The sequence below is a fragment of the Numida meleagris genome, chromosome 1 (genome assembly GCF_002078875.1).
Source record: "Numida meleagris isolate 19003 breed g44 Domestic line chromosome 1, NumMel1.0, whole genome shotgun sequence".
NCBI classification, from domain to species: domain Eukaryota; kingdom Metazoa; phylum Chordata; class Aves; order Galliformes; family Numididae; genus Numida; species Numida meleagris.
In genome coordinates, this window is record NC_034409.1 from 103,593,988 (window position 1) to 103,716,664 (window position 122,677).

At 42.7% G+C, this 122,677-nt stretch overlaps 2 protein-coding genes and 3 long non-coding RNA genes across 7 annotated transcripts in view; 4 read left to right on the forward strand and 1 right to left on the reverse strand.

Annotated features, from left to right (window-relative positions):
* Positions 23,948–35,819, reverse strand: LOC110402599. The gene is made up of 2 exons (XR_002441204.1): positions 35,278–35,819; positions 23,948–24,108 (listed from the first exon to the last, which is right to left on the reverse strand). It is a non-coding gene; the product is annotated as an uncharacterized LOC110402599 (long non-coding RNA).
* MRPS6 (mitochondrial ribosomal protein S6) lies at positions 47,501–94,021 on the forward strand. The gene is made up of 4 exons (XM_021399233.1): positions 47,501–47,543; positions 48,080–48,798; positions 82,366–82,505; positions 93,389–94,021. The coding sequence occupies exons 1-4, from the start codon at positions 47,501–47,503 to the stop codon at positions 93,567–93,569; spliced, it is 1,083 nt and encodes a 360-aa protein (XP_021254908.1). The 3' UTR covers positions 93,570–94,021.
* SLC5A3 (solute carrier family 5 member 3) lies at positions 48,661–70,438 on the forward strand. 2 transcript variants are annotated; one of them, XM_021404919.1, is made up of 3 exons: positions 48,661–48,798; positions 58,055–61,926; positions 62,654–70,438. In XM_021404919.1, exon 3 carries the CDS (start codon positions 62,956–62,958, stop codon positions 65,095–65,097), a length of 2,142 nt encoding a protein of 713 aa, XP_021260594.1. In that variant the 5' UTR covers positions 48,661–48,798; positions 58,055–61,926; positions 62,654–62,955; the 3' UTR covers positions 65,098–70,438. The 2 variants fall into 2 exon arrangements, with proteins under 2 accessions (XP_021260594.1, XP_021260584.1); XM_021404909.1 differs by lacking the exon at positions 58,055–61,926.
* On the forward strand, positions 99,886–109,323 carry LOC110402605. Of its 2 annotated transcripts, XR_002441207.1 has the most exons (4): positions 99,886–100,672; positions 101,337–101,509; positions 108,448–108,563; positions 109,018–109,323. It is a non-coding gene; the product is annotated as an uncharacterized LOC110402605 (long non-coding RNA). The 2 variants fall into 2 exon arrangements; XR_002441206.1 differs by having other exon boundaries at positions 99,886–101,509.
* Positions 117,728–122,677, forward strand: part of LOC110402613 — a 20,277-nt gene continuing 15,327 nt past the window's right edge. The window contains exon 1 of the long non-coding RNA XR_002441208.1: positions 117,728–117,800. This is a non-coding gene — a long non-coding RNA (uncharacterized LOC110402613). The remainder of the gene's footprint in view (positions 117,801–122,677) is intronic.

The window sequence follows — 122,677 nt, forward strand, 5'->3', positions numbered from 1 at the left end:
CCTTCCCTTTTGAAAGAAATAACCCTCCCAGGCAGAGAAGAAAAAAGACACTCAGGATTTTTGTGGACGTAGACATTTCAAGAGGTTTTTCCTTTTTTAGGTGAGGGGAAAATTAAAATAAAAATAGTAAAACTCCTTCCTTTATTCAATCATTTTTAATACCAGAGTCTTAAAATCTGGTTTGGAAGTTGAACATTCATTACAGAAATATCTAAGCATGATTTTTTTTTTTTGCACTGGTCCTGGATAAGTGACAGTAACACCCTCCTGAATATTTTTCCAATACATGGAAGGCTGTTGATTGCTAGTTCATAGATGCTGGGGTCATTATGTTTGTTCCTTAAATTTGTGTTAATGTTGCTCCCATCTCACAGTAAAACACCACGCTGTTGCTAAGAATTCACTGGAACACTCAATTATTGAAAAACAGTTTCAGAAATCTTTCTGATTCATGAATGTAGCTGTGCTGATTAGGGGTAGTAGCAACACAACCATAGCCAGCTTCCCCTCTGTCAATAAATCTGTTGTTTCAGTCTGGGTGAGTAATGCGATCTAGCTTCTGATATTATTCTGTTGTTTGGCATAGTAACGTTTGCACTCAGGTGTAACATGAACCTGCTGCTGATGGTCAGTGAAAGCTATGCCAACTTACGTTTTGGTCAGCTTGTTATTGTGCATCTTATTCCAGCAAACTGTTTACCTTTGTAATATATGTCACGTAGTCAACGCTTTTTTGGGGTTGGTTTTTCTTCTTTTTAGATTGGAAAAATAGATTCTGATCTCAACACCACGAAAACTGCCAGTAATTTAGGTAGAGCCATTGAAGCTACACTGCCCTGAAGGATTAACCTGTGGTTTAATTTACACAGCAGTAGTGATCCTGCAATTCCATTCACTTTTTTCAGTGTTAGGAGGACAGAAGTTTCCAGCTCCTTGTTCAGGCTTTCTGTTGCCTAGACAGCCTAGAATTTGTTCTGACTCTTGTCTCAGTGACTCCTCATCTCTCTAAATCTGCCTTGATGACCTTTGTGGTCCTCTTGACAGTCCACTGAAATGTATGCTAAATCTTACATTCAGGTCAGAGGGCATGTTTTCCTCTTCAAATTTTAAGAGCGGTTCATTGCATATGACTATCATGTGGCCATTCGTTCCTTCCTCTTAGGTGTTTTCACCTTCTCCTGTACCTTCAGTTTGTATTTGATGAACTATTACGTCTTCCAGGGATTTCCATTTCATTTGTATTGAAAGTGTCTTTCAAACCACTGTGATAGTCTAAACAAACAACAGATTAAAAAAAAAGATACAACATTTATGAGTTGTATATCGTAATCCACTAAGCAGCTCTGGACAGCAAGTCACAGGAAGCAGGGTTGGGAAAATCTGTTTGCTCTTCAGCCCCTGTCAATGTTCAGATACTTCTCTACAGGATACTGTCAAGTGCTTTTTCCAGCCGATGGTTAACTAGCATGTTCCGACCAGCCAGATTAAACATTCCCATGTGGATTGAGGGGGGTGTCTATTGCAATAAATGCTGTGAATACCCTTGAGCTCAGCGAGCTTTCTCTGGGCTTTGCTGCCTTGTTGGCTGGTGCCAGCAAAGGAAAATCAATACAGAACACGTAAAATTGCTGGCCAGAGGTCTGGAATAACTCCTGATGCAAAGAAGGAAGATAGAGACCCCATTTCTGAGAGAAATGTTTCCAGTATTTAAATTTAAATGGGGTTAATTTGGGAACAGAAAGTTCTAGAATGGGCATATCTGTTTCCAGGAAAAAAAGAAAAAAGCATGTATTTCTCAATCAGCTAAAATGTCCCTGGCCATATGTATTGGCATTCTGACACCTCTTTCCACACAAAACTAGCCCTGGATGTAAGAATGCAAGTTTTTTTTGTTTTTTTTTTTCTGCTTAAAGTTAAGTCTAGAAATAAATCTTTTTGGGATCCAAATCCTGTTAAATAGTTTCTGGTGGTGGGGCTTGATGGACTGCACAGAAGAAAGCTTGAAAATTTCAGATTTGATGTAATTAACTATTAGGAGGGAGAAAATACTCTGTGAGTTTCCTTCTCTCTTCTAAGACTCTGTATGGGCAAGCCCTAAAACTGCAGAATCATAGATAATATTGGAGCAGTAATGATGATTAACAAATGGAATGGCTCAAGTGCTTGATGTAAAGTGAAAGGATAGTATGGATTCTGTGATTCTGTGATAAATAATGGCTGTTAACATGGTCAGAGCAAGGAAATACAGGTCAGATTTTTTAAAAAACTATAGAGGTTTTAAAGAGAATCTGCTTATTTTCATCGTAAACATAACAGTTAAGATCTGCTGTTGCTTCTGTGTGTGCAACATCCCATTTAAAAGCAGGACAATCACATGTCCAGACACACCTTTCTCCATCCAGAAGTCTTCTACTGTCAGAAAAGAAGGTAAGCATTCACACTGAGCTCCCAGCTGTTAGACAGATGTCCCAAGTCCCATAGACATAGCCATGGTGGCTGTGGAGAATAGCAGTGCAAAGGATGTGCAATGAGTCCAATGTGTCTGGGATGTGCTAAGCATCCCGCTCTTCAGCTGCTGGATTGATCTGCATGCCCACACCAAGTACCGAGCTGTTCCAGCACTGCGTGAGCTCATTGTGTTGAGATTTCCCAGATGGAAGAATGGGAGCATGAGGTGGATGGGCATGTAGAAAAAAAGCCTGCGTGAGTCTTCTCACGAGCCTGAGCAACAAACGGGGGAAAAAATCACCACTGTCTCTGTCTATGCACGCAGCAACTGTCAACCTGCAGATTGTGAGCTTCTTGTTGGTCTGTGACTGTTCCTATGCGGTCGTTGAAAGTTGTTCACTGGCATGGGGTTCAAATCACTACAGAGGGATCTGCAGCTCATCTGGAAATGTTCTACAGCATGAAAAGTGGAAAACCCTGAAAATAAGGGTTAGGTTAATGTGGAAAATGCTGGGGTGAACCGGTGTGACAGGCTTTACTGTGCCTGTTTAGAATTTGGGTTTTGGCTAAATTTGATTTTGTTTGATGTGGTATTCTGCTTACTTGAAAGAGAGTTACATACATACGTATATCTGTATGTATGCAATTTATACTGTAAAAATCTATATATAACGAATACTTTGAGGTATGTGTGCACACAGATATATACATGCATACACATTCCTCAAACTACACTTCTCTTACTTTTCTGCCCATATACACTTTGTTGTGAAATGTGGAGAGAACACTGAGAAATGGTTCAAGGGTCTCAAATGGTTGCAGGGCATTGCTTGTCAAGAGATAGTTCAGTAAACACTGACTGAAGTGGCATCAGTGGCATCACCTTGAAAAGAAAAAGCAAACACCTCTCCTATTCTTTTCTCCTCACTTTCAGACTACAGTAGCAGTAGTAGCCTACATATAAGGAATTTTGTGTGAATAATGGCTAGGGTTAGTGGACTTCCACTGTTTCTCAGTTCATCAGCTCCTCCCAGATGGTCCCTAATCCCAGCAAATGCTTTGCACCTCCACTGTTCTTTTCTCTCCTGGAAGAAGATGCAACAGAGATTTAGCGTTTCAAAATGGATGAGCCACTTTGAATCACACTGAAATCAACTACCCAATTTTAGCCTAGTCAACCTTTAATCACAACACGCTGCACTTTCTTTCTCTCCCTCCCCGTTATATACCGTATCATGTCTTTCATAAGTGCCAAGAGAAACAGGGTAATCGCTTTTCGTTCCTCCTCCAGGGTCAGCAAATCGCAGCTGACTCAAGTGTATCTGGTTCTTGTCCTCCCTGAAAGCAGCTATGACTGTGTGAGAATGTCGTTGTTTAAATTATTCAGATTACTCCTTGCCTGAGACTCTTCTTATATCATGGCTTTCTTTTGGAGCTATCAAAGCATTTGTCTGGGGACATCACACAGTTGACAAGAAATAAGACAAAGGTCTTTCCCCCAAGTCCAGATCCGTGGAATGGACTGGGATATCCCGGCCGTTGCCCCACTCTGCCTTGCACAAGGTGGGATAGCAGAGAGGCAGGAAGGTATTTCCCAGGGGTTGTGACTAGCTTTTACTATTGAGTGAGTCCCTGCGTGTATCTTAACAGATAGGGAGTTGCTGCTCTCTGACATTTCTGTCACTGTAAATACAGGGTAATTTCACTGCAACCACCATCAAATTGGTGAGAGGCAGCACAATTCAGCCCACACCGCTTTTCAAATGAAAGCAAGGGAATGCTTTGTTGAGAAGCATCAAAGATAAAAGTGGCCATTTGTATTATCAAGCTACAAAAATGAAAGAGGAAACAAGTGGTTAGTTTAATTAGCACTCATATTCCTATTATTCACGCTGACTGTTATGAGCAAATGGCAGGTCTTTACTCTGCCTTCACTGGAAGCAGGAAAGGAGCCAGTTTCACTCTCGGCTTTTTTGTTATTTTTACTATCTTAGTAGTACATTGATCAGAGTTTGTTGCCAAGTATGTCGTGCAGATCACAGGCATTCCTAGCGCTGTTTTATTGAAATGAGTAAAATGACATCAGGAGGAAAGGTGACCCAATGTATTTCATTGTTTGCTTGTTACTTTTTTAATCAGAAAATCTTGCTGGGCACTGATCAATTCTTTTTTAAACAAGATTGCTCCAGATTAAACAAGAATAATACAAACATAACCATGCAGGGTTTGCTTGTTTTGGAAGCTCTCTTGTCGAAGAGGTGTAGCTTACAAGCATCCTGCCAATTTGTCCAGTGTACCCAGTGCGTTGCAGAAAGCATAGTTAACTATCTATTATGCAATTATTTGAAGCTCTGTGGTTTATCTATCTAAACTTCAAAAATTGCTTCAAAACACTTTTGATCAAGGGGAGGATTAAGATAAGTTCTTCCTTTCGTGGCAAAATAAAGCCAGCCACTGTTGTGCAGGCAGAACTAGGCCTTTTAAAGTATGCCTTTGCTTTACCATAGCGCAAGAGAAGATTACTTAAAAAGTTAAGGACTAAAATGTAATGTGGATTTGAACTGTGTTTCAGAGCCAGACAACTGGTGCAAAAATAGGTCAAAACATTAAATACTGTCATTTGGCCAGATCATTACTGGCCCCTTAAACTTGACCCTTGTTATTTTGGGGTGCTCCTGAGTAAAATTAAACACTTATGAAGACATATGCAGAATTTGGCAGACTTTTGTGTCCACAAAAACAGACTGCCATTAGGAAGAGCCTTATGGACCACCTGAAGTGATTTTCAGCCGTATAATAAGGCTGAAATAAGATCTAAAAGTCCAGGGGATAAATGTTTCTCTAATTCCACTCCTCACTTCCCCTTTCAGATTAAACTCCCTCTGGCTTCATTGACAGTTTGTCTTAATGGAGTAATAATTGAATACATCTCAAGGTATGACTCACACACTAGCTGTGTGATCCACCCAGATACAATAGTTCGTTAGTCTATTTAAAAAAAAAAAGTGGGACTGTTTTGGGTGATGTTATCTTTAAGGAGGAAGACTTTGCCCTTTGGCTGCTGTTGCTGGGAGAACGTTCACCTCCTGTCAGTACTGTGATATCAGGCTGGGGCCTTGTGACGCTCTTATGGAAGCCCAAACTTCAGTGAATAGGCATAGTATGTGCCTTCATCGTGGCTTTCAGTTATCCAATGGCAGTGATGGGTACTGGCCTTGCTGGCTTTGACCAGAGAAGAATCCTACAATTTGAGTTGTGTTTCCTGCTAGGCTTTGAAGGTAGGAGCAATTTTAAATCACACAAATTGTCCTTACTCAATCAACTGAGTTGAGAACAAATTGTCAAGGAAGTGAAATACTTTCCACTTGTTTCCACTTAATGTCCCATGATATCATTAACACCTCAAGTCCTCACACCCATTTCCACTGCAGAGGCTCCCTCTTTTTTTTCCTTTTCTATAGTAAGAGTTAGCTTTAATGCCTCCCACACCTGGCACCACATGCACATGTTCCTCCAGAGCAGCAGTAGATCTGTGTCCTGGTCGCAATGCGGTTTACAGAGTTTTGTGTTAGGTGCAGCACATATTAGAGGTACTAGACTTTAGTCAGGCTCTAAAGGTAAGTAGTGATAGGATGAGAGAGAATGGCACCAGGGGAGGTTCGGGTTGGAATTAGGAACCATTTCTTCTCAGAAAGAGCAGTGAGGCAGTGGCACAGGCTGCCCAGGGAGGTGGTGGAGTCACTGTTTCTGGAGGTGTTCAAGAGCCGTGTGGATGTGGCACTGAGGGATGTGGTCAGTGGGCACGGTGGGGTGGGCTGACAGTTGGACTGGGTGATCTTAGTGGTCTTTTCTAACCTTAATGATTCTATAATTCTAAAAGGGCCTAATTTTTACTTTGATAACCCAGCAAACATTCTGACCTATTAAAAATAAACAAAACACAAAACAAAGCATAAGTTGCTGAATATTTTTCCTGCCTCCAGGAGCCTTCACTTGTGGGTGCCTGTGATTCTTCTTTTGCAGCTTTGTGCTTCTTCTCAGCCCATCTTGGCCAGCTTTCTCCTGCTTCAGATGGAACCACGCCCGGCCCTGAGAGCATGGACTGTCTCTTTCTCTCTTCTTCCCAGCAGATGCGGGAGTCTCCCCACCTACCTTCCCACAGAGCTCTGTGCACCAGTGTCAGCATCTTGCTTCCTTTGACATGTCTCAGGGCATTTGCCAATCCAGAACAGGAGAAAACTTGCTTCACCTTGCCCTTGCCAGCACAGAAAACCGTTAGGATTTATTTACCAGTCTTGCTGCTATGTCTTGCTGTAAGTGATGCAGTCTTTGTCATCAAATGGTGAGCTCCACAGCTACACAGCGTTATCTCTCAACATGTTATTTCACAGGCTGTATACACATAGATGCCACAGGTTATTTCATGTATAAATATAAATGTGTGCAGTGGGAGATGGGTGTAGATACTATGAAACACTGCACATGAGTGATTTCCTATGACATAATGGATGAGGAGGGGTTATTCACTTCATGAACTAATCTGTAATGAGTCATACGTTAAATTTAAGTAATTGCTCTCTGTTTTGTGTAATAAAAGTGGGAAACAAAGATTTATGGACAACTGTAGATCAACTGCTTGATATGAGTTGCAATCTAATGCCATTACATGATGTATGAATCTAATGCTGTTGTATGATGCATTGTATGACGCTGGGGAAGATAAGCTCTTATCTAATGAGGCAGCCAGTATAGGTACATGCAGTGTCATTTGGCAGGGGACTCACAGGGCTGTGCTCACAAGAGAAAGGTAAGGACAAAGACCCTCGCCCCACACTGGTGCAGCTGGCATCAGTGTGGGTCAGGAGTGGCACCTAAAGAGCTGGTGTTTGTGTAACTGCTGTCCATCTCCTTGTTGTCCCCACCTTCTGGCTGATTGCAGCTAGGTGGGATGGGGGGCTGGATTTTCAGAGAGATTCAATTCCTGCCAGTTTCCTGAAAATTGGAATCTGGAGAGCTAGAAGTTCAAATTAACACACTGCCACCAATGGAAAGGCAGGCACAGTTCAGGTATTAGCTCCTCTGCAGGGCAGTGAGCGTCTTGCTGGCTGATGAGCCCACGTGTAGCCCTGTACTAGCTGCACTGTGTGCTGCTTTTTATTTGATGAGAATCTCACAGGGCAAGGAACAGTGGTTTAGGTAGGGCAAAAGAGCAGCAAATGGCAGGGAAGCCAACTTTATTCATCCTGCTGCTTATACAATAAATTGTGGAGTTTTCTCATGTGATATTTTCATTTTCTGTATTTAATTTTTCTAACCCAATGATTTAATTAGGGGCTTCAGGAAGCTGAACTTAAAGTAGTTTTCTGAATCTGTAGTCAATCTTTATTGATATTTAAGGGTGTACAGAAGAGGAAACGGGAATTTGTGGCATTTAGAGAAGGGTCTCACCTGTGTGCTTTGGAGATTGATCCTAATTTTCTCAAAATCAGCATGTTTTTAGATCCAGAATTCTGGTTCTAGCCTCTCTTGGACTGCCATATTTCCTACTGCACCAGCAAGAAATGTTTTCCTTACAGGCTGGGTGTCAGGGCTTGATGGACAAGGTGCCTCATTGGTTATGGCAGAGCCTATGTTTCGGCTAGCATCTTCTCACATAAATATTCCATGCATCAAAAATGTATGACATGCACCATAACTACGTAAAAAGAATGACGTATGAAGACAAATACATAGTGCCTGTGGCTAAGAATTTCTTAATCAGATGTTCAAAAAGCACATCTACGCACCAAGGAAATATTTTAAGGTATGTTATTTAAGCTTGCTATGAATAAAGATTTTGTTAATGCTAAACGTAATAGCTACCACTGGAGGAAAAATCATTGGGATGCATTCTCAGTCCTCTTTTTCTGGGGCAACGGAAATTTTCCTTTGTTTTTTTCCATGTGCTAATTCAAACAAATCTGCTCTTTGGTCTTTCCAGCCAGATTACTTCAGCAATTGCCCTCAGGACAGCTTGTTTAAGCATAAACTTGTGTAGGGCTCATGTGCTTTTGTTGATTCCAGGGGCTTTTATATTGGTTTCCCCATTAAAAATGAAGGAGAGAATGACTTTGTCATTGTGACTATTCCTAGTGAAGATGAGAAATTGTTTGACCACAGAGCATGGAGGTCCCTTACCTTAACATCTGTAATTTTATAAGATTGGTAACTTTTGTGCTTGATTTTAAGAAATGCAAGATACCCTGAGAACCAGCTGGAGACAGCAGGTCTTTGATATTTAACTGCAACATAGACTTGCAGGACCAAGGGTTGAATACTTGAAATGTAGAGTAGGGGAGCTGGGAAGGAGGGGAGACGAGGGCATTGTACTGTTGTCGTGTAGCCTTAGTGAAATGCTATGGGAGTTTATGACTCTAACTGAGGACACGCTGCTGTAGCCATAGCCTGTTAATTTCTAACAGGAATGAATGAATAGCTGAGTGGGTGCAAGCAGCAAAGAACAACAAACAAATCATACAAACTTAAAGAAAGCACTATTAAATAGATTAAATGTTACAGTATGTAGCTACGCAAGATAACCTGGGGGAACTGCAAGAAAAGGATTGAAAGGGAAGGGGAGTTTGTAATAGAGTAAATGTGAATTAATGCTAAGCTACAGTGAAATTCCCAAGGAATTATATTTTGCATCCACATGAACACTAGGGTAATTCATCATGATTAATGATGTTACAATGAATCCTGCTATGTGTTGAAATATGTTCCTGTTCTGAAAGTAGGAGAAAAATGTTTACTATGAACACCTAAGTATGGGCATTAATCATTATGTCTTTAATGGCAGGTCAAAATTATTTTCCTGCAGCTAATATTCTGCTCATTATTATAACATTCAGAGTTAATAGACCGACTGAGAGAAACGTAAAATTCCTAAAGAAATTGTGCAATTTAAGCTAGAGTTGCATAGAGAGTCTCAGCCATCCCGAAATGTTTGGGCAGTCTCCTTCGTTACTTTTCACGCGGCACCGGTGCACAACGGCCGGAGGAGCAGCCAGCGTGACACGAGGTGTGTTGACACTGATTTCACAATGTCTTTTATCATCAAGGGACTATGCTCTTGGCTGCTCTGGAGGCATGGAGGAAACTGGAAGGTGCAGCCTGATCCTGGCAATCCCCGTGTGTTCCCCCCTTTCCTGCTACAGCCCATCTGCAGTGGCCTCCTTGGATGTGACAGCTTGCGTTGTACGTGCTGCCTGGACAGCTGGGCCCCAAGGGGACAGCAAGGGAGCATGGAGTCTCTGAGCGTGTGGGACCTGGGCCTAGAAGTTGGGCCATGTGGTGATCCTTGCTATTGCCTCATGGCAGCAGGCTCTCCTACTTTCTTCCCCAGGCTTGCTTCCAGCAAATATGTATTCTGGGGGCCACTCTCGTGTCGCAGTGGTTTTATTTAGGGGAAATTACCCTGGCAGGCACGTACTCATATCTGTCTGTTTTCATGTTGAAGCTTCTGGGGCTGTGTCCAAAGTCCACTGAAATCAGTGGGAGCCTTTCCACTTTATCCCAGTGAGCTCTGGTGGGACTGGGTGTCAACACAGACATTTTGCCTGTGCCCCGTTCCTTTCCTCCCCACTTCTTGTGCTTCCTCCTCTCCCCATTGACACCATTGCCATATAAACCAGGCAGGCTTAACAAAGATTGGTGTTATCAGTGACATTTAGAGCTTTCAGAATCTGGGAGTCTTTGTAATCATGGTCACAGTCTTTGTAATCCTTCTGTGCCAGGGCTGATTATACAGGTAATGGGGTGCTGTTATCACTACCTATTCAGAGCGCTAATCCACTGACTAGGAAATTAATGACCGCATTACATATACACATATTTCTGTCTGTCTAAAGCATGAGAATATCTCTTCCTTTATTGGTTTCAGTTGTTTTGTTTATGTTCTCCTTCTCCATGGGAAGCGCAGCCACCCCCCTTCTGTAGCCACAAAGAGAAAACGAGGTGGGCAAGAGGATGTGGGCAGCTTGTGGCCAGACGGGCCTGCATGTGTCTCCAGTGCAGAGAGGGTACATCCCATGATTTCCAACAGAATAATCATATTTTTTTAAAGGCCAAATTGGCATCATTTTGCAATGCAAATGGTTGAAATAATCATTACCAAGCAAACAAATAGAGGTAGGAGAGAGCCAGGGAGAAAAACAATCTATGCATTTTTAACATTTTTTTTCATGTTTTGAGTTCTTGTAGTTCAGTCCAAGCCATGCTTTCAGGTGTCACTGGAGCAACAAAGTGGCTTACATAGGGGAACCGGTGAGATTAACAGCATTTCTCATACCTTACCCTTGTGATTCCTCTGCTTTATTAGCCCTGGAAATCATTTTGCAATACTACGTGTCCTGTATGTAAGTGCCATTAAGGGACAGTGACGTTTTATGTCATGGAAACAGGACTTTTGTCTGCTTCAGATGAATATTTAGAGGAAAGTTTCCCTGGAAAATGAGATTTGCTATCCTGTTCCATCCCTTTCACTTCCCAGAGGTGTGGTACAACACAGCCCCTGCCTGGAGCTGGCCCATCCGTGCTGCGTGGTGAGCTGGGGTGCGGGGACCCACTGCTCTCAGCTGTTGGGGTGAGGGCAGAAGCAGAGCTGGCTGCTGGGCCAGGCTGCGAGAGCAGAACCAAGAGGAGCTGGCGGGGAGGAACCAGCATGTGTTGCAAACGGTTGCTCTTGGCTGACATCAGGGCCCCTGCGGGGCTGCCTGCAAGCCAGCACAGCTTAAGCAGCCTGGCATGGGTTACAAGGCACGAAAGTGGCTTTGAGCCACCTTTGTTCCTCCCCTGCTAGCCCCTGTGCTGTGCCCAGGAGCGAGGGATGTCAGGAATTGGGATGGAGGCAGCTACCAGCCAGGAACCCACCGGGAAGAGAGAGATGTCATAGACAGCAATTGTTTTGATCTGCTCTGCGATGTTTTAATTGTGTCCTCCTTACAAGGAGCTGTAAAGACTAGTGGCCTACGTGGTATGATACCAAGAAGAGGATTTTGTTTAACGTAGTTGGGAGTGTATAAAGTAGCAGACAAGAGCTTTGGAAAGATTGGATTAAATTCGACAGACCCGTTGGAACTCTGCACGTCTGTAAATCCTGGGGTCCTTAACTTAGTCTTGGGCTGAGCACTGGCTGACTGAGGGCTGCAGCAACCTAGATTATTCTGATCTTACGCTGACAGATTTTATGTTAAGAGCAGCTTATTTCTAAGTCATTTCTAAATGTTATTTAAAAGGCTATTATACATATATTCAAAAGGTTTTACTGTGCAGTAATCTTCAGGCCTTACAACAGCAGTGGCTTTCTGGTGTTAGTAGCCGGAGTCGTGTGGGTGCTCCTGTGTCCTCTTTGGAGACTGTTTGCTCACACTAAGGTAAGTAGCTACGCAGGAGTGGGCCTAGCAGAGCGAATGCAAAAGGTTAATTTGATTCTCCCAGCACCAGGATATAAAAATGTAAGAAATAGACTTTAGAACAAAAGAGAAAATAAATTTTCCTAATTTCAAGCAAGAGGTAGCGACTTACCACAGTTCATTGCTTAAGAAATTCTTGGTAAGTTAACTCAGTCAATGAAGTGGTGACGTTTCTCAACAGTCCATAGCATTGCCTCAAAGAAGCATTTATTTTTTTCATTAGCAGCTATGTTAAATTTTTAATCAATGTTTGGCAGATGCTTTTATGTTTCTAAGCAGTTCATTAATGTTTCAGCAAGTGTGTCACATCTGCAAAAGCAAAGTTTTTGCCACATGCGTGAGTGCCCCAGAATCCTTTACTGCAAATAAGAGTAATGTCTGGGAAAAGCCCATGGTCTTGCATGGGCCTGTGTACCCTGGTGGGAACATGAGATGGCGTAAGGAATGCAGAGACTCAGGAAAGCCAGCTTTGGGCAACCTGAGGGAGATGAGCATCTGAGAGCTGATGAAGTGTGGGCAGTATGGGCCGAGGTGTTGCTCCTGGACGAAGGGTGAAACTGGAGGGTGTTTGCTTAGAGAGCAGACATGTATTAGCAATACTTGTGAAGAGCATGCAGGCAGACAAAAAGAGCACAGATGAGAGAACAGTGGGGACTTCAGGAGGAGGTCCTGGATGCGTTGGGAAGTGGGGCTGCAGCAGGGGTTAGCAGCAGATACATAATCTCCCGAGAACCAGAGGGTGTTGGAAGACTTAACTGTGGTCTATGATAGAGCAGTTCATGCGTGGCCATGAGTGACTGAGATAATGAAGTGGGAGGGAGTGCTGAAGGATTATATTCAGCAGGAGGGAAGCAGTTTGAGTCCTTCATTGCTCATTCCCAAGCACTCTAATGTTTGGGTGGTATTTCAGTGGCAGGGATTTTATAAGGGAAGTGTGATGTTGTTTTATGGGGTGCTAGCCAGATCCCACTGAGCCATACTCTCAATCTTCAGTCTTCTTAGTCACAGTTTTTTCAACAGAGCATTCATCTGTTCATAAAGTTGCCAGTGTTCAAACATTATCATTGCTAAGGACTGGCCTACATTTGCGTAGTTTTGACACTACAACTGGCTCAGAAGTGGGGTTTTTATGGTTTTATTCTGTTGTTATTATAAAGGCATAGTCATTAGTGGGAGTGCAGTTATACTAGGACAAGTATCACTTACTGTGGTACAAGTCATGTTCAACATGTTCATCAATGACCTGGATGAATGGCTAGAATACACCCTCAGCAAATTGGCTGATGATACGAAGCTGGGAGGAGTGGCTGACACACCAGAAGGCTGTGCTGCCATTCAGTGAGACCTGGACAGGCTGGAGAGTTGCGCAGAGAGGAAGCTGATGGGGTTCAACAAGGGCAGTGCAGAGTCCTACACCTGGGGAGGAATAACCGTGTACATCAGTCCAAGTTTGGAGCTGACCTGCTGGAAATGAGCTCTGCAGAGAAGGCCCTGGGTGTCCTGGTGGACAACCAGTTGGCCAGGAGCCAGCAGGGTGCTCTTGTGGCCAAGAAGGCCAAAGATATCCTGAGATCCATTAGAAGGAGTGTGGCCAGCAGGTCGAGGGAGGTGATCATTCCCCTCTACTCTGCTCTGGTGAAGACACTTCTGGAACACTGTGTCTGGTTCTGTGCTCCTCAGTTCAAGAAAGACAGGAAACTTCTAGAGAGAGTCCAGCTTAGGGCCACAAAGATGGTGAGGGGCCTGGAGCATCTCCTGTATGAGGAAGGGCTGAGAGACCTGGGGCTGTTCAGCATGGAGAAGAGGCGACTGAGGGGAGGATCTTATAAATGCTTATAAATATTTGAAGAACGGGAGTCAAGGGGGTGGGACCAGGCTCTTTTTGATGGTGCCCACTGACAAAACAAGGGGCAATGGGCACAAACTGGAAAATAGAAAGCTTCATATGAAACATGAGGAAGAACTTCACTTTGAGGGTGACAGCACTGGAACAGGCTGCCCAGAGAGGTGGTGGAGTCTCCTTCTCTGGAGATGTTCAAAACCTTCCCGGACACTTTCCTGTGCAACCTCCCGTAGGGAACCACTTTAGCAGGGTTGGACTCGATGGTCTCCAGAGGTCTCTTCCAACCCCTATGATTCTGTGATTCTGTGGTTCTGTGAAGTATCCCACTTAGTGCCTGGGAACAGCCTCATTGCCATAGGCAGCTCTTCGTACTGGTGTGTAAAGGCTGCATTTGCAGTAGTGATAATGGGATCGAGATGATAGAGGACTAAAGAGGTACAAGAAAAAACTTGCAAAATAGTGTTCGAAAGGTGATGCTGACCCTTCAGTGTCTCTTCTTGATTTTGAATTTGAAGTATCTTTCTGATGCTCTATGGCTTTTGTCTTTTCAAGAAGATGCAGATTATGTAAACACTCTATATTTCATCTAGGCTCGTTTTTAAGTGCTTAGCTGCGGTTATTCTCATGACATACCAACAAAGCATTTAGAAAAAAGCCTCACATTCTTTTCTTTAGTTGCATGGAAATGACAGTGCAACTAGTTGCTTTTGAAACAAACACGTTGTTTTCCCCTGTCTATGATACCTCTCCACCAGTTGAAAGCAGCTTTATATTGTCAAGTATTATGTCAGTAAACTCTTCTAGCTGTTGCTTACCCTTGGTTAGAAATATTAGTTTGGACCTCAGAAACATCTTTTCCTTAGTGGACTAGCTTTTCACCTGCAATTTTGGGCTCCAGTAGCCAACATAATTCATGACACAAAACACTTGAAACAAGATTGTCAAGTTCAAGGCTACTGAAATGGAACCTATATGATTTAAAGCTGCTTGTTGCAAATGCCATCACTCTGCAATGGAACTACAGATATTGCTGGAGCACTGCTGACTCTCTGTGCCTGAAACTCTGCCATATAGGTTGCTATAGGTTGCTTATGCAGTCTACCTTTTCTCATTTTGAATGTTTAATCCTCTTCTCAGTAATTTTGGGTTGTATTCTGGCATCATGATCTTAGCTGTAGTGGTCAGTCAGGAACAGCATTTCTCTTTGGGTTGTCCGTATCCAAGGAGTTAGTTTGCATTCATTGCGGTTGCTGACTGCAGAAAAGAACTAGGTTGGATTTTATACCTGGAGGCACTGATTCTGTTAGAGTAAACATTAGGGTTGCTAGTGTAATTGGACACATGCAACTCACCTGTATTGACACCCTGGCCCTGCCTAGATTTCCTTCAGTAGCTACAGTCAGATTTTCACTGACAAGGTCAAAAATACTGTAGGTTTCAAATACCTCATTGTCCTTCACTCTTAAAAGCGCGCAGTGTACTGTGCCAGGATGCCTGCACCAGTCAAATTCTAAGTAGACTTGTCTGGGGATGAACAATGCGGTTTGGAAAGGGTTTTGCCATCTTTCTGGAGGCTCAAGGCATAATGATACCTCTGATTTGCTCTATAGCTAAATTTTAAAGCAAAGAGTTCGACAGCTTCTATTACTTTGGGAATAAATTGCAGTGCTCAAGTTAAAAAGGTCGCTGCTTCTCAGGATCAAAGTTTGTTTTCCCTGGTTGTTGCTTGATGTATGCACATGTAATCCCACTAATAAAATAACGAATAAATGCAACCCTGGTTTTAGGGGTGAGCAGTAAAACTGGGAGGAGGGGGAGGCTGTGATTGGCTAGCAATGTAAGTCATCCAGTGAGTCAATGACAGGAAGGAGGGGAGCGTGTCTTTCAAAAATTTTATGCCAAAGTATAACAACAGTATAAAACTCCTAGTTCCCTAGAGACCTAGCCAGATGAAAACCTGGTCTCCATAGCAGGCCCTGAAATATTCTGGACCCATTTTACATACTGTAATAAAAGTAACTCAGTACCAGCTTTTATTTTAGAAATGTTATTAAAATGCTTTTAAAAAGCAAAATAAAGCCAAGAGACGCATGATCAGCATGAAAGAATTATTGGTAAAACAACACCAATCCACAGCTGAGATACTTTATTTAATAAAAAGCAAATCAGTCTTCATACTGAGTTAGAATAAAGTCACGAGATGATTACCAGCTCTAAACAATCCCAAGATCAACTCCAGAAGGTAGAATATGAAGTTTTGCTATAAGTCTCACATAAGTGATTGTATTAAACACTTAGATTAATAATCTGAATTTAGTTGGCTCTTTCATACTGAGTTCAAAGGTTATTTTGGTTGCTTTGATGTAGAGTCTATTTTTAAAACTTGCATTCTACCTTTACACAGGGCAAGCACACTGCTACATTTTTGCTTTTACATCTTGCAAATTAAGAAAGATTAATTTACCCACATAACTGGTTAAAAGAAAAGAGAAATTGTTCCATAGGGAAGAAGCTTTGCTTCCTGTGGGTTTGTGCCCTGTCTCTACTACTGGTTCCCTAAATTCTCTTTCTGTCGAGCTGCAGAGGAGGGTGCAGGTGTGCTGTTGCTTGGCCATTGGCTGCCCACTCCACTGGGGAGCACAGGTCCCAGACCTCTCTTGTGCCAGGTTAGGAGGACCTCACCTCTTGGAAACCTCCCCTTCTCTGTTATTTTTGGCAGAAACAGACAACTGAGTTGCAGAACTAATGGCTGGGTGAACAAAGTAATCGCTTTAGCTTCGTGTCCTTGGGAAACCAGGCTAAAGAACAGAAGAGTAACTAAGATACTAAAAATATGAGAGCAGTGCAAGCTCTTCAGTTCTCAGAGTCTTCTGCACACTTGTGTAGCAGGGGCTGGGAGTGTGGAACAGATGTGGCACTGTTTTGCTGGCATAGTAGGAGGGATTTTTCAGTCTGGAGCAAGGAAGGAGATGATGGATTAATCAGCTACTGAGGGAGCTTTTTTAATGTCGATGCAATGACTTGCTTTTCCCCAAATGATAGCTGTTGATATTTCGAAGCAGCAGTTTTCCTTCAGGTTGCTTCCTGACCCATAAGATGAGGGTTTTTTGCCTCACTCTTAAATTTTGTGGGTTGCCTTACTCTGTTTCCCTTAGGGCCCAGGCATCTTTGTCCAATCATGCTTGAATTAGGTCACTGTTAACTAGTGTCAACTTGGAGGAGTCTTGCTGAAGCTGGCAGTCTAAAAAAAATTAAATATTTTCCATGCCACAGAGACTATTGGTCTGTGACCCACCAAAATATCAAAAATCCAGATGTATAAGACCAATTCTGATGAAGTTGGCATAGTCTTATTTGGGTCAATTGTCTTAACAAGACGTTATGTCACCAGTTAGGGGAAAATACAATCTAAACCCCCTAAAAATAACTAATGGGAAAAACCTTGCACAATAAAGCCAGTCGCACAGCACTTGGTCATCAGAAAAATAAAAATAATTTCAGACTCATGATATATTTAATCATCTGTATTTATTCCTCTGCTGATCTAAAAACAGGCAAATGTTCTTTTTCTTCTTGGAAACAAGGCAATTCCGGAAAACTTCATATTTTAGACAGCTCTTCAAACAGCTTTTCTGCTAAAACTTAGATTTCATTATTTGTTAGGAGGAAAGCCATTAGAATGAAAAAAATTTGAATTTTATGTAAGATCCTTCACCACACCAGCTATGTTGAGGACAACTATTCTGCAGAATTTCGGAATAGACACCAAAAGAAGATTCTTTCTGTGTTTCTTCACAGAAAGAGAACACATTTCATGACAATCATTCTGATCTGGCCTGAAGAAGGCAGAACATGGAGAAAGCTAGACGGAGAATGAAAAAGCACCAGCTGGCCACAAGCACACTTAAGCCCTATTAGCTGCCATATTGTCCCAGAAGGGGAGAAGCAGCTCTGTAATAGCAGCAGCATAAACAGAAGAAAGGGAAGCAGAAGAATCTCTGTATGAGTGATGTGCAAGCAGGGAGCATCCTGTGAATGAAATAGTTTGCTGTAGTGCTAAGCCTTCAAAATCAGTGCTCTCTCTATTACGAGAAAATTAGCTAGGCATTCTTAGCCACCAGCCTCCAGTTCTTTTCTATGGAAAAGCCACGGGGGAAAAGCCATCAAGGCAGGAGTACTCCAAAATACAGTACTGAGATCAGCCATTCATGGAGTTTTTTGAGACCAGTCTGGAACTGAGAGGGAAAGAAAAAAAAAAGCAGTGCAGTGGAAGAGCTGCACACAGGGTCTCTAAATCTGTGATGCTGCGAAAGCATGGAAATGTCCTGTGGTCCTTCACCATGGCCGTATTCAGAAAACACAAGAGGTTTTCAGTGAGGGGATACCTTTGAGGAAGGGATGAAGTAAAGCATTTCAGACGCTGTGGACTTCTTGAGAATCTTGAAAATGGTTGTTTGAAGCTTTTTTCTACTGCTAAGTGGATTAGAGATTTGGTTGGATTAGGGCCTTAATAAATACCTACAGTGTTTGTCTTTCATCTGTGAAATGTTTGCCTGCTTTTAAATAGACTATTCTTGTTTGCTCCAGTGTTGTCATGTTGATATGAAACTCTGGAAACAGGAATTCTGCCCTTAATTCAATAAAAAGATTTGGAAACCTGAAGCTAAAATTCGCCTCAAATATAACTGGTATAAATCCAAAGTAGCAGGACTTTATTTCAGTGCTGGAGAAGCAGCAGGAGACTTGCTCCTTGACAATTTTTGATGTCTGGATGACTTGTTTATGTGCCTCATAATAGTTTGTGGTAGTGTAGCTAATATTTTTAAAGCTCAGCCCTGGCCAGAGGGCAGCCGTTCTGTTCCACGCAACGAGGAAACCCAGCAGAGACAGTTCCTTCGTCTGGTGGGCAGAGGACTTCTGGCTATGGCAGAGATGAACAGGGAGGTGAGGCCTGGCCATCTTTGCTGGTCCGGTGGCCGTGTGGTCACTGAACAAAAGTGGATCCTGTGAAATCTGCATATGGCCCCGAGTCAAAGGAGTGCAAGGAAAGGTGAAGTCTAAACATGCTCATTCTCTCTGCTGCTCACCACTGCTGCTACTCCTTTGCCTGGTTTTCCTTTGATGAGGTGCTTGGGTGGTCCAGGGAGCAGATAAATCCGTGTGTAGGAAGCTGCTGGGAAGATGATGCCTCCTCTGTATCCATAATCAGAGGAGCCATAAAGCCTGATCCCTATTACTCTGGTTATCCTTTGGATGCTTTTAACTGATGAACAATCCAAAGGTGATAACTCGATGATGACAATTTATTGCATCAATTTATAACTTTAGTCATGTAAAATTAACAACTTACAGGCAATAGGAGGGTAATGATGAAAATTTACTGCAACAATTTGTCATTTATATTGGTGACCAGAACAAAGTATGTAAGACAGACAGGCCACAGACCAGAGAGTGGCAGCCAGCTGCCAGCTTTGTGGACAAGGAGGGCCCCAGCTCCGAGTGCTGACCCATGGCCTGAAGACTCCTTTTCACATCCTCTCCTAAGAGGACACATAGGTTTTATGGGCCTTGTTGTGTACTAGCATGATGGGGAAAGTTTCCCACTGCCTTTGAGGCCAAGGTAGAAGGTGACAGCAGGACTCTCAGTACCTAACATTGCAAGATGGGGTGCAAGGTGGAACAAGAGGCCTGAGGAGCTGTGAGAGGTGCAGTTGTGCAAAGGATTCATTGTGGTAGGCCTTGCCTGTGGTGGCACAGGCCTGAGGGTGTTCAGCAAGATGAGCTGAGCTGGCTGACTCCTGTCATGACAGTTATACCTGCTTCCTCCTCCTCACCTGCTAACTACTTACCTGCTCATCCACCCTTGTCAAGAGGTGGTAGCAAGACACAAGCCCAGCAAATACTTTTCTGATGATGTACTAAGCTGTGATGTTTCATCAAAGGGTCTGGTGAATGCTGAGGCAGAGTTTGGAGCATAGAAAGAAGTGCAGTACAGGGAGCAAGACCCCTGCCCCTTTTGATGGCCCTGAGATTTGGGGAAGCTGGAGGTGAGACAGTCCCAAACCTGCTTCCTGGCCATCTGGGGAAGTGGTGGGGTTGTGCTTGTTCTGCAGGCAGAGTTCTGTTTCCAGGGGCATTATTGACAGTCTTTTTGTAGAGCGGAGATTAGCTCGATAATGAATGCCTCAGAATAAATCAATGGTGGGACAGCTTCTAGAACTGGTGATTTTCCACCCTCTGCAGCTTCTGGGGAGCACATGAGCACCGGCTGCAGTCCAGCTCCACTGGAAAGTATTTGAGGAGGGCACTTTTACCTAATTTCAGGAATGTGGCCTTATTCTTCAGGGTACATCTCAGCAGCACATTACATATCCTTCAGGCTGGTGTTTTTGCTTCAAGAGATTGTAAAGGTCACCTACAGGCTGTTCAGATGTCATTGCTCTCTCTTTAGCATAAGATCATCCAATCTTTTCATATTTGTGGTGACAGAGACTAGTTTTCATTCTGCCTGACAAAGACAGCCGATAGCTTGCAGTGTTTATTCCTGCTCACATAAAATCTTTTTAAAGAGCTGCATTGATCTTTATAAAAGAAATTACAAGGTCGTAAGACAATTATTGCACGCTGAATCGTATGGTGTACTTTGGTACTGGAGAGATCAAATCCTGCGAGTAAAGATGAATCTTAGATCCGGAATATAATGAAAATTGACCTACATATAACATCCCATAAGGTGATACAAATTAGTACGACTTATTACTTATATTTTTAAAATCCTGTCTTTCTGGCCACCACAGCCACAAATAATAGAAAGAGTTTCTGTCCCAAAGACCTTCTGATGACTATCTATTCCTATGACAAGAAGCAGGTGGGAAAGAGAAAGAAAAAGGGAAGGAGGCAAAGGATGTGAAAGGACACTGATCAACCGATCACAGATTTTGGTGTACTGTTTACTGTCCCATGCCATCTGATTTGTAGACATGTAGATATAAAGGGTTCTTCAGCCTACTGTTTTTTCACAGAAGGCTCTTTCAAATACGACCTTTAGTTGTCTTCTTTTTTGTCTTTTTCTTTTTTTTTTTTTGGTTGGAGCAGGACAGCCGTAGATGAGTTGGTATCAGACACAAGCAGAAAGGAAGAGGCAAAGAAGGAACCAGAAGGTTCATGTCAGAGTGAAGAGTAAACAGGGAAACAGTTTTGTGATGGTGAGAGAAAGATGGCAAGTGACAGGCTGAACAGTCTGAGCAAATGAAGGTGTTATTCTCTGTGTCATTTTAATGGCTGATGAACAGATAGGAAGAAAGAGAGGGCAGGCAAGAGTATTCTACTATTAAAAGGGAGAAGAAAGAAAAAATGTGTGATCCCCTAGGACAGAATCACACACCCAGAACGAAACTTGTCACAACAAAATCAGGTTGATTCATGAGTCTGCATACTGCGTGCAGTTAAGCCTTGTTGAAAAGTAATTTTAATTTATATTTAAGAGAATGGAATGGTCTCCAGGTTTAGTGGCACTGCTCTTGCTGAGCAAAATCCTGCCCAAGTTAGGGAGGAGGAAGTGCTGCTGAAAGGCCCTGAGCCACAGGGCTCCTGTGGGCCAAACCAAGATTCCTTGGGATGGTTGAGGCAGTAAGTTCTAGAAACAAAAACACACCCAGTCCTTCCTCCAGAGGCAGCTGTCCCGCTAGCAAGCCTAATGAAGTAGCCACCCTCCAAAACCACATGCTGTGGTAAGCTCTTGCATGAGCTCTCCCACATGGTGAGCTGGTCCTCCGTGCTAGCACTTTCTTGAGCATGGAGGACCCGATCAACTAGGCGGGCCGGAAAAAGAGGCCCCCTACATCTGCTGAACAGCACATGATAGGATTTAGCCAAGAGATGACTTAATTTCTGTGGAAATAGCCTGTTGTTTTTTTTTTCAAAGTGGCTGAGCACCACGCACATCCTACTGAGATCAGGGGAGAGGGAATACACAGGCGCTGAGCCTTGCTGAAGACCTCTGTGACGGGCTGTGCTCCTCAGTGCAATGACAGCACAGGAAGGCTGTCAGGTTCCGCACATCTTGCAGATGTATTTTTTGCCCTTGCAAAACCCAGCCATGGCTGAAAGGATCCAACAAAATATTTTTCTGACACAAAGGGGAGAAACTTCAGCTTGAGCAGAGAATTGCTCAGAAATGTAGGGATACAGGATAATAGCATCCAAAAAAAGTTGTGGCTCAAGGGGAAGCCGTTGCTGCCCTAGGAGCAGGCTGGCAATGCCTCTGTCTAGTCACCCCACCTGCAGAGTTTTCCGAGCATGGTGGTTGCTTTCTCTATTAAACAGCTGAAGTTCAGCCTCTTCTGCACTGCTAAAACCATTTCTCTCTCATGTCCTTGATTATGTGATGGCTAGTGATAATGTTAATCCTCCACTGCCAGCTTCCCTTGATCTAAACCGCCACCCTTAGCAAGGGCTTCCAGTCCAGCTGGCTGTCTCATTTCCTTCAAAGCTGCTGTTTTTCATGACTGCCTCTGGCCAGGAACATAGCGAGGAAAGGAAGGCAGCACTGCATGGAGGGCATTGACCGGGATGGGACGCAGACAGCCTGGGCTGCCAGCAGACGGGGGCCAGGAAGTGTTGGGAAACACCACGATCCATCTTCACACTCTCAGACGCTGGCATTGAGCATTTGTGCTGTACCCCACTGTCAGCACGACTGAGAGTCTGGAAACAAGTCAACAATGCGCGGGCTACCCTTTGCTCCTGCACAACTTAACTGCACCATTTAATATCAAGTAGCTTTTGTCACCATTTTCTGCCCATTGAGTGCCAGGTCCTAAAGTGCATTTTGTGCACACTCTCCGTACATTCTCACTGTTTTCATCTTCCGCAATGATCTCTCGTCATCTCTTGCCTGACTTGTTTGCCCTTGCTGGTGTCATGGTTGCAGCAATGGGGGCCCTTCAGTTCAGGGCACACGTATTTCTGAGGTGTGACTGGTTCTGCACAGACATTGTTCTCCTGCATCGTGTTGACTTTAGTGGGGGTGGTAACTCTACACTCAATAGCAGAGCATTGCTCTGACTGCAAAACACGCTAATAAATAATAACCTCACTGACCAAATGCCAGCTGATTTTGTAAGCCTCGAATGACTATATCAGCAATAATTTGATGTGTACTTCTCTGGTATGAGCTACTCCATTTTGGGAGCTCAGTGTGGGATAGGCACAGAGGAGAAGTGACCATCAGGATCATCTTTAACACCATTTTTAGGGTGTGTTGGTAAGTCAAAGCTCTCATGACACACTCCTGTAGACATAGTTCCATGCTGAATTCCATCCATGCACCCACTTTCCTCCACGTGCATATTCCCTGTTGAGCTACCCTCTACATAGATTTCCTACAGTCACACTAGAGCTCGTGTGGCCACATCATCCTAACAGCAAGGTAAGGGCTGGCTGCTGGCAGGGGTGTGCGCAGTGGGAAAGGACTTGACTCATGCTGATCAGAGAGCCATACTCAGGGAGCTGGTTGCATGTTACTACATGCATGCCTCTTCCGTGGCCCAGCCACATCTTGCAGTATCATGGTTTTGGTGATAGAGTTAAAGATGTCCGAGAGGCTCAGTATCTGGGGGACAACCTACTGTAGGGAACCTGCTTGAGCAGGGAGTTGGACTAGGTGATCTCCAGAGGTCTCTTCCAAGCTATACAATTTTATGATAGTTCTGAACATGACAGAGTGTTTGGTTGTTTTTTCAGTCACCTGGTACCATGTAAACAAGGGTCAGGATGGAAGTCAATTTGTATGTGACCTGTCAGGCTGCTCTGTGCTTTGCAACATTGGTGTTTAGACATCACAAACAACATTAAATTGAATCCTGCTTTCTACTTAGCACAGTATTGATCTTTAAATAGGAAAAGACCAGCCCATAAACCGGAAACTCTATATCCATGGAAACATGGAGCATAGCTCCTATGACTCAACAAGCACAATGGTAATTATTTTGCTGTCATTTTTACAACTTCAAAGCTTAATGGTATTAAGAGACCCTCAGCTCTTCCACTTGATTATTATCTGTCATATGTGGTTAAATAATAGTCAAAAGAACATCACTGACTGAAATGTTATGTTCCCATTTAAAAAACAGCGCCTACCACATAATGCTGTATGAAGTAGTATTTGAGTTTTTAAAATTAGATCAATAGACAGACAAATAGATAGATAGAAATGTTGGTCTCATTTTCTTTCCCCTCTCTTACTCATCTTTTTAAATGTCGATACAAACATGCTCTGTAGTTCTACTGTAGCCCTGATAGAGCCGGCTAGCTACATTCCTTGTTTCCCTGGTTGTCAGGTCACTCGGCGGTGAAGGAAGCTTTCTGTAAAACAGAAACAAAAACACTATTTCAAAATTGAAATGGCAACAAGAATACATCTGGCGGGACAAATTTATGCATAAAGACTGCTTTTTTACCACAGCATCAATACTGATGGAACTGGTTTTAACAGAGAGCAGAACTGCTCCTGCTAACAGAAGCTCCTCAGGCTTATCTTGGAGCTCTGGGGAACAAATGAGGGGCACATGAACAGGATGGGGCTGGGGCAAGTGGCTCCTATGTGAACATGGCCAAGCTCTGGGTGACAGAACGGTTCTTTTTTTAAATAAAAGCTATTTTACTGTGTTGGATGCCATGCTATTTTTTATTTTGTAAATATGCACTTGTATTCACTTTGAGGAAGGCTGTGTCATGCCACGTGTGGAACAAACCAGCTTTTAGATTGATTCTTTTTTCCCCAGCTTTGTAACAAGTCAGTGGTAGGCTAAAGACAGCACTGGAATCCTTGTATTGAACCCTGGGGAGAAGGAATGAAAAGGTCTGATTTCCTTACCAGAGCTTGCAAGATGCTCCCTAAGTGTAACAAGTGGTACTGCAACTTGCAACACAAAGGGCTCATAAACAAGGGAACCTTTATTGCAGAAAAGTTTCCACTGCAATGAGTTCTCAAATGGTCCATAAAAGGGCATAAATTGGCTCTTTCATTTCAGAAAAATAAAATGCCTGCCCACTTGATAGCACAAATAGTAGATCCCGAAGCCAGCCCTTGTTTAAGGTGTTTACAGCACTGGGCAGACACCAGAGAACAGGAGTGGAGGAGGGCAAGGGAGGAGCCCGTGCCTCCCTGTCTGGCCGTGGCGTGTACCTGGACCCAGAAGATCCAGTCAGGATTTATGTCAAAAAAAAGCAAGCAAACAGCACCTTAAAGGTTTAAAACACATTGGCAAAGGAGAAGCACCACGGAATGTGCTGGTTTTATTGCAGCCTGACAAAGAGAGAGAAGGCCTTTAATTTTAAGAGTTCCAGGGCTTTTTTTTTTTTCTTTTCATTCCTTTTTTTTTTTTTCTCAGTTATTCGCATGAGAAAATAACTAGGCATTCCAACGACATCATTTGGCAGAAATGAAATCTAAGTGCTCCAGTTTGAGTTTCAATAAATCAGTACTAGAGTTGGCCCTGTCACTCTATAAACTCTTGGGCATTGGCTTTTATACCCTTTTGGAACTGGCTGGCTGCTCTCTTAAACACGCTGATCATGACGCAGTGATGGTTTCATCATGACACGCACTAATCAAAAAAAAAAGGCAGGCAAATATTTGTGCTGCCCCTCTGCCCCACAGATGAGCAGCGTTTTTAATAGTTTTGCTAGAGCCTAATGCAAATAGAATTGTTTGTTTAACATTTCCAGGATTTCCTTTCCTTTCTTTTTCATTTTCTTTCTTTCTTTCTTTTTTTTTTTTTAAGTGATTTGGAAAAATAAAAAGGCAATATGATACCACGCAGCAGCCACTGTTGTTAACATGATCTTTCTGTAATGTTGTGTGGAAAGAATGCACAACAAAGGAGCTCGAAAAGCTTTGTAAATATACATTGCACATTTTGGCAGAGAAAAACCTGCCTGATTATCTTTCTGCTACTGCTGTAAATGATATTGCCCTTTTAGTGAACAGATGCAAGCCCTTCTGAATCCAATTAAAGGCTTCTCAGGTGTGCTCATGTGAACAAATTTTGGATGCTGTGGTGTGCGTGCATTGGTGCGGCTGGCAGGTAGCTGGCATTTCTGTCATAAAAGCTACGAAGGCCTGGGTGTAAGTGTGTGGACACTGTGGGCACCATGCATTTCTCCATGCTGTCAGAAAGAATCTCGGTAGCAGTGAATATGAAAAGCGTTGTTGTTTCTCTAAATGTTATGGCAAAAGCATGAACGGAATTACAGCATTTCTAAATATTTTGCCTCATTAGTCTGTTGGGAAGAATTTGAACTCCTCTTGTCCTGGATGTGAATGCTAAGTATTGACTAAACCTGACTCACACTTTGCTGGCCGTTGGGAAGGCCCAGGGTCAATGTCACCAGAAAGCTGCAAATCCCAAAGGCCATTTCTCACAAAATCCTCATCCTTAGCCTCTGCATTTTTAAGGTTTTTTGACTCAGAACCAGAAACGTCTCAGATTACAGGCCCTGGTCTTCCTCCCCTGGCTGACAGGAGTGTAACACAAACAAAAACAAAGCCATAGGACATTTAAATAGAAAGTTGCCCATTAAAGGATTATATCTCTTTAAAGTATTTATTTATACTCTAGTATGCCTAGGTCAAATGGACATGTTCCTTGCTGCTGTATCTATCAGAGGGGAGCCCTTTGTTATGCTATTTCCTAGCTTATTCAAAACAAAGTCTCTGTAATAATCAGGAACTAGCAAAGGAGTGAAGCAGGATGGCAGAATAGTTCAGAGGTAGGGAAGGACATGGCAACAACATTGAAGACATTGTTGAAGTCGAGGCAAATCATTTTGTCCTCACTCTTCCTCCGTGGGTAGATGACAGGCCTCTTGCTGTCTACTTCTCTTCCATTAGAAGGAGAGGGACCCTCCTTCCCAAAATTTGTCCTGGTCACTTGAAAGAGGGCCTTCTGCTATGTGTGATACTTTGAGGGTCCTGGGTGCCAAAAGCTTTCCCAGGTATCTCTTTCGGAGTGATATTTTGGTTGTCAGTTATGTTTCTGCCTGCTGCGGAATGCCTGAATGGTGGTTGCCTGGCAGATGAATTTCGCTTCAGCTTGGACAGCCAATATTCACAGAATCCCAGAACAGTTTAGGTTGGAAGTGACCTCTGGGTCAATCTGGCCCAGTCCCTGCTCAAGCAGGGACACCCAGAGCAGGGTGCCCAGGACCATGTCCAGGCAGATTTTTAAGATCTCCAAGGAGGATACCCCACAGCCTCATGGTTCACACTGCTTCCTTTCAGAAGGGAAAAAGTCCTACTGCTTCCTGTCCAAGGGCTAAACTTGTGCAAGTGAAAAATATTCATGCTGTTATGTGTGGTGTGCAAGTCTGCGTGCACTTAACTGCACCGAACACAGGCTAACCTGCCATTACCCAGTGAACAAATTAAGTTTCCTAATAAAGCCTGTTCTCACTAAATTCACTTCTGCCTCCCACTGCTGTTCCCTTCCCTTCCCTTTTCTCTGTTTCAGCCAACCTCTTATCTTGCCAGGGAACAGAAAGCCCCAGCTTTCCAACTCCTCCTTTTGCACTTACACCTTGCCCTGCTTCTGCAAAGACAGTGGTGTCTTACCCCTCACATCAGTGGGCACCTTCTTCAAGTATCAGCCAGCAACATCTTCAGTATGGCTCTTGAGTCACCTAGTTCGATGTACTCTGAGAGCTAAACTGCTGCAGTCCATGCGGGGTACATTCAGAATCATGTACACTGTGAAGATGGATTTGTTGCACTTAAATAAATAAGTATCTAGGGAATGATATCATGTTAGAAAATCAGGAGAATGAGTGTGAGGAATCAAAATCAGTGAGGAACTAAAACTGGGAAAAATGTCGACTCAAAGGGGAAAGAGCCAACAAATTTTGGTATTGGTATTGGTGAAGCTTGTTAAGTTAACAACCTGTAGTGTCTGAAATAGTAAGACTGCTAGTGGGCTTCTCACTTTGCTGTGATACACTGGGCTTATTAATGCGTACTTCAGCCCTGGGATAATCTTTTCAAGCAATTTTAATGTGTGAATTTCCTCTTTATTTTTTTTTTAGCCAACATTAATTCTCTGAAAAGAGAGGAGAGGCATCTACCAGGTAAGATGCTCAGTATTCAAAAGGCATCTTTTATACACAGCCATCATCTAACACTACCAATAAAATCTCAGTTTTTTCTTATGTTTACAGTAGAAAATAGTCTTGAGATTTCAGATGTCTTAGTGAGTTCATGTTTGCCAAGTGCAGGCACTTCAGGAGTCTTCAGAACCTTTTCTTCTTGAGTCAAGTAAAACACCAGTCTGTCTCACTTCTACATGCAGCCCATATTCATGGTAAATTCTTCTTTGGTTATATACTCATGTGCCCAAAGTCTTCTACCTGGGAGCTGAAATTAGTTCTTTTATTTCAGGAAGTTGTCCAGATAGGGTTACAGCAAATGGCCCGTGGCAATCCTTAATGCTAATCTTTCACACTCTTCAGAGCATTAGGTTTAAGGGAGGACAAATACCATACTTGTTCATGCAATTGATATGTTTTCCCCTTTCACTTCCCAAGATTGTATCTGTAAAAGCAAGAACACAGCAATTGTACACATCTTTTCTACAACTCCTGATAATCTTGCTAATGACCAGGCAGCACAACCATGTGTTATGACATTAGATCTGTATGCAAGTTTTGTACTTCAGGAGAGGACTTGCAGGTGAAATTTCTGCTTTGAGTTTATCTCTGACTTCCCGAGGATGCACTGACATAGGACCAAGAGTGTACTGTGGTTTTGGATGGCTCATTTATAAGTGATGAAGCTGAGAAACCTGGGATTTGATTTTCAGACCTTGGAGTGCTACTTCTGATGAGTGGCTGTCCAGCAGAAATTCCAGCTTAGGTGAATCCTCCTTAAAGGGATGCAGAATGGGTGCTGCTTTTGAAAATGCTCACTTCCATCTTGCTTTTCTTCCTGTAAATGATTGAAACTACTAATATGCCTCATCAGAAGATAATTTGACTGATGGCCCTTCTAGTCTCTGTGGACTGTTTCTGCTTGATGTGCAAAGTGACTGAAAGTGACAAATGAAGCACAAACTCTGCATCTTCTTACTTGGTAACACAGCCTATTTATTAAGTTCAAGGTGGCTCTTCCTAATCCTTTGGTGTATAGCTTAAGTGAGTACATCCCTAGAAGCAAGGAACAGGAAATGTGAATAGATGACATGGGGAGACTTGGACTCTTCTTCATTTGTAAAAGCGGCTGTTTAACAAGTCTTGTATAATAGTGACTTCTGGGACAGAGTCCGTCTGGGATGGATAACTTTTATATAACATTTGGGGTCTAAATTAAGAGCTGGATTCTGCCCTTGGCTGCCCCCCATAACTGAGTGTAGGGAAGCACAGATGGTAGAAAAGCTCACTTTAAAGTAGTGACCTTACATGCAGTATGACTGCCCAGCCAACAAATCTGCTCTCTGCACTACAAGATACTGCTCATGTAGCAGACTGCACGCTGAGGTAGCTCCTAGTAACTAGAAAATAGCTAATGGGCTATTTCTTCTGTTAACATATGCATGTGTTGTTCCTAGCTGCAAAGACAGGTGCTGACACAATGTGCAGCCAGTCGGTGCTGGGAAGAGGGGCATGGAGCACCCGTGGCACCTGGCTGCCTGGTACAAAGTGGCCTTCCATGACCCTGCTCCTTACGAACTGGGGTCACCAGTACCTCTGCTCTTTGCTGGCTGGGCAGGACACGTGGGCAGGATGGCTCCCAACACCTCACTGTCAACAGTTGTCTTAAATGCTTCTCTGCAGGTCTGAGCTTTTCTGCTTTTGCCTTTTGGGTTTCATTTCGAAGACTTGGGAGTGAGCGTACTTCTGCTGGCAGAATGTCTTTCAGTCCAACTGATGCAGGTGACTGAGCCCTTTCCTTGGTGGATCTTCACCCAATGGAGGATGAAAAAGAAAGGAGAGGAGTATGCAACCTTCCAGCTTTAAGCTCTGCAAGCCATTTGGCTGGTGGGTGGCATTAGCAAGGCTCCACTGTTCATTGTTGTGGGTGTCTTTATGAGCATTAGTGACAGAGAGCCAGCGGGCTGGCAGTAAATACAGACAGGCACCACAGTCCACACCAGTACTTCTGCAGTTCACTGAGAACAGAAAGGGTATTGGAAGTGTTACCGTTTTTTCCAAGTCATGTGTTGAATTTGGTCTGCAAAGGAGAGGTATTTAGGGCCACTGTGACATAATCGATCCCACAAAGTAAGCAATATTTGCAGCGGACTATATGTGTGCTCTAGCCCTACTTAAAATAAACCTACACATACTATCACTTTCTTATTTTAGGAACCAGTGAAAGGGAATGAGGGCTGCAGCAGCTACATATCGGTATATACTGCACATACGCTGATTACACCCACTCTTGTCACGGCCATTTCTACTCAGCAGTTGCCAGTGCTGCATAACTCATGGTGTTTTGGAGAACTCAGGAACAGGGCAGGCAATGTTTGCTTTGCCTCCTTGCTGTTGTCAGCTTAGGTGATGGGCTTGCAAGTGCGTGCATGCACATAGAAGCAATATGTGTGCGCACACCCAACTAGGTTGGAATTCATTACTGCCGTGGAAGACAAGAGTGTACCCCTCAATGGTAGGAAACCATCTGGTGGTGTTATAGCTGTAGTATTACAACCCTAGTGACAACAAAGCAATCGCATGGAAAATAGGCATCATGTTCCCTCAGCAGAGGCTACAAAACCTACTGGCTGCCTCCCCGCTGCCAGTCCCCCCATTCTTTTCCATGCAGGTATGCTGGATGCACTGGTAGAAATGGAAAAACAAATACTTTGGGATAATGATGCTGAGTCATTAACCATGTGATGGAAACAATTCATCCCGTTATCACCAGCCAGCTCCACCTCCGGCCTCCCAGTAGCCAAGGGCTGTAAATCTGCTGTCCCTCCTCCTCAGAGCCCTTTGTAGGACAAGTCCCTCTGTCCACCCGTAGCAGTGGGCGCTCCAATGCATGACTCATTGCCTGGACACCGTGCTGACTATGATAACTCTTTCTTCTCAGACTCTTTTGTATCTAACACAGTTGGGAAGTCCAAAATGAGTAGGGAAGGGGAGAAAGATTAGCTCCCAACTTCTTCTCTTTTATATATTTAAATAAGTAACTGAAAACTAACTTTAAAAAGGACCTCAGGTTGGCCTCTACAATTATAAGTCTCAATTCTCGCATCCATTTCTGTGTATGCACCATCCTAGATATAGGTGTGTACACACTGCTGATGCTAGTTCACATCCTGAAAAGCTATTTGTGCACTTCAGAAGAGGTGGGAAAAGCTCCTCTATATGCAAACTCACATCTAGGTTTTGAAAATATGTAATTAAGTGGTAGTTTATTGCAGATTTTTTTTTGCCTTCCTTCCTTCCAAAAGAATGTATGTGTATGATTGAAATGGTGTGAGCTGCTAGCTGGAAAAGGATTTTCTGTTTCTTCGGTAATTTATATTTACTTCCATCTAACGACGAAAACAGCTTACAGTACACAACTTCTGGCCTATTATGGATTAAAATGTATTTTGGAAATCTCCCCAGATTCCTGGCACATTTATTACAACTCGAAATATAGAGTGTTTTGGATCCTTAATCTTCACATTCCTGTAATAAGAAAAGTTGTATAATCCATCTCTGAAGGACAAGCCTTTATGAAAATATTGCAGCTACATACTGATAGTGGACTTCCATCACACTAAATCTCTCATTCATATTCAGCGAGGAATAGCCTCTCATTTTCTCATACTATAACATTTGTTTGTTTGCTGAAAAGCTCCCATGAAAATTTGGCAGTCTACTTCTGAAGGTCCATTTTCCACCCCCCTTTTTCATCTCAGCGCAGCTGGCTTCCACCTCGGGTGGGGTTGGTGGGTGGGCAACGGCAGCTTCTGAGCTGCGCCCATCCCAGCACTATGCAACCCAGGAGGGAAAGGGGCCAAGTGCAGGGGATGGACAAACAGGTGGGAAGGCAGAGGTATGGTATGGTGCACACACCTCCTGCTCTTCTTTGAGTGGTGCACTTTCCCTGTCCTTATGGGTCATTTCCATCCTTAACATCTAAAGCGCTAACGTTAATGGCATTTTCTTGCTTCTTTTCCAGTTCACCTCTAATACTTGGCTGCTCTATCCTGCAGCTGCAGATAAAATATACATACATTAAGGAAAATTCCACTGAACATATTGTTTTTTTTCTTTCTCCTTGCTTCCAAACACCACTCTCAAAGTGTGCAATGCCAAGTTACAAGTTATAAATTAGTCCTTCTTGTTCTTTCCCTGGGTCCAGTACAGAAACCTGTTTGTCATCTGTAAGGGCAGCTGAAGAGCAAGAAACAAATGGATCATTCTTTCAGATGCGGTCTAGGTAGTGTCTTAGTTTCAGCTGGGACAGAATTGTTTTCTTCACCGTCTGATATGATGCTGTTTTTGTTCCAGGATAAAAACAATGTTGATAACACACTGATGTTTATAGTTGCTTGCTAAGCAGCGTTGTACAGAGCCAAGGCCATTCGCAGCAAAGGGCCCAAGCAGCTGGAAGGGAACAGAATTAGGACAGCTGAGTTAAACTGGCCAAGGGGATATTCTGTACCATGTGACATTAAGTGGAAGGAGTTTTAAAAAAGGGGCGGGAGTTCATTTTGCTCTCTTCTGCTGCTCAGGGGGCTAGGTGGGCACTGGTCAAGGGATGGTGAGCAATTGCTTGTGCATCACTTGTTACATGCATTCATATATATATACAGCCATAACTATTATCCTTTTCCTTTTTTCTGTCTTAGTAAATAGTTTTATCTCAACCCCTGCGTTTTACTTTTTTTTTTTTTTATTCTCTCTCCCTTCCCACTGGGAAGAGGAGGAGCGAGTGAACCACTGTGTGGTTCTGAGCCACCTGTCAGGTTAAACCACAACAGACAGAAAAACTGAGATGCAGTCCAGAGCTGAGCTGCTCCGTGGACAAAACCCAAGTGTTAGAAAGCATACAGTTTCCTGGAAAGGTACATTGTTCATCATGTACATTCATCTACCTAAAGAGTGATCTCTGAATGTGACATGGCATAAGAAAACCTATTACTTGGAGCCTTTCGGGGTACAGACATTTTGGACACAGCCAGCTGAATGTGAGAAAGCAAAAAGAATCTGTTTAAACCAGGACAACCCTTATGGACAATACAGAGTGCTTGTTGGGATGTTATGGAATAAAAACAGGATAGAATGCACCAGAACTTCAAGAGAACTGATTCAAATCTTTGACAGTCATTTGCTGTATGACCTCTATACCTATCTTGTTATCTATAGGTAGAACTAAACCTATTTCTGTTGTCAAATGAAAAGAAACACATAACTAATCTATATAGCAATTGAGAGATGGGACCATTATTTATACAAGATGGAACTATTTCAGTATTGTTAATTATTCCTTTTGGTAGGGCTTTGGCTCAGAGCCTGACTAGGAACTGGTAAAAGGCTTTTAGTTTTTAAGAAAGATAGAAAAGAGTGCAAAGCTGAAGCGTTCCAGTTTCTCTGGCATTTTCATATTGATAATGGGATTGCTCAGCTTCAAGACTTAGAAACGCTCAGAGCCCAGGAAGTTAAGGTTAAGGCAGCAAATTTTGCCATACCACTCTGCTAAACGAGTGTGTTTCTGAGTGCAGTTTTATTATGCTTTCCAGTATGGTTGTCAAAAAGTCCTCCACAAATACTGTGCAGGGCAGAATTGGTGTTTCTTACAGATAACTGAACTTCTGTTTTGTCACTTTCCATTCTTCATCATTTTTGTTTTGTGCATTCACCCCTCAGTTCTGCAGCCCATGCTCACCTGGAGCGGTGCCTGAGCAGTGTCCTGTGGGCACATCTGCACCAGGTGCAGACAGGGGGTAGCACGGTTCCCACAGCAGTTGAAGCCACCAAAAACACATGATTACAGGGATTCTGGTAGTGCAGCTCCACCGTTTTATGCTAACACTGCCACCAAAAAATGTGGTCCTACATTTCCTCTGCGGCTCTTACCTCCCCACATGCTCATTCCTCCCACCTCTTCTTGCCAGTGGTAGCATTTATTTGGCTGTTTGTTCAGCCAAATCTTGGGTTTGAACTGGTTGAAAGTTAAACAGACTCCATAGTTCTCCCATGAACACATATGTGTGTACTGTACACACACGTATGCGTTCCTTTGGAGTTGCTGAAGAGTCAGTACCACGGGCAGCAGACACACAGGTCAGCAACCTGTAAGTAGTTTGGGCATTGTGCCTGGCCTGCACCAAGCACTGAACAAATAACATTTCCAGTCAGTCACCGTCACAGCCAGTAACAGTGATTGCTAGGACTTGTGTCTTTTAAAGTAGAAGGAAACGTGGAAAGATCATTGTATATCTACCCCAGGTAAGTGAAAACATCGTGTCACTTAACCACTGACTACAGCTGAGACTTTAGCCTTTATAGCACATATTCTACCAGCGGAGAAGCTAAAGGAGTGTTGCTGCAGGGGGCTTTCTGCCTGCAAAGAAAATCCCCAGCGTGAACGCTGCCTGGCGCTCCGCCAGCGTCTGCAGTGGTCTGAGACCACTGTGGAGAGTTTGTTCTCACCATTGGTACTAATGTGTGTTATCACAGCCTGTAGTGGGAGCACTGGACAGCATGCTTCCTTTGTGCTTGGTTCCCTTTTTGTGCATAGGAGCGGTCGGCTCAGGCTCGGCTGAAACCACTGTCTAAATAGGTGAGCAAACAAAGGAGGGGAGGATGTGGTGTTACTGTTCTAATTTTACATCAGGGGTTGTTGGCACAGTGCTGAGCGTGAGTAGTGGTGGTGCCAATGGAAGCATGCCAGAATTGTCAGCGGCTGCACTGCCAATACTGGAGGGGAAGAGGGTGAAAAACACTGGATGTAATTATGTGCATTACTGCACTATTAACATGAGGTAGGTGTTTGGTACCTCCTATCTTAAAATCTTGGTTTGCCATGAGAACTGGGAATGGGACACGTTAAAGAGGTGCCAGCTGAAAGAAACGATCTTGAGAATTACTGATTGTATCATATCCTCTGCACAATTTTGTGCAGGGAGGGAACTGTGCAGACTTTAATGCTAAAACGTACAGAAAGGAGTTGCTGTTATGTCCTGAGTTATTCTGCTGAGAATAGCACGAGTTGTTCTGCCTAGCAGACTTGTAACATCTTATTACACAATACAGACAATTCCACATCCCATAAAGCAATGATACAGTTCACTGTTTCACAGAGTCCATTTCTTTGTATCTAATTTCATCAATGGAAATGGGAATTGCTAGCATCTTTTTCATGTATCAGCATTCATAACATCTCTGCGAGGGGCTATTTGATTTCCTACTTTTCTGCAGCTGTCATCTGTTTTGCTGTTTCTTCTGCATATTGTTTTTTCTCCCCACGCACATTTGCTGCAGAAATAGTTCTGCGACTATAGTCATAACTTCTTCACACAGAGCCTCACATTTCAGACTCACCTCATTTCAGGTGGTGTTACCATTACAATTGCTCTGCACATGTTGAAAGTCCCAGTAAAGGTGACAGTCGCATCACCTTCCACTGAAAAAAAAAATTGTGGCTTTTTCCCAGGCCCTTGTAGCTGCTGGAGAAATCCTGGAAATCCTCGTTTTAATGGGATGCGCTGCTGAAGATCACTGTGGCTCCTCATAATGGCACACCCATTTCATTCTCACTTGCTGAACAATGAAGCGTGCACACGCGCGTGTGTGTACATTGCCTCCCTCCCTCGGGAGGGCTGTTGGCACTTCTGCCAGGCTCCATGCTTGCCCCAACTTGCTGTGCTTAGTAACTCAGGTTCAGCCTACTCTTGCTCTTACCAGGCTTGCCGTGTTGTTAAATTGCGTGTTAAATTGCAGAACAGACCCAGCAGGGCTATAAATAGAAAGAAATCCCCCAGATTTTTCTCAAAAGCTAAGACAAAGGCAGAGATTTTGGACATAGGTTGGTATTGCTAAGGATGGATGCTGCAAATTGTTTCAACTGTTGCTTGGATCGTTTTTGTCTACTTTTTTTTTTTTTCTTTTTTTTTTAAGTTGCTGTCCTGAGAAAGGTTTCTGAGGTTTGATTCAAAGTCTGGAAGAAACAGCTGATCTTCTGTTTTTACACATTCCGATATTCTTGCTTGCAGTGTTGTTTTTCAAGGCGTTTGTTTTGTTACTTTACTGTGAATAATTAAAGAAAAAGACCAAACAAGCTGGAGCTTTTTCTCTCTTACAGATGAGACAGAGCTTGTAGCTGCACTGCATTCAGTTAACTCTCTGCAAACTCAGTGAAAGCGATGGGATAGCTACGATGCCCCTAAGAGCATAAAAAGGACAAGAGCTTTACAACTGGAAATGATGCTTATGCTATTAAAAACCACCTGTGCTGAGCTGGTGAGGCCATGCTTTTTTCAGGTCTGGAGGTCAGCACATGCTTTCATTTCTAGGTGGAGCACTTTCCTGAAAACACCACTGAGATAAAAATATAGAAGGCTTTTTTTTTTCTTTTTTTTTCTGTCGTGATAGAATCACTTTTAAAATTCCAGACTAATTGAAAGTTTCATGCTCACAAATGCAGAACTGGCCTGTAATTTTCACTTGCACAGAACTGTGCTGTTGTGCCACTTCATTCACCGAGGAACATGGAAGATATTATGCTAGAGTTGTTTTACAAGATTCATCAGCTTTTCTGAAGACATTAAGTTCTTAATGTGGATTGCTTTGAATATACTCATGATTTAAATACAGTAGAGCCATGCACTGGTTTTGTTTCATGGGAATTAGATACACAGTGGAGTATATTTACTATGCAGACATGTTGTATTTCTCGCTATAAATTGTTTCTCAGAATCCAGTATTTTAATTAGAGCACATCTTAAAAACATAATAAAAAAGAAAACCAGCAGATTACTTACTTAGTACACATGTTCACTATACTGCATTCCATGAAAACATTTAGTAAACCTGTATCTGCTTCTTAAGAGAACATAAATTATAATAGTATTTGAATCAGACAGGTAAAAACAAAGTGATATAAAGCCAAGGAGAATTATCACTTTGTTGTACACTCATTGTTTAGCTAGAAAGCATCATGAGGATAATTTTTTAGAAGAAAGAAATGCATCTTGCCGAGCACAACAGATCATTCCAAATCTATCTGTGCTGAAGACAGAATGAATATTGACTTACTCTTTTTTTTTTTGTATTAGTGTTTCATATTGCAGCAATAACCCATACCGTAGTTTTCCCTTATATCCAGTAAGATGATTTAATATCTGTAATACTTTAATTTCTAGTGATGATTTTTTTCTACCTGCCCACTCTTCCCTCATTTAGTGTTTTCTCTTCTTGATTAATGTAAGAGATGAAAACAAACAAAAATAAGAACTTTTTTTTAGACCTGGGGCAATTGTTTTGGCAGGCTGGATCTGCAGGGAGGAGGAGAAGGAAGGAGTGAAAGGTTCAGAAATCTGTTGGGTTCTTAGTTTTTGATGGTCATGGATGATCCTGCTCTATCACCAGAAAGCATCCCCGAAGTTTGTCTGTTTTACTAGACACATATGACTGAAAGACCCCAGGATGAAACACCTATTTTGTGTGTAGAAACATTTTTGTGTTAGAGAGGATCTTCAGCTGAGCACTTTCACTGAGGTTGTGCTTTTTCTTGTGTGATTTGAGAAGTGCAGAAAGAGCAAAGTTAGACAGGGACACAGCTCCACTTTCTGCTCTTGATTGTGCGATGTGAGATTATTCTAAAGATGCAGAGGTGTGTAAATAAACATGTTTGTACATTCATTAGGAGGAAGTAGAATGGTTTGCGAAACTTGGAGAAAGCATCCTCAGTGGTGTGTAGTGCTAGGACAAGGAGTAATGGCCTAAAATTTGGACACAGAAAGTTCCGTACTAACATACAGAATAACTTCTTTACAATAAGGGTGACAGAGCACTGGAACAGGCTGCCCAGACAGGCTGTGGAGTCTCCTTCTGTGGAGATATTCAAGACCCCTCTGGACACCTACCTGTGTGTTCTGCTTTAGCAGGGGGATTGGACTCAATGATCTCTTGAGGTCCATTCCAACCCATGATTCTGTGATTCTGTGATCCCTCAAAACACTCAGCATCAAAAGCGATTCCAGTGAGAGATTTCCTGCTTCCTTGCCAAATGAAGGGGCAGTGCTTTCCACAGTGGTAGGAGCAGAGGCGCCTGCTGGGCTCTTACAGCACTATTCTTGTCCCACCGTGACTGTCTTCGTCCTACCTAACTTCAGACTGAGCAATTCAACACTCCCTTAGCCAGCTGCTGACCTTTTATGAGCTACCAGCTATTTCTCTGTGACCCAACTGACTATGTTTGTTGAGAAGGGAAGAGCCAAGAGATTCTCAAGGTCATTCCAGTGCAGTGCATACCAGGCCATCTATAACTTTTCCAAGACCTGGGGTTATCTTCTGTGAAAAATAAAAAATGACTCAGGCATGAATCCGTAATTTTATTCCAAATCCTCAAAATCTTGTGGAAGTTCAGACAGGTATTCAAGCTTTTGTTTTCTGTTTGGAAGTCCCATTGTTGCATGGAGTTTTGAAACACTACAAAGAAGGCATTTTGCTAATGAATTTGCATGCAGAGAGAAATATAAATTGCCAGAAATTTCACAATCATTTTAGAAAATCTGTTGCTATTAGCTCACATAATCCCCAGGTGATCTGATTGCATATCAATAACATAATACACCTGTAAGTGGCCTGACCTTTGTAAAGGGTAGTACATTTTCACAAATGTTAATTGTACAAATTGAGTAACAACTGCATTAGTCATCTGTAAAAATGGAATGTGAAACCTCTGGTTTTAACAGCATACACATCTACTGCAGGTTGCATACGCAGGAATAATTGTATTATCTGAAGGATTTAGAATTCTTTAATTCAAATCATTCATATGGCACTGAATAGCTTTCTTAGCTAGGAGTAAATTCCTCTGCAGTGTAACTACAGTGAGCTGGAGCTAATACTGGGAAAAATATAGGATCTTGATTGTTACAGACATTTATAAATTGTTGCCCCATTATAAAGAAGCCCATCATAAAGACTAATAGCAAGGCCCTTTTTTCCCCATGACAATCCTTCTCAGGTTGGCAGCATGAGAGGGAAACAGAGAGGCGGCCTGATGAATACTCCTTCTGTCATGCAGGAGAGAATTCCTGAATCTTGTGGAATGAATGATGTGGGATATATAGCACATCTCAAAGTGGGAGTGAAGCATGTCACAGCTAGCTTACACGCCACGCAGCTTGGGGAGAGGAAGACTTGTCTCCTTACCTGCTAAACGTATTTGGCAGAAACTGACCATTTTTCCCAAATATTCCTGTTTCTTCTCAACAGATTATTATCCGCTCTGTCCTCCTTTAAAAAAACAACAACAACAACACATAGTGCAGGTTAGAATTTAGCTCTAAATATTTCTCATTTCTTCAGTACTTCTAATATCTCCATAGACCTATGGAGGCTATTTTGTTTTCAGAGAGATTTTTCAGATAATAATATATGTGCACGATCTGGATAACACGTGCACTAAATCTGAGGCTTTTGAAACCATCAGATTTGCTCTGCAAGGTGGTAAAGATAGCCTTCGAATGCACAATACATCCAAAGCATTTCTCCTGCTTCGAAATTCCTACACAGATATGAATCAACTCCACAACACGTGCACAACACATCTCATGCATCTTGGAAACATCTCACTGTGCATGAAGCACAGAGGTGATCTACGGATGTGCGATAGGTGAGCAGATGACAGTGACATCTACCAGCCATGCTCTAAGTCACAATTTCAGTCAGACCGATATCTGAAAATCCTGAAGAAATGTATGCAATCTGCATTTTCTGCCCAGACACAATTTTTGAATAGAGAAAGAATAAATGTCCAGGGAAACCTGGATAAATGGTAGCCTGGAGAAGAACTTACTGTCTCCAGAAGAGAGGCAGAGATATGAATGCAGACTGAACATCCTTTGCTTCAATAAACTACCGTTTGGGAACAGAATAATCAGAGGCAAGGATGCAGGGCTTCCCCCTGGGAAACAGGAGACAGGTTGGCTCCACTGAAACAAGAGAGAAATAGAATTGCTGCTTTTTAAAAAAAAAATTGCTTTTTTCATATGTTAGCAGTATTCTGAGAGTATGTACACATCAGCACCATTAGCAGCTTAACAGTTGCGCATGTTTTGCTTGTGAGATTTTTAAGAGTGATGGGATCAAACCTCATCACATATCTAAATTAATCTGGGTTAGGGATTCCTCTGAGAAAAATGTAGGTTTGAACTAGATTAAATAATTGGATCATACTAGATTTCCTTGTTCAGGTTATTATATTTCCCCAACACAATTTATTATCAGCGAATGCCCTCACACGGAACATGGTAAACAGCTGTAAAAGTAGGGAGAGGCTCTGTGCATGTAGGAGGCGGCATTTTAATTGCACAGAATTACATTATCGCTTTCATAGCACTAGGAAGATGCGTTAGCAATATACATAGTCTGCAGCCATTGCCAACACACAACGCAACCTTCAGACGGGTTCTCTGTGAAGGAAACTTAACTGTTAAAACAAATACTGTTACAGTGTGACAGCAGCGCTAGGGGATGGATGGTGCTGGTGTGAACATCACAAAGACCTGGGTTTTACTCCCACTCGTGTCATAGAAGTTTTGTGCAACATGAGGCATTTTGTTTTTTCCCTCTTGTACCTCTTCTCACTCCATTTTCTTGGCTTTGCTTTTCAGAATAGCAGGCCTCCAGGACAAGGACAAGGACAGCTGCCTCCCAGATATTTGCAAAGTAATGCAACAAAACAGTCTTTCAGGTTCATGACAAAACCTTTCATTCTCCTCATAAAGGAGAAATGCTAGTGCTTGTTTGTCTCCCAGGCGATGGGATTTCAAGCTCCTTTGGCCAGAAATGCACATGATGTAACTAGAAAAATTTTTCAGATAAGATAATTTTTCAAATAAGCCTTAATGTCTGTTTTTCACATGTAATCGGAAGCCCCTCTAGCGGCAATTCAGCCATTTTGGCACAGGCTGTGTTTATTTACAACTGTAGAAGGTAGGAAGAAGCCTCAAGAAATGCTCTAGGGGTCAGCAACCTTTCCAAGTTTGCATTTAAGATCCAGTTTCTTTTTCCCTGTTTTGAGGTTAAATGTGCTGGGCAAAACTGAGTGATAGCTGGGAGATGCTTTTCCCAGTGATGATACTGTCATGACACCACAACCCCCAGATGCTACATATACTTTTCAAATATGTGTCTGCAAGTTACTATGCAGACAAGCTCTTGCCCTTAGCTCTAGTATCTCCCTTCCCGTCCACACACAACGATCACTTTGTTAAAGAGTTTCAAACCATCTGTACTAGAGACTCGATGACCTCCACTGGCAAGGAGGCTTTTGTAGCCTCCTAGCTAGGGAAGTTTTTCCTTACAAAAACTGTAACTCTAGACACTATTTAAGCTCACTGCTTTCTTCTAAGCATTGAGAGTACTTACTGCCTTCCAGTGAGCAGCTGCCTTTTAGTGTTTGAAGACCATTATCATGTTTCTTCTCAGTCCTCTTATCTCTAGACTAAACAAATCCAGTTCTTAGAGACTGGCCTCCAAGGCCAGTCTCCTAAGACTTTTAGTACTTTCTGTCGCTCCTAGGACTTTCCCTAATTGTCTATGCTCCTCTTAAGTCCAGTGACAAAAATGAGTCCATTTTCTGGACTGAGACCTCACCAGTGCTGAGCAGGAGTGGAGAATTTCTTTCACATCTCACCTAAACTATTTATACGTTTCAGCATGATTCTTGCTTTTCCACACAAGTATAGCATTGCTAATTTTTAGTCAGCTTGAGGTCTACCAAAACCCCCAATGCATTTTTGTGCAGGTCTTTCTGGCTGTTCTCCATTTGGGGGTTTATTCCTGCCAAAATGAAATGGGTTACACCCATAATACTGAATCCTTCTGTTTTCAGACCATTTCTGCAGTTGGTCAAGATGCTAATCCTGCTCACAGAACTTTCTCAACAAATTTGATAACTGTACTCTATACATCATCTTCCAAAACACAACAAAAATAGTGAGTGGTACCAGTCCCTAGCAGGGCATCTGCAGAACTACTTTCCATAATTATTCCACATCAACAATGAACAGATGATAATTCTTTTTTTTTTTTTTTTTCAAAGTAGCTGTGAGTCCACCTTACAATAGTTTTGTTTTAACTCCCTTACAAGAAATCACAAGAGACTGTGGTGAAAACCTTGTTCAAGTCAAGATATGTAATATCTGTTGTCCATAAGACTTGCTACTTGTCAAAGAAGAAAATTAGCTTGGTTCAGCATGATTTGTTCCTGGCAAATATTTGTTGGCCTCTACTTATCCTTTCATTACCTCCCATGCACAAAAGAAGTTTGTTGTATTTCTTTTTTCAGTGTATTTCCAGGAATTCAAGTTAGGCTGTTTTTGCTGCCCGTATTCGTCAAACTGCTTTTCTTTTTTTTCTTACTATGGGTACTGCAGTGCCTGTCCCCAGTCTGCTGATCTCCAGGTAATGTGGGAAAGGGTCCCCAATGGCTCTTGGTTTGCTTCAGCTGGTTTTCCACGCTCCCTCAGATGAGGTCTGTCAGGTCTGGCCAGCTGGAAAATGACTGACTCTAGTCTGTTCTATTCTTTGTATTACTTAGCTTTAGACATTAATGGTTACCCAACTGGTCATAGTTAATTCTTTTAACCAAAGAGTGAGGGAAAAAGACATTAAACACTCTGGATTTTTCTGTGTCACCTCTTACTAGCTTTCAATCCTGGCTGAAGGGTAGATCATATTTTTGCCGTTGTCTCATTCTAACTTCTAATGTATAGGAGTGCTTTCCTGTTAACCTCGCTTTTCTTTGTTAATTACATTGCCTTTTTTTGCCTTGGCCTTTCTGATATTATTCATACAGGCTCTTGCTATTCTTTTATTCTTGTCCTTAGTGTGCTGTAGTGTATGACCACATCAGAGGGCTAATGAGCCACTTACTGAGATTTAAAGAAGCTGCTGCCCGTATGCAGGGGCATGGAAATGGATTGTATATCTGCTGTGGCTCTGAAGCTTTCTTCCCAGGGTCTTTCCCTACCTGCTCATGCATTTATAGGTGTTTCCTTGTCATCCTGTCTTCCCCATTAACTACCATTTGCTGCAATTAACTTTGAACTCATACCTCTGATCTGCCTAGCTTTTAGTTCAAAGCATTCCTTGCACAGTTAAGCTCCCCAAAACTATTTTTTTTCCTAGGTCCCACTGGTACACAGCAGTTCTTGAAAACTCACCTGAACCTTCCTCATGAGCCTCCCTCCCCAGCCACATATTGATTTCCAGAGTGCCAGAGCCAGCACTCCTGTTTGGAAGAACTGGGCTCTGCCAAAGCTACTGACCCCTCCACCATCACTCCCATCTCCATGTAATGGTGTTTGATCTGCTCATGATCCAGCCTGGCAGAACCACAGACACGCTTACAGAGGAGCGGTAAAGGCTCTCTGTGTGAGGGGCCAGTGAGTCCCAGCAGCCTTCCTGCACCTTCTTGGACTTGGGCTTATGGCGGGCAGGACACTTCCTGGGGTATCAGGCCGGACAGCAGAAGGATGCCTCTTCCTCCCCCTTCTATAGAAAATAATCACCAGCCGTAAATATTTGTTGTTACCTCTTGGGTATGACAGTTTTGGCATGGGCTTGGGTTGGAATTATCTGGAGTTTAATGTCTTGTAGATTCTGACAACTCAGTATGAGACAGGTAATACTCCAGCTGAATATTTCAAGGATATGTTCTGCATTCAGACCACTTTATATGCCTAGCACCAACTGAATTCAGTTTCAGCTGGGATCATTCAGCACTTCCGCAAATTAGACCACAAAATCTCAATTCAGATACCCAGAAAGCAGGAGCATGAAATTTGTGGCCACCTGTGAAAAGTATGGTTTAACTGACCTTATGCAGCATTATACAAGAACTGTGCAGCAAAGGAGGGATTGAATCCATCCCTAAGGCAGAGCTCAGCTGTTCCAACCAAGAGCTCATCCTTCTTCACATGATCCCATGCTGCCACTTAATGCATGTTTGTTCTGAAACAAACATGGAAAAACTCTTGTAGACAGCGGCCTTTTCCACCATGTAGCTCCTGACACAGCTCCAGAGCAGCTCCACTCTGAGAAGTAAATGTAGCATAGATCCCTTGAAAGAATAGTATGCAATTACATTATTTGCAATTATTTGAAAATGCATATGCAAGTGAGAGGAAGGATAAAATAACACTCATTATGTAGTATTGATTTTGCAATCTAATCCTCATTTAAAGCAGATTTCATATGTGCAATTAGCTCGCTTTTAGAAAAAGCAAACAGTAAAAAGAAAAGAAAAACCTTTCCATCGCGTAGCATCATATTGTTGTACATGTCATAGGGGCTGGAGCCTTCAGATCCATGGCAGAGAGCCCTGCCTCTTGGAACTAACAGGGAAACTGGTAAGAGCAGTGTCTTTTCATCCTTGACTAGACAGGGGCAACATTAGACAAAGTACTTTGTCAGAGACTCACAGGTATTTGCTGATAGAAGAGGACTGGTGGCTGGATGGGAATATCCAGAGATCTGTGGTTCTATTATAAGCTGTGAAATACTTGATTCTCCCTGCTTTCTTCTAGCACAGTTCATTCAGCTTCCTTATACCCCATCTTTCCCTGCCCTATTCTTCAAGACTGCTTTCTCCATCCTAGTCTTTTTCCATCCATTCTTACATTTCCTTCTCCCTCCACTCTCCCTTTAATACCTCTTCATTAGATCCTACTCCCAGCTTGGGAGCGTCACATCCCTACCTCCTCCACATTCTTTCCTACATGTTTCAGTCATCCCAGCTCTGGGCTCTTTAACAGGACTTTGTCCTTTTTCATCCTTCATTTTTCCTTCATTCTTTTCTCAGCTGTTTGCTATCAGTCCACACTCCAAGGACAACCTTGCCCATGTCTAAGAGCCATAATGTCACAGCCACATCTGTTACTATCTCCTTCCCTTCAGCCTTGCTCACTCACCTGCTCCCTTGGGATCAAACAATTTCTGGTCCAGCTCCACCCATCACCTGCTTGGGACTGGTCTGGAACACAATCACTGCCGCAGCTGCAGAGCCTCGTAGATATTCCCACAATAACTTCACACTAGCTAGTTCACCTCTTGCTGCCTCATGTGTACAGGGCTCAGCTGCAAACCCTACCAGGGAGAACAGGCGTGTATCTGTATCTGTATCCCTGTCTATGCCTATAGACAAACACCAGGACAAGCAAATAAAAATAAGACACTTGGCAGTATATGAGTGTATGACAGTACTCTTTCCACAGCTGGTTCCTGTTTTCTTCTAACACCTCTAAAAATCTGCCAATTTGAAATCTGAAGACTCCCGTTCTTCAGATATTTAGAAGCATTGATAAGATCCCCTCCCTCTCGGTCTCCTCCAGGCTGAACAGTCTCATTTCTCTCAGCCTTTCCTCACATGGGAGATGCTCCAGGCCCCTAATCATCTTTGTGGCCCTCCTCTGGACTCTCTCTAGAAGTTTCCTATCTTTCTCAAAATGAGGAACACAGAACTGGACACAATGTTCCAGAAGTGGCCTTACCAGGGCAGAATAGAGGAGGAGGATCACCTTCCTTGACCTGCTGGCCATGCTCTTTTTAACGCATCTCAGGATACCACTGACCTTCTTGGCCACAAAGGCACCCTGCTGGCTCACGGCCAACCTGTTGTCCACCAGGACACCCAGGGTAATCTCTGCAGAACTCCTTTCCAGAAAGAGCAAACGTTCATTAGTGCTCTTTGTGCTGCTCTCTGGTGTACAGATGGACACGAAAGGTGCTCAGATGTAGGATAGCTAGCATTTGTAGCTCCCTCAACCTCCAGCATATAAAGGTCATGACTCAGGCCTCTCACGCCATACATTTTCACTTACTGCTTTTTAAACATAAATTAAGAGAATGGTTTATATTTGCTTTCTGAGTTTTAAAGCATGCTCACTACTGTTTCTCAGACCCTCCTCTACAATCTCTGTGCTTTTAAATGTTAAATGAGACTTTCTTACAGTCTTTGGATACTTCTGGTTAGCGCTTTGAGGAACAAACAAACTTCAAGATGGAAGGTGGAAGTGAATATACTGCATCAGCAGTGAGAAAGTCAGAAAGCATTAGGAACTCCCACAAAGATATGGGATGTCACAGATGCGTACAGTAGCTGGCTCATGAGGGAGTGTGCACAGCTATAGGTGGGCATCATGCATCAGACCAGAGGCCTGTGTAGGTGCAGCATTCAGGTACAGCCATAGTCACTGCATCTGTGTTGCTAATCTGTGTATCAAAAGACCAACAAGAGCAGAGATCTCACTCAGAGAATATACACAGGAGCACAGTTGTTAGATCTCATACACAAATCTCCAGCACAGACATAAATGGACTCATGTTCAGTCTTATGTTGGTGGGATCTTGAGATGAAGCATTGGAGGATGGAGATGTGTGGGTGAAGTTCACAAATAAAGGAGGGAGGGCCTGTTGGATCCATGCAGGTATGTATCTGTGGGGTTTGGGTGTGCAATGTAGTTAAAAGTGCTTATGAATGGTGAATACGAATGTATATTCAGCTGAGATCAAATATCGGCACGTGAACGGTACTAGAAATTTCAGTATATAGTCTTGGGTGTTTGCATGAAGTTCTGAGAAAGATTTCAGGAACTGGAACTGAATGTGCTGCTTTTTTTTTCCGGCAAGAGGAGTGTTTGAAGTAGGCACAGCAGCAGAGCATAGGGGTTTCATTCTGTGGGATGAGAACAGCGTGGTTCATGCGCGCTTACACCACCACCAGCAGGGCAGGAAGTGCTGTCCATTCATGTCTGTATGGAAGGGGTACCTGGGCTCTATCCTCCATGGGGACTGCCATTTGCAGACCACCTTGATTTCCTCTGGAAGGACCTGGGCAGTTGTTTAGAACAATAAAGAAGCTCATTCTGCACAACACTGTACCAAAAACAAAACAAAACCAAAGCAAAATGACAAGGGAAGGTCTGCAAGCACAGGCACTAAGTTACACCTGCCAGCTGGCAGACTGGCGATTACTGCCAAAGCACAGGTGTTTACCTGAGCTGGGGGGTGTAGACTGGGAGTAAACTTGTACATGGGCAATTAGTCCTGAACAGCTGACAGCTAACAGTGGGGCACAAAAAATGGCTGCTGAAACAAAGCCTGTGTGGGTGCTGCCTCATACCACCTGTAGGGAATGACCCACAGCTCAAATTTGGTGAAGGCCTGCAACATCACCAGTACTGGCTGTGCCACAAGTCGCCGTAGGAAGCACTGGGAAAAGTTTTCAATTAGCAGTGCTTGCATCTTGGATTCATTTTACTATCCACTACATCATCACTGTGCAAATGGAAAAAGTAAGCAATGCTGAACTCATTTTTTTTTTTTTGGTGGAGGAGGGCATGGCTGCATCTCTTGGATGAGCACCGAGGCCTCTCTGGATGGAGCGGGGCTGTTGACTGGCAGCCTGCGTTTGAGATGTGTGAAAGCACGTGTTGATGAAGAATGAGGTATGAATTCAGGTTCTGTTTTAAGTGGAGGTTAAGACTGTATGTAAAAGAGACGGAGGAAGAGGTTCTCTTTGTAGGAGGCAATGTTGATGATGAGGATGTCCTGGAGGACACAGGACATCCAGCGTAAGGGCCTGTTGTAGCACAGAGCAAGAATATGCAGCAATAAGTTGGGGCGCTGGGATCCTACATATCTCATTAAAGTTCTTTAATTTTGAGGTCTGCCTTCTTTCCTGCTTCCTCTTCACCCTCAGCCACAGCAAGGTGGCTCTGCCCTCCTTCCTGCCTCTCATCCCCACAGCTGCCTTTAGGCCCAGGCAAATCAGCATAACTTGTCCACAGCAGCAACCACATAGCAACGGCCTTTCCCAGGCGGTGGGGGACCCTCCTGGCACCACAGCAGCGGGCTGTGCCCATGCTGGCCAGCAAGGCTCATGCTCCTGTGCTGCGGACATCCTGCCTCACGTGCCATGGGAAGCCCAAAAGGTCTTCAAAACGCAGGGCAGAGACTCAGGACAAGCTCCCACTATAAATCCAGCTCCACCGTTGTATTTCTAGGATGTTCTTAGATACATACACGTGAGTGAAGGGGGTGCCCCAGAGAGATGTATCCATGCGGTGGAGAAATACGACCCCAACGATACGGGCACTGCTCTTGTGAGGGGCACCCCGGCCACACAATCACCCTGGCGGGGCCGTGGAAGGTTCTGGAAGGGAGCCTGCGGGTACCCACCTGCGGGCACCTCACCCGCCTGCGTGGGACCGGTGGCCCCGGGGGCTTCCCGCCACCGTCCTCTCCCCCGCCGCGTGCGGTCTCGGGTGCGCGCGTGTGCGCGGCGGGGGGAGCAGGGGGCGGACACAGTGGAAATTTCCACTCCCTGCAGCAGCCACAGCAGCCACCACCGCGGCGGCGGCGAGGAGGAAGGCTGGCGCAGGCCCCGAACCGCCGCAGGGGAGAGGCGGCTCCCGCCCAGCCGCTCGGCCCGCCCGACTCGGAGCCCCCTCCCCGGTGCCGGGCGTCCCCCACTCAGCGCCCCGGGGACCGGGGCGGCGGGACAGCCGCCGGGCGGGCAGTTGCTCGCGAGGCCGCGGCGGCGGAGGCGGTGCCTGCGGCGGGCAGGGGGCGGCGCGGCGGAGCGTGCGCAGCTGCCGGCGCCCTTTAAGCCGCGCCGCCCGCCCGTCCGCTCGGTGTGTGTGCAGCCCGGGAACCGCGCGGGTGGAAGCCGCTGCCAGCAGCGCCGGGGCAGCGCTTTCCTCCTCTCCTCCTCCGTCGCCCCCCTCTTCTTCCCCTGTGCCTCGCCAATCCCCGCTCCTCCCGCCACAGCCGAGCTCTGCGATGCCCCGCTATGAACTGGCTTTGATCCTGAAAGCCATGCAAAGGGTGAGTGAGGGAGGGGCGGCGGGCGGGAGGGACCCGCCAGGTGGGACCGGCAGCCGGGGGGCTCCTCTCTTCCCACGCTCCCCCTATCCAGCCCCTTCGCCGTGGCGAGCGGCGCCCGCCCGGCCCTCCCTCGCTTGTTGAGGCGGAGTTGCGCAGCGTGCTCCGGGCTGCCGTGTGCGCGGCCCTGTCCCTATGCCCCCTTCCCCTTTTTTGAATTCTCCCCCGCCGGGAGCTGTCGCAGCGCGGCTCTCCCCGCAGGTAAGCAGCTGCCGGATGAGCGCAGCCCCGGCTTCGCCCTCCCGCGGCCCCCGCTGCCACCCGGGCTCTCCCCGCACCTGCCCCGGGCACCCCCCACCCGCGGTGCCCCCGGGCCTCGCCCCGCAGCGCCCGGACGCGGGCATCCCCGATGCGGCCCTCTGGTGGGGGTTGGGGGGGGGGGGAATCTCAGTGATAATTTTTCAGTTTTTTCCCTTTTCCGTTTCCCCTCTCTCCCTGCCGTTGCTAACACCAGTTGAGCCGCAGCGATATCGCCCCTTGGAAGGGCTTCCAACCGCTGCTGCTCTTCGGTGGCTCAATGATAAGCGGTGGTGTGAGCGAGCGGGATGATGCGGTGCTCTGCGAGAGCCCCATCGGGGCTGTGTGATACCTGCGTGTGAAAATAGCGATAAAATAGCAGCATCCCTCAGTGCCCGGGACCCTCTGGGAAACAATAGCTCACACCAGTCCTTCCCCTGTGCCTTCTTTAGCCTTTATCTCTACCTTCAGTGTAACACGCAGGGCTGGGGTTGGCACGGAGCAGCACCCGTAGCCTGTACCCTCCTGGTTCTACCCCTTGCTCTCGCATTTCACCTTTTTCTGTGAGCACATACATCTGCAGTGGGACGTTGGGGAGCGCAGCGGTGTTATTCTGTGCCTCCCGTAGTTGCGGGCGCACGTCTTCACGCGTTGCATCTGCTACATATACTGGTATATTTCCATTCATTTTACATGTAGCATCCACATGTCAGGGTTGGCTTTTTTTTTTTTTTTTTTAACTTGGCTTAACTGCAGGAGCTGTAGTAGACTTCTCAGGTGAGTCCCCTAGTGGAGAACTGCGGCAAGTGGAGCAAAGCTGGGGACATTGCTGCACCCCCTCGCGGAGCAGCGCTCAGACTGGTACGCATGTGAGCCCTAGGTACGGGGATGGGATGCTTTTGTATCTGTGCTCTCAATGTGGCAGATGCCTCGTACTGCACAGGCACTGTAAAGGCAGAACGGGACAGGAAGCATAGCAAATGTGGTATTAGCAAGGCATGGAGAAACGCTGCTCTGGAAGGATGCTGTGGATTGCTGTGCTGGGGAAAAGCATTTTTGGTGCCTAGTGTTTGGGCAATGAGACCCAGGGATAGCCTCTTAGTTGTAAAATGCTCCGAGTGTGCATTAATGCACTGAAGACCTAACATCTGCAACCTTTCTCTCTTTGACCCTTATATTCTTTCCTAATAGATGCGTCTTAATTTCTTTCTCCTGTAAGCTGTGTTCGTACACCAAGTTTTAGTTCAGAATTAGTACTGTTTCTAACCTACCCATGTCATAATTCTAAAATCTAGGTAGTCAGTCTCTAGGTGCTGTTTTCTTGTTTGTTTGTTTTTAGTAAGTTTTTTTTAATCTTACTACTGTTGCCTCTCTCATGCCGTGTGCATTTGGTTATATGCCACACAGTACTGCAGGATCCTGACAGATGGGTTGCTCTAATGACTCCTTAACAATGTGTAATATGAAGCATGATGCTAACTTAAATGGATCAAAATATGGAGACCTGTTTTTGGTCCGAAATTACACAGCCCTGCAGGAGTTGGAGCAATTGTACGCAGTGCTGAGTAAATTTCATTCCCCCTTAATGAGAGTGCTCTGATGAAGCCACCCCAGGCAGATGCTTCCCGTGCAAGTGTGTCAGTCCCTCCGTGCTTTGGCTGTGAGCTCTATACCTGCTTCAGGCTGAGCCTTGAGTGAGTGCTGGCTCATCTCCTGCTGTCCCTGATGCCCCTTCTCATCCAACAGCTCCCCTGCCCTATCTTCCTTATGCTTCACTGTTAATTCCTGTGGGCCCCCCCAGCAGCTTGAGTGCAAACCTCCTCAGAGCTGCAGTCTGGTGCATTTTCACAGCTCTCTCTTTGGAGGCAAGCGCTGTGGTTCTGTGGGGTTCCCCCCACCCACAGTTGTTTTTCATAGTTGCCTTGGCATTTGCATAGACCTAGGTAGAATGAACTGCCCCCAAATCAATTCTGTTGCTTTAGGTTCCCTTGCTTCCTAGTACTCCTGCGTTCAAATTGACAGTCCCTCATTCTTCTCTCGCATATGGCTTCTGTTGTGAGTGATAGAGCGTATGGTGAAGGCTTCTTCATATCCAGCTGACCTCTGTGTGGCTGCAGGACTCTCTGCTTGTTCAGCATGGCCCTGCGGTCCCATACCATTCTCCTCTGTCCCTTTTGCGCTTGGCAGATGTCCTCAGTCTCTCCAGCTTTCCTTCTGTTGCTGTAAAAATGCAGTACCTGAAAGCTTAAGGGGGAGAAAACTTGCCCTGCTCAAACTTTGTCACCAGCTGATGCACTTTACTTACCTTTAGGATTGTGGCTTTATTGTGAAGTCAGAACTGAGGATCCATTCCCTGTCCTGCCCTGTAGGTGGTGCGTGGTCATGTATCAGACTTGTAGCAAAAAATCTCCTTTGTAAGTTGCCCAAGGCCAGAGTCCTCAATCAGTGAAGACCCCACTGATTCTCAAGAAAGCCTAATTGATAAAAATCCCTAAAAGGGCCTCTCGTGTAGATTAATTAAGGAAAGCAATATCAAACACAGTTGTTTGTGGTGTCACTGTATTTGAGAGGTAGTTGCAGTGAGAGCATTTGGGTCATGTGAGAAGGAGGAGATGCTCTTGCAAAGGCAGGGTGTGAGACCAGGGAAGTGAGGTAACTGTAACTTATGGTGGAAGTAGTTAATTTTGCCTGTTTCTTTTGCTTTCTACATTCAAGGCGCTAGTGAAAAATAATGTGCTAGCGGACTTGTTACTGGTTCTTAGCAGCGTACGGATGTGTGTGTGAAGGTGTACTGCTCTGCTTACACTCTGGAGCCTGAGTCAAAGGCTGCAGTTGTGTGGAAGGCAGGGATGCAGAATGAAGACATAGCTCTTCATCTTTGGCTACAAATAGTGAAGTTTAGAGCATGATTTTCTAATTATTTCTGCCTTTCTCCCAGGAGAGCATTCAGCAGGGCTGTTCTGGCAGCAGGAAGGGACAGCGACCCATTGGTGGATATGCTGGAGTTCCGGCCTCTGGAGAATGAGCTGTTCTGCAGGGAGCCTTCCTCTGGCTTTCCTCCTGGTCCTGCTGCAGCTCTCTTGGGAGTCTGGGGAAGGAAGGAAGTGGGGCATGGGAAGGGGAAAGGGAAGGAAGAGCTGGAAGTGGCTTCCTCTTGCTCTGCTGCTGTTTTGCAGACTGACCGCAGGGCGGCAATGCGAGACACCCCACGTGGGAGCCGGCAGCCTGGGGAGCATAGGACAGACAGAACAGGCGGAATCCCCGTGCTGTGCTTGCTGCTGCCTGACTGGCAAGTTGGGACAACCCTCTGCGACAGGACAGCGTTGTGACTGCAGCTGCAGTGAACGGGCAGTTGAAAACCCTTTTCTAGTGGAGGATCTTGAGAGAAAATGTATCAATATTTTTGTAGGCATCATAGAATCGTTTGAGTTGGAGGAGACCTGTGAAGATCATCTGGTCCAACTCCCCTGCAGTGATCAGGGACACTTACAGCTAGATCAGGTGCTCAGAGTCCTGTCTGGCCTAACCTTGATTGTCTCCAGGAACATCCATCACCTCTCTGGGCAGCCTGTTCCAATGCTCTCCCCCACTTCATCTGTAATGAAGGCGTCATGATTTAACACCTGGTTACCTTACTACAGCTAGTCACTGGGCTGGGGAACTCCTCCACCCACCTCTGTAGCCCTGCAGTGCACCTGGACTTTCAGTTTGACCAGCATGCTCACACAGTGTAACTGGTGTTCAGCACCTGTTTGCTGTCTTCTGAGCAGGCTGCTGCTTTTCAAAAATTGTCTACCTGCTGTGGAGATCATTCTTCTATTTTAAGAAAGCTGAAGTAATGGGCAATAGTGTTGCTTGACATCTTGACTATTATGCTTAATTGCTATGTAGGCAGCTGCAGCAATTGGGCTTTTGATATTTTAGTTGCTAGGAAAAGGAGAGGGGAGTGAGGAGGGCAGTAAGCAGGCAGATACTGGTTTTATTTTCTTTCTTTTTTGATGAACTCACTTATTCTTACCACTGAATTATGCCTTTCCTGTACACTCTTGCACCACCACCCCTGTTTGGTTGTTTGAAGTTACGAGTTTTCTTCTATTTCTTTTGACTTTTGTAGTAGGCTGAAGTAGGCTCTTCTTCACAATATTATGTGTAGCAGGGGAAGGTGGGGGAGGTGCTGGAAAGAAGACCAAATAGCTGGAACCAGAAGAGAAGATTGGAAAGCTACAGGGTCTGCAGTTGACTCTCCTGTAAGAGTCAGCTTTCTGTTTTCTGCCTTAAGCATTTATATCAGAATTACTGGGTTTGAGCTGTGTGATGCAGACAGTGTTTCAGTATGATACCCTCTCGGCTGACATTTGCCATTTTTCTTTCCTAGGACCTGAGAGTAGCAAGTTTCTGCCAAGTGTGTAATATTTGCCTGGTTTGGATATGGGGGAGGTAAAAGATCATTTTCTGCAAAGTAGTTTAAACCTTTTTATAGCAGATAGTTGTTAGCAAGATGCATTTGGCAAAACTGTCCAAAGTGAGTACTAAGATGATGGCAGGAATTAATATAGTCAAAAGTCTCTTGGTTTATACAGGCTTATTCAGTGATTGAATGTGTGTAATGGGATGAGCTAGTTACTCTGCAGCTCTTGTTCCCTGAGCTTTTGAGCTGCAGGCCTGGGTATAGAGGCAAGGCTGTGGGCAGACTGTTGTTTCTGTGCTGGGGCCAACAGACTTCAGTGGGATTCAGAAATAGCAGCTTAAACCTTTAACATAAGAATTCCCCTTTTTGCTCCTGCTACCTATTCACCTCTGTGCTGTTCTGTCTTGGCTGTGCAATCTCCTCTCATTTATTCATTGTATGTGTGTACGTATATCTGTACACATCAGGTATATATGATTGGGGAGAAGCATGTAAACTTCAGCATGGGAGTTGTTTGTATTCTGTCCTCCATAAATGAGTGAAGGAGAACCTTTTGCATTGATAAAATCACGTAATTGCTCTCAGTTGTTGTTTTAAAAAAAAACCCTCAGGAGTGACTGGCTCTTTAAGATGTCCTTTGTACCAGTTAGACTTGTCTGCTAAAAGTATGAATGATTGTATTCACTTGCTTTCTTCTAGTACATAATATGTATTTTGTAATAATGAAAGTTCTTCCCATCTCACATATTCTTTCAGGAGATGATTTCCTCAAATTCCCTTGTTCCAGAGCCATAACACTGGGACATTTACTTTGGGGATTGTTGATTATTGATCAAGTCACTTGTCTTGCTTTTTGTCAGATTACGAACTAAGCACATTGTTAATTCTGTGACCCACAGCTGCTCAGACCTGCTCTACTACACCTCTCTGGTAGAGGAAGCATTGATGAAGTGGAAGCAGTGGTTAGCATTGCTTGTACCAACCTCTGTGCTGTTTAGGTGAGAGCAATAGGAACTGCTGGGTTATTTACTTCAAAGCTGCCTGCCCTGTGGAACGTATTTCTGGTGTGCCTCCTGTAGGAGGGCCAACAATGAGGTGAAAGGGGCAGACACTGAAAAGGAGGGCAGATAGGTAAAATATAACCAGCTATGTGGAAATTGGACAGGAAAGATGAGAACTAAAAATACACAAAGCAAGGCAAGATCTTTGCAAGTGAAGAGTGTCTGCTATGGGAACACTAGTTCAAATTCTGGAGCTGGAAATGAGATATTACAGAAATGTATCAGCCTGACTGAGGAGAGGGAACAGAAACAAGCATGGGGGTGGGGGGGGGCAAACGGTCATGAATGCTAAAAATGTTGTTCTTCACACTGACACAGGAACTGCTGTTTTGCTATTTCTCACATCCAAAAGGATTTTTAATCTTGGCTTGTCCACTTGCAAGCCAGTCTTTGTGCTTCAGTCATGAAAACATTTGAGGAGTAATAAGTATAAACAAAGGTACATGCAGAGCGTAGATGGAGGAGGGGAATATGTTCAATGGAGCTGTTTGTTGAGACTACTTAAGCAAAAGTTGGGTAGCTTTCACTGTAGGTAATTACAAAGCTTGATTTAGAATCATACTAGCTGTTCTTTAACCAAGATAACTTTATTTTAAATACTCATCTTGATGCCTTGAAATGCCTTGGGATCAGAAATCTTACCAAGAGCATCATCAGACTCAGAAGTTTTAAGGGCCTCAAAATTGGATTCTACTGTTAAAAATGTCAGAGAAACTTCAGTCTCAACTAACAGTAAAACTTGTGATGCTTTATGTTGTTGTAAAGATTGTGGACAGCCATAAATGTGATAGGAACCCAGGGAAGTTCTGAATAAGCTTCAAGTGTGTTTTGTATGGTTTTCTTTATGTTTTTTTTCTTTAACCTTGAAATTCTGGGAAGAATTACTTCCTTTTCTGCCCGATTGTGTGGTGACTCGCATTTAGCGATTGTTTCTTTCTCTAAGTAGCTTATGAAGTTCCTGCTCTCCTAGTCAAAATCCTCTTCAAATGAGGTGAACCAGCACATTTTTCTGAATTAGGAGTTGTGCAAGTTATTTCAATAAACTGGTGAATGATGGTAACCACCAACTAGATTGCGTCTTTGTGCCTTGCAGCTAAAGAAAAGTCATCTTCAGTAGTAGCAGAGATATACAGTGCTTTCTGATGGCTTGTGTGCTTTTAATAGAATATTGACTTTTGTCATCTACACACAGAAAACTTAATTTTGTGGTCCCAAGTCCTCTATGGAAGTCAAATACTTGCATGTTTGTTACCTTTATCCTTTCTCTTGCTATTGATCTTAATCACTGACTACTTAATTAAACTAATTTATCCACAGGTAAATAACACTTGCAAGAAGCAATGAAAATGTTGGTGCTTCTGAACATCGATAGGCCACTACGAGAAGGAATTTGAGTCTTCAGGTTCAGTGTTACTCTGCAGCTGCTGGTGTAGTACATCAGCTGACATCTTTACAAACTTACCTGGCATGGTGAATTTGGTCTGATGCCAGAACCTTTTCCCTTTCCCCATTGCTTGGGGGAGACACACCTTCTCACTTCCATTTAAAATTAGTTTCTTTCCCTGTTTGTCCTATTGTGCTTTTTATTTTGTTATTGTTGGCCATGTGCCTTCTCTGTGCCCTCCTTCCTCTTCTGCTTCTAGTTCCTGTGTATGAGGAAGGTCGTCTGTCTACCTGCATTTGCAAGGAAAAGCATGGTTTTCTTCCTGAGGGAAGGAGGAGCCGCTTATAGTGACCCATCTGTTGGCGTCTCAGCTTCTGGTAGTCATCTGCTGGAGTTCTGGTGAAGACGTGAATCACAAAATAATAGAATGGTTTTGGTTGGAAGGGACCTTAATGGGCATCTAGTTCCACTCCCTCTTACCTGCCATGGGCAGGGCTGTGCCACACCAGCTCAGGCTGCCCAGGGCCCCGTCCAGCATGGCCTTGAGCGCCTCCAGGGATGGGGCACCACAGCTTTTCTGGGCAGCCTGTGGCAGTGCCTCACCGCTCTCTGAGGTAACAACTTCCTCCTAATCTAAATGTTTCTCCCTCCCTTTGACCTATCGCTATCTGCCTGTGTAAAAAGTTGTTCTCCCTGAAGTTTAATCTTTCTTTAAGTACTGCAGGAGGCCTCAGTGTTGTCTCCCAGGAGCCTTCTCTTTGCCAGACTGAACAAACCCAGCTCCCTCAGCCTTTCACCATGGGAGAGCTGCTCCAGCCCTCTGATCATCTTCATGGCCTCCTCTGGATCTGCTCCAACTGCCTGCATTGTTCTTGTGCTGGGGGCCCAGGCCTGGATGCAGTGCTCCATATGGGGCCTCATGGGGGCAGAACAGAGAGAGACAACCACCTCTTTCTCCCTGCTGGCCATCCCTCTTTTGATGTAGCCTGAGATACTGCTGGCCATCTTGGCTGCAACCTTTTCATGAGCTTTACATCCACTAGGCCTCCTAAGTCCTCCTACCTGTCTCTTTGCCTCTGGAGTTGCCTTGCCTCAGCTGCAACACCTTGCACTTGAACTTGAAAATCCATTGCTGTTAGCAGAGATGCAAACCTGCACAGGGAAACTCTTTTGGATTTAAACTCCAATACCTTCATGCCCCAGCCATCACAACCCCCTAGTGATAGTATGTGTTTGCCCAATCTTTCAGCTGTGCTGAGCAGCTGTACTTAATGATCTCAGAGCTGATAATATGTCCCCTGCATAAACATAGGCCAGTGCTTTTGTCTAGCAAGGAGAAGAGGAAGTGCTTACCAATTTTCTTTAAACTAGTAGTCTGTTTAAAATCTTAAGCTGATGGACTAGCCTTTAAGATTAGCGGACTACAGCATGCCTAGACAGGCATGAGAAGATGGTCTTTCTGTGGGCCTTTACTTTAACAAATGAAGAAAGTAGATGCAAAAAAATCCCTTTTTAAGTTCTTCCCCTTAGGTGTGTGAAGTTTTGGGAAGAACAGTAAAAGCAAGTAATCCACTGTTCCTGATGTAGTACTGGATATTTAGGAGAAAATAAGTTATCTGAATATGGAAGTCATGGGGAGCAGCACGAAGTGACTTGCTGAGACACTGCCAGTGATGTAGATTCTGGAAAATAAATCATCTTCCTCTTGGTTTGCTGTTCTTTAACTGTGTTGTTGCTTGGTGTGCTGCATAATCACTGTAGTAAAGCTGCATCCTTTTTCCTGTGCTCACTTTCTTCCCCCTTAATTTGGATCTGGGATACACATATGTGTGTTGGGGCAGGAGCAAGGAGAGTTGTTTGCTTTTTTTTTTTTTAAAGTAGAAACAAAAATAAAGTAATTTGATCTACTATGCTAGTGCTGTCAGTTATACTGGCCTTCAGCTTCATATGGCCTCACAGTACTCCAGTTTTTGCTTCTGTAAGAGACTGTAATAGCATTATGTTTCTAACAGGCAAGTGCAGTGCTGCTGCCTGTAGGGAGATGTAGTTCTCTTTCCACTGAACTGTATTCTGTAAGGTTGCTTATTTTTCTTCTATCTCCTTCATCAGTCTTTTAGAAAAGAATCAAGAAGAATGTGCTACAGAGCAAGCTTCTTTTTCTGATGCTGCTTTAAAATGATGAAGAACAAAACTGGAGTCATTCCTGAGATCCCAGACGAAGAAGTGCATTACATGCTTGTAATAATTCCTTTGAGTGACTGACTTGAACTTTGCACTTTGGATCAGACTTTTGTGATGGTGACAATTTACACATGTACCTCTGTGGCACCTGTGTTTTCCAGGGCTGGAGAGGTGTTAATGTGGTATTACTTTGGGGGAGCAGAGTCTGCGTGGCAAACAGGCTGAGCCAGGTAGCTGCCCATTGAGACAATTCCAGCATGTTGAGCTGCTGGAAATGACATTTCAGACTTATTAAATGTTATAGGTCCACTGCTGCCTCTGTGTTTGCCTGCTTCCTTTGCTGTACCGTGTTGGTTTTATGTGCCATTCTAGCCTGGCCGCTATGGCCCAGTTCATCATTTATGAGGGCAATTCCTGAAAGTCAGTTTCTGGATGTTTAGGGTAGTGCTGGGCAGCCCCTACCTCCTCAAGGACATGTACTACGTAAGGAGAAGTTGAAACACATCAGTTGATCTGTGAAGAACACTTTTGTGCTTTTGTTTTGTTTTGTATTATGGCATGCTGCAATAAATGGAACAGAGCATTTTCCACTTTTTTTTTCCTCGTTCTGAGAGGTAGGCTACCTCAGGCATCCTTGTATTTACTGTGGAGCAGTGAACAAGTAGTAACTCACTTGCATGACTGTAGCCAGCAGTCCACAGCGTGAATAGGACAGACAGCATGCTCATGGAGTTGGATGTAGTGCAGGCCTGCTCAAAACATAAAATCTTCATTCTTTTTGTTCCTTTTTTTCCCCCCCGGGGAGAGAAAGTGTTAATATTTTCTGTGCAGGTCTTGAGTCTGGAAGTTTGGGTACGTTCCTCTTACACAGGTGAGTTGTTCAATAGGTAAGGCACTACTAGGTTGCATTAGCTTACCGCTCTTTGAAGAAGGTGGGAGTGAAGAAATCTTACTTCTGGGAAAGACGCTCAAAACTACCTTATGAACAAAGCTATGTACTTAATTTGCTAACAGGTGAGAGTGTAGGATACTGTGTGTTATGCGGCTATATGTATCCTCAAATTAACCCATAAAGCATTGGTTACTGGGACTAGCTCTTTCAGTGCAAGAGAAAGAGGAAATGAAATGGGAAGCCTCCCGTCTGCAATGAAGAGAAATAGACTAAGCACAAACCAGATAGTTGCTTCAGGGCTGGAACAGTTTGATTCTGGCATTTTTAAAGGCCCATCTTATTAGAAAAGCACTGTGGAGAAAGTTTTCCTTTAAAACAATCATACAAATTTCTCCTACAAATCCCACCCTAAATCTGCTTCACATTATCTAGCATCTCTTCGGGGATTTGAGACTTTTTTTTTTCTTACAACACAAGCTGCCTGTTGGAGACATGAGCATTGTTTCACCACAGTTGTAATCTTCTATCTTCACACAAGAGGGAAAAACATTGTTTTGTATCTCTGATATGATCCAGCCAGAAAACAGCTCTGGGGAAAAAATCACAGTCTTGGCAGCAGGGCTGTCTTTCTTTTTTTTTTATGTCAGTGCCACAATGTATGCTGCTCTAATAACTTGAGATTAAACTCCCATGGAATGTCTCAGAAGTCCTTCTGAAGACTTGAGGTCATAACTTGCTGAAAGTTCAGAGGGACGTGTCTCATTTTCATAATGAAAAAAAAAGTTCCAGGGTTATTTTGGAATCAGGTCTAATAAGAAACTGGTACAGGTGACTACTGTAGTACAGTAATTTAGTGACAGTGCTGCAAATTTGTGGCAGCTACTGAAAACTTTACACTTTCCTGTTCAAGCAAGCTGAACCCTGTAAATTTCAGATGTTGATTACAAAGGTGATGGTTCAAGCCTCTGTAGACTGCTTGTTTAAAGTGAATAATTTGGCTGTACCTTCCAGTGGAAAATACTCAAGAAACTTCACGTATTGTTTATTTTAGTTAGAATGAGCCTGTAGTAGTTTGGCACGTATCCCAACTGAAAAATATCACAATTTATTCAGGGGCAGATGCATCTACTTACACTCTTTTCAGGGGGATTGAATGTGCCTGTGTAATGGTCTTACTGTGAGCTGGGTACGTCTTTTATCATATGGACATAGTTTCAATGGATATTGTCTTGATTTATACATGTTACTGTGTAGTATAACTTTGCAGGGTCGTTGATTAACCTGTAGGGAAAATGTTGAGAAGTGAACTGAAGTTCAGGTACAACATTTTTCGGTAACAGAGTGGGACAGCAGAAGAGGGATAATATACATTATTGGTATTTCTTTAGCTTGCCCATTATTCCGACTGTATAGTTTTTCTTTGTCTCCACAGTGTTTCTTCTTCCACGTCCCTTAAAATATTTATATTTTTGGTATAAGCATATACATTATAAGGCAGTAGCACTTGAAAACTTGCGTAACACTAGTATGTAATGACATCCTATGGTCTGAGGTGTTTAGAATTTTGTGTTGGATTAAACTGAATCGTTTAACTTGTGCTGCATTTGTGAGTGGGGGTAAACATGAATTCTTCTGTGGAAGAATTTAAAATACATCTGTGGCTTGAGGCTTACGAGCATGATAAATTTAGCACAGTATGGTAATCAGTCCATTTTGTGCCACGTCTCTGTAGTCTCTCATTATTGACTATAGCTCCCGCAGAATGAATACATGTATTCTCATGTGGGTTTGTGGTGGTGGTGGGGAACCCTTATTATCTTGTTCTGATTCTGAACTACTCTTGAAAAACAGCCAGCTTGTACAAATAACGTGATTGTGATTTTCTCCTTAAGGCTGAAGTTAACGGTTTGTTGTAAGCCTTTTTTAAAATATGTCTGCCTTAATGAGAAGCATACATTCTTACGTCAGCACCTTTGCTGCCTTCAGTAAGGCAGACAAGGTATGTGTGCGTTTTCAACCTTAACTACGGCTTATTATGGTCTATTTGAGAGCTTTTAATGTTTTAATTTTTTAAAAAGGCAAAATGAATGTGTGCTAAAGAGAAAACCACCCAAATGCTGGTATGTTATCCATGTGTTTGCATTAATCAGAGGTGAATTAATAGGAAAATGTGTGCTTTCAGCATGGTACCCAAGTGCTTTTGCAAATGAAGTAGAAAGGGGAGTGCTTAAAACTGATGTTTGTAGGCCTCCTAAGGCTGATAGACCTTATGTTCAGAACAGCAATCGGTGATTTGTGTGCTTGTCTTTGTTAGTGGGTGGGAAAGAGGAATGATGTCAGTCTCTGTTCTTTACCTCTCTGTAATAATCTTGAATACCGAGGCTGTGCCTGTTTACTGCATGTCCAGCCCTCCCATAACCCATCAAATGATTTTGGATGGGTATAGGTAAATGATATTTTCCAAGGCAGAATGAGGAGAAAGGAGCATCTGGTCTCCATAGCAGAGATAGGAATCACTGTGCAGCTCTTTAATGCCCCCTTTCTTTCCCACCTGTTGGGTTATCTTGACAGCAAATCTTTTTATTATCCCCTTGCCTCCACTTTGAGCGCTTCAGTCCTGGGTGTTTAAATGAGTTACCGCGTTCACTGATGTGCTTTAGTAGAGCAGGGTATGATTTGGGGGTTCGGGAATAGAACAGCAGGATATGCTTTGCCTCCAAAGCTGCCTCAGGTGTTAATGTGATCCTTTTCATGCTTGAGTACAGATGGGAGGTACTGGGAACTGGAAGCTACCAAAAGCCATCCAGTTTTTCATCGCGGTACCTGGAGTGCTCCTGAAGGATGTTGAAGCCGCATGGGTGCAGACATCAAAAAACACATGGAAGATAGAGATACCCTAAAGCTGGATGTGAGGCATAGTTTTGCTTTTGTCGTCTGGATGAACGGGATTTTTTCTTCACTCCGAGGATATGTGATACGCATGAAGTTTTCAGAGTGAAGTGCAACCCTATTATAGTCTGTACCCTAGGCAGGTGCAAGCTTGCTTAAAACCTGTGGAATAACCTTGAATCTCTAGGCGATCATAATTTTATGTTGTTTCTTGACAGCATTATGTCTTTGTAGTTCTAGTATCCAGCTTGTGTCCTGAGTGCATGCATATGACATCAGGATCTATTAAGATTTGTAGTGTGCAGTGCTAGAGCAATATAGGATGTGACTAGCCAGGTTAAAGTTCCTTCGTGTTTTTTCTTTTTTTCTAAGATTGTCTGAAAGAGGAAGGCCTTTTTAGTGGTTTGAGAAATAGAATTGAGAGAATGAAAAGTAAAGACTAATGAAAATGTATTTCTGTTTCTTGCCTTGTTTGGGGGAATTTGGGTCACTTAATAGTCTGGAATTGCTGTGCATCTTAAGGTGCTTGTTAAAGTTGCCTTATAAAAGGCATAACTTCTTAGCTTTACAAGTATTGAATTTGTGTGTATTACGGATTGCTTAAATACAATATGGATTGCAGGAAATGTAGGGGGGAAAATCTGTGGTGTTCAGTCATTGTTTTACTAGACTTCAAATTTTTTCTCATTACTTCATGAAATTCTCCTCTAATTCAATCTTTGTCTTTTGTCTTTGCTGCCTTGCAGGGTTGGTACAGTAGGCCTCACTAAACTTAGCTGCAACTAAGAATTTCTCCTACATCAACTGAGTTAAGGCTGATGCTCTTGTGGAATGTGGATTAAAAGTGCGTGCTAAGTTCCAAATTTCCATTTGAGAAGCGGAGAAACTAAATGTACCACAACCACCAGCATCAGGACAGCAAACCAAGGGACAAAGAATTTGATCCGCAGTGTTGATACATGTTAACTGGTTCACGTGTTGCTTAAGAGACGTTTGCTGGGGGGCGAGAAGTGGACATCAGCTGTGCGAAGTCATTTTGTTTACAAAAATGAGGGCTTCTTTGGAAACAGCAGACATTGCCATTGTGGCGCTGTACTTCGTGCTTGTAATGTGCATAGGTTTTTTTGCCATGTGGAAATACAATCGAAGCACCGTAAGTGGCTACTTCTTGGCAGGGCGTTCTATGACCTGGGTAGCGATTGGTGCATCTTTATTTGTGAGCAATATTGGAAGTGAACATTTCATTGGGCTCGCAGGATCTGGAGCAGCAAGTGGATTTGCAGTAGGTGCATGGGAATTCAACGCCTTAATGCTTTTGCAGCTTTTAGGATGGGTCTTTGTCCCCGTCTACATCCGGTCAGGAGTGTACACCATGCCGGAATACTTGTCCAAGCGTTTTGGAGGGCATAGAATCCAAATCTATTTTGCAGCATTGTCTCTAATTCTTTATATCTTCACCAAACTTTCGGTTGACTTGTATTCAGGGGCACTTTTTATTCAAGAATCACTAGGTTGGAATCTCTATTTGTCAGTAATCCTCCTTATTGGAATGACTGCACTGTTGACTGTGACCGGAGGTCTTGTGGCTGTCATCTACACAGACACGCTTCAAGCTCTGCTTATGATTATTGGTGCCCTCACACTTATGATCATAAGTATCATGGAGGTTGGTGGGTTTGAAGAAGTTAAAAGAAGGTACATGTTAGCATCACCAAATATTACGTCTATCTTGTTAACCTACAACATTTCCAATACCAATTCCTGCAATGTGGACCCAAAGCCTGACGCTCTTAAAATGTTGCGTGAGCCAACAGATGAAGATATTCCCTGGCCTGGATTTCTGTTGGGACAGACTCCAGCATCTGTCTGGTACTGGTGTGCTGATCAAGTCATAGTGCAGAGAGTTTTAGCTGCAAAAAACATTGCTCATGCCAAAGGATCCACTCTGATGGCAGGCTTCTTAAAGTTACTGCCAATGTTTATTATAGTTGTCCCGGGGATGATTTCACGAATACTGTTTGCAGATGATATCGCCTGCATTAATCCAGAACACTGTTTTCAAGTCTGCGGGAGCAGAGCTGGATGCTCTAACATCGCCTACCCACGTTTGGTGATGAAACTTGTGCCGGTTGGTCTTCGGGGACTGATGATGGCTGTGATGATTGCTGCACTGATGAGTGACCTGGACTCTATATTCAACAGTGCCAGCACCATATTCACACTTGATGTCTACAAACTCATTCGGAAGAGCGCAACATCTAGAGAACTGATGATTGTAGGAAGAGTCTTTGTGGCATTCATGGTAGTTATAAGCATTGCCTGGGTCCCCATAATTGTTGAAATGCAAGGTGGTCAGATGTACCTTTATATTCAAGAGGTAGCAGACTATCTGACCCCACCGGTGGCTGCTCTGTTTCTTATGGGTATATTTTGGAAGCGTTGCAATGAACAGGGAGCGTTTTATGGTGGAATGGCTGGGTTTGTCCTTGGAGCGATACGGTTGATACTGGCATTTATCTATCGTGCTCCGGAGTGTAACCAGCCAGATACTAGGCCAAGCTTTATCAAAAACATCCATTACATGTATGTTGCTACAGCTCTGTTCTGGATCACTGGATTTGTGACCTTTATAGTGAGCCTTCTTACGCCTCCGCCTACAAAGGAACAGGTTCGAACAACCACTTTCTGGGCTGTGAGAAACAGGAATGTAAAAGAGAATACTGCAAAGGGGGAGCGGTACAAAATACAAGAAAAGAACATCTTGAGGTGCAATGAAAATGCTAATCATATCATTCCAAATGGCAAATCTGAAGAAAACATTAAAAATATTAAGCCTGAGGATATCAATCTTCTGGTTACTTGCAGAGATGACAGCAACCCGGTGATTTCTGTAAGTCACTCTGAAGTCGAGACACCAGTTGATTGCTATTCGAATGGACAAGCGGCTTTGATGGGTGAGAAAAAGCATGAGGAAGAAACTGATGATAGAGAGAGACATTTGAAGTTCATAGATTGGTTCTGTGGCTTTAAAAGTAAAAACATGAACAAGAGAGCTGTTCGGGAGATGGAGGAAGAGACTGTTTGTTTACAAATGCTGGAAGAGACTCCAAAAGTTAAACTATTACTAAATACTGGACTGGTCTGTGTCTGTTCGCTTGGAATATTCATGTTTGTCTATTTCTCTTTGTGAGTGAACAGTGAACTTTTAAGGGTATGGCTAAACATACAGAAGTTGATACAGGTCCTTTTTTTTTTAATTTTAATGTTTATTTTTTCCAAATAACATAACTGCAACCCAGGCATTGTTTACGCTATAATTGTAAAATCGACTCAACTTCAGCCTATTTAGAGACCATTTGAGACATATTGTCCTATCTGCTGAACACAGGATGTGTTGTGTGGTGTCTTTCTCTTTCTCCCTTTTTCTTTCCCTCTCCCCTCGTTTGCAGTACTAATCTTTTCTTTTTTTTCCCACGTACACATGTGTAAATACACCAAAGGCAGGCAGGTGGCTGTGTTTGAACTCAGGCAGCTCTAGAATTCAGTCAATGTTAAGGTGAAGATAACGAGTAATCATTTACCTTTGTGTAAAATCTGAAACGATTAAAACTGTGTCAAAAGATTTTAAATGCAAAGTTGTGATGCACATCATTGTATCATTGTTCTTTCTAATGTAAATGTGTTGTCTTGGCCAACATAATACCTATGAATTTTGCTCATCACTTCCAGTGTTTTCAGCTTCTCAGTTCTGTTATGGCACAACAGAATATTTTTCTTGTAGTAGTTTAAACTGTGATATCTGTTAGTAGCTTTCTGTCGTTCTTCCCTGTAAGGAAATGTTTATCTTTTGATCTTTATCCATTGTAAATTGCAGTACTGAAAAGCTGTTCTATTTAAAACAAAGAAACCCTGGAGATGACAAACTGGTAATGGAAGAGAGAGGAAAAGGGGGGTGAAAAAGATTTCTCTTTATTTTGATTTTATAGTGTATTGAAGTGGAAGAATATACAGTCAGTGATGACAGTCCCCAAAACTTTAGCCTTATGTTGTCAGTGACGTAATTAGGGTTAACCTCTTTTTAGAAAAAAATCTATACATGTGCTCTACCACATGGGAGGAAGAGAAATGTGAGACTTGACACATCCTAAGTTTGGTAAACACACTAAAATATAACTTTTCCTCCATGATGTGTATCTAAAAGGGAACGCTCCACAGCCTTACCACTGCTGCATGCTGAGTCTGGAAGGGGAGAAAACAAAGGAGAGGGCAAGGGGAGGTGAGGGAAAGAGGTGGAAGGTCCCTATTTTCCAGAGTTATGTCCAGGCTGCCTTTGGAACTAACTCCTGCAGCAGTCTTTGCTCCTGAGCTTGTGTGGGGAATTGTTTGGGTGAGCCTAACTGGGCAGGCCGGAATGGTGTGAAGGGCTATGCCGACAGTGTCACTGTAGATTCAAGGTTTCAGAAATGTTTCCTTTTGCACAGTCAAATTTCTTAATAAACTTGAGAACAAATAGTTCTGTAGAGATGAAATTTGGGTTACTCTCGCCATTGGTTGCTGGAGAAGGTTTGTTTTCCAGTACAGTGGGTCCTGTAAGCTGCCGGCTGTCTAAATAGCTTTTAGCAGTATGATGTATGGTGTGTATTTTCAGGTAAACTGATTAACGTTTGGTTTTGTGGAGGATTTGTTTGTTTGTTTTGAAATCAGTTGACTCCCATTAGCTCTGAGACTTTAGTCAGAGGATGAGTTGTCTCACCTTTCCCCACTTCATTTAGTTGTTGCCACTGTAAAGTAGAATACTCTAACTGGAAATACGGTAGTGTTGGAACCCTGTTGGAATATATCTAAGTGAGGAGAGCTACCGTACCTGAGTCTTGGTACAAATGCCAGTGTGACAACACACATTTTCTTATGGTTTGTGGCTCACTTCATTCAGAAAAAAATATTTTAAATATTTCTTAATGGTAAAATCCTAGTATATGAAGTATGTTAAAGGAATCTCAAGTTAATTCATTAGTGGTGTGAGTTGGGAATAATGATACTGTATGTAAAAGATGTAAAACATCATTAACTGTTTCTGTGCAGGATAAAATAACCTAGGTCAGAACTTGCCTGATGTTAGTGAAGTGAAGAACAAATGGTAGGATAAGAATAAGCCTGAGACTATCAATATCTTCTTGAAAAGCCTAGGTTCTGGTTTGCCAGATTTGGCACAGGGAAAGAGAGACTCATGTGCCGGGCACTGTCCCTTACCAACTTGGCTTGTCTTTCTATCAGCAGCTGGTACTTGGGTTTTCCAGAGCTGTCTTTTTGGCTCTAATACTAACAAATGTGTTACCACCTAACCTGTGCAGTTAGGTTAGCTCAGGGACCCTTCTGCTTGGCTGCCCTTGCTTCATCCTTGCTTGCTTTTTTTCCAGGGTGCCTTATGTAGTTACGAAGCTGAAGGCATGGCTTTTAGTGCCACCTAAATAGCAATTTGCTTATAATGTGTTTTCCCAAGTTGTTTTTCCCTCCTCTTTCCCCAAGTCATTTGCTATTTAAACAGAACAGAGTTCTATTTAAATAGTCAATGCATGGGATGCATGTATCCTTGTCAGTATAACTGCAGTCAGATCCATGGTGAAATTGACCCTTTGATCATCCTACAAAGTCATACTCTTTCCCAAATGTACAGCGCAGCCTTTGACTGTTGAATCTGAGATACTCAATATTCAAGTAAATACATTCTTACTTTTGCTGAACTAATAAATTGCCAAATCAATATAAATGATAATTGGCAGGCAGTTAGAATCTTCATGAAGTAATACTCTCACCTTCTAAGCTGTTATTGTGAAGCTTTTAAACAAATTGTTTATCTGGTGGTTTTTTCTCTGAAGTCGTTTGCAAACATTTCTGTGGTACTCTCTGCCTAATGTTGGCCTCTTCAGTTGTGTTCTGTTTCCATGTCTTAGAGGTCATAGAACTTGCCCAATACTCTTTGCTGCTTGTAACCACTTCATAAAATCCCTTTATCCCCCCAAAATTTAAGGTTTCGAGCAAACTGTTGGTGAGCAAATGCCTCACCCAGTGTTAGAGACTATAGTGTAAGAAGTTGTTTGAGGGTTTTTTATAGCGTAAACATGCCTTTGCTAATTTTCTGGTCCTGATCTACCTACAATCCTGGTAATATGTTTAGGTCTGAACACCAACTTTTTGGTCTGGTAAAACTGCAGTTCCTCCCGTAGTGGACAGTCGGTTCCGTAAATGTTGATGACTGGCCTCCTCTGAGGTGGGACTGGCTAGCTGCACAGGGGCAGAGCCAGAGGGACGCTTGGCTTCCCTCTGCAGCGAGGGGTTTATTTATTGCCTTCAACTTAGAATGACAGTCTTGAAGAAGTCGTTTTGGAACTACACCTTTTTTTGTTCTTATTACCCTTAACTTATTTTTCTGTTAAGCTATTTGAATTTTCTCCCAGAAATCTGTTAGAAGCCTTTTATTTAAAAAAAAAAAAAAAAAACTAAGAAGAAAGTGGCTTCTTGAGAGCTTAATAGTACATTCTGGGAGACTATTTTTATTTAATTTTTTTTTAAATGAATGATTTGATGCTGTTCTCTGCCAAAGTTATCTTTTTTTAATTATTTTTTCTAATTATTGCTTTTACTGTTGTTCTTATTTTTTTTTCCTGTTAGCTTTTGCTAATACCTGAAAGGAAATGGTGAGAGTTTGTAAGAAATTAAAAATGGCCTTCAGTATACCACTTGTGTATTTTTTTTACTTCTCCAAATCTGTGTTTCACCCTTATCCCAGAAGGGCCAGCATGAGACTTCTGATGCAAGTCATGAAAGTACTGTAACTGAGTAGTGAAAAGGATTTCCTACGAGGTTACGGCGAATGGGCAGAGCCATCAGCAAATCTCTGCGTGAACACTTAAAGCAGAAGATGCTTACAACTTTAAAACGTACAGCTTTATTTTTTTTATATATATATTTTTTTAAATCCTAAGATACAGGAGGTGTTGGGAGATGCTCCCTTTCAGAGAACAGGATGCACGAAAGAAGCTGGAGCTGATGCGCTCTAACGCTTTTGAGGAAATCTTTGGATTTAGCATGTATAGCGAAGCAAAAAAAACAAAAAAACTCACCTGTTAATTTGGTATTCTGTATGTTCTGTGCCCTTAAATGTAATTGTTTTGAAAATAAAACTAACCTTGTTACGTGATGTTAAAAAGCAAACTGGTGTGCAATGTTTTAAATTCTTTTTTTTTTTTAAGAAAATGTTTGTATATAATTAAATGGTTTAGTGTGCTTTAATTGGCCTAAGGTAAAGAGTAGTCCTAGAATGTAAACATATATAATTAGGATTTCTGATTTCACTGTGAGATCTCTGAACTCTCTTGTTTTGCGAAGTGGTTTGTTTTGTTTACAAAACACTTTCAATTATTTCTTTTATGGTGTTGGTTCAAAGGCATTTGCTTCACTTCTGTTCTAATATTGAATTCATGGTATAGTGACATCTGGTGATACAGCATTATCAGTTTCACTGTGTAATGTCAGACACTTTGAGCAAAAATGGTAATGATATGACAATTCTCTGTGTCTATGAATACACGTTTTTAAATGAGGTGGTTATAAAAATAGTTGCTGTGCAAAATGTTAGTAGTCTTCTTCAAGAAGAAAGCAAATTTTCTAATATCACTAGAGCAGTCTCTTCATTCATCTTCTTATTTTTGAAGCACAGTGTCAAAGTGATGCTGCTTTACCTTGTATTTCTGATATGTTTTTTTAGATATCTGTGAAGTATTTTTGTTTTTCGTTGCTATTGTATTTTTCTGCAGATTTTATATAGAATACCAGTTAATGAACTGCCTTTTTTTTAACTATTCAACTAAAATACATTTCAGACCAAAACCAAATGATATGATATATAGCATTTGAAATCTGCCTTTTTCCTTGTCCCTTGTTTTTTTTTTTTTCTTTTTTCCTTTTGTTTTTCGTTTGTTTGTTTTTGAAATAAGCCAAATGGGCATGTAGATAAGATCGCTATAATGGATCCAGGTCTCTTTTGGTAAAGTGTTATTTAAAGGTCTGTTAAGATCTTATAAGACAATATACTGAAAAAAAAATATTGTAGTAGGAATATAGTTTTAGAAGTGTTAATGAGATTAATACAGCTTAATTATACTTGTAAGTTGCTACTGTCCATAATGACAAGCTTTTTGTCATAGAAACGATGTATGATAAATTAATTTTGGTCTAGTGTATAGAATTATCATATTGCTATAAATCTTTGAAGTAAATCTGATGCAAAATTTTCATAGTTAGCATTGCTGGCCCTGTGTATACTGTTCTTTGTATACTGTATGCATATTATTTTGCCTACTGCATTAGTCTTCAAACTAAAACTCTTATTAGAGAGTATTTGGATACTTCAGACTGTGTTTCTTGCAGTTTACATTCCTTTACCATGGCATTTTGTCCTGTCTAAAAGTATTGTATGGAAATGTTTAAAACTTCTGTACAAAGTTTCAATAAAAATAGAGGAAAAACAAGAATAGATATTTGTGAAGCTATTTTGGAGAATCTCTACATAATTATGTCTCGTATATTCTTGCTTGTAATGAGCCTTATGTCACCCTGTATAAAGAATACCTCCCATTTTGCACCTGTTAATAAAAGGCAAGCCTCTTGAAGCAGGGCATGGGCATTTTCTTAGTGGAGTTTTAAACAAGCAAACAGACAAACAAAAAAAGCAACAGCAAACAAAAAAGAACAAAGCAGGACTTTCAAACTGCAACAAGAACTTAAGGATCCAAACTGTAGTTGAAGAGTTTGGCTGCAGAACTGAGGGCCTACTCGTGCTGTGGGAAGGTGGGCCTATGGGTGAGACCTGTGGGTGGTGTGGGCTGCTCCTTCTACCGCCTGAGGGTCAGGATGCCAGCCAGCAGCAGGGGAAGACTAGCTACCAGATGCAGCCTGCAGGGCAGCAGCTTGCTTGCGAAAGAGAATATGGGCAAGCCCTTAGTCAGCAGTGCAGTCTTGTCAGATACAGTGTAAAATTGCGTTTTTGTTTCCTTTTCTATGCCAGCTGCTGCTTCATTAAACAGTTTGTGAATGAGATGGGCATCTTCTTACTTAGCTCTGGAGTATCCCTAAATACCTACAGTTGTGCTTTGGCATCCCTCTGGGACCATCACAGCCTGTAAGCCCTGGTGTGTCTGTCTGCTGTTTATTTCCAGCTGCGGTCTAAAAATGGTCCCTGGTGCCCAAGTCCCACAAGGAGCCCCTGCTGGTAGTCATGCTCTGAGAATGATGAGTGTGATGCTGTCTTCTGCCTCCTACGAAGCAGTTGGAAGTGTGGTGTTAGTCACAATTTTTTTGTTGTCCAGTGAAGAAAGCTGAGCAAGGAGCGGGGCAAGTCTGTGGATTAGACACCTATGGAACAGTGACAAAGACCTTGCAGAGCAGGAACAAATTATGGGAAGGACATGAAACAGATTTTCAGCTGTAGGAAAATGTTGCATTTATTAAATATTTTCTTGATATACTCTTGCTGCCGTGTTTCAAAAGCAAAGCGGAAGCTTGGCTGATGTTTAAAGAAATGGGTCCAAAACATCTTTGGAGAAGAAGGTTTGGATTCAGGATACAAACTAAGCCGAGATTTTTGCCTGCAGACTTAGTGTGGATTTGTGACTTATGGGAAGGAAAGGAACTCTTATGCTTTTATTACTTAGCTGTTAATTAATTAGTTATCTAATTGGTCTATAGGGTGATTATCCAGTGAGCAGCTTTCCATTTCATTGATTTTAAAAGGAGATCAAGAAGTCCTTTTGTCACTTGCTGGTTCTATTTGTATTAATTAGCAAAGACTCCCAATTACTGAGACCTTCATGTTTCTCTGGGTGTGGATTCTTGGCCCAGGCAAGTTGTGGGCAGGCTCTGTAAATGCTGCAGCAGCATTTATTTTGAGGGTTCACTGGAAAAACTCAAGGAGAGGGTGGTAATAAGTACTCTGCCTACTGGCGCTAAAGTGAATTCTCCTTCCTCGGATGTGGTTGCCCTAGTTTGCACTATGCCTATGTTGTGCCAGGAAAGTGAGCAAGCCAGAAAGTTTGAATTCTGTGTTTTTTTTTCGCTACCCGTCTACTAAGCACATTTAATCAGGTCGAATTTTGTGATTTACTTTTTTCATGTTTTTTTGAGGAGGACGTAGACTGATAGGAATAAAGTGGTGGTTTGACTTCATGATTTGATGCTTATAACCCTTGAATTAGTTAATCAGTTTTAATACTTATCTAGACCATGAAACTAGTTTTGTAAATCAACTTTGAATATCCATGTGTATGTATGTGTGTAAATATAAATATATATGTACAAGGGCTGCTCTGAAAGTAATGCCTCCTATGTTATTCTGTTGGCCCCTGATGTCAGAGGCAGATGGTGGTGGTGGGGCAGTAGAGGTTGAACCTTCCCACCAATATCCCATTACATTTTGTTGCTGTGTGACAGATGGCAGCAGAGGGGCAGCCTGGCACAGTGGCATCTGACATGGAAGTGTGTATAAAGCAAAGGTGTGGAATTGAATTCATCCATGCAGAAAAAAAGGCATCCACTGATATTCATCGACACTTGCTGAACATTTCTGGAGACCAAACAGTGGATGTGAGCACAGTGAGGCAGTGGGTAGTTTATTTCAGCAGTGGCAACAGTGATGTGAAAGACAAGCCACATTCTGGATGGCCATACACAGCTGTCAACACAAAACTAAGAGCACCTTGGTCAGCTCATTCATGCAAATCATGGATAACTACTAGGGAACTATGTACGGAGCTGAATATTGCAGCAGGGGGGTCCCATGCATGTTCACACAGGAACGGAGAGAATACCATGTGCAAGTTTGTCAGGACCTATTGAACCAATACCATGTGATCCAGGAAACTGTCACCTTCAGCCTCATTACCGACAATGAGATGTGATGTTGCCCCTATGAGCCAGAGTCAAAATTGCAGTCCATGGAGTGATGACATGTGAATTCCCCATCAAAGAAAATGTTCAAGACACAGAAGCTAAAGTGGTGTGCACTGTGTTTTGAGATAGGAAAGGGATGGTCCTTCTGGATTTCCTGGACAAACCATCAACTTTGACCACTACATTGCACTGCTGACTAAGCTGAAGGTTCAAATTTCCGGAGTCAGGCAGAGAAGATGACAACCTTTCTCATGCAGTACAATAACACCGGGCCCCATACCAGTTTGAAGACTGTGGAGCATGTTGCCCATCTTAGCTGGGCTGTCCTACCACACCCACCATATTGTCCAGATTTGGAACCTTCTGACTTTCATCTATTTGGCCAATGAAAGGTGAACTGTATGGGCAATATTTTCCTAGCAATGAAGCTGTCATAGCAGCTGTGAAACAGTGGGTCACCTCCGCTTGTGCAGATTCTTATAAGCACTCCATGCAGGCTCTTGCTCATTGATGGCAAAAATGCATAGCTGATGGTGGTGACTGTGCTGAAAGATAATGTTTTGTAGCTTGGAAATTGCTCTACCAAATAATGTTATTGTGCTCTTGTCAATAGTGTTATTGTGCTACAACAGTAGGGTCCGTGGAAATCCATAGGACGCATTCTTTTCAGAGTGACCTACCTATATACTGTGTATAGGAAAATTTGGCCAGGAAGTTGCCAAGGTTCTGTTTCACTTGTGCACACCAATATAATGAAAACAATGTGGTTTCCACCCTACATGCTCTTTTGGTTCAGAGTCGAGGTCAGTTAATTTTCAGCAAAAGCGAGAGGATTTTAAAATTATGACCACAATCCTCGCACAAAATCTTTGTGGTTTGTTACTTACTACGTTCATTTTTCTTAGTCCTGACTCTCATTATATGGCAGTAAGGGTAACTGTGATGAGTATAACAGCTAATATTAGGAGTCAGATCTCTAGTTCTAGTCCTTAAAATATTTCTCTCATTCAGTGCCTTAGACTGGTCTAGTGCTAGTTGTACACCCTGTGTCTGGAGTTCTTCACTGGAATATATCCCAAGACTCAATGACTGCTGTAGATGTTTTGGAGGGTTGGATGTACATTCTCCAAAGGCCTGGGGAATGTTGAAATTAACTGTCTGTGCCCATCACAGCTTGTGGCTCTTGACCAAAGTAGTGTTTGTTTTCTGGAAGGCGTGCAGTGCCAGCTTCCTTCCCTGCCTCACAGCTTCTCCCCAATTACAGAAGTGCGAAAGCTGACTTGAAAAATACCTAGCATGCTGAATGTGTCCAGAGCAATTACAGTGAAAGAATCTCTGCGGGTTTTGAGCTGCCAGTGTATGTGCTGTGTTAGACAGGGATCTGGTCCCTGCAGGGAGAAGTACCAGACTTGCTATCACCTATGCAGGGTTGGACAGGGAGACAGCTTGCGTTTTAAATGCTTGTGATGCTGCGTGCTCTTTGCAAAACAGCAAAGCCCTTCTTGTTCATAATACTGATAGCTTTGTCCCTGAAGCATCCAGGAAGGCAAACAGTGGCAGCAGCAGCACAACAGTGTTTTGATTCATGTCCCTTCCCCAACTTGTACAGAAGCTAGTGAATTGAGACGATAGGCATCTTAAGGAATTAGTTTTGCCTTTGGGCATCTTTTTGCTTTTGAATGCTGACAGCGAGGGAAAAGGTTGGCTTCAGCTTCTCTTGGAACAGCAGCCATTAATTTTTGAGCCCTTGTATCCGTAGTCTCCCATGCTGGTGTTAAATTTATAGGTGAATATAAAAGGTGAATTAAAATTAGTCTTGTCTTGAGACATTTGATAATACAGATGACGTTCTTAAGAGGTACTTAGGATTCAGCTTAAGTCAGTTGTTGAGTGGTTCTGTCTTTGTATGAATTGCCAGTTGTGTTAGCAGCAGCAGCCTGTTTTCGTAGGCGTTATGTCACACTAAATATTGTAATAGGTACAATTGCACCAAAGGTTCTCTTATCCAGAGAAGCTGTAAACAGCTTTCTCAAGAAAGCAGTAAACTATGGCTGCAATGTGTGAAGATGGGGAAGAGGACAGAGCAAACTTTTGCTCTCTGTGGTGTTTAAGATTCTGATTACATCTAAGTAATGTCATACATGGGATTTCTGTTACATACTCATCTAAGGATGACTTGATCCAGATCTTGAGTAGACTAGACTGTGTGATGTAGTGTGGTTTTATGTTTTGTTCATCACAGGCTCTTTTGAAGGTAGATCTTTGAGGCTGGGCACTTCCAGATCAAATGCTTGAGGGAAAGGGAAAGTTCCTGAGGTCAGAAGAAGTTTCAGTTTTTTTTTTAAATTCTCAGCTGGCTGCTTTGGGGACAGTTGATGACCTAAACTGACAAACTGTGCAGTCACTTATACACTCTTTATGTACTCAGGTAGAGGTTTAACAATGAGAAATACTGAGATGGTAAAAGAAGCCTCTTAAATGGGGTTCCAATCTTCTGTATCACAACACTGTAGAAAATGTTAACTTCCTGATTTTCTGTTCTTCCTTTTACCTTTTTGTTCTATTCATGGGAATTCCTTTACTTTTTAATCTTAAACCTGATAAACATGGAAAGAATGGGAGTTGTAGGCAAGAGTAGGGTGTTGTAAGTATGCATGCGATGCAAACATGGGGGAGAAAAGATGTTTGGAAATAACTTCCACCATGTTTTTTTTTTCTTTCCTTTTCCATTTGAACCTGTTTAAGCTTAATAAATACATAAAGTAAGCTTGATGAAATGTACTCTGTACATTTGTACTTGGGGTTTCTGGTAAGCTTGGTGCTGAGCATGTTTCTGGTAAGTAGACTTTTCCTTACTAGGAGTGTTAGATTTGAGTCCATGTTATAATTAATTGTGGTTGAAAAGAAGAGGTAAGTTTCTGAATGACATTTTAAGGAAGATGTTTGTCTCTCAAGTAGTATCTACTTACTAAATCAATTATTTCTGATAATAAACCACTGAAATAGCCCTGAGTCACAGAGGATTTGGTTACAGTTGGCAATGTTGTTTAGTTCAGGCTTACAAGACAACTTCCAGAGTTCTTAGAAACTGTCAGAGTTGATGCTTTCTAAAATGAACTAAATGTAGGTAGGTTCATTGTTGAGATTAATGTTTTAAATTATCTGAAACCTGGTATTTATCTGGTATTGGTATTGCTTGGGTTTAAATTCTGTTTTGTAGCTTCAGTAATTTCCTTTGATCTTAAACATCGAGTTAAAAAAATGTTGTGGAATTTTGATTCTTTGAAGAAGAAAGGTGGATTTGGGGACAGAAGAGAGATTAGCAGCACTTTGACTTGAAAAGTTGCTTTGTTTGCATGCAGATCTCCTTGCTTCACATTCTCTTCAGGTGAAGTTGCCAGTTCCTTGGCTTATCCCCCATTAAAATGCTAATTAAAGAGCTGTTTTGAGGATGTGATGTTATGTTAAATTCAGACTGAGTCAATTTTCATCACTCCTCCATACTTATTTTTAGTGACTTGCCATCTATATCTTCTTAACTGTTTTCCAAACCCATTTCTAGAGTAAGTATCTTGCCGTCTTGGCCAATAAATGTTTGATGGAAATACGAACTTGGATTCTGCCATTTGTTCCTTACTTTATACCTAGTAAATTATACTGTCGCAGTTACAGAAAACTGTTCCTATCTGGTGCTGCTGTATGTCCAGCTTTCCCTAGACAGTTCCCTCCCATCCCCTGCCCAGCTCTGAACATCAGGTTCAGTCAGGTGTCCAGAATCCTCAAATTTTTGTTACTTCCTTTCCGGAGACCCTTAGTACACTCAGAAGTCACATGCAAATGATTTTTTGTCATGGGTGCAGCATGGCTAGTACACTTTCTTTGCACACACACTTGATCTACCACTTTTATCTTTATTTTGATCTTTTTTGAGAAGTGCATGTCTATCGCTGGTTGTACTCAGCAGCTACTGTTCCATGTTGTTTATGCTTTTATGGTGATTACAGCTTCATGTCTTGCCCCAGGAGTTCAAGCTTGTTCCGTAGATAAAGGACAGCTAATGACACAATTGCTCTTTATGCCTGGCTACAGCTTTTACTAATATTATCAATATATTTTTTTTCTTTTTTCCCCATTCTTAATCTGCTGATGGTTTTTTCGTCTGTCTGCTGTGTCTTGTGTACTAAAGCAGGGTGTTACAGTTAAATGATTCTCTCCAGTTTCCCCTCGTTTCTCATTGTAAAGCTCATTTTCTTTCTTATGGCAGTGTTGATCTTGACAAGTTTACAAATATGTGTTTTTATCATTTCACTAATAAGTTTTTAGTGTTTAATTACATACTCAGTATCATTGAGGAGGTTTTTTTCCTAGTTTTACTGCTTTTGAATTGCAGCTTTCTTCTAAACATATTTTTGCATTCTTTGATTTCCACCTCAGTAAGTAATCCCGGGGTAACATTTTGTGACTGCTTATCAACCAAAAAAAAGACATAATTTTATGCTGCTGTTACTACATTGAAGGGAATTTGAAGGCAGTCATGCTAATTATGATGAAATTCTTTTTTTTTTTGTAATTTAGGGAGGGATGCCCACTGATTTTAAATGCTTCGTATTATCTGAGTAAGTAGTCAGAAGAACTTGAATGTAGTCCTAACTAACTATTAAAACAAAGTATTTGGTATCAATTTCCTTTTTTCTCTCCAGTCTCTTCTAGGACATGAGCTTTGGTGACTTTGGAAGGCTTCTTTTTCAGATGGTTCTGTTTTTTTCTGTTTTTCTGACGTTGTCATCTCTTGAGCTCCCTCTGGCCAGGAAACTAGATGGAACACTGAGTAGTGGTGAAGTCTTTTTAGATGGCTCTGATTTCAGCCACAGAATTGTCCTTTCCTTTAGGACTGGGTGCATGTCTCCTTGGTTTTTTGGAGACATCAGCTTTGCCCAAGCTCTGTTTCAAGCTCTTGCCAAGTTTCTGCCCCGTCTGAGAAATGCATATTGTAGCTTCATGGCTGATGAGCTCATGTCCATTTAGCCTCCAGTAGGAGAAAAAAGATACTTTGCCTTCAGCATGTTGTTCATTTTTTCTGTTTCCCAGTTTTTTTAAAGACACCTGCTTGGTGCCGTCTGAATTATTTACAGCTGATAAAAACTGTAGTAGAGTTTTTACTCATGCTGGTGGTATATCATAACTTCCCCTCACAAAGGGGTTGTTGGAGCTGTGTTGCAGTACTTACTGGTTGTTACTGTGCATTTGTGGCTTTGATCCTGGGCAACAGCTGACTGTGTACCTCTCATCTGTTCCTATTTTTGCAATCTGTTGAGATTCTGAAGAAGTCTGTGCATTAAAGAACTTTCTGCTCACTTATATTATATTTGTGGTATGCTGAAAAGAGCCACAAAAGGACATACCCGCACTATAACTGTAGTACTTCTTGTACTAATCTTTGACTCAAGGTGGCTTTGGAGTGAAAGAAGGGGTGCAATGTAGGCAGGCCTGATTGATCAGTAAGGTCAAGTTTGCATGGAGGCTGTCTGCATTTGCAGGCTGTGGTGGTGGTGAGCCCATACGAATGGGTATTTGTGGAAAGGCACTCAGTTATCTTGACATATGTAGCTACTGCAGTGTTGGCAGCAGCAGCATAAGGTTCTCTCTGCTGTGTGTGGTTCCTCATCCATGGAGAAAGCCAACCATAGACAGAAAGTGTCTTTTGCAAGGTACATCTTTTGTGTTTGACTGCAACTGGCTACAAGGTTAACATGCTAGTTAACACGTTTTCTCTTGGTCAGCTGTAAGTTTTAAAAGTGTGAGGTAGAGGATTGAGGAAGTTTGATCTGTAGATAAGTCTTTCAGCTTTCCTGGGGCAGTTTTCCAAGTATGCATTTCCAAGTAAAAGCATTTGGAAAGTCTGCAGTGACTTCTCCCCTCTTCCTTCCACAGCTATAATGGGGTCATTAGGTGTGCATCTTCTGGAGAGTAATTACTTATGTCCAAATGATGGTGAACAAAGTTCACTAATGAAGTTCACTAAGTTCACTAAGGGTGAACCCAGTTGAAAGGGCTGTGGCTTAATTATGCACCCAGGAGGATGAACAAGGGCTAGAATTGCATACTGGGGCTTACATGCTCTTTCTAACACTTCCTGCTCTCCAGCATGGGTATTCTGGCACTGGCTGACAATTGCTCCTGCTTTTTTTCTAAAGTTTATTTTATTTTTTTATTTCCCCTCCTTGCTTCCCCACAGTTGTGGTACTGGAATAACTGCTGGCTGTTCAGGAAAAAATGTTGTGGCTTCTGGGTTGGGAGCCAGGCAGTACTATTTCCTATGTCCTCAACTGGTCTGGCTCTGGGACAAGCCAAGGAACCTGTGTCTGTGGATATTATGGTTAGCAAAGGCTAGCCTATATATAGTTTGGTTGATGGCTTCAGGCAAGCTATGGTGAACCATGATCTTTTTTGGAGAGAAGGAATGAGAGAGATTGCAGTGACAGGCTTTCAAAACCAACAATTAGTTTATGTTTTCAAAGTACTTCCACAAAAGGAGAGGTTGCAGAAAAGCGTAATATTTTACAATTCTGAATGTAGAAATCTGTGGCTTTCTTTTCTTGTTCTTTTTGTTTTGTTTTGTTTTTAAATATATAGGACGTTATCTTAGATTTCATTGTGTTTGGAAACTGCCCATCATGTTGGACATGCTGCCACTCAAGGAAAATGCTGATTTGTTGTCAAGTACAAAAGATACAGAAAGCCTGAGTGTCACTTGAGGGTAGGAGGGATGCAGAAGAATAAGCTTATCCAATACCATTTAACTTAAATATGCATAGTTGTTATAGAAGGGTATGTGATACAAGTCCACAGCTGGACATACTGCTGATTGTCTGAAGGTCTCAATCAATTATGGTCTCTTTTGAACCAAGCTCTGTTTATGGATCGGAATTTTTTGTCCAAATGGGAAACAAGCAGCAGCAGTAAACCTAATGATATTCTTATTCATTGATCTGACAGATTTCTCCTGTGATAAGTGCCTGAGTACCATGGAGGCTTCTGCAACCTAGCCACACACAGCAGGCACAGAAGAAGACTTGAATGGCAGATCCTATTTCTTTCCAAGCATATGTTTTCCAGCCTAGTATTGGAAGCACCACAGGTGTGCTGCAGTGCACAAAATACTAAAGCTATTAGATTAACTACCCTGTCTTTCCTAAAACTACTATTTTTTCATTATTACTATGAGTAAATAAAATCCTAATGGTCATTATCAGATTCTTATTTTGAAGTCAGAACCTCCTAGAGAATGATACTTATATCAGTGCTTGTTTCACAAAAGCAGCAGTTAACTTTCTCTGACTGCTACTGATATTTCTCCAGTAGCAGGAATTTGAATGAACGTTTTTCATTTTGATAAAAGAGAACATGGATGTGTTGGAGTTATTGTGAAAATGCTACTTGGTCTACTTGACTTTCCAGATGGCATGATTTATATGTAGACTTCTACTTCACGTGGGGGCTGCATAGTTGTGGTCTACCTGGCCATCTGTCAGTGTCTCATACATAAGTTTTGAACACAGTGGTTTTGTTCCAGGTAAGCTTGAAGGAAGAGACTGAAGTCAAATTTAGACACCTGAAATGTTTGTGAGTACAACGTGTTTTGTGCAAGAAGGCAAAAAGACATCCTAAGTCAACAGACAAATAATTTTTCTACTTTTGAGCTAAAATATGATTTAAATTATTATAGCGTAATCCATAACAATGCTTTCACCCTAATTTTTCATACTGTGACAAGAGATACCTTTGGTGTTTGTCTGTTGTGAGAAACAGTAGTTTTAATGCATTGAAGAACTTCGGCAAGGTAGTGACATTTCTTCACATGTGGATGTACTTGTGTGTTGCTTTGATGGTTTTACAATGCAACCTAAACTTACATTGAAAACAGGCATTTTTGCTGACTTCATAACTGCTTAGGCTCTTTGTGTTGAAAATAAATTTCCCAAACAATTCATCTAGCAGGTGAGAAGGAAAGAAAATTTCTGATTGATAGCTAGGAGCAGTAGGTGCAGACTCTTGACTTTCACAGGTCACTTAACCCATGGAAACAAGAAATTGTTTCAGAGTATCTGTGCTCCAGATCTTCCCAAGAGCAGTCAGTGTTGCAAAATGATGCATGTTGAATACCTTTACTCTGCATTTAGAAGCTCTTTCATATCACCTTTCATCCTCGGCAAAATGGAAGAGAAACTCCATATGCCGAGGCATGGACTGCGCCACATGCTGTAAAATTATGGTACCACCTTTTTAACCAATTTCTGTTAAGGGATTTGGACGCTAAACAGCCCTTCTTTTTGAGTCACAAGACTAACTTTCAGTAATCTTTTTCATTAAATGATTGAAGTATTACACAGGTTCTTTTTCCTGGCTGAGAAAGAGCAGTAAAATTATGATGGTGATCTGATTTAACAAAATTGGAACTACTCTGAAAACCAGTGCTTTCATTACTTTATCATTTACAGCTATTGCCATTTCAACAGACAAGTAGACTTGGGAATATACATTGATGTGAAATTTTGCATGGAGCTGGGAATAACACTTTGTGGTTTGTTTTGTGTTTAGTTTGATGTCCACTTATTTTCCTTTCCCTGTAGGAGATCAGTTTCTTAAAATATTTCTTGTCACTGGGAGTGTACCAAGTTTGCAATTGTTTTCAAAACATTATAATTTATACTTTATTAACATTTCCATAGATAGTACTAAGTGTTGCTGCTGAAATCATTGCAATGAGCAAGAAAATGTTGCATCTGTTTTACCTACTGTTTTTGGCTTCCTGTTCCTCAGACTTGTTTTTCTGAGGAGTGAAATCTCTGCGTGTTAGACTAATTACTGCATGCCAGTTCTTTTATTCTTAAAAAGGCTTGGATGTCAGCTGTGCAAAAGTAATGAGACATGCAGCGATTTAGGCAAGGGTTCAAATGTCTATTGCATGTGTGCAGTTGAAGTGTCCAAATGTCTATTACGTGTGTGCAGTTGAAGTGATGGTGCAAAGTGAATGTAGTGCTAATTGTTGTCACTAGCAAGCCACAGATTGGTGTTCCCCATAGTGTTCACTTTACATGTTTTGATGAGCAATATTAACTAGCATCAATGGTCCAGGGGTCCTTGAAACTGTTGTCAGTTCATAGTTGCTCTTTGCCATACGTATTTACTTACACCTGTGCAAGGATCTGCCAAGGTGATACCAGGTGAGTTAAACCCATTGACTCTTGCCTTTTTCTTTTTGTTGGTGCAGCCTGCCTCTGAAATCTGTAGAAACTTCATTGTTGCCATAATTCACAGAGGAACTGGCTATTGGTTGTTCAAGAAAAATTGTCTTTCTTAGAAGGAAGTACTTCCATTTTGTGTTCTCAGGTTACTACACGTTCCCTACCAGTACTTAGCCATACAGATGCATGCGTTGATTGTAATCACATAATAAAAATTAACCAGATTTTTGTACATTTCCTGCTCTCTCTTTTTTTTTCTCTTTCAAAAGCCTGAGACTGCAGCTGTGCTGAAGCGCACTGTAGAGGCTCTCATGGAGAGAGGAGCCATTGTGAGGAACCTCGAAAACCTGGGAGAAAGGGCTCTGCCGTATAAAATCTCCAAGCACAACCAGCGCCACAGAAGAGGAGGGTATGCATGATGCATTTTTCCTTAAAAGCCTTTCAGTGCTCCTGCAAATGTATATATGTAACTGGCATCATCAGGTCTTCCTTGTGCTTTAGGGGAGTAGACAAACGGTGTGTCACCTCAGCAAGGCTTTGTGGGGCTCTTCGTGCGTGTACTGCCCTGTTTTGTGCCTCTTTGTTTTGCATGGTGTTGGCTTCTTGTTCGTTTTTAGATGTTGTGTTGTGTGTGGCCCAAGTTCAGGCCTTCAGAACTGCCTTCCCTAGTGTACACAATGTTATTTTGTTAGGGCGTTTTTACGTAACTGTTTTCCAAGCCGGTCAGGCTGTTTACTGATAAAAGTCTTACTTAATCTGCTGGTTGCTAATTGGCAAGATTGATTCTTTTTCTCTAATGCATCTGAACTAAATGTTAATCACCATATGTATCCCGTAGGACTTGTGTTTGTGGTACACTTGTTAAAGATGACCATGTAAGTACTGCTCGCTTAGAGGATAAATGGTTCCAGTTGCCCCTAGAGGCGGTTCTCAACTGGCCCATCGAGTGTCAGGCTTCTCTGGGGCTGGCTGGGTGGGTGCTGTGGGTTTCACCCTGATCACTCATGTTGGTGTTTGTTGCTCCCTGGACTACCTCCGATGTGGAAATGGAGGCTGGCTTTCCACTGAGGTTGAGAAATGTTGCTAGGCAACCCGTGCTGTGTGGTGCCAGGCCTGCCTGCGGTAATCCAAATAACAATTAGCTGCATGCTTCCTCCATCCTTCCAGTGCAGCCGGCTGTCATCAGGTGGCTGACCAACTTGTGTGCCGCCTTCCTTGGTAGTCATTTGGTACTGGAGAAAGTGAGGTGACTCTGGAGGTGCGCTTATAATGAAGTCCTCCTTAGATCATTTCGTGGGGCTGGCTCACAGCTCTGCTCCCTCTGCTAAAGACCTCTCCATTCTCCTGTGAAGGGGAGCGGTGGCAGCTGCTGGCTGCAGCAGAATGACAGAAAGGCTAGGAGAGGAAACCTCCATGGTGTGCCGGTTCCTTACCCAAAGGCAGTAGCACTGTGGCCATTGATTTCTTGCGCTCTTGCTTCATGGTGCCCATGATAGTCTGCATTCAAAATGTGGCTTGATCCTGAAAGTTTTGCGTTTTAGTCTTGTCTCCACACGGGAGCTAATCAAAGCCTCGTCTCAGGACAGAATTATTAATTACCTTATTCTTTTCAGGCTGGTTAAGCAGAGTGAGGAGCTGGTATAACTTGTTTTTATTATGGATGGGAACTAAGGCAGAGAGTCTAATTTCCACTGATTTTAGATGCTGAAGTTGAGAGTTCTAGATTGTCTTCAAGAGCACCTAACACCTTGAAGCACTTCACCACCTTGGATCACAGTTTCCCCTCGGCTTGAGTAGCAACACTTTGGAGGTCAGGTCTTGGTTTCTTCAGCAGGGAGACCAAAAGAGAAGAAGAACACAGTAGCCAGAAAAGGACCTCAGGCGATCATTGAGTTCAACCCTCCTGCTAAAGTAGGTTCCCTATAATAGGTTGCACAAGTAGGTGTCCAGATGGGTCTTGAATATCTCCATAGAAGGAGACTCCACCATATCTCCAGGCAACCTGTTCCAGTGCTCTGTCATCCTTGTCATAAAAAAGTTCTTCCACATGTTAATATGGAACATCCTGTGTTCAAGTTTTGGGCTATTACTCCTCATCCTATTTCTACGCACCACTGAGAAGAGCCTGGCCTCATCTGTTTGCCTTCCACCTCCCTTTAGATATTTATAAACATTAATCCTTTCTCCAAAGCATCTTTCAGATGTGTAAGCTAGTTTAACTTGTTTACTACAACAGATTATCTGTTTAATAGGCAGAAGGAGGGGATCAGTATACTGTAACCCTCTTCTTTGCAGTCCTTAGAGTGGACAGATTTTCTGCTTGAGGTTGGGTTTTAGTAACAAATAATTTCCATGTTTTAAATTGTGGTCATGAAGCTGTCAGATTATTGTGACCATTGCTGTTCTTCCTCCACCTCCCAGTTCAAGTATCTCTAAATAATTAGCCTCCTTTCTGCTTGCCCTGGATTTGGACTCTCTCTATTTGAATATGGCAGTTCCCTGCTCTAAATTGCCTGGCTTCTTGAACAAGAGATGTGATTAAAAGTGCTTACTAAAGGCAAGAACAATGTTGTTTGGAGAATTTAAATTCAAGAGAAATGAGACATTATAATGGGAAGCAGCAGCCAGTTTCCGTACCTTGTAATGTGAGAGAATGCACTTGTGTAGATACACTGCAGAGGTTGCAGTTCACTGTAAAAGTGTGGTGGATTCCTAATACGCTATTTGATACTTTATATGGTCCAAAGAATAACTTACTCAGGATATTAAACATAATATGGGAACAGAAAGTGAAAAGTCAGTTCTTTATCCACCTCATAAAATCAGTCAGTTCTACTTTACAGCACCTGTAAAAGTGACTTTTTTTTTTCCTAACAGGAAAACATTAAAAAGAAAGGGAAAAAAAACTTTTCAAGATTGTTCAGTAAGCTAAATGTACACCTATACTCGCTAAGAAATCCTAAGATTTTTTTCTTCATAACGAGTTTTTAATTCTGCCTGTCTCCCCTTTCATACCAGGTTGGTATGGAGTGCTAGATTAAACAGTGTATTAATCAGTGTAGTCTCTAACCTATTTTGTTTTTTGTAATTCTGGGCTTTTTCTGAAGTGATTCAAAGGGCTTCTGTGAGAATGCAAGTGACGCTGTGTTTCTGCAGGGAGAGTAGCGAACCTTTGAAAGCTTTTCATTTTTAAGGGGTGGGATCATTTGTTTAATTTTGTGATTCTTAGCAGAGCTCTTCAGGTAGTTTGTTTTCTGAGAGCATGTAGATGTCGTGGGCTCAGGATGCACACTGAATCCATTGCTTCCTTTGACCTCTTGTGTGGTTTTACCATGTGAAAATTAGTGCAATCCAATATTCATAGCATGGGTCACAGCTTAATAGAGCGCATCTCTTAGAGACAGCCCTAGTGACCTCTCCGCGAACCATCTTCCTGTCACTCAGAGTGGCACAGGGTCTCCTCAGCTGTATTTACCAGGAAGACAAAATGATTTTCCTCAGCATCCTAGTTCCCTTGTTAACACCCATTGTTACCCAAGCTGTTCCCCTTACCTTGACTCAAGGACCATCAGCGTGGCACTGCCAGCTGCTCACAGCTCTGCTGAGACGTGCTCTGCAGCATGTCAAGAGGCCATCCTTCCCCCAGCCTTTTGCTGTATGTTTTCTTCATTTAGTTAATTTTAATTTCATTTTAGTTCACTTAGTCCATTTTTAACTGCAATTCAAGTCTTTACATATGGCGGATATCATAAAACGGAGTGACTGATGGAGAAAGACAGAGGTGTCTTTAGTAAATAGCACGGAATGCACAGTCATTGGTCATTAGGCAGGTATCCTGTATCCTCAATACAGCTTTCTTTCCCCCTCAGTTCTGTAGTGCTTCAGCATCATCTGTCTCGGCTGTGCAGCATTACAGGCGCATTACAGATTTAAGAATATCCAGGAGGCTTTGCGGAGAATGAGAATTTTGCTGCCAATTTATCTGTAAAGCTGAGATTTTTCAAAGGTTGCCATAGGGGATAGTGGCCCACAGCTGTCACTGGAATGAACGGTTTTACTCCACCGGCAGCTTTGAAGACCTCCGATCACATGTATAATTGACTTGTTTTTTTTTCTTCGGAAACAGTATTCACTGAGCAGGTGGTGCCTCTGCATTGAGTGTATATTAAAACAAATTTAGGTCTTTCTGTTAAATGCATCTCTTCTGACAGAAAACACCTTCTGTTTTTTAGAGATCTAATACTGACAGGCTTTGAATTTAAGTAATTATGAAAATAGTATGTTTCAGGAACTGTATGGATACATCGGAAGAATAAAACTTGTAAATTGTTAGTGTACTGATATTTTAAATAGAAGTTAAGGGGACTATTAATTAATGGTGTTAATTGCTGTAGCAGAACATTATTCTGTTTCTGAATTATTTAAGTGTATGATTCAAGTATATTCTGTAGCATATCACAAAAATTGTAGCAAATACTGTTCACTTTATGGATGAATGAAACGTGACATAGGGCACTTTGGTTCCAGCATGGGTTAGGTATATAAGTGTACTGGGCACTGAGCCTGAATGACTTGCCCATGGCCATCACGTCTCCAAAAAAAAAACAATGGGAGAGTGTAAATAAGGTTTCTCGACTGTATTTCCTAATGGATTATAGATTTGTGCCAAGTATTTGTTCTGCTAGCTATGACTTAACCGCTTTTGATACGTTGTACTTGAATTGCTTTTAATACAGCAGTACATTTTTTTAATACTATATCATATATATCAGGATGTATTTATTTCTGGAACAAACAGAAGTGAACTGATTTAAATTAAGCGTATGAATTCAAGGAATGCTAAACTCTAGATTTGTTTGCTGTTTAAAATGATACAGAAACAATGAATCTCTCAAAGCTGCTTTCAAATGAAGGGTCTAGACTATGGCTTGCTGATGACATTACAGAGCCATTGCTGCATATGTGGTCAGTGCTTAACTGAGGAATATTGCAACTGCTTGTAAAATGATAGATCTCAGTAGTACAGTCTGTGGGTTTGCACTTTGTGGCATACCTGTTTTCTTTGGCCTTGCCAGACTATGCCTTAATCATATGCTTGTGACACTTCATGCTTCAAGGCATCAGATTAAGGAGCTGGTTTGGGGGAGGTGGTTGGTATGCAGGATATTTTTACTCCAGGGAAGTTGGTACAAGGAAGGCTGCAAAACTGATCTTTAAAAAATAGGTTTGAGGCACTCCTTTGGGAAGGTAGTGGCTCAAACGTTTTGCAAACTAGGGTTCTGTTACACTGGAAGGAGCTATGGCAGGGGCTTTAGGGAGAAGAACGTGGCCAAGCGTAATTGGAGTTTGCATATTGCCTTCTTCTGGATATCTTGATATGCCCTAGAGATTTGTTGTTAGAGATTTTTTAAAATGTTACTTCTATTTATATTTTTTGTTAATTCTGTTGTAGAAAAGATGCTGTTTATCAGCCTAGTCAGTGCTCAAATTTAGTACCATTTGTAAACTGGTACGGTGCTGTGGTCTTTCCCTTCCACTTTGTTCTGTGTAAGTGTGCTTTCTCCTACTTAATCTACCTGTAATGTTTTTAGGCCTTTCTTACATTTTTTACTGTTTCCTTCTCTTTATTTGTGAGTTCTCTAGCTAAACTGTGCATAATTTTGGTTATTCATAACGATTTCCACGTTCTATTTGCCAGCTTTTTCATTGCCTTGGTTTCTTTTTTTTTTTCCCCTTTAAAATTTGATTTTGAATAGATGGCAATGCTCTTTCGTTATTTGCTTACTGGTCTATTAATCATTTTTGTTTTGCTCTTCACTCCCAGTTACCTCATCAACGCACTTATTCTCTGAAATAGCAAGCTCAGATCTTACTTTTGTTCATGGTGAATTGTGTTTTGCAAGGCTATCTTAACATGTGCTTGGGGAATTTTCTTTTGGAGTTGCACAGGGACCCTAGTGGTGCTGGAGTATGCTAAGTAGCACAGGTACCTCCCTTGGAGGCTGTTCTGCCTTCGCCATCAATTTCTCCCAGCTCCCCTTGCTGGTTAAGGGTCTGAAGAAGTTTCTCCTTCTGTGGAAGCACCTTGTGTTTTGCTTTTATGTGGCTCATGACTTCACAGTTCATTGCTAACACGTGGGCTTAGGAAAGAAGGGGCATGTGAGTCTACCTCATTTCTTAGTGCCACGGTGGCCTAATATACAGGGAACAGATAGTTATTAAGAGGAGTATTTCAGGAATTGGGTATAATGTTCTTTAAGAGACTGAGTATTTTGTAAGCGTATCTATGTGAATTATGTTACATGTTCAAACTTTTCCTTTCCTGCAGTATAGGAACGGTACTTACACAACTTATTTTTAAGCAAGCAGCTTGTGGTAGAATGTTATTCTTTGAGGACAAGAGACGTTAAATCGTTGTGTAGTAACCCATGCTATCTGGATATAATTTTATTTATTTTTAAGAGTAAAAAAATAGTTACCCATCAGAGATATTCTCAGGATTGTTTTCAGATTTTCACATACCATCTCTTCCCAGCCTCTCCTCATAAAATATAAGTGATCATATGATTGAAGGACTTCATCCTGCAGGTAATACACTTTCAGTTTCCCTTAGACAGACTCCCTAGATCTTTATGGTTCCTGAAGGCCAAATTGAAGAAAAGAAAAACAGATGAAAGACCTTGCAAACTTTAATACCACCAGACTAAATTTATAGGTAATGTACAGCCTGTGCTGCTTGATTTGTTCAGATTTGAGAACGTCTTACATCTTGGTCTGTTTCAGCAGCAGAGTTCTGGGTCTGCACTGTACTGGGGTGAGAACAAAACCAGTTTGAATATTTGAGTATTAGGCATGTATGTAGTATTTTCTACGAAATTGATTGTCTTCTTCCACTAGATGGGGCTTTCTCCATTGATGAGTTGAACCATTATTTTCCCTTCAAGTGCTTTTGCCCACGTGCATGTGTAAATGTGCACGTACCTCAGGTGCCAGAGCCCTGAAATGCTGTTTTTTTTTCCCTTATCTTATCTTTGAGACTGCAATTTGCAGTTTTCCGCTTTCTAGACGAAATGTCACAGTGCAATAATTTGAGATGTTGAGGTGCTAAGTATCATTTCCTGGTGCACTAAATTCTGTATCATCTTTGTGCAAGTGTGTTGATTAAATGTAATGGCCACTCCTAAGCATTAATTCTTTCAGCTGTGTTTGTGACAAATGTGCAGACTTTTCAAATGCTGCCCAGTGAGCATGGCTTCTAAAATACTCAGAATAGGTCAGGCTTGTTTCTGTTTTGCAGTGAAACAGTATTTTTGTATTTTGCTGCAACACTGCAAAATATCTTTCTGTTATTGAATTAGCTTAGTAACAGGCATCTATGTATAGGTTTGGCAAATGAAACTTCTGAAGACTGTGGACAGTTTAAAAAAAAATAAACCAGTTTTCCCCAGTGCACCAGTTTATTATGGATTATTTGCATCCTTTCTATGGCACAGTTTAATTAGTAAGATACCAGCTTTTGGTTTTGATCTGGAACTTCCCAGTTGCTGTCCTTGTGATTTTAAAGGGACTCCTGTCTATTCCATGCACGTTTTTTAGAAGCTAGAAGTAACACAAGTGCTAATCCTTCCAACTACAAAACGATAATCCTGAGCAGAAGCTCTCCTGCCTGCCCCACTGAGGACAAGTAGCTACAAGAGTTGAGGAAAAAAAAGCAAACTGTGGCTCTTCAAGAACAATGCCGTGGTTCCAAAGATGAAGTGGGCATTCATGTAGCAAAGCAATTCCGTTAACAGAGGATTACCATAGTGAAAATGAATGTCCAGCTATTTTTGTGAGAATACCACTGCTTGCTTCCCTCATGACAGTTTCTTTTTCCCTTCTTGGGTGTTTTGGTGGTACATTTTCTTGCCTTATCTTCCACTTTCCCATTAGGGAAGCTTACTTAAACTCATTGTTGCTGTGTAGAAGAAAGATTTAAAGGCAAGATAGCTAATGGAGCTTGAGCTTATCATCTTTAAGCATACCAACGTTTTTAGGGCACAACTGTGGGACCACACAGCCTTTTCCAAGTCCACCGTATGCATTCTTTTTCCTCTGCTCCCCAGGCACATTGCACGAGCCTTACAGTCATGTTCCAGGAGGATTTACAAGTGAGTTTTGATCCAGGTGTCATTCGGGGTTCTCTGAAGCCATATAGTGTCCATTTGAAAGCCAAATATTTGTGCCTCTTTAGGACTCAATGTTCAAACCATTTTTGGCTTGGATATATTAAAAAGGCTTTTTTTTTTTCCTTTTTTTCTACAATTTAAGCATTGTTTAAATATGTTTCACTGGGTAGGCTGCTCTCCTGTGTTTACATCATCCTTCTATTTACAGTCGAGCAAGATGACAAAAATAACTGTGGTCTCACATTGAATCAATGGAATTTTCCTGCATTTCTCCCCTGATGACTCGGCTGACTCCTAGACAGCCTAAATGCTTTTGCATTTCTGCTTGCAGGAATGAGGTAGTTCCTCTCCTGTATTTTTCCCCATCTTTAAGTCTCCCTGGGTTTTGCTTTTGCTTACTACACAAACAGCAGAGACAGCGTGGTGGATCAGGTCGTAGATCGCTGGATGAAATTAAGGCATACCTTATTAGAGTGGGTGAAAAAAGCCCATAACCTCATGACAGCTGATTTAAGTGTGTGTATTTGGAGGGAAGGTGTTCCGGATCTCCGCGGGAGTTGCATTGTCAATTGTGTTTGCTTATTCTTTTTGCAGCTGTTATTTTCTTCTCTTCCTTTAATGAAAAAATAACATTTTTTATGCTGGCCCTCCTTTGCTCTTTTTTACACAGGAACGCAATTGCTGCTTGTTACCTTGAAGACTGGTTGCTGTTTTAAACAAATGGCTTTGTCCCCAATTACTGCAGTTTTGTGTCCTCATATAAAATACCTATTCTGCGAGGAGTCATAAAGATATGCTGCAACAGCTCATCCTCCCATCCCCCACTTCTCCTTCAGTTATCAACAGTGCGTCAGTGGAAATTTCCACCGTTTGCTAATGTGAGAGAAAGCACAAAGTTGCAAAGCAGCCTTTTGAAGGGAAAAAAACCACCACAAAACCAACAAAAAATCTACTGCCGTTTTAGAAGCACAATGAAAAGCAGCATACCACTTGGAAGCAGAAACGAAATCAGATTCTGGAGAAGTGGGATTAATACGGTGCGTCAAAGAGCATGGTTTGCAAAATGAATGAATGCTCCTGCAAGCCTAAAGCTAGGGGAAGGGGGCATGGGAGTGATGGCATGGCATCAGCTAGGATTTCTCCCCCCATCCTCCCTTATATTAGTTGCAACTGTGAGAGGATTGGGAAGGGTTCTTCCAACAGAGAAGATTTAAGTGGCATTTGTTAAATTTACCAGTGGCTTTTAATGGCTTTAACAGAAAAAGACTTTCCCTTTTCAAGGGATGTGCATCCTTTAGAATTGTTACGCCACTATTCTAGTGACTTGTCCAAGCTTCAAACTCATTCTTCTCCCTAAACTTTTAACCAGGTGGTATCTCCTGTTTTCTGATCTCCAGAAAATAGGAAGCAGATCATTTTTCCAAACAAGTCAAGCCAAACCCTGTTCCCTCTTTGGAGATTTACGAGGAGGACTGAGCCACCAATAACCCTCCAAGCCCTCCTTAGGGCGTGCTGTCCCTGCTTCTCGCAGCAGCCCTCCCTGCTGTGGTCACCGTAGTGGACATGAGCTGGCGCTGGTCCCCCACTCCTGTGATGCGCAGCCAAGGCCCGCACCGGCTGGGCACCTGTTCTGGAGGAGTGGCTGCTTCAGTGCAGGCTGCAAGGAGATTTCTTGCCATCAGGCTTCTCACCTGGGGGAACTTGGTTCTTCTGTCTGCTTTTTCTGAAAAAGACTTCAGTCCCGAATTGTGGCTATTAATACAGATGCCTGCGTAAGAGGTTCAGGATGAGGATGTCTGGCTGAGAAGAATCTTCTTTGCAGTGTTTTCCATATGTGAATTCTGCCTCTGTGCAGCAGAGACCTAACAGGTCTCCTGTGTGTCTGCTGTTTCTGGGTGTTAATTGCGCAAGGCATTTAGTTGGGTGAAGAAGAGTTCTAATGTGGGTCAGCACATCTGTCTGTTTCTGGAGTCCCCACCTCCTGTATTTCCCATTCAGCCTCCCATTCCAGCTTATGGCTGGGGACTTATCCTCCAACATTGCCTCTACGGAAGTGACATAGATAAGAACCCGTGTCTCCTGCAGTACGCAGTCCTGTTAGGTACAGTTTTTAAATCAAACTGGGATGCTTGATCCTGCTTGGGTGTTAGTGATTTAGGAGTGGGGTTCTTGACAAATGCACAGTATGACTTCATTTAAGGGATACTACTTTCAGGGTATACTGATGCTTCGTGGGGAGGTGCACTTCTTCAGCCAAGATATTTACTATACTTTATATATATACTACATGCTATACAAATTAAGGATACTAGTAGGGGAGCAATATTCTCCTTTCTGTAGGTAGGCAGTTGGGTTTGTTTTGCAGATGCCAAAGGTAGTTGTGTGGTGGAGATGAAGTGTTTACCTGGAGCAGTGTATTTTATGCATTCTGTGCATGTGTGGAAGGAAGACCTTTTCAGTCTTGCCAAGGTCAGCAAGACAGTGCGCTTGTCAAGTGCCGACTGTGCAAGTTGGCATTTCCTGAATGCAGCTTCAGCTCCTGCCCCCAGATGGATGATTTAAGCTCTGTTCACATTGGAGAGACGCCTAATTTAGGATAAGTCCATCTATTTGGGTTTATTTTACTGTTTGGTTTTTTTTTTTTTTTGGTTTTGTTTTTAATTTACATTCAGCTCCAAAGCAGAACTTTAAAGAAATATGCCTATGTGTATGTAAGCATGAGATGTTTCGTACTGACACCTGTTTCCCAATGAAACAATACTGTGAACTGAAAGGAGAATGCGTGTTGTAAGCAAAGTCAATGTGCCATCTTACCCTTTTCTTTTCTTTTTAAGAAAAAAACCCACATTATTCAAGTCAAGGTATGTAGACTAATGGAGCAGGTACAAGAAGATTAAGGTCTCTTTAATGTTCTGTGCAACAAAGAAAAGTTCAAACTGAGCCTGCTTGAGTTGAACTTTTCGTATTTGAAATCCAAATAATACTGAGCTTTTATTCAAAAGACTTCTGGTGGCAAAACTGTAGAAAAAAATGAGAAATTTTCATTTAAGAAATCTCATCATTACTTGAATTAAAGTTGTAGTACAGGTATTTTGTTTTATTGTATGTGTGTTTCTCATTGCAGGTATTTTTTGGTAGACTTAGAGGCCCCACCTTCAATTGTATCGACCATGATGGATCATTTAGGACGTGATATTGATGTAATTAGACGTGCTTTTATAAAGCATCCTGTGTCAAAGACAGAAGAATGCAGTGGCATAGTCCCAGTCAACTATGAAGACAAACTAATTCCCAGGAAGAGATGAATATTTTAAATTGCATGTTTGAAACTTTTAAGAGATTTTTTTAGTCCTACTTCTGAATACAATTTTGATAAGTAATGTCCATCAAAAATAATCGGTTTTAGCAATGTTATGTGCGTGGTATAGTACGCTTAAGTTATTGTAACATTTGAGATTTCTTTTAAAACTGTTTAAAATAACGTGAGTAGAATTAATCTGTATGCTTATCTTGATATTTGACAGCTCTGAAAATGGATTTTCTTTTCTCTTAGAATATTACATTGATAAGATTTATCCATCATCACAAGACTCAAAATAGCATTCTTTTTCAAAGACAGATTACTTCATAATATGCATATTTACATAAGAGATTAAGAAGTCTACAGTGTAAATATAGCACAATAGTATGTGAACTGTTTGAGGATTTTTTTGCTTGTTTTTGGAAAAAGATAATAAAAGTGTGATTAAAAATAAAACTTGACTCGTTTTTTTAAGACCAGAAAAGGTACAAGAAGAAACCACTCATGCTGGACATTGGAACTGAGGAAAATGCTTGTAGGATGGACCTTCCTTCCACACAGGTGTGAGCTTAGCCAGGAGGAGCCGTGGGGTTGTAAGTCTTTGCTATGGGGTTGGATCTGTGTGCTGCCCTTTTTGCTGGCCTGCTGAAAATTCAGGCTGACAGCATAGGAAGCACAAACTACAAATAGGGGAATTATGTAAAAATGTGGTTTACTCAAGTTTCTCAGAAGTTTTTCTTAATGGGGCGCGTGCAGAAACCTGTGGCCTAAAGCCAGCATGATTCCCATTGTCTTTCATGGTTTCAGTCTTTTGAGAAATGAGTGTTTCACTGGTTTTGGTCACCTAATTATTCACAGAACAAATTGGTGTTCCATGTGTAAAACAAGGCACGGTTCTCCCTTGTGTTACCACCTGTGCAGTCTATTCACCTACACCTCCCTCCACCCCTCCCCCCTTTTTTTGTTGTTTTGCATAGGTGAACAAAAAGGGTATTTCTTACTTGAGTTGTTTTATTCTTTAAGAAAAATTGCTTTCAAATCTAGCTTAAAACAGTTTCCCTCTGGCTAGGAATTTGGGCCCTGGATTTCATTTGAATAGAAAGGAGAATATATAAGCTTTCAGCTTCACTAAATGAAGAAGATTCAAAACGGGCTATACATAGACAAATAGTGTATGTTTGTCTTTATTCAATTCCCTTTAGCCACGTATTAAATCTGGCATTTAATTTGTTTCAGTTTTGATGTCGATGCCTGCATTCAGAAGGAAAATTGTAGATGTTCACTGAGGATGAGCTGTCAGCTTATTATCTATGAAACACATGATCATATTTGTTATGAATTAGGACGAGGTGAGTTGGACTTTCACGTCCCTGTGTTCTGTGGGCTCTGTTTCTGGTCTGAGCAGAGCATTGTGGATGCCAAGGGTAGAGAAAGGGCTCCCGAGTCTGGTTTATCCCAAGAGTGGATCAGCAATAGTGAATCTCTCGGAGCCTCAGCTGATCCCAAAGAAAAGCAGCAGTCCCAGCTCTGAGAGATGGCAGTCTCCAAAAGGCCAGAAAACAAAGCATAAAGAGATGCTACCGATCCAGTTTCCTCATGCTCTGAAGCATTGAATATGCGCAGGGGACGGACTGAACATCTCTGCCTTTGGGGTAGACATAGCGCCCACTAAAGCCAGCAGCCACAGCAGCACTTGCAGGCCTGCTACGTGGTTACACAAGCACTCATGCTTCCTCAGCAGCAAGGATTTATTTATAAAAGGTCTGCTGAATAGCTGTCTCTTAACTGGATGTACTATTTTCTTCATAATTGATAGTTTCTAATATGAACATAATTTTTTTTTTTAATAGGGGTTGGGTGGGGGAGGATGAGGAAGGAGCCTTGGGTTGCAATTTGTTTAGCCCAGTCAGCCGCTCAGACTGGTAGTTAGCTATTTCAGGAAAGTAATGCAGAACAGTGCGTACATTCTCTCAGCAGCTATAAACGCTGGAATGGGCATTGGATTGTATCTGATGATTTGAGCAGTTCTGGTTTTGGGCAGTCTGAGTTGTGCTATGGAAGAAAGCTAGGAACTATACCTTGAGTGGTCACAGATTCTCCCAACAGATAGAGGGGAAATCTCATCATGTCTTTGAGGTGTGCTGGGGGTTTTTGATAGTCGAGAGCTGATTTGTCCCACCAGACTCTTGATCTCCAGGAGTAAAATTTCAGGATGCTGTGTGGTGTTAGTGGAGAGCCAAAAGAGTCTGTGCAGTGGGAGCGTGGCCAAATTATCAAGCGTCAAACTCCACTGGCATTCCCGAAGGCCTAAACAATTTGAGTACCAGTACTTTAAATTTTGTTTACCAAATAGTCTGATAATGAAGCTCTTTGACTTTTCCTTAGATTATGTTAGAAGCTGTGGTGCCCCATCCCTGGAGGCACCCAAGGCCAGGTTGGATGGGGCCCTGGGCAGCCTGAGCTGGTGGGGGGCAGCCCTGCCCATGGCAGGGGTTGGGGATGTGTGGGCTTTGAGGCCCCTTCCAACCCCACCCATTCCATGATTCTGTGTTCACAAGAGTATGAAATAAATAGTTTTACACTCCTAGATACTCTGTTTTTCTTGTAGATTGTAGAGATGCACTGAGTTAGATAAGTATTAACATACCAACTGGCAGTTCTCCTGGCTCAGAAATAACTTTCTCTTCTCTCTCCTACTTACGCAAACAAATAAGCACAAGAGATTTTGTAGTGAAGACCTTAGGTATGTCTTCTATCACACATTTTTCCTGACCTGATGTCTCTCACTCAGCTGAATACTGACTACGCTGTGGTTTCTTCAGCAGGCTGAGGGCAATGCACACTCTGAACACTTAGCACTCTGCTTGCAAAGCACTTGGTGTGGCCTGACCCCAGGAAGTTTGTGCACGCAGTGATGTGCTCCCACTGACCCAGAGGCTGTACACCTTCTGTACATCTCAATAGTCTGTTGATAGTGTGAGCTTAAAGAATTTCAGGATCCTCAATGTCAGCAGAATATTTCTGTCGCTGTAGATGTTTTAATGGGTCTCTCCAAAAATCACCTTTCAGCTGGACTTCTTAAGAGTAGACTGCCGGAGCAGCGGGCTGAGCCAGGTACAACAAACACATGGAGAGGCAGCAATAATTAGAAGGGCAGCTCTCCAATGACGCATGGGTTCTGACCACAGAAACCCATCACTTGTCACTTAATGAAATCAGTTTCTGTTTAGTAAGGTGCTAGCTTGTTCGAAGCAGTTGGAGTCACAGCATTTTTTTCTGGGACTTAGTCTGTCTGCCACTTTTTTTTCCTCCTCAGAGTCGCTTTTGGGATCTGTCCAGCACTGCCACTGTCTCCAGCAAACGTTCAAGAATCATGAGAAGCCCCTCCAATAATTTGAACTTGTGGCATGTAACCATGGGCTTAAAAATAATGAGTATTGCTTAAAATGCAAGGTTCTTTTTCTTGACCTTTTAGATTTTTGAGCTTTTATGATTCACTTTTTTCAATCTTAGTGGCTAGCATGGTTTTCATGTAACATCTGACTGAAGAGCTTTCAGAAAAATAGCTATAGCAAATGAGATTCTTGATAAATTCATTGGGACTGGTGCTGTGTCCCTACACCCACTAGGACAGAACAAGGGAAATTAAAATGGAATTGTTATTTTGTCCTTCCTAGAACTCTGAGCTTCAGATACCATAAAAGTGAGAATTGATGCAGAGCCAAAACATGCATTTTCCCAAGTGCTGCACGAAGGGAAGATTTAAAATGTGCTATTTTCTGTGACCTATGTGATACGTTGCTTTCTTAGTGCTGCTTTGGCAGACGTTTAGAAACACACAGACTGCAGCTGGTGGACTACCTTAGGCTAATGCTCCTCTTTGCACTGCTATTTGTGCTACGCTGCGGAGGAGTGGGAGAGTCACCACTTATTGAATGCTGGTTAAGAGGGGGAGTGAGGCACTGACAGATTCCATTGCTGGAGTATTCAAGGTTGCCTTCTAAAAGCATTTTTAAGGGAAGGTAACGTTCACTGTAAACCTGGGAGAGTTTTCATCCCTGTTATTTCTGCATTGTGCTTAGGCTTCCAAGTCAACCTTGTTTGGAGAGTGCTAACTTGCACACTGAAAATCTGGCTTATTACAGTCTTCAACGTGTTGATGTTGGGGATACCTTGGAGGGATAGTGCAGTTCCACTGAATCAGTACGGGGCCTCTCCATGAGTTGTGTAGGAACAGTTGCATCCTGACATTAAGATTTACTTTCTCCAAAGGGCAAGCCAATTTGGCAGGGCTGGGAGAATTCGGGACTTGTATTGGTTCCCAGGATTCATGAGAAGCTTCTGTGCAAGGGCTGGTGGGTACACCTTGGAGAATGACTAACACTTGCAGGGCTTTCACAGAGCCGCTGCCTGTGTTAATGAGGTAAGTTCTGCCCAATTTTCTGCAGAGGGCTGACTTGAAAGTTACAAACCGAGAGAAAGAGGCTTTAATTTTGAATTTCCCTTCACAATTCACCTTGAACATAGCAGCTGGTGAGACAGGGTAGAGAAGGCTTTTGTGGCGCATTCTGATCTCTGAGGCTGCTGCACCACTTTCTGCATGCGACAGGAAGAATGAAAATGTCATATATAATCTGTATCGTCTGTATGTGTTTGTACCTGAGAGAGATGACTGATGAAAATATAAAGAGCAGAATGTTTATTATCTTATTAATGCATGAGCATCGTTCCCATTCTCTTACTCAGTGAGTGGGAATGCTGTGAAAGAAATAATCACTCCTTAAATGTCAAGCACCTTAGAAAAGCTATGATCCATAGTACTGGAATGGAAGGGTGCATGAGGTTGAATATCTCATTCAAAAGTAGGTGGCTGCAGGCACGGTCATGACAGGCCACACCTGGTGAAAAGTGTGCTGGAGGAAGGTGGCAGTGGAACAAAGGGTCTGCATGGAGAAGATGAAGGGTCGTAGAATCATAGAATGAGTTGGGTTGGAAGGGACCTCAAAGCTCACCTAGTCCGAACGCCCTGCTACGGGCAGGGCTGCTACCCACCAGCTCAGGCTGCCCAGGGCCCCATCCTTAGCTGAATGTAAGCCAGCAGAGTGCCCAGGTGGCCAAGAAGGCCAACAGCATCCTGTCTTGCATCAGAAATAGTGCAGCCAGGAGGAGCAGGGAGGTGGCTGTTCCTCTGTACTTGGCACCGGTGAAGATGCATCTTGAATACTGTGTTCGGTTTTAGGCCCCTCGCTACAAGAAAGACATTGAGGCACTGGAGCATGTCCAGAGAAGGGCAGTGAAGCTGTGAGGGGTTTGGAGCCCAAGTCTCTGATGGGGAGCAGCTGAGGGAACTGGGGCTGTTCAGGCTGGAGAAGGGGAGGGTCAAGGGAGACAGCATTGTTCTCTACAACCATCTGAAAGGAAGTTTTGGCGAGGTGGAGGTCAGCATCTTTTCCCAGGAACAGTGATAGGATGAGAGGGAATGGCCACAAATTGTGCCAGGGGAGGTTCAGGTTGGGTATTAGGAAGAATTTCTTCTCAGAAAGAGCGGTGAGGCAGTGGCACAGGCTGCCCAGGGAGGTGGTGGAGTCACTGTCCCTGGAGGTGTTCAAGGAAAGGATAGATGTAGTACTTAGGGATACAGTTTAGTGGACAATATTGGAGGCAGGTGGATGGTTAGACTAGGTGATCTTAGAGGTCTTTTCCAGTCTTAATGATTCTGTGATTCTATCCAACCTGGTCTTGAATGCCTCCAGGGATGGAGCACCACAGCTTCTCTGGGCAGCCTGTGCCAGCACCTCACCACCCTCTCAGTGAAAAATTTCCCTCTGACATCTAAACTAAATCTCCCCTCTTTTAGTTTAAAACCATCCCATCTTGTCCTATCACTATCAGACAGTGTAAAAAGTCGTTTACCTTCCTGCTTATAAGGAAACCTTAATATACTGGAAAGTCTCCTCAGAGCCTTCTCTTCTCCAGATTGATCAGGCCCGGTTCCCTCAGCCTGGCTTCACAGGAGAGGTGCTCCAGCCCTCTGATCATCTTCGCGCCCTCCTTTGGACCCACCCGAACAGCTCCACATCCCTCTTGTACTGAGGGCCCCAGGCCTGGATGCAGTATTCCAGATGAGGCAAAGCAGAGAGGGACAATCCCTCCCTCTCCCTGCTGCCCACCCCTCTTGTGATGCAGCCCAGAAGACCAACTGCATTCTGGGCTGCAAGCACACACTTCTGGCTCATGTCCAGCTTCTCGTCCACCAGAACCCGTAAGTCCTTCTCCACAGGGCTGCTCTCAGTGAGTTCTTCTCCCAGTTTGTACGCATATCTGGGATTGCCCTGACCCAAATGCAACACCTTGCACTTGGCCTTGTTGACCCCCTTATTGGGTCCCTCACTAAATACAGGCCACAAAGTCATGTAGGAAGGCTGGGGGAAAAAAATGGGCATCCCTCCTGCCCTGAAGTAGTCTGTATGTTTGCACAGAGGAGTGCTGGAAGCAGCTGGTGGATATGGGTTTGTGCCCAGCTTGCTCAAAGTGTAGACACAAGACTTGTGCTGCATCAGCATGCTGGAGGAGAATCAAACCAAAATTGTTTGATCCTCCAACTTGCTAACTGTGAGGCAGGGTAGGATATTGCAAGTTGTACCAGCCACTGGAAAGTGCAAATCGTTTGCTTTAGTAATCCCTGTAATCCTCTATAAATAATGCCCTCCCCTATACTGATGAAAAAAATTACATAACAGCTACACCCAGCCAAAGGGAAAAAATAAAAAAAACAAAAAAATCATCCAGTGCACTCATGATGCTGGTCAGATTCATCTGAGCCGCATTAGGAGGGCTTAGTACTGCAGCCGGAGAAAGGAGGACTGTCATCCGGAAGGAATATCTGCATCATCTTAGGCTGAAAACGTAGTTTTCAAGAAACTCCAGACCCCGAATCTTTGTTTGTTGTGCAGGAAGCAGGCTGAGATGGTAGATAGGAGATTGGTATGCTGAGTCACATTCAGCTGCTCGTTCATAGGGACTTTTCCCCTACAGATCCTACTCTGGACTCCAGGTCAGCAGTGGCTGCACAAGCTGTGATGAGGTGGCTCTTCCATCTGCATGGAGGTATGGGTCATCCACGTGGATAGCACATGGAAAAAGCACTGCAGGCTTGCACTGGCACCCTTGTTAAGCTTTGCTAAATGGTGATTTAGTGGCTCAGGAGACAGAGCTGCAAAGGCTTCCTCTCCCTGGGCTGAACTGTACTGTCAGAGCTGCTGGGAGATATTTGTGATGCAGCTGGAGGAAACTGTTCTCGGGTTAGAAAACTGCAAAGGGACGGTCAATTGCTGACAGCTGAGCCCCAAGATTTAGCTTTAAAAGATATATGTATATTTGAGCAATGTACGCTTAGAAGCACTGGGTTGTCCTGCATTGTCTGGGTTGTCCTGATATTGTCTGAGGCTATGCTTTAGGCCGCAGTCTGCGGGAGTGGCCTGTGCTTGATAGAGCTGATGGTCACCCATTTGATGGTCCTTAAATTTGCCAGAGGGAAGTTTATGAAGTGCTTAGAGAGACAGTGCCAGCAAGAACTGGGGCTACACATACCTTTCAGGTCTTGAGGCTAAGGAAAGGGACATCGAAAAGGAGGCATAGATGCAGCCCGTCCTTCCCATTGAGGAAGGCTGTGGAGGGTTTCTGAGAAGGCTTCCTGTGCAAGGGGGGGGTGATTCACTACTGAAGAGTGCAGCAGTCCTTGTGTAGGTCTGTGCTTCTGGCTTCTCCACAGCCTCCGCTGGCACTGAGTAATCGCTGAGATGAGTGGGGCTGATGACTGCGAAGATGACTGTAAATCACAGCACCGCGATCGCTCCTGCACGTGACATTCCTCTCGACCTCTGGGAACTCTAAAAACAGCTGTGGTCTAAAACCCCCAGTAAATTGCACTGTGAAAATGAACTGGTAAGAGCAAGAGCCCCCTCTGGGTGTTATTATGATTTGAATTACATGGTCCTTAAATGCTGGCATTTGAAAAAGTACAATAGTAGTCTTCCTCATGTGAGAATCCACAGAAATGTTATGGGTTCTTTTAATGGTAAATGTGGGCAACCTGCTGAAGCCAGCTGGAGTCCATGGTACATGGTTTTACCAAAAGTATTCGCTTAGGTATTTTTGTGAGAATGAAAATTAAGAAGTCCAGATGGTCAGAAAGGTATCTCGTTCCTGGAAACACATGCACATGTTTTATTTTATTCCTATGTCATTGATTTTTTCTTGGATCTGGGGGAGAACATCTATTTACTTTGGCTTCCTCTGTTGATTTCAGTCTTACTGCTTACTTGCACAAAACTAAGCACATGCCTGAAAATATGCAGGATCAGCAACTTGCTTCATAGTATGCAGGTCTGAAAATCAGAGCTTTCTGCAGAGTTCATCCTGAAAGATTTCTAACAAATATTCACTGAAAAAAATACATTTTTACAAATTATTATTTTTTATTTTAAATCCTGGAAATAAAGTCTAGCAGTCCAGTTAAATCTTCATTCAGATGTCAGTTTTTCCCTAGACTTAGATCAAAGTAAAATTCTTAGAAGATCTCGCTGAGAGTTCTTCTGTTTTGACATCTATCAGTGCTTTCTGCAGAGTTCTTTAAAAAAAAAATAAAAAATAAAGAAAGAAACTTGGCATAGAGAAGACTCTCAGGGTGGGCCAATTAAGTTTAATGAGTTTTCTCTTCTTTGCTATGTATGTCCATGATATGAAAATACCTTGTAGGGTTCATTTGAGAGTCTTCAGGAGGCTTTGGAAAGCCTGCTGGTTTCTTCAGGCTTGTGTTTTTGTAGACATACTTAGAGAAAAGATGAAGACTATTTCTGACTTCTAGTAAACTGATACCATTCGTTTCTGACAACTTTCAAAGTTCTGTCCGTTACTTGGAGGTCAGAACGAATTTCAGTGGAAACATCTGAATCCTGTTCTTTCCCTCGTCTAGTTCTTTGTAGGTTTTCTACATTACTTCTTACCATAAATATGTTCATTTTTGTCTTTTAATTTGTGCTTCGTTGTCAGGAAACAAACTGTTTCAAACAGGATATATCAATCCTCTTACTGTTGTAGGAAACTGCAATTTAAAGTACTCACATTTACTTGATTTTCAAGCTGTTCCAGGTGTCTTTCTATGATTAGATTAATTTACACATATTCTTCTACATTTCTCTCATCTGTTCGTCAGTGCATTACTAAATCTATTTCTTCTCTTCTGACTTCTTCTAATCGAGCTCTTCTATCATCATCCATGGTCAGTGAACTGTTTGAGGAACTTTCTTTAGATTGCTAAACCGTACTCTGTAGAAATTATGGAGGATCAGGTGAGGTGCACATTAAGTCTTGAAGCATTTCTTTAGAACTGTTCTCTACTGGCCTCACAGCATCATACACAGCTCAAGGGCCAGAAAGTGCCTGAGATCATTTAGTTTAATTTACTGGTTATCACAGGATCTAGTTATTGCCATACTCCAAACAATTTTGAGTTGGCCCAACAAGTTCGGCTTGGCATAGATTCTCTCTCTGAAGGGCAGCCAGATTTGAAATGAAGATTTCAAGAAAATGTTAATCTCGTTCCTCCCCTGGAGATCCTCTTCCACTGGTTAATCACTCTCATTGTAAAATATGAGAGTTGTTCCTGCTTAGCATTCTACAACTTGCCATCCATTTGAAAGAGGCATATTCTCACTTAAAAAATCCATAGATTTAGTTTATAAAATGCTTCTTTTCCTTGTCCCTCCCATTGTCCTTATAAAAAAAAAAAAGAAAAAAAAGAAGGAGAAGAAAAATAAAGAAAAAAAAACATAGAGGAGATGAGATGTCGTTAATGTATTGACTTCTAGGTACAGGGCTTTTCCAGATCTGCCCACTGTCTCTGATACCTTTCCTGCCTTTTCTGCTGTAGTTTTTGTAGACAAGCTTCACATCATCTGCTGGTAAGAGAGTGGAAGAAGCATGAAGTGGAATGCATAAGTCCATACATTCCAAGAGTCTTTCCCTAGAGGATCAGTAGGAGGCAAGATATCTCATTTAAGAAGAGAAAAAAGAAAGGAGTATTGGGAAGTAAAAGAAAAGATACAAAGCTTGGACTAAGGGAAACCTGACATTTTTCAATGAAAAAAAAAAAAAGGAAGGATGTAAAGGAAAGGAGAATAATGAAATCCTTTGACAAAACACTTGACTAGAAAAACCAAGTGGCCTAATCAGAGAAAAGAAAATTGAATTTTCTTTGAGAGTCTGAGGAAAGAAATTATAGAAAACAATCATCCAAATTATCGCCTTCATCACTCTTCAATTTGATTTCCTAAGGTGACCGTAAATTGTTTGAGATCAAAAAGCGTAAACACGTGTAGTGTCCAGTTACTTCAGGCCTTATGTTCACTCATACTTGAGCCTGAACGCCCTGTTCACACTCCCTATGTATTGGCTTTCTCTGGCCCTTATCTGGAGTGCAGCAGTCTCTTCTCTAGGCAGAAAGGAGAGATGCAGGAGTGGAGTAGCTTAGACTCAAACACTGCTTCCACAGGCACTTCTTCAAGTTCAGGTCTGGACTCCAGGCCTGCCATGTTCAATGTGGACAAAGTTGAGGTGACCAGAGAGAATTAGTTACTACTGCAGCAGAGAGGTTAGCCTGACTAAGGTGGCCCTTGTGTGGTCCACAGCTTTCAATTTACAGACAGAGCTCTATCATCCTCAGGATGAGCTGCTGTATTTGGGCTGGTGTGGCCAAGAAAACCGCATCCTCCGCAGATGGAGATGTTACTGGTTGGACTAAAGAAGGTAAGAACACAGAGCAGGGCTTGATGGCAAGAACCTGAATGGTGATAAAAGGCTGGGGCCTTGGTTTTATGCCTAGTGACCTGGTACCTGAATGTAGGAGAAACTCTCTGCCACAGGTCCCTTCCCCTTACACTGGGCACTCTTTCTTTACATTGAGCTCTTGGCTTGCTGATTTGGCTGGGGACAGATACTAGAGCTTTAGTTTCACTGTAAAGCAAAATGTTTCCAACTGCTTGCCCAGCAGTAAGAAGCTAATCAAAATCTGGGCACTGAGGCCCACGAATCAGGTTCCAATAGTCTTTTAAAGCCTTCCCAGAATTACAAGTATATGTGTTTTCTGGCTTTTGTACTTACTGTCCATTCACTGACTGTATGCCTAATGTTGCCTGCTGGCTTATGCACACCTGCCTAGAATTTAGATCCTCACATTGTGAGACTCAATTTCTGCATTCATCAAATCATAGAACATCCCAAGCTGGAAGAGATCCATAAGGATTATCAAGTCCAACGCTGGGCTCCACCCAGGACCACCCAAAATGGGGTTTTGTTTTTACTGCCAGACGCTGGCTCTGACCTCAGCCGGCTGCAGAGTTTATCTGGAGCAGGCTCTCTACATCCAATCTCCAGCACAGCAGGGGGCTGCTGCTGCTGGTGATGAAGCTATTTTCTCTCCTCTGCACTTCATTAGGAGAATTTATTTTGTTTATGCAAATAGGCTTCCTACCATCTCAGGCTCTCTGCAAAAAGGAGAAGGAAAGAAAATGAGCACCCAACCAACTCGCTTCATACCAGCACCCTATGCCATCAGTGTAAGAGCGAAAGGTGACAACAACCTTGTCCAAAAACTTCATGTTGCTCCACTGCAGGGCTGAGCAGCCTGCAGCAGGAGGTGGCCCTAGGCATGTGGTGGTTTCAGAGTGCACAGAGAGGTGGTGGAAGTTGGCCATGATGTGAGCGAGTCCTGGCTGTGGCAGAGCCTGAGGGACAGGTGGGGCGTGGTGGTCCCTGGGGATGTAATGGCTGCTGTGTGCCACTGCCTGCGTGGCAAATGGTGAATGTTGAGATCTTGCACAGAAACCTGGGCCTTTTTATTTGAAACCAAATTAAGTCATCATAGGATCACAGAATGGTTTGGGTTGGAAGGGGCCTCAAAGCCCACACATCCCCAGCCCCTGCCCATGGGCAGGGCTGCCCCCCACCAGCTCAGGCTGCCCAGGGCCCCATCCAACCTGGCCTTGAGCACCTCCAGGGATGGGGCACCACAGCTTCTCTGGGCAGCCTGTGCCAGCGCCTCACCACTCTGTGAGTGAAAAATTTCCCCCCAACATCTGATCTAAATCTCCCCCTCTTTTAGTGTAAAGCCATTCCCCCTTGTCCTATCATTTTGCGCATTTTAATGTGCAAGTGCAAATTACTCAGGCATTATCCCAATATATTCCAGGTCACTTGAAAGTTATTAGTGAAAATGTAGAGATAAGGTATGACTGTTAGCAGCAACACAAAAGTGTTTTTTTAGAAAAAGAGAAATTCAATGTAAAAAGGCTTTTTTAATTTTTCCCTCCTCTTTGAGAAAGACATTTTTTGAGCCATTACATTTTGCTATTCTCATAGAAATGATCCTACCCAATTTCAGAGAAAAATGCTTTCATCAGTAAGATGGAGCCAGATCTGGGTTCAAAACCTGCAGCAGAATGAAATGCATTGCTACTCTCTTCCTCCCACTGCACATTTTGTTTTGGAAAATAACATAGTTTTGTATTATTTTAATGATAGTTTTTATTTCAATATTTTCATTCTGTCATTTTTGTCATTGTCTTAAACTATTTCTAGATATTGTATGTGCTGTTAGCATTGATGTAGCACATACACTATGACATGCAGTTCAAACATTCTATCACTTAAGTTTTATTTTTTTATTTCAAATGTAATTTAGGGTAGCTTCTCCTCTGTGCTGACTGAACTATTTTATCTTCTTTCTGTGTCAAAGCATCAAACTAACCTGTGAGAGAAAAAAAGATGTTTTGATCAGTACTAGGCACCAACTTAGTGGTTTTAAAAATAACTTTTTGGTAGAATAGAAGGAAATTGAAGTTGTGATATGTCATATTGTGACATGTCAGTATTAGTCAGTGCATAATTCTATTGATTAGTCATAAAGTATCGGGAAAACAAGAAGTGAGAAAACTTCCGTAAAATAGAATATGTTTTAAAATGAAAATTCTAAGTTCTAAAACTGGAAACAACATGTCTCACCCTGTCTTTTTCCTCTAGACTGGCCATTTGTTGAAAAATTATTGAAATGTTTGGTTTCATACTTGGATTAAAACCGAATTTCAAAATGTCTCTCTTCAGTGTGAAAAGAAGTTGTGAGTTTCGATCAGCTCTGACGAATGTGTTGTTGGAACTACAGTCATAATACAATCTCAATTCAATTCCTTTTTCTTGTTTGCGTTTTATGACTTTATACTGCTACACAAACATTGCATAATATTAATACATGGAGAATTTGAGTTTTTTGAGACTTGGAGAGATTTTATGAGTACAGTTTCATTTATGGTAGAATTTAAAACCACTACAAAGCTCTATTCAGCAACTGAGGTACAAAGCCACTTTTAAGCATATGTCTAAGTTCTTTTAGACAGGGAGAGAACTCAAACACGAGCCTACATATAAGGGCTGATGATGCTGAAAAGACAACCACAATCCTCTGCCCTTCCCTTTCTGTTGAGATACTCATGGTGTTAGCGCCAGCGTAGTTGTGTGCTGTGCCAAGCTGATCAGTCTGAAAAACAACCTGACAAGAAGGAAGATCTGTTTGGACATAAATCAGTTCCCTGATCTGGATTGCCATTTGGCTGCTTGCATTCTTGGTGCATGAAGGCACCACACAGAGAGAGCAGGAGTGTGCTGATGCGCTGTGGGTAAAGGCAAGAGCCAAGCCCCAGTCAGTGGCAGCATGGACTTGTATTGGATTCAAGTAACCACGTAAGCACAGCCTAAGCCTTCAAGCTTTGTTTACTTATGTGCATAAGACTGTTTGGGCATACTTGTTCCTGGCTAAAAGAACAAGTACATACAACGCTGTGTGAGAGCGATGGTTACAGATAAACATATAAACATAACACACATTTCCTCCACTCCCAAACAAATAATTCCAATGCACGTATCCTTTTGTGGCCAAAAAAACGAGAGCACTGAGAATGGAAGATTTGGGGTATCCTGTGTTATGATAGCCAGTGTCTATCTACTTTTAACTCTTTCTCCATCCCCCTCCTGTGGCTCTGCCTAATGAGTTCAAACTGATCCCTGCCTGTCTAATAGATAGTACCTCATGCAGCGTAAAAGAATGGAGAGTGCTGATGTACCCAGGCACTCTGCATATATGGGAAATGAGCTGTTGATCTGAGTAGATAAAACTTTACAGCTGCCAAAACAACCGGAAAGATTGCTTAGTTTTACCTCCGAGTGCTGGGACCACTACCTTTCGGCTGCCTACAGGGCAGTGAGAGGAAGGGAAAGTGAGTGTTACCTCAATGGGTGTTAACTTTGGCCACATTTTGGAGTTTCTAGTGACTGCCAGCATTTTACCCTCGGGTTCTTTACAGCTGGGACAAGTCACAAATGTCTTGCAGAATGTCCAACAAAAGATTTCAACGTGAACACGCTCTCAGTTTACTCTTCTGGATCCTCTTGGCTTAGCATTTACCACAGTAGGCCTGGAAATATTGTTTCATAAGAGCAGAACTCAAAACATTTTGTCCACCATCACATTAGAATGCATTAAAGGCATTTAGAGTTATTGGTGTTAGATAACTGAATAGCCACACAGGGAATGGATTGCAGTTTTGGATACAGTCAATCCATCCTGTTTCTGGTAGTTCACCCCCTCCCTACTCCTCCAACCTTGTCCCCAGTGATTTCTCACAGCTTCACTAAGAAGTTATTTTGTCTCTGATTTGATGCCATAATTGCCTGTGTGAATATTCCTTAACCTGTTCCAATCAAAGTGAGTTTGCTGTGGCAGCAAAACCCTACTGTATAAACTGTTTAAATTAACACAGCTTGTTTTGATTGAGTTTGGCAGATGGAAGAAGACAACAGGAGGGCAGTGACCAGCAGTGGCTTCTATGATGCTGACTTTGAAATGAGGTGACCAGAGCCTTTTCTCAGCTGTGCTTGTACCTCTGCTTAGGTAGGAAGCTGGAATTCTAATCTCTCTATATTCTGAGAGGCATTTCTTCTACAGCCAGCGTATCTTAGTGTTTTGACTGCACTCAAGCCCTGAGTCAGGGTAGTGTGGATGTGGCATGCACAGCCTTTTGCTGAGCTGATGCAGTTCTGGCAGTGTTCTGCAATGAAGAAAGATAGTTTTCCCTGCATTGTGCATTATTTATGAGCATTAACTTTTCCTTGGCATCATATAGCTATTGTCCATCCTCTTTGAAAATCTTATTGCCTGACTAACCTAGATAACTGTACTTTATTTGGAAATGTTGCAGCCTTCTTGCATAATTCCCTTTCCAGGTCACCAGTGCTTATATTTAAAGACAGTAGACTTAGTGTGGCACTGGTTGAGCCTCATTGCCAACTTTGACCATGAGGAAAATTGACTATTGTCTTTCATGTTATTGTTTCCTGACTTTTAGATCATTTTTGCTGCATGGGACTACCTGGTCTTACAGCCTGGGATCATTTTCTGACTGCAGACCATGGACACCTGAGTGAAAGTCCCTGTTTTGCAATAGAGTGGAGACCCTTGGCAGACAGATAAAGTACTACCTCATAGAGCTACAGTGACTCCACCACGTCTACCCCACACTGGTGGCAACTTCAGCAGGACCTTTGTTGGCAGTCTTTTGAGAATCGGAAAACCTTGTCAGGCAGTTCTGCAGTGTCTTTGCCTGGAAAGAGATAACAAATGATTTTTGTGGGACAGAAATAAATTTTGTTAGAAGGGATTGTGTCTGAGTGAGCTTCCTGTGGACATCTTGTTCTCTTTTTACGTTGTTATAAGCTGTAAGACTTAGTGGTCTTTAACTCAGCTCCAAAGCTTCCTTAAAAAAAGGTACAGTCCTATGCTGTCTTCCCAGCTGTTGAACTCAGAAATATTTTCAGTGAGCTTACTAAGTTTCCCCCAGAAGGTAAACATAGAAAGCGGGTCCTTTTTAAACCCATTCTCATGCCCTAGCACAAGCCACTGTTACTGACACATTTATCGCCTTGTCAGCTGGAACTGGAGTTGAAAAATGCAGATTTTGCATAGGTACCTATTTATCTCCTCAGCATCCCTAATGCTAAAGATTTTTGCAAAAGAATCTCTTAGCTTTTCAGAAATGTAGCATCTACCTGGATTGTTTCCCCAAAGGCTCACCGCTCTAGCGAGTGCCAAGGTTATTTCACACGTTTCTTGATTCAGATTTCATTTCAGAATCTCATTTCAAGATTCAGAGATGCTAAGGTAATATATATGTTAACACAAAGTGATGTCCAGAGGGAGCAGGCCTGCAAAACAGAACAGTTGGTGCTGATGAAAAAGCAGGATCCACACACACTGCAAAATGCAAGAGGATTGTATTCTAGATTTGTTGTGGCCTGGTCCCATTGAGTGACCACTACCTAGCAGCTGAAGCACATTCAGTGTGCTGCCGGTGTGCATTTTCCGATTTAGTTTCATTCAAGAAGAACCTAGTTTGTCTGCTCTGAGATATGAATAAGACATATCGAGTGAAGACAATAAGATTTGCTTAAAAAGTATGCTCCTGATCTGAACTGAAGCACTAATGTAGACAAAGCCTGGAAGGACCTTTAGTTGATTTGTTTTAATACCTCGGGCTATTTGTTTTTCAAACTCAGTTTTGGCTGTTCTGATTTCCCTCATTTTTTTGCTCACAGTCATTTATTGTTGCCTTCATTATGAGTGTTTTCAAATACAGAACTGTATGTTGGTCAGGCCTGAAAAGCCTCTCGAATCTTCCCATTTAGCCATATATTGTTTCCTTAGAACCTTTTATTAATGAAATACTATTGGTAATCATTCTGTGTTGTCTCCAGGTGGCTTGTTACTTTTCCCTTTCTAATTTCAACGATTTGTGAGTCTGAACACAGTACTTCTCCAGTTCCACTCCTGCCCCCTCGTACTTCATGTTGCAATTATACATTTATGAATGCATTTGTCATAGTTGGTTATCTAGGACTTACAACATGCTTGTTTCACAAGTGTCATTTCAACTGTATTGTTCCTTAGGTCCTTGTTCTCATTTGCTTGGAAGCAAGACAGAACAAGCAATTACTGTCAGCTGCTTTACGACTGAAAGGAGGTGACTGGCTTTGTGAACTATTCCAGGAGATGGAGCAGAGCTAGTGTACTTACCTTGATGGAGAACCTCACTGAAGATTTGCGTTTTATATGTGGTATCACAGCAGTGTGAAGGATGCATAAAGGGAAGGCAGTTTAGTAGCTAGGAAAAGTCACCTCAAAGTCAAATGGCCAGCAGTGGATTGAGTACTTCTTAACAGAGTGCCATTTATTCTAACGGTAAGGTTGTAGAAGACATTTGGAACAAGACCTTACTGGCTCTCTGTCACCACATTGCTTTTAAAGTAGACTTTAAAGATTGCACATATTCATTCTGTGGGTATGTTTGCATATTCTGGCCTGGCAATTGCACGCACAATTAGATGGCTGATTATATGTGAACAATTCACTGAGTTATTGTCTCATTTGTGCTCAGCAACTAGGAAAATGCAGGCAGGTAGTATTACAAGAACTGGATTTTTTACTCAAAAATTATTTTAGTCCTGTCATCTTTTGGAGTCTGTGAAATCAAGAAGCACATCAGCTGTCTAAAAGAAGCCTTATTTTTTACTCCCATATTCAGCCATGTTTAATATCAAATAAAACTGGCTAATTATGAACCTGCCCACTAGAATGGCTTAGCTAAAGTCCTGTTGATGTACAATAGAACATTTTGTGAGCATATGTGACTTGGTTCTCATGGATGCCGTGCACCACTCAGAAAGAGTCCCTTCCTCAGATCCTTTCCCCACTCTGTGTGCTGTCACTGATGCCAGGCTGAATGCTTTCTGCAGCTTTGTGGCGGAGCTGAGCCTTGCTACTGTAGGGTTATTTGTGCATCAAGCTGCAGGGGGAGGTGGGTAATTTGGGCTCCCTCTGTTCTTTCTTTGCCCTCTGTAGGTACCAGTATGTCTTTTGATCTAATTCCTGGTAATGCTGTCTGAGATAACTGATCCCAGCTTTGTTGAACACGCTCAGCTGCTACTTACGGCTCAGCAGGCAGAGAGATGTAGAGTAGATAAGAGGTGCTTGTTTACTCCTTAACCAAATGGCTGTACCAAAAGTAAGTGGTGCTGCTTCAGGTTCTGCAAGCTGCTCCTCAGACTGTGGGCTTCACAGAGTCGTCTGTCTTGGCTTAACGTTACAAGGGCTTCAATAGGAAACCTGTGACAGCTTCAGATTTCCCTTACAACTGAGCCTTTACTAAGGAAAAATTGAATGTCTGTTCATTGCTTCTTTATGGCCTGATAAATAGCTCCTGCTGCAAATGGATTATGGCTTGTTAATGCTGGATTTTTTTTTCTTTTCTTCTTCTTCTTCTTCTTTTTTTTTTATTGTGTGAAATTTCAGGCCTTATATCCCCTCTGTTAGCTGGAGGGTTTTCTAAATGAATGAGGTATCACTCGAGGGTGAAACCTAAACTACTTCTCCCCTCCCTTACCCCCAAGGAGGGGGGACTAGTTGGATTAAGCTAATCCTGTTGACTTGAAACCTCATTGACTTGGATATTAAAGGACATTCCAGATGGGACCACACTAGGAGCTCTGTGCTCGGTTTTGGGCGTTGCAATACCAGAATGGGCCTCTTCTCACTTCAATTTTTTCTTGTAATGTGGGCTGTACAGTGCTGTAGGGCAATGTTTGACCTAAAAATGAAGGAATTATTTTCATATGTCCCCAAGAGTGGCACTTTCAGCCATTGATGAAGTAGTGTCATCTTAAAACAATTGATTAGAAGAAGCAGTGGCATCTTTCCCAGAAACTGTACTCCCTGGCATGAAACCATAGGATGTTTCCTTGATGTAATAGGCTGCATGTGGGAACTGTGAGGGTACAGTGGGTAAGTTGAGTTTGGATGGCTTTCAACTAGATGAACCTAGGAAATTAGCTGGGAACTGCCCGCATCTGAGTCGGTCGGTGCAGACAACGAGTAGAAATGAATGGAGGAGGTCTATAAATGCACTGTTTTATTATTATTGTGACTATTATTTTTAATTTTAATTATTTATTTTTAATGCTTCTCTGAGATAATTGGGTCACATGCTCTGGACATTCCACCATCCAGGTGACTAACTTGTCCGGTATGGGCTAATGGAAAGGGCTGCAAGGGTTTTAGCTCTCTAGTTTGTCTGCATGGCCTATGGCAGCCTTAAGGCTGTAAACAGTGAGGTGTGCAGGGCAGGGATGTGGGCTGAAACTGCATCTACTGAACACCAGTAGTTCTGAGGTTGAAACCAATGCAGTTCTGCTGCTTTGTCATGGGTACTTCCTACAGCAGAGAAGCAGACCTTCCCTTGCTTCACAAAGTGTCATCCACATTTATGGTGTCAGACAAATAATGCAGAACAGCCCCTTGAGGTGTCTTCATGGGCCTTGTGAGTAATGGAAGAGCTGCAGGCGGACAATGCAATTATTCTTCCCTCTTCACCCACCACAAGTTGGTGTGAACTGCTGCCAGTGTATCTGGGCTGCTGCAAAGCAGGGGTAATGTTTTTGGCTGGGAAGACGTGGTATGTGTAATCTTAAGATTTACTCCGCTAAACATTTAGATTCCCTTATTGGGACAGTTGAGAAAACAGAAGCTTAATCTCCAGGGAAGTGCAACATTTCCACAAGGCTGAGCCACCTTCCCTCACTCCCTCCTTCCCTCTTTGCTCCCTCCTCCCTCGTCTGCCTCGCAGCATGCAGCGGAGCGAGTTCAAAAGCACACACTGCGCAGAGAAAGTGAAACTGTCAGTGCTTCAAAACGGGTAGCCCAATGTAGTAAAACGTGGTAAAGCCTAGCTGCAGGCAGCAAGGCAGGGAATTAACCTCGTGCTGCTAAGAAATAGATGTGTTTTCCAACAAAAAGAAAATTGTAAATCTCTGTGACATGACAAGAATCCTCTCTGGGATGGAAATACATTTATTAGGGCAGCATGGCATCTTGTCCCCCTTTGGCCTTTGCTTGTGTTCACACCACGGTGATTGGGCCAGGTTGTGAAAACCAGATGTGGAGGGGAAGTGCTCTTTAGTTCTCAGGGGGCACAGCTGCCTTTCTGGGGGCACAGCTGCCTGCTGGGCTGTTTGTTTGCTTTGACTCCACGTGGTGGGGCAGCTGAGCGAGGAGAGTTCGGGGAGCTGCGTTTGGGGAGCGAGGCTGACTCTGATAATCTGCCTGGACACAGTGCTTAGTTTGGAGTTGGCACATCTCTGATGGTCTATAAAGAGCATGTTGTGGTAATTGTCTTGCAGGTGCTGAGGTGAATGTGTGCAAATGCAACACTTTTTGCCTTCTCTTGCTCATCCTTTTGCCTGGCCAAAGCAGTGAGCTGGCCTTCTCTCCTAGACGAGCTGGGCTCAACCCTGCCCCTCTGGTCAGAGCAACGTCAGTTATGAACAGTAATGCTGAACTGGATAATGCTTCCTAGTCCAGACTTGGACTCCAGCCTCATTGGATTTGGGGTTGCCCTGTATTCAGCCGTTTTCTTTTAAAGCTGTTTTCATGCCATTACAGCCCACAAAAGCACCAAGCTTATAAGATGGATGATTCCATAAGATTTAACGCTGACATGAACTCTCATCTGACTGCTTATGGGATTTGCAATCCCTGAACTCCATAAACACTTTACTCTGATTCAGTTTTGACCTAGACCTTATCTTGAGGCCTGAATCCTCCCCAAGGCGAGCTCACTGCCAAATTCAGGCAATGGAAACTTTAGGTTACTCGGAGACACATGGACATGGACTCACCAGAGCAGCAGACCAGTGCTTTGTTCCTGAGGCTGCCTCTTTTCATTGAAGGCTACAAACAAGACTGAAAAAATAAGGCTGTCCTTGGAAAGGATGTGTGTTTCTATTTGTCCTTATCTTCACTAGCATAGCTGCCTAATGTCCAGAGAATGATCCTGTTCTTTTCAAAAAGATGCTTGTGCTATTTCTCACAATGGCTTTCTGTTGCAGAAAATTCCCCAGACCGGCTCTGGAGCTCTTTGAGGGTCATTTCCTTTTGCTAGTTCCAAATGTATGGAACTGTAATCTCATCAAGTGTGTGCTTGTTGCTCTTGTGCGGCATTATAGTGCTTGGTAACATGGGTATTAATGTGGGTATTATTGTCTTCTGATCAGCAACAAAGCACAAATCTGTTGAGTAGCAAATTATTTTCTCCAGTTGAACGGAGTTTTTCAATCTTTCTGTAATCCCTCTTTTAAATCTTATCAGCCCGAACAATTTTTTTTAAATTATCATTTATATCTAGAAAATTGAAATCTAGAAAATAAGTTTTCTTGGGGAAGAGTGGTAAGTTACAAAAACGCCATCGATTTACATTAGTGAAGTGAGACTATGTCATCATATATACTTGTGCATACTCATGCTTCAGTTTTCAAACAAAGTATCAGAATGGAAGTCCTTAATTAAATTGCTCTTGATTAAACTTGCGGCTAAATCTGTTTCTGACCAAACTGCATGGGCTACAGGGAAGCTGTCTGGAATGCTTTGCACTTCAAAAAGGCCATAAAGAGCAAATCTCAATTTTTGATGCAATTGGATGTGAAATTAAACTGTAGGTTCAGCTCATTGCGATGTCAGTTTAATGGGGAATAGGTCAAACAAAGAAAGAGCTTCTGAACCTAAAGGCTTAAGCTAGGTTTCTGTTCACTCAGAGAGCTTGTTCTCCCCCTTTTGTACACTAGACTTGTTGGCTTAGATGTGTCACATAAAATAACTGTGAAAAAGCTATCCTGACATCTAGATCAGTTTTGCGCACAGCTTCTCTGCTGACTGAGAACAAGTCCTGGGTAATTTCAACCACGGTGTAAATTTCATGTCAGCAGTAGGTAGAAGTTGGCAAAACTGTCATAGTGAGCATGATCCACTGATTTTTCTTGCCCTGTTTTATGCCCTTCCTTTGGTTGTTGCAGTTTTATCTCAATCCTTTCATCTTTATAATACAATAGTTATACCCAGTTCAGGGTTAAAGCATAAACTCAATCACGTCTGTGGTCTCAGGCCCTGAAATCATGATGATTAGCTGCCTCAAGACCTGGATCTAGGATTTATCAGAACAATGCTCTCTTTAGCCTGGTGTATTGCCTCCAGCAGCTCAACAGCCATTTAAAATGCTTGTATGGATGGATCATACATCAAACCTGCTATGTGCAATGACAGTGGTAATGCCTAAATCTCAGATAGTTTCTTTCACCAATAGTTCTCAAAATGCTTCACAAGTGATGTCAAAATTAATGTCCCTATTCCACAAAAGAGGAAAGGGAGACTTGGGGAAGCAGATAGCTTATCTTCACTTGCCATACAGCATGGTGGTGGTATGACTAGCAAGAGAACCAGGCTCCGGTTCACTCAGAAGTTAAGCATGGCCGGATTCAGTGCTGCTGACATGCCTATCTTGTGCAAATACACAGTGCCATACAATGGCATCATGCACAGTTTTTGAACAGAACATAGTCTGTAGGGTAGGATTATTCCTCCAGAGGTCAATCATGCTGTAGTGAAGGAGACCGCTGCATGGAGACTCATAGAATGGGTTGGGCTGGAAGGGACCTCAAAGCCCACCCAGCCCCAACCCCTGCCATGGGAAGGGCTTCCCCCCAGCAGCTCAGGCTGCCCAGGGCCCCATCCAACCTGGCTGTGAGCGCCTCCAGGGATGGGGCACCACAGCTTCTCTGGGCAGCCTGTGCCAGTGTCTTACCACTCTCTGAGGAAATAATTTCTTCCTAACATCTTCAACTAAATTTCCCCTCTTTTAGTTTAAGCCATTCTCCCTTGTCCCATCGCTACCAGACGATTTAAAAAGTCAGTCCCCCTCCTGCTTATAAGCTCCCTTTCAGTACTGGAAGGCCACAGTGAGCCTGGAGCCTTCTTTTCTCCAGACTGAACAAGCCCAGCTCCCTCAGCCTGTCTTCACAGGAGAGGTGCCCCAGCCCTCTGATTATCTTCATGGCCTCTCTGGACCAGCTCCAACAGCTCCACATCTTTCTTGTTCCTTCACTTGTTACTGATGTGGGGAATACCAGGTGTTTGTGGGCAGCTGCTGGTAAAGAAAAGCCTCATAGTGGCCTGCTCTAGTGCATGCTGTTGTCCATGTTCCTTGCCACAAAGCCTCTGTGTGATCCTGGGACGATCATTCATGCAGCCACAGGTGGTCATGAATGGCGCATTCCTTATTTCCTGAATTACTGGCGAGCCTAGGGGCTCATTTGAGACGCATGCAGAACTGCTGCCAATAGTATGCTACAGAAAGCACATCCTGCCTATTTCAAATTGGGCACCCATTCTGACCAGACACTTTCATTGCTTCAATTTCCTAACGAGGGAATAATATTGTCTGCCCTGCCCTCTGGGAAGTGTTGTGAAAATAAATGAATTGATGTTGTGCAAGCACAGAGAGGCAGTTTTTCAAAGGTGTTTATTCAAATACAGACAAATATTTAGGGCAGTATACCAAACACTCCCAGCGATACTGGTCCTAATTATTTAAAACTCTATTTAAACATCTGTCTGCATTCTTGAGCTCCTGAAAAAGCTATTGAGTCTTTAGGCCTTGGAAATGCTAACACCATGAGTGTCACAGAAAAGGAAATGAGTAAGGAAGTGAATGAGGATATGTTTAAGGATACAAGCTGTAGGAAATTACCATGAGAGATAATGACTTTTCATAGGCAATTTGAGTTGAGTGTAGTAGATAATGTTTGCCAATGCAGTTTCACAGAAACAAACTATTGAATAGGTCTATATATACAAAAAATCGTATAGGCACTAAAAGAGTGCAGCTCATTCCATGTGTAGACTGAGGCATGGGGCAGAAGTAAAAATGGCATGTGATTGTGTCATTAAAAGCTGTGTTACGGCCCAGAAATGCAAGAAGGGTAAACAACGGTTCTGCAACAATGAGTTGCAGGTTTTTAACATAGTCATTTCATCTATGTAGCAGAAATGCCAAGTCAGGGCCTGAACCAGTGATTGAACACCTCGTGGGAGGGCAGGGCCAATCCAGAGGAGCTCAGGTGCATGCAATGTACCTGAGTGACTAGAAGGGGTGGAGTCAGGATCCACCCCTTCCCAGACCTCATTTAAGGATTGAGAGTGGAGGTGAGGGTATTTTGCTTGAGATCCATGCCTACCTGAGTCTTTCTGAAGGTAAGCAGTTTTTTTCCTTTGTTTTTGTATTTATAGCTGCTGTCTTTGGTCTTGTGTTTATTTGCTGCAGCTGAAGACTTTGTCACTCCACTACTATTGCTGTACTTTCTATCACATTATAGCGTTACGATCTACAAATGACGTGGTTGCTTAGAAAGCAAAGGAAAGTGATGTTGTTTTCAATTCTCTGAATGCTAAGGCCAGGTATTTTTGCTGTATGTACACCTATACACTAGCAAAGAGTAGAAGCCAGCTGCTACTCCCCATATGGGCTAAAAAAAGTGCCTTTCCTAGGTGCATGGGGAAGGCAGGTTGTGAGCACCTTCAGTTCTGTTCAGTGCTCAGCTACATGGCAATACTTTCATAAATACTTTCATAGAATCTTTCACACAATCATAAAATGGCTTGGATTGGAAGGGAGCTCAAAGCCAACCTAGTCCTTGCCATGGGCAGGGTTGCCCCCCACTAGCTCAGGCTGCCCAGAGCCCCATACAGCTTGGCTTTGAGAGCCTCCAGGGATGGGGCACCAACAGCTTCTCTCCTCTCCTTCATCTGTTTTTCTGTGACCTTTAGTAGCTCCAGCTTTTGCCCTTACCAGGCCCAGCTCCTTTCCCTCTCATCCTCATGGCTGCTAGTCGCATGTTCTTTGTCTTGTGGTTGCAGCTCTCCTTTCCTACCTTGTCTTCAGTACCTAATCCAAAGAGCTCCTTTCTTGATGTGCTTCAGTCCTTCCATTGAATAATAGTCTTCCAGAAACATAAGCTGGCCTAATGGAGGAAGTCTCTTCTAGGAGTGTGTGAACTGCAGTTTCTCAAGATTTATGATTAGTCTGAATTCACTTGGACTTTTATGGCAGAAGGTACAGCCATAACACAAATAGGCTACATTTTAGTCTTCTGCTAAATTTTAATCTTCTTTCCAATGATACAAGAGTAATAAATCTCTTCAGAGGGAGGTTTATTAGATTTTTTTTTTTTGCTTTAAGCAGTGAGATAACTTACCACCTCCAAATCTCATCCTGGGAAACAATACAATGATTTTGGCTAAGCATTTTAAAATAGACAACAGGCAGAATCTGACCTTTGTTTAATGTTTGTCATAGAAAGTTCATCCCAAATTTTTAAAGTTGGGTGTTGCGTGCACAAAAGCAAGGTGTTCCCATGGCTGTGTTTTGCTGAGTCACTAGCTGGCAGTCCCTGCTAACCTCAGTTGGAAGCTGTTAATATTGTTTTGTTTTCTAGCTTTCCCCTTTGCAAAACTAGTAACAGTAGAATTGCATTTTAGAATTTGGCCTTCAAAAATCATGGCACCGAGTGGTACTGGCTGCCTACCAGGCGATGTGTGTGAGATTTTTTTTATCCTGTTTGGAATTTGGTAACTTTATAAGATCTCCCCACACCCTTTCTCTGCAGGAGTCACTCAATTTCTTTGTGAGCTTTGCTGCTAAACTGTGCATAATTTGGGGTTTTCATTGTTCTTACCCTGCTTTTGAAGTTGCTTTGTGATTTTTGAAAAGATGTTAATTTTCCTTTTGTTGTTTTCTGTTGGCCACTTAATCCTTTCCCATTCTAATTGTTATTCTTATTGGTCTCCTCAAACTTTTCTGTTGTTTGAAATGTCTGTCATCTAAAACTTGCCTTTGTTCTTCCAACAATGATTTTGGGAGCCTCCCTGCTGAGCCGCATTCCAAATGTGTGTGTGGCAGTGGATGGGGGGGATTTTGGCCTTCCTTGCTCTTTGACGCCTCTCTTTCCTATATCTGGGCTATCAACAAATGCAAGCAACTCGAGAGTACGCACCACTTCTGCTTCCTTAGACACTGATTTCCAGACTGCACAGAATCACAAAAATCCAAATGTCTCTTTTGAACATCTGTTGCTTTTGGTTTAGACTCTATCTTGGTGTATTTATCAGATCTGTCCATTTCAGCAGTTGAGAGCTGATGAGTCTGACTGCAACTTAACTCAGACAATCCTATTAGAAAATGAATTTCTTTTTAAGCCTCTTGAGCCTCCCAGCTGCTGCTTAGCAGCTCTGCAAACATTTAAGAGTGAAGTACTTATCCTTGCTATAAAGTGGAAGCAAATCAAAATTATTCATAATTTATTTCAAAAGTAGTTCAGTGAGATGGAATACCTGAAGATGTCCCTGGGGGTATATCCTGATCAGAGAGGAAGTCTGGATCTTTATCATGGACTACATATTTTCAGTTCATTTCTGCAGACTTTGAACTCTAATAACCATCCCCAAATCATGGAATCACAGAATGGCTTGGGTTGGGAGGGACCTCAAAGCCCATCCAACCCCAACCCCCTGCCATGGACAGGGCTGCCACACACCAGCTCAGGCTGATCAGGGGCCCATCCAGTCTGGCTTTGAGCATCTCTAGGGATGAGCAAAGACGACAGGATATAAGAATCATAGTTATTGCCTTCTGAGAAACTTGGAATCTTTAGGTCCAGATTTTAAGCTATTTGAGTACAAAGGGTTAAACACACTAAAAACAGCAACGTTAGCTACCTGCACCTAAAATAGTTAGATCCCTGACTCTACTTTCAGTGACTGGCACCTCCTGGAAGTGTGAAAATGATGAAAATGGGATGTGGTCACTTCCGTTTTTGGCAGATGTTATTTCTTTTCCATCTCCAGATGGGTAGGTGTAAACATCCAGTATGGGGTAGGGATTTAGGTCTGTGACTTCTAGGGGGAGAGACAAGCTTCACTGCTGCCCTCTGTAAAGTACCAGGTTTCTATTTAGGGGTGTGTAGTGTTTAGGTAACCATCTAGTTCTTGTATCTGCACTGTTGTCTGGCTTAGACAGTCCCTTGCTTGCTGTATTCATTTCTGTGGATATCAAAGGATCTCTTCCCTGAAGCCCTCAGTGCTCACACCAACCTCACCACCACAATGTGAAAGTTTCCTCTGGGGATCTGACCCCAAATAGATGTGTGTGGTTCAGTTTTCACATCTTTTGTAGTAGTGGCTTAGGAACGTGAGTCACCATATTGCCCTGAAATATGACATTTAGGAGAGTTTGCCCTTCCTGAACTGCTGGTGGAGGGGTATGGTGGAACAGTGGTAGTCCAGTCTTGTTGATGATGAACTCGTGTCCTGAGGCAGAGTGGTTTGGTCTGAAGTTTTTGTGCCCACAAAACCCACTTACAGTTGTCACATGTTATCAAAGAGACAGCAACAATGTAAGGGAATGGTTTTGTGTACCACAAAAGGTGACTGCCTTGATCAATGCTGCGCGTTTCCTCTCTCACTAATGCAGTAAAACAGCCCTGGAAGCTTTAGTCATAGTTTTACAGGTATTACAACACAAAGATGTAGCATGAATGTAGCCATAAGTCATGTTCTGTTTGCTAACTAATCGCACACAGACTTTTCAAAGGCCTCTGCAGTTCTCTCTGAAGACTGAGACAGCTTTGCATCCACTCTGTTACTGTAAAGCCTCACCTCCTGGTTTCCTTGTGGTCTGAAAGCCAGTGCTGAGAACTGGTTTTCAGTTAGCTGAAGGGGCTGGTGTCTGGCTGGCTGCTGGCCTAGGGCAACACTTGCTGGGCTCAGCAAGGTTTGCAGGACAGAAAATACTGTCCTGATGGCATGCACAATTGCAATTTCTGTCCAAAATGTTTTAGTTCCTAGGAAGAAAACCCTGGGATTGACTAGGAGGTTCTGTAAATATGTCTCTTGACCAAAACATCTCGGACAGTAAAAATCCCAACCCTGAAGGAATTCTGCAAAACATCAAACATTTCATTTGAGGTCATTCTGAATATGGCTTGTTTTAATGGTATTGCTAGGTATTAAATGAGCAAGCTTCTCTCCCCCACCCCACTAAGGGCAACTAGCAATCCTGAGAGAAATCCAGGGTAATTATGTCAACAGTTGGGCTTGCTGGGATATGGGAGTCCACATCTCCTCACCATCCCAACCATTTCATTGGAACCATGGCAAATGCGCATTGTCAGCTTACTCATACCCCAGCACTTCCCACATCTTCACAAATAGCAGATTAATGGAAATCTCCCCCATCCTATCTGCCACAGGGAAAGGTCATCTTGTTCTATGATAGTGGGCCAATTTTCTAAGGAATCCTTCAGTCCTGATTTGGGCAACAGTCTGCTTTCTGTTCCAGGTGAGGAGCAAGAGTCTTCCTTATATGACAGATACACTGACATCTTTTTAACTTGACAGCATCTCTTGAGCTGGTGACGAACCATGCTTTCATGAAAACCAAGTAGTAAATTCTCCGCAAAGCTGGTTTGATTGGAGCTGATTTGCCCGGAACATGTTGCTAGGAATCAGTAAACTGCTGTATTTCAGTAGTCCGTCTTTGTCAGATATGATCTTTACTTCAGTAAATTCATTAGCCTCACAGGGCTGCAGTAACACAAAGACTCCCTTTTGACAATTAGAACCACAGGGGAGGGCTTGGGAAGATGATTGCTCCCTCCTGGGAAGAGATGAAAGGCTACAGTTGCAAAGAGAAGAGATTTTTCATTATAGATCTTAAGATTAAACCTGAGGGACTGCTTGTGCTGGAAGCCTGCCTTATGTTTTGTATCAATAAGTGAATTTCAAATGCTTGGCTCCTGGTCATGTTTTTAGGTAATGGTTTTCTAGTTTAGCTCACTCTGATTTCTTGGAGGTGGATTAGTACGTAATTAAATATGTGGAGCAGTGTAACAAAAAACATGATTCTATCAAAGCAAATTAATTGCTAGGTCTGGTTTTGAACTTAGAATCGCTGCAAACAATGATCTGCTAAATCTTCCCAAAGTACTTTCCCACTGCTCTGTCTGTTTACATTATAGTCCTTGGCATTTACTGCATGCAAGCAAACATAAAAGTAATAATTTTCTTGGGGGGGG

Bases quoted from the DNA above. Each gene is read 5' to 3' on its own strand.
- SLC5A3 (XM_021404919.1), top strand. From the start codon at position 62,956: ATGAGGGCTTCTTTGGAAACAGCAGACATTGCCATTGTGGCGCTGTAC.
- MRPS6 (XM_021399233.1), top strand. From the start codon at position 47,501: ATGTTGATGATGAGGATGTCCTGGAGGACACAGGACATCCAGC. The intron at 48,799-82,365 runs GTGAGTGAGGGA...CTCTTTCAAAAG, and splicing joins TCCTGAAAGCCATGCAAAGG to CCTGAGACTGCAGCTGTGCT. The intron at 82,506-93,388 runs GTATGCATGATG...TTCTCATTGCAG, and splicing joins CAGCGCCACAGAAGAGGAGG to GTATTTTTTGGTAGACTTAG.